The 144,179-nt window shown below is 44.6% G+C and overlaps 5 protein-coding genes across 12 annotated transcripts in view; 2 read left to right on the plus strand and 3 right to left on the minus strand.

The window, feature by feature from the left end:
• Positions 1-7,322, plus strand: part of TMEM198 (transmembrane protein 198) — a 13,703-nt gene extending 6,381 nt beyond the window's left edge. For all 3 annotated transcript variants that reach the window (XM_048485601.1, XM_048485600.1, XM_048485603.1), the window contains exons 2-5: positions 769-1,010; positions 1,787-2,362; positions 4,127-4,317; positions 5,742-7,322. In XM_048485601.1, coding sequence (XP_048341558.1) covers positions 857-1,010; positions 1,787-2,362; positions 4,127-4,317; positions 5,742-5,888 — 1,068 coding nt within the window. In that variant the 5' untranslated portion in view covers positions 769-856 and the 3' untranslated portion in view covers positions 5,889-7,322. The remainder of the gene's footprint in view (positions 1-768; positions 1,011-1,786; positions 2,363-4,126; positions 4,318-5,741) is intronic.
• A 2,256-nt stretch (positions 7,323-9,578) lies between these two features.
• On the minus strand, positions 9,579-76,487 carry OBSL1 (obscurin like cytoskeletal adaptor 1). Of its 6 annotated transcripts, none has more exons than XM_048486630.1 (31): positions 76,159-76,487; positions 72,509-73,583; positions 67,495-67,764; positions 67,136-67,396; positions 64,138-64,443; positions 62,429-62,698; positions 60,456-60,734; positions 59,817-60,089; positions 55,722-55,994; positions 54,596-54,868; positions 52,257-52,529; positions 50,093-50,365; positions 44,092-44,367; positions 43,401-43,673; positions 41,872-42,147; positions 39,606-39,881; positions 30,160-30,435; positions 27,506-27,781; positions 25,371-25,646; positions 22,866-23,141; positions 19,261-19,527; positions 18,736-19,005; positions 17,825-18,091; positions 17,046-17,312; positions 16,193-16,305; positions 15,773-15,926; positions 14,133-14,294; positions 11,919-12,023; positions 11,217-11,483; positions 10,720-10,989; positions 9,579-9,784 (listed from the first exon to the last, which is right to left on the minus strand). In XM_048486630.1, exons 2-31 carry the CDS (start codon positions 73,545-73,547, stop codon positions 9,771-9,773), a joined length of 8,151 nt encoding a protein of 2,716 aa, XP_048342587.1. In that variant the 5' UTR covers positions 73,548-73,583; positions 76,159-76,487; the 3' UTR covers positions 9,579-9,770. The 6 variants fall into 6 exon arrangements, with proteins under 6 accessions (XP_048342587.1, XP_048342586.1, XP_048342590.1 ...); XM_048486629.1 differs by having other exon boundaries at positions 52,257-52,535; XM_048486633.1 differs by lacking the exon at positions 39,606-39,881 and having other exon boundaries at positions 52,257-52,535.
• Positions 76,488-82,307: 5,820 nt separating this feature from the next.
• On the plus strand, positions 82,308-85,039 carry INHA (inhibin subunit alpha). Its single transcript, XM_048486738.1, has 2 exons — positions 82,308-82,593; positions 84,282-85,039. The coding sequence occupies exons 1-2, from the start codon at positions 82,308-82,310 to the stop codon at positions 85,037-85,039; spliced, it is 1,044 nt and encodes a 347-aa protein (XP_048342695.1).
• A 4,655-nt stretch (positions 85,040-89,694) lies between these two features.
• LOC125427518 (gap junction gamma-1 protein-like) lies at positions 89,695-99,797 on the minus strand. The gene is made up of 3 exons (XM_048487052.1): positions 99,707-99,797; positions 91,227-92,387; positions 89,695-90,538 (listed from the first exon to the last, which is right to left on the minus strand). Exons 2-3 carry the CDS (start codon positions 92,368-92,370, stop codon positions 90,531-90,533), a joined length of 1,152 nt encoding a protein of 383 aa, XP_048343009.1. The 5' UTR covers positions 92,371-92,387; positions 99,707-99,797; the 3' UTR covers positions 89,695-90,530.
• Positions 99,798-128,683: 28,886 nt separating this feature from the next.
• LOC125426256 (serine/threonine kinase 11 interacting protein) overlaps positions 128,684-144,179 on the minus strand; it is a 53,152-nt gene continuing 37,656 nt past the window's right edge. Inside the window, 20 exon segments of the mRNA XM_048484517.1 lie at positions 128,684-129,543; positions 130,175-130,401; positions 130,518-130,603; positions 130,795-130,879; positions 131,330-131,508; positions 131,906-132,003; positions 132,146-132,258; positions 133,548-133,987; positions 136,118-136,350; positions 136,505-136,615; positions 138,085-138,275; positions 139,938-140,232; positions 140,234-140,291; positions 140,400-140,482; positions 140,872-140,948; positions 140,951-141,065; positions 141,350-141,391; positions 142,839-142,928; positions 143,229-143,332; positions 143,529-143,658. Coding sequence (XP_048340474.1) covers positions 129,403-129,543; positions 130,175-130,401; positions 130,518-130,603; positions 130,795-130,879; positions 131,330-131,508; positions 131,906-132,003; positions 132,146-132,258; positions 133,548-133,987; positions 136,118-136,350; positions 136,505-136,615; positions 138,085-138,275; positions 139,938-140,232; positions 140,234-140,291; positions 140,400-140,482; positions 140,872-140,948; positions 140,951-141,065; positions 141,350-141,391; positions 142,839-142,928; positions 143,229-143,332; positions 143,529-143,658 — 2,898 coding nt within the window. The 3' untranslated portion in view covers positions 128,684-129,402.

Here is a 144,179-nt window from a genome sequence, read left to right on the forward strand (position 1 = left end):
TCACTGGCTCTTGCAGCTAGAAACTGGGGGAGGGGGTGGAGAGGGGGTGCGTGAATGTTGTTAAAAGTATCATCTGTTCTTTCCTCAGTTGCTATGGAGACCATAGGGTGGTTGATTCCCTTTATAGCAGCTTCCCCCCCATTTGGAAAAGTTGTAGTCCCATCCCTGCCCAGCACCTTTCCCAGAATTGTTCAGAGTCCCCTCCGTCATGGTATATGCTGGAAAGCTGCCTGGCAAGCTAGCCTGATGTAGTGAAATTCTTACTGAAAAGACAGAGGTGGAAAAAGATCCCCGAGAATCTCCCATAGCATCTAGGAAAGCTCACAGGGAGCCAGGGATAAAGACACCCACTGCAGGCCTGGGCCTTTCTAGCCCTTTGATTCAGCCTCAAAACTAAAAAAAAAGGCTTCTTCTGCCTGCCAGTAATGTCTGGTTGGACTTGGCCAAGGTCCAGGAAGCTGGTGGTGGGTGTCCCCTGCTCTGATCTTGTTGCGCATTAAATCTGCCTCATTGCTTGCCTCCTCTCACAGCGCCCACCTGAAGAGAGAGGAGGTATTTGCTGAGCTTCAGTGGGACAGCCCTGCTGCGGATGGAGAGGGGTTCTGCCTTATGTTCCAGCTAACAGACTTCCATTCTTCTCACTGAGTTTGTGGTTGTGACCTAGCTGTGGGGCTCGTACGGATAGGTCACGTGGCTGGCTGGCTAGTCCTTAGCTGGTCCTCTGAAAAGCCTGGGTCTCAGCATTTCCCCCCTCTAATCTCTCAACAGATGGCGGCAATACCATGAAGCAGCATCCCCTGCTAGCAAAGGGGAGGGTGTGGGGATCCTGATGTCACCTTGAAGACCTTGCAGAGCCATGACGTCAACTGTACAGACCCTCCGTTTCCCACTGCTTCCACATGCACCAGGACAGGACATCTGTGACCAGGAAATTGAGCGGCGCTACCAGGTGGTGCCCTCAGTCGTGTGTGCCATGTGCTGCCTCTTTGGGATCATCTACTGCTTCTTTGGTGAGAAGGGGGGAGACTCTGGGCCCTTCTGGGGGTATAGTGGAAAGTCAGGAATAATGAGGCCTGGGGACTGAAGGCAGCTGCTTATCTGAATGTGGTTGCCAGGTCCACAGAGCCCATTTCATGTTTAGTCGGCCACGTTTCATATTGTCCACTACTATGATGGGGTGGAGCTGATGTGCACAAAATGCTCTTGAAGCTGCTACCCTTGGCATATGTTAAAAATTTGAAGGGCCGGAGGGGGAGGCTTATTTTTGGATAAATATGGTTAATGTTGGGCTGCATGGGAGAAGGAAGAGGCTGGCTGGCAGCTTTTTGCAGCCTCTAACTTGCTTTGTCAGTCTTGCCCATTTCATCTCTAATGCTCGTCAAGGCAGTAGTATAACAGCATGGCGTCGAAGAGCTGCTGCAGTGCTTCTGATTCTGCAGTTCTGACCTGAAGGGTTAGGGTTAGGGTAGCACAGAGGGACCAGAGCAGCTTTCACAGACTACGTGGCAGGGTTCTTGGCTAAGCCAGGCAGTACCCCAGCAGAAAGATTAGCTGGCTTTCCTGGGCTTCCAGCTAGATGTTACAGAGCTCAGACAGGAACACAGAAAGATGCCCAGTTAGAGTAACATGTCCCGGACAGAAGGACTGCCCATCCCCCAATAGATCCCCTTTTGTGATATAAGAGCAGAACCCAGTGGGATGGGGGATGGTCCTGCCCTGCTAGAATGAACGGGTAGTTGGATCTTGTGACTTTGACCTGACCCCATTTGCTTCCTCCCTTCCTCAGGATACCGTTGCTTCAAGGCAGTGATGTTCCTGACAGGGCTGATGTTCGGCTCAGTGATCATCTTTATGCTGTGCTACAAAGAGCGGGTGCTGGACACGCAGCTGAGCGTGGAGGCCTCCGTGGGCATCGGTCTGGGCATCGGAGTGCTCTGTGGGCTGGTCACCATGCTGGTGCGCAGCGTCGGGCTTTTCATGGTGGGGCTGCTGCTGGGGCTGCTGCTGGCGGTGGCCACGTTGGTGGTGATGGAGCAGTTCTACCACCCACCCACCGTCTGGATCCCTATCGGCTTGCTGCTGGGTGTGGGCATGCTGTGTGCTGTGCTTACCTTGCAGTGGCAGCGCCTCTTCACCACCCTCTCCACCGCTGTCTTTGGCAGCGCTGTCATGACAGCCACTGCCGACTACTTCGTTGAGCTCTTCCTGCTGCTGCAGTATGTCTACGAGCGCGTCAAAGTGGCACCTGCTAGGCCCATCTGCTGGTACAGCTGGGTCATCCTGGGAACTTGGCCTGTCCTGGCATTGTTGGGCATCCTGGTGCAGTGGAAAGTCACAGCTGAGGGGTACTCGCACACTGAGGGTGAGTGGGGTGCTCACTGGACGGATGGGGAGAGGGCTGGAAAGGAACAAGAAAGCAGCCAGACTGGATCACTATCACTTGCAGAGTTACCCTCCTGTCTTTCCTCCAGTTCAGTTACCAGGCTATGTTGTTTTTGAAATTATGTTAAATTCCAGCTCCAGATCCTCCTAATTGAGGAGAATTCAGTAAACTCGTAGATGCCAAAATTTTCCAGGCTGGAGTAGTATTTTTCTCCTTTTAGCAGATTGTATAATTGCTTAATTATAGCTTCATGAAGTGGGAAATAAACTCTTGGGAGTGGAAAAGTGTTATTTGTTAGTTGTTGCTACTGGGGGCTGGGATGTGCACTTGAACAGACATTCCACATTGTCTTAGCATCCCAGAAAAAACATGCACAGTGAACAGGGCTCTTTGCCAACTGTGGTCAGAGCTGTGTTGGTCACCACAAGGTCGCAGGTCTGACTACGCTGGATACCAGGTTCCATATACTGGTAATAGGAGTAGGTTTATCTTTGCAATCTGTGGCCTGAGCAGGTCTTTCTTCTGAAAGTAGCCAGACCTTTCTTTGTTCATGTAGTCATGCATGCATTCAGGCAAAAATAGGGTTGCCATCTTTTCTACCAGCCTCTGTAGCTATTCTCTTAACAGCAGCAGCGTGTGTAGACCATTTGCAGGTATCCAGAGGCAGTTTTTTCTTAGTTGCCTGATTTTACAGAATTGGCTCAATACTGATTTTACAGATACTGCCTACAGTAAATATAATTGCAACATGCTGTGTGCTTGGCTTTCTTGCATGCCAATAAAACATAAAGATTAGTTATGCTGGTTCATAGCAAACTCTTTTAATCAATTTCTTTGGCTGATAATTGTGTAGTTATTTGACTTTTAATCCACCATATTTAGATACGTTTACATAGTCAGAACTCATTTGGCAGATTCTGTACAAAATGGACATTTTCTTGTAAATATATAAGGTTAAATAATCAGAAGCTAATATTATTTCTTTTCTAAAAAGCACACTCTTTAATATTTCAATCAGCTTTGATAGCATGGTATACACTGCTAGTAAGAAATCGGGTTTACAATATATTAAAGCTGTAAACACCAACTGTAAACAAGTTCAGGACTATCAGTATGGTGAAAATTTCAGGATCTCAAGTCATGCTGACACTGATCTCAACTCAGCACTGTCGGCTTCAATTGCCTTAGGTCTGATCACTGAAAGTAAAGCCACAGCACTTCACAGAGATACAAACAGTGTGCTGACCTTGCTTTCAAACTAAAAGGAAAAGCCACTTTTGGCTTAGCCAACAAATTTGGCTGGTGGAAAGGAGAAAAGGCGTGCAAGTTTCCACGTATTAATTAGGGAACATATTTTAATATATGATAAAATGCTGTAATTGATCAATGCAGTGAAGATCAAAACTTTTATGCCCTCATTCAAACATAGAATATTGCTTTCCTAGAGTTAAACTACCTGTTACATTATGTAAGTGGTTATAATTGTAGCTCAGCAGCCTTTAAAAAAAACCTTTAAAACCCACTTCACTTTGGGAGTGCACAATTAACAGAACAGGTAACCAACCAGCGTGTGTGTTCTCTTGTACATGCGTACATGCAGTCTTCCCTGCCTGCCATTTTTCCCTTTGACCTCACAGTAAAGTATTCCTGCAGTGGCAGCTGCTGGCACATTAGGTCGTTCATTTGTCATGCTAGGTTTCTTTACTCATCTATCTCTTTCTTCCCCCTCCCCCCACCATCAAGTGATTATCAGCCGGCAGCAGCGGCGGGTCCAGCTAATGAGGATCAAGCAACGTGAAGAGCGCAAAGAGAAGAAGAAGAAGCGGCGACCACATCCTCACCCACACCCGCAGCATAAGGCCCACCCACCGGAGCCTGCCTACCGCCGCAAGCCCAATCCTGTGCGCCGTTTTGATGGAGATGTGCTCTCCCCAGTGAGTGAATGCTACTGCCCCTCTATATGTGGGCAGGGTGGGAGGGATTTGGAAGTCACAGCTGCGTTCTGAAAAAATATCTTCTGTCTAGCACCATGTTTATGGAGGCAGTCAGCTGTCCTTCATTCTTTTCCTCTTGTCCATTCTGTAGATCTTTGCCATCTCGATGAAAAATGGGGCATTAGCTTTGTGAAAGTTTTTCCCCAGTTCAATAATTGTTCTGTATGCCATGAAAAGGCTTTTGCCTCTGTGTCCTCTGTGTGTGGACAAACTACTTGTATGAAGTTCCCACAAAATAGCAGAACAGAGTAGAGCGTGACTCCAGTACTGTAGAACAATTGAGTGAATGCTGCCACTATGTGCAGGGAAACTAGGCCAGTAAGGCACAGTACTGTAGATATGGGGGAGAAGATACATGGAGGACCCATTTCCTGTTTCCTAGTTGGGGTCTTGCCCCATGTAGGGTGATTGCATTTTCAAGTTGGAAATACAGAGTAATGCTTCTAACTTCTATTATAATCTGTATGAAAGTTCTCTTCAGCTCGAAATGAATCTCTGCCTAGGACCAATGGCTTTGCCGTGGGGCCCTTGTGGACCGTGCTGATGGGTGCAGGGAAAATAAAGTGGCTTGGCATCTCTCATATGAAGCGGCAAATGGTCATACCCATGCTAATCACTGGCCAACATAGCTTTACACCTAATAAGCCAGTGCTGATTCATTTCCTGAGAACTCACGGGAGCATAGCCTGTGTAGTTTAAAACACCGTCTCCCCACGAGAACTGTTGTACTGGGTGGCATAGTCATAATTGCAAAGTGACTCAGTGCTGTTCCAGTAAATTCATGGTTAATTTGTAAAGTGTGAACAGCATTCATGTATTTCTAAACACCGAGTAACAAGTACTGGAGAACACTGATTGGTCAGTACTCCCTGGCACATGTCTGTTGCAAGTTTAGTAGGGTGAATCTGCTGGTCACCCTTCATATCTTTGTGCTGCAGCAAATCCCTGAGTTGTTACAACAAACATTACTGCCTCACAGAGTGTAAAGCACTTTCATTTTCCAAAGCTGAGCACAGGCAAGACAAGCTATGGCTTCTCTGACCGTCTTTTCTGGGATTGCTAAAAGCCCCCAGGAGGCCGAGCTGTCAACCTTTCTCAGTGGGTTTGAGAAAGAAGCCATACGACAGAGAAGGAGCCCATTAACAGCTCAGGTTGACATGTGGAGGAACAGTGTGATCTTCCTCCTTACAAGGAAGGAACAATATGGCTGAAGTATTAGACCCGGCTGATATTCTCTCAGTGGGTAGCAGAGCCCCCCACTTTCTGCCTGAGAGATCTCTGGAACAAGTCATGGGCAGCCCCTCTACCTTGTGAAGGAGGATGAAAGGCTGTGCTGTCATTTTCTCTTTTTCTCCATTTTGCAGAGCTACATACAGAGCTTTAGGGAGCGGCAGACAGGCTCCTCTCTCAACAGCCTCCTGGCCAGTGCACATGCTGCCATCGACATGGACTATGACTGTGGCTCCACCGTGCCCCTGACAACGGGCTCCGGCCCTGCCATGCGGGTATAGTGCAGCATCTGCCACAAGGACGCTGTCTTCCATGGTCACACAGATCTGGCTGTGTGGCTATCTTAGCGCCTGTGCTGCCATCAAGACTTTCAGATTCTCTCCCCTGGCATTGGTGTGTTTGGACTAGACATGCAGGTGCAGACTGACATCTCCCAACATGCAACTATATGTGGAAATCTTCCCCAACACTATACTGGCTTTTACCAAGCTGCCATGAAACAAGAACCAAGGGAGGAGTATGATGAGCACGTATTTGGGGCAAAGGGCTGAAGAAAGACCTGGTTTCCGCCCAACTAGGCAGGGACTGTGGGAGAGGCCAGAAAGATGGACAATGAAAGGGATAAGAAACTCATGAAAACAATAAGAAAATTATAAGGAACTGCCAACAGGGCCCACCCACCTCAACTGAAACAGCCCAAAGACTGGGTGTTCCTGTGGTGTCTTGGCACATGATGGACCCAGTCCTCGTCCTGGAGCTTGTCTTTCTGTGAACTGACCTCAAGGACTGTCTTAGGGGCATGAGTGCCATTTTGTACCGATGGTGGCACGATTGGATTCAGCTCACTCCAGTCTGGCTGGAGCTAGCCAGCTCAGGGAAATGGGGTCCTCTGGCCCGGGGCCCCTAGCCCACACCAGTGCCTGGCATTCTGTTTAAATGGGCAACTTAAGGAGGGAGGGGAAGAGGGTGGGCATTGGCACCTGGGCCACTTGGGCTGGGCTGTGAAATTGTCAAAGTGTGCAAGCATGAGTGTGTGTGAGGGAGCTGGAGAATGTGTGGATGTTCTGGCTGGCATCCAGGCAGCAAGCCTTTTGATGCCCCCTTTCCCCTTCCACTCCCCCCTGCCCAGCTTCTCATCATGGAGTGGGGCAGTGAGGGGCTGGGGGCAGGGTGGGGGGAGAAAGGGGTGGGGGTGAGGAATACCCATGTACATATTCTTGTTGCCGTTATTTGTATTAATTTATTATTGAAAAGAGCTTGGCCTGAGGAGCTCTGCTGGACTGTCAGGAGGAAGGAACAGACTTCTTTTCCCACAGGCCCGTCCTTGTGCTCGCCTTTTCTTCCACTTGTTCTCACAGAGCTGTGGGGTGAACATGTGTAAGAGGTGTTCCCCTGCACAGCCACCTGTTTGGGCTTATGGTTTTGCTTTCCTGCCATTCCTCCAAGGGATCTGTCATCTCCATCGTTAAAGGGACTGGGATGGGGGGAGGGGGAATCGATCTGTGAGAGGACGGGGGATGGGAGAGGATCCAGCACAGCTCAGCAAAGCCTTTCTTCCATGGGGAAACTGCATGTTTCTGTCACCAATTGCCATTGTTGTCACCACAGAAAACCTTTGCACTCCTGTTTTTCTTTGTTTTGTCTCTTTTTTGTATATGTGCCAAATGCTGCCGGCCTGCGGCTGCGCAAGTAAAAAGAAAAAGCCTTTCAGAGAATTGCCTCCATGAATGAATGAATGTACCACAAGAGAGGAGCTGTGGGCAGGAGCACTATTGCATGTATATTGGAAGTGGGGGTGACACATGCCTGACTATGACATGGGGAAGGGGCACAGTAGAGGTGTGTGTACTACTGCACGTGTGGGAGTGCCGAACCACAGCCTGAGTCACCACAAAAACATTTTGAATCATCACTTCTGCCTGCTTAGCAGTAGCAAGGTCATGTCACTGTGTCGCATGAGTCGAGTGCATGTTCGATTCAGAGGTGTTTATGGGTCTGTCAGGCTCCAGCAGGCTCTGGCTGGAGTTGGGAGATGTTGCACCCTCCAGCATCCCCTTTTGGTAAGGTTTGACACAGAAGAGCCTCTGAACAGTGCAGGGGAGGAGGGGGGGTATCTGCAGGATTCTCCTGCCATCTATCTTTATCTTGAGTTTTTGGGATAGGTCTGGCCCTTCATCCATGGTTCTCCAATAATCACCTTTTAAAGGTCCCCTAGAGGTCACTCACCTCTGGAGTCACCTACTCCCACACCCCAAGGGCAGAACTGATTGGAGTGACAGGTTTCCTGACGACTGGGGTGTGTGCTGGGACTTCCAGCCTTCCTGCCTATTCCCCCCGTCTTCCTCTGCCTCTACAGCCTACGTGGGCCTAAAGAAGCTGCCATCACCTGTGCCTTCTCCCTCCTTTCAAAGGTCCTGTCCTGGGCTCAAAGGTCTGGGAGGTGCTGGCCAGTCTCCTTGTTGCACACAGCTACTCCTTTTTTCTTCTCCTGCTGCCTCCTCAGGCCCCCACCAGACGCCCAGGCCCTGCTGCCAGTTGCCTGCCCCTGCTCTGACCTCCATATGGGGGACCGATTAGTTGCTGCACTGTCTCCACAATGGCCCCCAACTGCTCCAGCAGGCTCACCCTTCCCCAGCTTGTCTGGCTGCTCTGGGACACGTGGCAGACCCATACGCAGTTCTTCCATCACAGGTGGTCTGGGAGGCTGAAGTCTCCCCTCATCAACTGTCGCAGCATGGCTCACAGAGAGAACCAGCATGGTGTAGTGGTTAAGAGCAAGTGGACTCTAGAGAACCGGGTCTGATTCCCCACTCCTCCATATGAGCTACAGACTCTTATGTGGTGAACTGGATTTGTTTCCCTGCTCCTACACATGAAGGCTGCTGGGTGACCTTGGACCAGTCAGTTCTTTGGAACTCTCTCAGCCCCACCTACCTCACAAGGTGTCTGTTGTGGGAAAAGGAAGGGTAGTTTGTAAGCCACTTTGAGTCTCCTATAGGAGAGATAGGGGGGATATAAATCCAACTCCTCCTCCTCCTTCTTCCTCTTCTCACAGCAGAGAAAGGCAGAGTATAAATCCAAACTTTTCTTCTTCTTCTGTGTGATCAGTAGCAATAAGTGAGGCGGTGTTGCCCTTGTACTGGTCGAAAAGTTATGCCTGTGTGTGCATAAGTACTAGGAGCACTGTGCTAGGGCTCAACTTAGAGGGCTCACCTCAGAGTTGGCTGTTGAACTGTTTTTTTGTGAATTCCATGAAGCAAGGAAGTCACAATGAGTTTCCAACCATGTGCCAAGTAAATCAGCAAGACATGGTTTTTATTGTGCCCAGACAACCTCATTGTTCTAGCCATTTGTGCTTTCTCTCCGGAGAGTCCACAGACTAGCTTGCATCTAACTACATGTCAATCCAAACATTTAAGCACGCTTCTGTGTTTGGAAGAGGAGGCAGCAATTTCTGCTGATGCCCATTGCAGATTCCCACTGTATTGTATGTGACGTTCCTGAAGGTTCACAGACCACAACGACAAATTTTGGGAGGCTCAGTGGATTGCAGCAGTGAGGAGAAATGGAAAAGTCCTACTTTAGGAGGGGTTTGCTTTAGATGCAAGCCATTCCTCCTTGTCTGACACTTGTTCCTTTGCAAGGGCTGAGGCTTGGAAATGCACACACATATGCACCTATTCTGTACTTGCCCCACATTGGGTCCTTTGCCTTGCTTCTGTAAAGCTTGATGCTGTTTTTGCCACCTCAAAAGTGCCACCTCATCACCCTGCCAGTTGTGCAGTGCATGGTGCAATGCAAGTGGACTCAAAGTTACAGACCTTAAGCTACAGTGTATTCAGCATTGTAGAGAGACACAGATAACATGCTTGGGTGCTTCCGTTCTCCCATGGGTCCACCTGCTTGATGGGAAAGGGTGTACCTTGTCCAGCATAGCAGTCTTACTTACCAAACCACATCAGGAAAAGAAATCAAGAATTGAACATTTAATAAAGTAGGACCTGTTTCCCTTGGCATGCAGAACAGGGAGACAGGAAGAGGAATTGTCTGTGTGTCTATTCTTCTGTTTGTCCATGCAACCATGAAACTTGCTATCATGACATCCTGCTGGCAGCCACGGCCCTTGTATACCCACTTCCAGCTCTCTTGCAGTCAGGACCTTCCTAAGAGTTGCACTCTGTGGAGAGAAGAACACATTAGGGAATGTGTGAGATGCAGGTCTCAACCCAGGCCCAAGATCACTCCCCCTCTGGAGGGCTTTTGGTGGGGGAGCATGCCACAGTTGGCAGAGGGGTGGGGAAACAAGTCCAAAGTCCTATCCCAGCAATCTGCCATCAAAGGAACATAACCAGCAGATGGTCAAACTGTCAATCAATTTGCCCCTCCCACCCAGCTGTAAAGGTAGGGCCAAGACGGGGAACTATCCTTAAAAGAGCCAGTCCAGAATCACTGGAGCCTGATGAAGAATGAAGAGAGGCAAGTGGGTCAGGAGTGGAAAGAGGAGTTGTCTACCAGCCCTTCAGAAGATGAGGATGGTGTGATGGCAGGGAAAGCCGTATTGAATGCCAACACCAGATAGAGGAGGCAAGAGAACAAAATAATTAGGAACGAAGAAATCCAAATGGAGGGTTCACAGTGGCACACTTCATGAGTTAGAGCCCTCCAACTTCAGTCAGCTGGGAACTGAATCTGCCCAAAATGGATTCGGTCTACTAATTTTAGTTAAAACAGTTGTGTTTGATATTAAGCCACTGAAGCATTTCTCCAATGTCTTTTATTTGGGGAATATGGGCCAGCCAGAGATGGCTACATCTGTGTGTTCCCTTCTTGCCAGAGGACATTAAAGAGAAATACAAGCAGCAGAAATAGAGGTACAGTTCAACCACCCTCCTTCGGTCAGAAGACATAGCCCAGATGCCACGCAATGCCGAAATCTGTCATTACCACACTTTGACTCATCCTTGGTTTACAGCATAATCCAATGCTCCACACAAGATGTAGATTTGGCCCATTTCTCCCATGTTCTCCCAATCAGTTATGCCAGGATTGTTTGCATTTTCATGTCCTGGAATTCCCCTCACCCCAGCCAACTGTGCTGCAGAGCACATGTACCTCGCACTGTGAGCCGGGCCTTGGAGCGGGCACTGCCAATAGTAACCTTCACTATCCCACTCATTCCAGGAGATGTCTGGCACAGTCTTAACCTATGGATGTGTCCCACACTCTCCATTTGCACTTGTGATCTGGGCTGTAACTCTTCCCCATTGAGGCTCCATTCAGGGGTGCATGTCAGAGGAGCCGATATTTCACACACAAACTGCGCCTCTGAAGGAGCCACCACTTCCACACTATGGAGGGCCCGTACCACCTGGATCCCTTCAGCTGCAGGGAAAGAGTACAACAGCATCAGTTTCCCCATATAACACACAGCAGGCTTTTTTTCTACCTTGGCACATAGAATGTCCCATCTCCTCTTTGTCCTCCCATCCATTCAGGCATACAATTCTATTCTTGATCATTTCTCTGCTGCTTTGACTGACAGCTCTTTGGTGACTAACCTGTCACTTTTCCCGGTTGTTTAGTCACTGCAAGCACATATTCCCACTTACCCTCAACTAGGAGACGTGCTGTAGAGCGATCATCTAGCGCATCACATGTGTACAGGCCCTCATCTGCAGGCTCAACACAATGGATGACAAGAGTTCGGTAGCAATCCAAGTTGCAGATCTCATATTTCTGGCCAGCAAAGATCTCTGTGTTGCCACGAAACCAGCGCACTCTCCCACGGGACTGGGACACTGTACATTCCAGTGTAGCTTTATGCCGGGCTAACACAGTCTTGTCCCGCAGTGGCTTTACAATGCGGATGGGGAGTGCTGTGGAAGGAGCAGATCGTGAGCCTCTGATCATCTGACTCCCCTGACCCAGATCTCTAACCTTCCCTCTTCCATCTACTTGGCAACAAGGCTTGGCTCTAGGCAGCAAGTCGTGAGCAGCACTCATTCCCTTTAAAGATATGTTTTTTTCAGAACAGCGTGAGTCAAGGAAAGAAGAAATCCCAGCCAACTAGAAAGTGAGACCCACACTTGCCCAGTTTAAATCTTCCCACTTGAACTTTTCACCTCAGCGTGTGTATGTAACACATATGTCAGCTGCCAACTTTGCAATGCAACTTCGTCACTCATTTCCATCCAAACAGCTTCTGCTTATCAATTGCTACCTACCTTCTAATACCCCTTCCCTTTTCCTCACCTATTGTCCCCAGCCCAAATTCACTAGTTGAGGCTGAAGGTCATCTGTGAAGCCCTTACCCTCCACTTCCAGGCAGGCTTCCGAAGTAGCTCCCTTGGCCACAAACTGGATTTGCCCTGCATCTTCGGGACGGACGCAGCATAGAAGCAGGAAGTGCCGGGTCCCTGGCAGAGAAACAAACAACAGGTGACAACATGCTTATGGGGAACTTCAGAGTTTTGCCACAACTTCTAGGAGGGAAGGCATTTAATCCTGGCAGCATAAGGTTGTAGCTGGGACAGTGGTGGCTGCGGACAAAGGCACTGTGTGTACCCAGAGGTGTATCTAAAGTGGGGCAGTCAGGACATCTGCCCTGGGCCACTTGGAGGTGGGCATCTTTGGTGCTCCCCTCTCTGTGGGCTTTGCCTTCAAAGTCCACATGGACCTCAGAGGCAAAGCCTGCAATTTAAAGCTAGACCCAGCCAGTCCAAACCCACAATTCAGGTCCAGCTTTAAACTGCAAGCTCAAAACCAGTGGGCCTGGCTAAGTCCAGTCCACTTTAAACTGTGGGCTAAGCCTGGCTTAGTTCAGCTGTCTATGGCTGGCTCCACTCCGAAGCTCCACCTCCAAAATGAGGTGGACTTTGCATGTGGAGCCAGCAGACTGCAGGGGAGGGAAAGGAGAGAAGGGTTTTCAGTTCTTGCTTTTTATAGATGTGTTCCTGTGTGTGGCTGCTGTACTAATTAAGAAAACCAAATGCCTTTTTTCAGACCATCTTTTAAGCATAAGGAAAATAATTATTGCATATGCACCAGTCATCTTTTTGCAAAGCAGGAGTTCTGCTGCAAGTTCTTAGCCATTTAATTACATTGTGCAGCTGTTTAGAAAGCACACTGTGAGCTTCAGGATGCAACAAATGACCCAAGTTTCCCACTCCTGCCATTCTATGACCTTTAGAAACCAAAGCATGTACAAACTGTATGGAGTGATCTGGCCATCTATTCCAGTGAAACCCATTATATGAAGTCCGTGGAAGAGAAATGTGCTTAAACTTTGGCAGGAGTGTGCCCCAGTGCAGTAATGAGACTGCCTTCCCCTTTATTGTGAATTATGAACTTGCATTTTCCTTTCATTTAAAAAAATGCTTTGAAGATTTTGCCATTGTTGTGCATATCCTCTTACATAATTCCAGTGAATTCCTTCTCTAGTGCTAGAATATGTATTTCCCCTGAACAATGAATGAATATCCCTCAAGCCATCGCAAAGCTATCTCATGATTAGCAAGGTTATCTCATCTCCAAGTATTTATAGAGGGGTGAGATACTGAGCAACTGATGCTGTACTGGGGCTGGCATTATTCCAGCACAGAACAACCTAAACAATATTTTCCTCTTTCTAAGGGAAGTCCACACAGGGTGAAGACACAATATTTTTAGAACAGTCACAGAAGCTTCTCCACACACGATGTTAGCATTATTTTGCACCTTTTGTTGCAGGCAGAAGTTCCTGCATGGTAAACATAGCTGTCAGTCCATCCTCCCCCTTAGTGTGTGTGTGGTGTCAAGTTACAGCTGACTTGTGGAAACCTTGTAGGATTTTCAAGGCAAGACTGGGAGAGTTCTGTGACGGGCCCAAGATCACCCAGCAAGCTTTATATGGAGGAGCAGGGACTTGAACTGGACTCTCCAGATTACAGCCTGCCACTCTTAAGCACTGCACCACTTCCTTTGAACCTACTTATCCTCTAAATAATGAAAATTTTAAAACATGGCAAAAGTAGGAGCTGCCAAGAGGAGGAACTGGGTCAATAATGTCAACCACTAGCTACATCTCAGTGTGCCACTGTTCAAACTGATGGCGCTAAAATCTTATAGAACCAGTTTCCTTAAGTTCATCACAGAAAAGAATAAGTACATTTGTACTTAATGTGGTGAAGCCATTTTGTAATTGGCACCACTGCTCCAGATACATTATATCTGTCTACACCCTCCAGAGCTTTGCCTCCACTGCAGTAGGAGCAGCTGCAGCTGCCATATCAGGTTCCTCTCCAGCTGCCCACAAGTAAATGCATTGTCTCTGCATTCACAGACATTTTTTTTAAATCAGGGGGAGTTAACCCCACCCTTTTTCAGTTTCAGATTTTTCAGCAACTCTGGGGAACACCCTAGTTTGAAGAAAAATCTGTTTGAGGTAAGTGTGCCCCCTATGTGTGGATTAAGGAATCCACAGATGGTGGGCATACTTGGGAATTAGATATATAAACGCAGGACCCTCTGTCATCACCATCACTTACCTTCCTGCCTTATTTTCACCGTGCTGGTTACTTTGATTCTCTCCCCATCCAGGAACCATTCGCCTTTCACTTCCTCAAGTGACACCTCACACATAAAGACCGCATTTTCATTCTCCCGAACACGCACATCTTCCAGCTCCCGAACAATCTGAACCTGACGTTCTGCAGAGAGGGAAACAGCCACTGTGTTTCCAAGAGCAAATCACAAAGGTCTAACGGAGAACACTAAAGTGCTGATCAAGGAACACCTTCTAATGATTACTGGACCCAACAGATAGACTTCCCTCTCACCAAAATATCGTTCCCAATAAGTCCCAGCCATGATTTGGAGCTCCTGAATAATAACAATGTATAGTGCCAAACCCTAAGAACATAAGAAGAGCCTTACTAGATCAAATGAGGTCCAGCATCTTGCTTACAACAGTAGCCAGCCACAAGCAAGTTCACAAGCAAGAAACCAAGGGAACAACTCTCCCCTGTGGTTTGTTCTCCAGCATGTGTTACTCAGAGAAATACTGTGCCTGAATATGGAAGCTCTTTTGGACTACCATGGGTAACAGTAGAGAGATCTAGCCTCTATTTGTAAAACTCTTTTGAGAAGCTATTTAAACACTTCCTATGCAGCCATCCACTCCCAGCACTGTCAAGCCCGATGCAGCTCCTTGATCATCAAGTCACGCAGTGTTCACATTACAAACTTCTGGTTGTTTCGTACTAGTTCAACCATCATTACTTAACCTAAAAAATCTGGGAAATGATGGGCTGCTAACCTGGAAGAGATTCCTTGCCCACAATAGAAGAATTACAGACAACTTCCAGCGTTACACTGGAATGACTACTATGCCAGGGGACATTTGTGAAGCACATATAGTTCTAAACTTTTCGGACAAGAGGCAGAGTGCTTAATCCTAAAATCAGAGTGGTTTGGAAATCATTCCCTTTCATTTCAGATTTGGGGTGGGGAGTGGGGGTGGCTGACCATCTTTCCCAAGTGAAAAGAAAGAAGCATGTTCTGCACAGACTCACAGGTATTCATAATTTGTTTGTGGTTTTTCATGTCCCAGAGTAGGCATGGCATTAAAAACAGGTTGTTTCTTGGTTCACATTAAGCTCTGAGGAGCTAAACATGATCATTTATCTTCAGCCCTTCCTGGTCAGACTGCTTTCTAATCCTCTCATCACAGAGTTGGAAGGGATTATAATCACCGAATGGATAGTCTTTGTTTAAGACCAGCAATCGTGCTTAAAAAAAAAAAAAGGCAACCCCCCCTCCCCCAACCATCCTAACAAAGGTCTGTCAAATATTTTATTGAAAGCTCTTAAGGACAGAGATTTCACTGCCTTCCCTTCTTGGGCATGCCTTTCCCTTGGTGAAATGTTCTTGCCGTTAGAATATTTTTAAGGAACATTTATGCTAAACGCGGCTTCCTGTGCAAGTTGTACATGCTTCAAGAACAAGACTCTGACTCATAGCAGCAGCGCTGATGATCAACAGCCCACCTTCATGGCACAAGAAGCAGCCGTTAGGTGGCAGGGAAAGATGTTGCAGCCTAAGGCAGAGGCGAGCAGACACCTTGGAATAGGAGGATGGAGGGCAACTTATAGGGCCCAGTCCCAGCTCAACAACAAGCTATACTCACCAAAAACACGCAGTCTGGCAGAGGCACGGCAGTCGCCAGCGTCACACATGTACTCGCCTGCATCCTCAAGGCTACAATGGTTAACCTGCAAGAGGCGCCGGCGACCCACTGAGTACATGCGACGGTTAGGTCCTATTTGGATCTCTTTCCCATCCTGCGATATCAGGAAGACAAAGGTTGATTAATGGCTGATCAGGGCAAGAGGAAGGAGAAAGCAAGGAAGTACCAGGTTGAGTGGCACTGTCAGGTGTGCCAAGGGCACAGGTGGGGCTTGGTGGGTGACATGAACTGGGACAAGCAAACCAGTTATGTTGGCTCACTCTTGCACAAGAAGAGGAAGTAGGAGAACAATTGTTCTCAAAAGAATGGGGTAGATCCAGGTAAGTTAAGGGAGGGAATAGCAGGGGATAGCACTCTCACCTTGTACCACTTCACCTCTGCCAGAGGCCTGGACAGCTCACATTCAAAGGTGGCTGAGCCTGTCTCAGGAATGCCCATATCCTGGGGAAAGCGCAGCATAGTGACTGGGGGCTCTGAAGAGACAGAGACAGTGTAAGTGGCACAAAGATGAATCAGACTTGGTGACTGAAAAGATATTCAGCAGTCAAAGTGCTGAGCTTAGCTAAACCAGGACCCACCCTCCAGCCCACCCTGGCAAAGCAAAACAGCTTGGAGTCCTTGTCCAAGTTCACTTTGGAGGATTCTTGCCCAGCAACTTCACCCTATCTACAACACTCCTAACCTGCCACAGCTATGAGAGCCTTCACTCTTTATGAGGTCCTGCTGGAACATTAATCTATTTTTACTAGTTTACAGTGCTCAGCCCATAAAGTGTAAAGAGAAAAGTACAAGAATGCTAGAACACAGTGGATGTACTTCAAACAGCCATAGCCAAAAGACTGACATTACCGTTTGTGGCAAGGAAGATTAAGAACACTGTTCAGGATAAGCTAGCTCTTCTGCACTGGGTGTGGGTAGTAAAATCTGAAGCTTTGCCTGATTGTTTTGTTCAGCTGTTGAAAAGCTCAGATGCAAGGGCACAACTGGGCAATATCACCACTGCAGTTCAAGGCAGAAGGCCTACAATACATAGTGCTCCAGTTCCAAACAACCACATAGGAAAAGGCAGACTCATGCCAGAAATCAGTCGCCGCCGCCGCCTTGTTTTCCATTCCTTCTCCCCCTCCACTCACTCCTGACTCGCTAGGTGTACAAGCACATAGCTCTCATCCACCACAGTCAATTTTTCCTTTCTCCTACCCTGCCCAAGTACCTCGGACCAAAAGGCGAGCGCTGCTCCTCACAGTGTCGGCAGTGAAAGCCACAGTACCCGAATCATCCAGAGTGAGCCCCATCAGCGTCAGACTGTGCATGCAGCCTGTGGTGCTCATTCGGCAGGTAGAGGTGGGTTTCATGCGGATGCCATCACGTGTCCATACCCCAGGCACATTGGCGTGGGATAATTCCAGCTCAAATGTCACGGTTTCCTTTTCAACAGTCTCCACATCCAGCAGAGGTTTCCTCACCATCACTCTTCGGGCTGGAGTTTGGGGAACGAAGCATGAGAGCTCACCACAGGGTCTGCTCTCCAGCAACAACAGCAGGTGGGGAAGCATGCTATAAGGTTTACATTCCCTTCCCAAGGGATGCAGTGCTCGGAATGCCCCAACATATCCCTCTCGCTGTCATGGAGCATTCCCTGCATAGCCTAGAAATGGGCATTCAATTCTGACTGGACCATACAATCTTTTGGGAACTCTTGCTAGTGCTTGATGTTTAATAGCATGGCAGCAGAGGCGTAGCCTCCAAGGGAATGGGGAGACCTACCAGGTGCGTGCCCGTGTGGGGGTGTGACAGGGGGCGTGGTGGGGGCATGGCGGGGGCGGGACAGGGGCGCTGGATGCACCAGTGCACTGGGCGCTTTTCCCCCTTGCTACGCCTCTGCATGGTAGAGCTATCAGCTGAAAAGACAACAAATGGCCACCATTGTGGCTAAAGGGATTTCCAATCTAGAACACACAGGACAGGGAAGAACCAGAGATTGGCACATACGTTCCACACTCAGCCTGGCTTGGGTACGGTCGTGCAGGCTCTCACAACGGTAAGTGCCTCGGTCGGAGAGTTCAACATTGTGAATGGTGAGGGCTCGCCGATGCCCTTGCGCCTCCATGGAGTATTTGGCAGATGGCTGGAGCAGGATGCCCTGCTTCATCCACTGCACTTCAGCATTCTCCAGGCTTAGTTGCACCTCCAAGTGCACATTCTGACCCTCCTCGACCACCAAATCATGCAGCGTCTGTACAAACAGCACCTGAGCCTCTGCAGGAAAAAACATCAAGGACAAAAGTTCAGAACAGGAATCTTCTGTAGGTCATATTACCTTTTCTAAACACTTCTTAGTCCATGATCTCTGGCTCGCAGTTTGGAGGAAACCCTGGATTTGTAAACTCCTCTATGGCAATTATTATGCAGAAGGCTAGGCATTTCGTATGTCTGCAAACACAGAGTTTGGTTCTGGTTTCAAAAGGAAAAGCTCTGAACCAGTAGAACTATGGAGGTAAAGCTTATAAAGCTCAGAAGACAAAGGTAGAATCTAAAGAGGACTTACAATTACATTTTACTAATGTGTCTTTCATGTTTAAAGTAGAAAGTTGAATCATGTCCAAGTGACGAATATAGGAAGCTGATTTTAATTAATTATAATTCAGAGAAACCACAGTATTTGAATTTTCTTGGTGCACAGGTAGAAACTATCTTGCTTTTGACTGACTGTAAATTTTGGGGTTCCATCTTGTATTTGGTCAGAGAGTTTGACATTATGGACGATGAAGGTTCGTTGATGCCCACCTGCTTCCCTTGAGTACTTAATAGATCGAGTAGAGCAGGGGTTGCCCTCTGACTGGCAGAGGTTGTGTGACCAGGCCCCAAGCTTTATGTCTGGTTTTGCCTTGCCTCTTACTTACCCTGTACACTTAGCCTAGCTGTGCTCACCATGCCTTCTGCGCTGACAGTTACTGTGCCACTGTCACTCAGTCGACACTGTTGTATTGTGAATATATGACACAGCCCATTTCTTGTTGTGGCAAACCGTTCACTAGGTACCACCTCTTGGCCATTCAGCTGCCACTTCAGGGCCACATTGTCTGGAGATATCACCGCTTTGAAGGTAGCGTTGTCCCCCTCCAACACTGTTAAGTTGTGCAGCTCGGAGATGATCTCCACTAACCTGGGGACTGAGGAAGAAGTGCAAGGTTTGTATTGGTCTCCTCTCATTTACCTCATAACCCCTCACAGAACAGCTATAGATTTTTATCTAGGCAGGGCCCCACATGCCAGTATTGTTCAGCTGTATGAAGGATAGATCACAGACGGTATCTGCCCTATGTTGGATCTTCAGTCCTCACACCTGCTATACAGAGGCACAGAAGATCCTGGACATGGAGTAATGGAATCAGAGGACTGTAAAGTCTAAGAACATTAGGACTCACTCTGCACTGTGAGGATAGCCAAGGTGCGGTCATCCTTGCTCTCACATGAGTACTCGCCAGCATCCTCCGGCCCCACATGGCTCAGGGTCAAAGAACGTTCTCGGCCCTCCGCCCTGATCTCCAGGCGCTCATTCGGTTCCAGCTCCTGGCCATCCTTCAGCCACAATACTTCACCTTTGGTTTTGCACAATTCACACCAAAACAGCACCGTGTCTCCCTGCAGCACCGACACATCTGAGAGACCCCGGACAAACTTCACCGGCAACTCTGAGGTGGGCAAAGAACAGAGCAGCTGCAGAGAACAGGCAGAAGAACAAATGCCACCCTATCCAACAGGAGTTGTCTGGAACCCTGTATAAAGTCATGATGTCACTGTGTCTCAAAGCGTCTTAAGAATCCCAAGAACCACAATTTCCTTTCTTTTAAAGTTTCCAGTCTTCATAACCATAAAGAAAGATTTGAGGATACTGTAACAGGATTTGCTAAAGCCTCAGAAATTAGAAAGATCTGGAAAAGGACTTCCTATAATTAGAATTTTTGCACATCTTTCTATTCTTCTTCAGAGTTGCTTGTCTTATTAATGTCAGTTCCCCAAAATGAAAAAAATCAGTAAGCCTACAAATGCACATTAGGCATGCCGGTTGCACCATTTGAGCATAGGAAATGAAGCTCCCTATCATACATCTTGGCAGCTGTGAGATTGAATTGTCCCAAGATACACACCAAGTCAAAATGTCAGTTGCTGCATCATAGAACAGAGAACATGGTGAGAAGAGATGGCAACTTTCTTGCAGAAAGTACTGAATGCTTTCAAAGGGGTTGAAAAACAAAGGCCCATTATACACAGAATGCTTACCTCAGGATTCTTTGCTGCTCTTTGATCTGAGATTGCAAATGCCTTAACAGACCAGGTGATCAGGAGCAACAGCCGCAGAAGGCCATTGCTTTCACCTCGTGCAGGTGAGCTCCCAAAGGCACCTGGTGGGCCACTGCGAGTAGCAGAGAGCTGGACTAGATGGACTCTGGTCTGATTCAGCTGGCTTGTTCTTATGTTCTTATGAGCTTGTAGTGGGGTCTCCTCATCTTTTTCTGTTTACATGCAAGGAGGCACTCACTCATGAGTGCACGGTTTTTCTGCAGAGAACTCTCCCGGGCCTGCTTCCCTTAACTCCGCCCATCAATTAATTCTTAAAGGCACGGATCTCATTACACCCGATAGTCAAAATTGTTGGTTTAGCCCTTTATATAATATTGCACTTATATCAAAATTACTGTTCCAAAAATAATCCCGTTCCCTCCCGATGAAAGTGGCAAAGCAATTCCCTGGACCACACATTGCTGAAGGAGGGATCATGTCTTAGAACTGATATTCCCCTGCTGCTGCCATGGGAGGCTTGTTATTTCAAAGCACTGTCTGTCATTATTATGTTGATATCTCAATATATCAGCATGAGAATGCAGAGGTTGGTGTGTGAGTGAGCTTCTTTTCTGTGACTTGAAGGAGCCAGCAACGTGGAAGGGTGGGGCAAGGGGAAAGGTGTGGATGGCAGTGTCAGGGAAATGGAGGGCTCGCTGTAGATGGAAGGAAGATGTCTGGGACAAAGCTGTATTCACTGGCAAATGTGCCTAGCTCTGGCAATGGAGAAAATTAAAATTGTGCTCGAAGTGGCATCACGGAGAGAAGGGAAAGTGAAAGCAGGCTTGAGGAAATATGTCCATACAAGAAATCTTGCCGCAATGGACATTTGCCCCCACCATGCAGCAGACACATTGTGCATAACAGGCCAAATTGAAAATTTGAACATTTCAGCACCTCTACAGCTCAAATCCAGATCTAGAGACCAAAAAGGATAGAGATCCTTTCACATCCGTGAAAGACAACTCTACACTCTACTGGTATCTGGCGATTAGGATTCTATTGCCTTTTTTATACATGAAGGATCCACCTAGCTTTTGTAGCTAATAGCCCTTGACAGCTCCCGCTGTTGAAAATTCAGCCTACTTCTTAATCTGGCCAGAGGATTGTCTTTTCTATAGTGGAAACTGTCATAGAGTTAAACAATACAAACCTACGCTCTAGCTGTATGTGCCTATCTCTCCTGCTAACTTCTAGCTTTATTTTTATTTATTTTACAAAGCTCTCAAGTTCATAGAGTTCCAAAATGACACACAGTTGAGGAAACAAAGTAACAACAAAAACAGCAATAAAAATAAAATACAGCTATATAGGAACAACGCTGAGGCAAATAGCAGCAATAAAATAAAGGACCAGGAAATGAAATATAACTATTAAAGGTCAGCAGAAGTAAACAGCTTTCTGTAAAACCTCTACAAAGATGTAGCCAGAAAGATTTCTCAAGGGAAGCCTTTCTAGAGATCTCAAGTCACCACTAAAATGGTGCTGCTATGTGTGGAGACCATTCTAGTTTTTCCATAGTCTGGAATTTAAGGCAAGGCCTCTCTGGGTAAAGGTAAAGGTAGTCCCCTGGGCTACCTGAAACCAACTTCTGTCAGCATCAAACTCAGAAAAGGAGCAGAGCTTTGACTACAGCATTGCAGCTTACCACTTTGTGTCACAGGGATTCTCTAACTCACCTTAGGGCAGAGCTGTAGCAACGGGGAACTGCACCCGGGGCATGCGAACGCCCTGCGCCCCTGCCACACCTGTCCCCACCCTGGAACGCCATGCCCTTCACCCTATCCCCTTGGCGCTACGCCACTGCCATAGGGAGGTCTGTATGGAACTACAGATGTTCCTTGAGATACCCAGAATACACACTGCTAGGACTTTATAGGTTAAAGCTGGCACCTTGAATTTGGCCTGGAAAATAATAGGCAATTCTTTCAGTAACTGTATAATATGGTTTCACTAACACCTGGCCAAAATTTGGCTGCAGTATTTCACAGCAGCTGAAATTCCTGCCTATTGTCTCATGTAAAGTACATTATAGTGGCTTAATTTACAAGATACTGGGTTATGGATATCATAAGCAAAATCTCAGCCAATAGAAACCCCAACTGGTAACTCTGTTGAAGCGCTCTAGGCCACTACTAACCCACGGAAATCCAAAAGCAAAATGGTGCCCAAGGGGAACCCGAAGCAATGAACTTGATATTTCAGTGACAGTTGGCTCCCATCGAGGACAAACCTTCTCCTAAGACAGCCCAATGAGTCTCCCATGGGGTTGTGAATCCCCAGGAGGCAGCTAGAGATCTCTTGCTATTACAGCTGATCTCCAAGCCACAGAGATCAGTTCACCTGGAGAAAATGGCCACTTTGGAAGGTAGACTCCATGTCCTCCACTCCCCAAACTTGTCCTCCTCAAGCTCCACCCCAAAATCTCCAGGTATTTCCCAACCCAGAGCTAGCAGCCCTCATCTCCCACCAAAACTAGCATCTGCAAGAAAAGGTTCAGCTCTCTACTGTCACTTAAGGCTGAAGAAGTCACACTTTTGAAATTCTGTCTTTAAAGGCAAAGCAAGCTCATTACATGCAGAGTGTGATGCTCCTTCCCATTCAAGCCTCCACATCTGCTACAGACCTCTGAACTATATCCAGTGTCATTTTGGATTGCCTCCCACGTTCCCCAACACAGACCTCTCACCTTTGACACTAAGCTCAAAATGCATCTGGTCATGATGGGAGTGGCATATGTATGTGCCCGCATCAGCCTTGCTCACATTGCTAAGCAGGAGACTGTGCACCCGCCCTTCTCTGCGTAGCTGGCAGTGCTCCCCTGTCACCAAGGCACCTCGAGGTCCTTCCCAGTTCACCACAGACAGCTCCTTGGAGATGATGGCCGAGAGCACTGCACTTCCCCCTTCCAGCACCAGCACCTTCTCCGGATGTTCTGGCTTCGGCACGAACAGCACTGGGGCCTCTGGCAGAAGGAAAGGAGCAAGAGAAATGTAAGGAAAGAAGGAAGAGGATCTCTTATCCCCATAGTACACCATTTCTGTTTAAGTTGTTTCTGTTTACCTCTCCTCCTGCTCACTCCCTTTAGTTGTCGCTTGGCATTGCTACAACTTTCCCATGTAGCTGCAACATGAAACATTAAAATCTGTATAGTCCCTGATGCCTTGGTCTGTGAGTTTCCTCTCTTCTCCACTGTGGAGAAACCCCAAGTACAATTTTGGGGTCAGATAGTTCATATACAGTACATTGGGCCACAAGGACCAAATATATGCTGTTCTGCTCAAGCTTCCAATGGGCCCCCATCCTAGACTCCCTATCCTTTCCTTGTATCCTTTTTACAGGCCCCATAGCCACCTGTTCCAATTTATGTCACAGGATCAGAAGAATGGCACCCTGGGAATAGTCTCTCATAAATGCAAGGAAGATAGGGGTGAGGAAAAGGCTGGAGACAAGATCTCACATTTCCCCATCTGAAACTCTACTAGGTCATGAAACTGGACAAAGTGATTGCAGTTTGTAGGTCAAATTTTTGAACACTCCTCTCTGGAAAAGTCTCCCAGAAAGAAGGGAGTTAGCACAGCTGATGTTCTGCTTTCATTTCACTGAGTTCATGTGGATAAGGTGATCCCAAACATATTATATACCTGGACTTCCAAAAGGCTATTGACAAGGTTTCTCGTAAAAGACTACTGAGGTGCTTTGCCATTGCCTTTCTCTGCAGAGTCTTCCTGGGTGGTCTCCTTTCCAAGTACCAACCCTGCTTAGCTTCCACAGTCTGACAAGATAAGGCTATACTGTGGAGGAACGGGTTTGCTTTGCCTGGCAGGCCCTATTCCGCTCCCAAGCCTCTCCCAGGGGTTGCCAACTTTTCCTGGGGAGGGCTAGCTTTCTCTCTGGGTAAAATGCTGCCACCACCTGACCGTTTGAGGAACTGCCTGCTGGGGAAGGTCAGGGCTCCCCAACTTCCTTTCCAACCATGAGGCCTAGCCTCAGTTTCCCCTGGTTCCCCTCTCCTGGGTTCCACAGGGTAGAGTGGAGGTCCCAGAGGAAAAGCTGCTCACCATCTGCCAGCCTTCCTCCCCCCTCCTATTTAGATAGCACATCAAAGACGGTGGGGCATTCGTGGTACAGAAAACTTTCCCCACATCTAAGGTTTAAAAAGTATTGAAAATAAAATGGTCACAAGTATATTTTAGCACTGCACCAGATTGAGCAAAGGTTTTCAAAACAAAGGAGATATAAACACAAATCCCCTCTCCCTCTCTCTAAACATACCCTAGCTAGCAGTTGTTGAAAATAGGGTAAGTCCTTAAAGCTTAGAAGGTTGCAATTCTCAAAGTGTTCCCATTACTTGGCAGGCTGAGTGAGCTCCCTAGATGAGCACATGGTTAAAAAATGGCTGCTTTCTGCACAGCCCCAGCAAGAGGTCTACTCCCTTCCGTGACCCAGCAGAAAGAGAAAGAGACGAGACCGCGCCTTTCTGCTCCCAGCACTTTTATCAGTTCCATGGCCCCACCCTCTTTTGACCTGGTAAGGCTGGGTCAAGATATCTTTTCCCCCTAGGTCAGGTAGCTCTTCCTGATGTTCCTTTGGCATCTTTTAAATCCTCCAAATCTATGATACCTGATTGGAGAAGAGGAGAAGGCGGGGCGGGGGGGGGGGGGGGGGGGCCCATTTCTCCACATATACCATGCTGCCTTCCCTGACTTTGAGCATAAATGTCTTTAAAAGGAGGTTACACATTCATGGAAGAGAAGTCTATCAAGGGCTAAAAGTCATGAATACTAAAGTGAACTTTCATATTCAGAAGCAGTAATCCTCTGAATTCCAGTTCTAGGAGGCAACAGTGGGGAATGTTTTGGCCACTATGCCGTTTTATGGCCTTACAGGGCAACTGGTTGGCCACTATGTGAGCGGGGATGTTGGACTAGAATGATAGATCACAGGTCTGATCCAGCAGGCTGTACTTATATCAGGCCAGGTTGGACCAGAACTATTCTTTCTGATGTGCTGGTGTTTTACTTGATGGAGAATTTTTTGTGCAGAAGTATTTAAAAGTAGTATCCTCCCACATGCAGTCTGAAGTGGTGCAATCCATTCTATCAATGTAAGTTTTGGCTATCGTATTTTGCAGGCCTGGAGTGGAATGCCTCGCTTGGAAGGCTGAGCATTTGGGCTTAGGGGCTCATCTTACCTCGCACACACATTGTGAAATGAACTTCATCATCTCCAGTATCGCAGCTGAAGATGCCGCTGTCATCTGGCTCAGCTTGTCTGATGGTGAGGCTGCGCACCAACCCGTCACTATTAATAACCACTCGTGGCCCGGGGTAAAATGGCCGCATGTTCTTCAGCCAATGGACTGTAGCCTTCTCATGGGAGAGCCGGGCCACCAATGTCACATTCTCTCCTTCCTGGACTTCTAAAGGCACCTGGGCATCACTTTTATTCACAATGCGCACAGGGGGTGCTGAAATAAAAAGAGAACCCTGTAAGCACAGAAGGGTGTTTTGGACGATCTCTGTAGCCAGGGTCAACTCTAGCATAAAGCAGGGGGCAGCAAGTGGCATATTCTGGAGTACCATTAAAAAGAAGCGTTTTTTCCCAATGCTATTTCAAAAAGGCTGTATTTGAATTCCAGCCACAACCAAGAGATTTCCTCCTCCAACCATTATGTGGTGGTGTCATTTAGGGACACACTCAGAACCGCCTGATGCAAATTTAGCACCTCCATATGTAATTCCCTGCAATTAATTGTTAACATTTTATACACAGTCATTCAGTGCAGTAAGAGGAGATCCTAGTGACACAACCAGGCCCTTCAATTGCAAATTATTATCATTATTCTATTTTTACAATCAGAAGGAGGGGCAGCAGAGGATTTTCAACCTCAAGCATTGAAATGTCTGGGTTCATCTCTTCACATAAGCAGGAGATGTTGTGGCGGTGCAGCGTTCACTAGACCAAGAATCTCAGTGTTATTTCCTACGGCAGGAAAGACTGGCGTGAAAGTGTGTGGATGTTGCCTGGTGGTAAGATATCATCTGAAGCAGAGTTAGGGAAGACTCAGTGGTCAGTGGGAAGGACTTTACAGTTGGGCAGAGTTGCTCTTTGGCCCTCCTCCTAGTTTGCAGGAACAAAATAAATTATGCAAAACAAGCAAATGTAAGCAAATTCCTTTAATTTGTTCAATAAATACAGATAAAATTCTGCTGTGCTGGGTGGAAAGCTGAATCACCTTGATAAACAATTTGGGGTTTTTATTTGTTCTTACAAAGCAATGTAGGGAGTTACGCTGTAAAGGAGTCACTACACATTGCAGATAAACATACCTCAGAGCAATAATCGTTGGCACTGCCTAACTGCTCCAGTAGCAGCAAGGGGGTGAATTGGGCAATGAAGCCAAATGTTTGGCTCAAGATGAGATTCCCAGCCATGTCAGAACTATGTGCAGCTGTCCCAGCATCTTGCATTTGCCTTTTGGTTTCTTCCTCTCCTCCTCAAAAGGGCTCAGTACCCAGTCCCAGATGCTGGAAAGGACACTTCTGCAGCCTGCTGCCCCCCACCCCAACTTGTTGGCAGAAGCTCCTAGAATCTTTCCCTGCCTCTCTTGAAGGCACCTGTCCTGCAAGGGGCAAACTCTACCAGCTCCTTCCCTCACCCTATCTCCAGCCAATAAGGGCTCCCTCTTCCTTTCAGCAAAGGCAGCACTTGTTGGCAGAAGGTGCCAGAGTAGTGGCGCCTGGTACTCAGCCAGTGTTAAACTTGATCCTCACACGGGCAGAATAGAAGCCAGAGATGCAGCCTAATCATTTCACTCCTTGTCTGATCCCAGCCCTCTGGGCCTGGAGACAGGAACAAAGCTCCACCTTCCTGTAATAAACTCCCAAATATGGCCACAAATGTTGGAGCCAACATTTGCTGCAGAAGGATTCCTTACCTTTGCCTGCAACTTTGATTTACTCTTGTTATTTTTCTTCTTATAAGATATGCTTAGCAGATTTATATAGCACTTTAAAGAGTACTGAGTATTTTATACACTTTCTTTATCTCAGTAACTCCTACTAAATGGGCATTACTTATTTCCGTAGGTCAGACAGGGAGTTAAGGATAAGAAATAATGGTTCATTTTAGGGCACTGTACAGCTTCTTTATAGGACAGAGAGATCAGCTGAACCCAAACCTACCTTGTCTTGACTGGACGCTCTGTTCCTTTTTTATGTGGCAACAGTTTTTCAGCAATACAGAGAATATTGTAATATGGCTAAGTAATATTTCTGATAATAAGCCCCACTGTCTGGTCTACTCTGCTCCCTGAGTAGGTCTCACCTGCAATGTCCACTGTGGCCACCATCTGGTCAGTGCCTGCATCACAGACATAGGAACCTGAGTCTTCTGGTTTGACTCCAGCAATAGTGAGTTGCCGGTGTGTTCCATGGGCTTCAATGCGAAGACGCCTGCTGGGCACTAGCTCTTCCCCATTCCACATCCAGCGTACAGCAGCGCTAGGCTGGGACACTTTGCAAGCCAATACCAGAGAATCTCCAGCTGCCAAGGAGTGGTATTCTGGCACCCCGGTGTTTCCCACAATGGAGATGGGGGGCTCTTAGCACACCGAAAAAGAGAGAGATGTCATCATGCAAGGCAGGGACAGGGCTAGAGAAAGGCACCCACTACCACTGTCAGACACTCACAAAGCCCCCAACTGCTGAACACAGATGACCCAAGCATGCAGATGGAATAGACAATACCAAGGATCACCTACAAAAGCAGGCGGCAGCGGAAGAATGTTGTTCTTTTGCCCCCACAAGCAAAGAGCCAGCCCATTGTGCTTCACGAGGCATGCCCTGGTCTGGGGATGAGGAGAGACACTACAAGTGAGCATGTCCCACACAGCTCAGCAACAGCACATTTGCACAGACCTTGCCCCAGAGGAAACATCAGCTGCTCTGCAAAGAAAGTGGCAATTTATACTGCAGCAGTGAGCAGCAGCTTGCTTAGAGACAGACCAGTACACTTGAGTGCTCTCATTGCCTATCATTTACTAGGTTATGGGATCCATCACATGAAGCCTCCTTATATCAAGCCAGATCACTGATCTATCTAGCTCAGTATGATCTGATCAGCCGCGATCTCTATGGTCTCAAACAGAGAAAGGTTTTCTCTAATATCTGCACCTGATTTTTTTTTTAAACTGGCGATGCCCAAGACTGAACCTGGGACCTTCTGCAGACAAAACTGGTGTGAAGCTCTGCTGTTGAGTCATTGACCTGTTTTATCATTGCCAGGACCAAGCAGGAACAGAGCTACAGAAAATGGCGCCTGAGACAAGCGCTGAAATTGCCCCCCCACCCGCACCCACCCAGACTCTGCTGCGGTGGGGCAGCAGATTCAGGGGAGACACTGAACAACTCTACGGGGAAGAGAGAGAAAGGGGGGAAAGGAAGAGAAAGGGGAGAAGAAAGTGAAAAAGGGTCATGGAGGCCAGGCTGGGGCGGTGATTCCAGGCGACAGATTATGGGTGGGGGAATCCTCAGGAGCCCGAGAAAGGTCTATGGAGGCTGTGCTGGGACGGTAGTCGGGGTAAAGGCCGCCAGGGGAAGACTGGCAGGAGCACAAGAGGAGGAGGCAGCAGGAAGCGCAAAGCTCCTCCAGCCCCTTGCTCCTGGGGAGGAGGGAGGGAGGGAGCAGTTGGCTGAATGCACCCCCACAAGACCCACAGAAGTGGCTCCCAGGGTATCCCCCCCATGACTCCTATAAGGCCAAGTCAAAGGCAGTCTTGAATCCAAGCTCTTGTACATTGAAAGCCTCAAGCTTCAAGAGAAGGCAACCTGAAGCAGACTGGAAGGAATGTTTATTTATTTTGGCATTCTTCCAGGGTGCTTGGGACAGCAACATGTTTTTCCTACCCCCCCCCCCCCCTTGCCCTCTTTGTCTTCACAGCTATCCCTTAACCAGGTTAGGCTGAGAAAGGATGACTGGCCCAAAGTCATTCAGTGAATTTCATGGCAGAAAGGGAGATTTGCACCAGCTCTCCCCGGCCTTGATCAAGCTGTCCATGGAGTGACCTGTGGCCTTTTCCTACATGGGCAGCTTTTTAAGGCCCAGTCACTGCACACAACCTGACACAGACTTCCTTCCATCCCAGACAAATCTTGTATTTCCGTCACAACTGCTATCTGCTCAGACACCCCAAGTTTCCACACGGGCCAGACAGCAGCAGCCAGTTCTGTCAACAGTAGTTGAGAATCGTCCCATGTCCAAAGGGGCAGAATAAATTATTAAAAATAAACAAATAAATTACTACTTCCTTGACTGCCATAATTAGTACCAGCGGCAGAATTCAGTTTATCTTGGTGCAGAATTGTGAATATAATTTTTCTAGCACAAAACACACAGTGCCCTAATATAACTACAAACACTAGTAGGAACAAGATATAGTTCAGCTTGTCGTAGTGGATGGTGAAAGAATATTTGTTTCAAACAACCAACTCAAGTTCTGATTTTACGGATAAATATTATCAGATGCTATAACAGTGGCATTTCAGAGGGATGCTGGAGGTGTGATTCTGAGAAGTCCAATTACACACATTTTGGCTGTAGGGTTGAGAATAAATTAAATCCCTCCAGCATAAAATAGCCAAGATAACCAAGGAAATTATAGGATTTGAATGTTTCACCTTCTCCTTTAGAAATGCTATTAGGATCCCTCCAAGATATTGATGGCAACAAGATAATAGAAGCCAGAACTGTAGTTGCCAGAAACAGGAGACAAAGGTAAAATCCCTGGTTTGGAGACAGGTTTTATAAACACAGTATGCAATGACTGTGAGTAAACTGATCTTTTACAAAAGACATATTCATATCAAATTCTACTCCCCCCACCTACAGTAGTAGTAAAAATTGGCCTTTAAAGGAAACAAAGGGAAATAGCTCACAGCTGGCCTCCCCCCGCCCCCCGCACAACAAGGCCCAGGTCTTACCCTCTACGTTGACGTAGAAAATGAGGCTGTCATCACCACTGTCACACAGATACTCCCCTGCGTCACAGCGCTCTGCTCCTAGGATCACCAGTGAATGGCGTGTACCATCCTGCTCCAATCGTACATGGTCCGTGTCTTGCAGTTTTTCCCCATCTTTGTACCACTTCACCTCCCCTTTAGGGCAAGACAATGTCACTGATAGCACCAGGTCCTCCGAAGTCAGGCAGCTGTGATGAGTCTGCAACTCATCCCGCCCCACTATCCGCACTGGGGGGTCTGCCAGAAGAAACAGGGAGTGCAATTAATCTTCTGCTTCTGCTCCAGTAATTATTTTCATATCATTTAAAACGAGCAATCCTGATCATCTTTATTTTAATCATGCTACCACTTGTTTTACATAGTACAAGTGCCATTTTGGTTTATTGGGCATGAAATGAATGAGCTCACTCTGGGCTCCTTAGAATTAATCGTTCCTATATAATTCAGAAACATCCCAGAGGCCTTGGAGTACACATGACGTACGACCTGGGGACAACTTGCTGTTTGGACAATCAAGGATAGATCCTGATGTCTCCTGGTATACATACGTAAGACTCACAACAGTGTCACAAAGCAAAAGGACTATTCAGGATCCTGGACAAAGGAAGGACTATCGCAATGGCCGTTCTTTTGCATCAATGTACTGTTTGCATGATCATCAGTTTGATGTTTTAAGCCATTAGGCACACATAATGTTCAAGAAGGTTAAGACAACTGAAATCAATTGGATATAACAGCTTCACTACACAGAAACCCAGGACATTTGCACGCATAAGGCTTAAATCATCTTTGAACCCCTCTCTCACCGTTAATGTTAGCTCTGATCACTGTTATATAAAATATACCACAACCACTCAGGGGACGTAGCTCGCTAGCAGAGCCCATGCTTTGCATGCAGAAAGTCCCAACCCTGTCATCTTCATTTGAATCAGATCAGCAGTGATTAGGGCCTGAGGTTCTGGACAAGGGCTGCCAGCTTTTAGACAAAACTGAAAGCCTAAGGACACAGGACTCAACCCTTGGGTGGTATCCGCGTCTACTAAGGGGAGGACTGCCAGTCAGATACATGCTTGTCAGTCCCCTGATAAGAATTCAGTACCAAGGGTCATGGGGTCCAGTTCAAAATCAGGTTAAGACTGACACAGAGGATGTTTATGTCTTCCTTACGAACCATTGCCCCGACCTGGAATAGCCAAGGGGAAGCACTCTTTGCCTCAGTGGGAAAACTTTCATATACTCCATCAGGAATGGCCACTTCCCAAATCTTGATAGGGTACAATTAACATCTCTGCCAACTGTCTGGAATTTGGGTATGATCGGTGGTGGGATTCTGCAGGTTCGCCCCACTTTGGCAGAACCAGTTGTTAAAATGGTGCCCTGGCTTTGCTATAGTGATCTATGCAACGATCATCTCCAGGTTAGACTACTGTCACTCGCTCCACACTGGACTGCCCCTGGGACTCACCTGAAAACTCCAACTGGTGCAAAATACAGCTGTGCAAGTCCTCATTGGGACCTCGTGGCAAGAGCATATACAGCCAGTGCTCCACAAGCTGCATCGGTTGAGACAGGTTCAAGGTTTTGGTTCTAACCTTCAAAGCCCTGAGTGGTCTAGGGCCCTCATATCTATGGGACCACCACTCTAAATACATCCCCAAGAGAGCACTCCCTTCTGTGGACAACAACTTGCTGGTCCCTGGCCCCCAAAATGCCCAGCTGTCCTCAACCTGGCCCAGAGTGTTTTCAGATCTGGCCCCAGCCTGATGGAATGCTCTGTCAAATGAGACCAGGACTCTGCGGAACCCGGTACTGTTCGACAGGGCCTGTGAGATGGAGCTGTTCTGCCAAGCCTAAGGGCAGCAATAGCATTTCCAAGAGAGCTGGCCTTCCTGTCTTTTCCCTGTCCCCTTCCTTGTCTCTTCCCTACACTTTCCCTTCCTGACTTCCCTACATTTCCCCATCCCCCTCAATTAGTTGGTTTTAGTGCCATTGGGGTGGGCTGCCAAGCACTGATGTTTTAATCTAAGTATTTGTTGTAAGTTGCCCTGAGCCTGCCATGGGGAAGGGTGGCCCACAAACCAAAATAATAAAAATAGTACATGTGGAGCAAATAATGCCTTCTTGGTTCAGGTTGGCAAAATGGTACATGGTGGAGAAGGCTGAGGCCACTTTTCCTAGAGCACCTTGGCCTTGAATTGTACTCCTATGAATTTATTTCATGTTGGGAAAGTGGAAAGTGTACATTGAAGGTAGGGTTGCCAACATCCAGGTGGGGCCTGGAGATCTTCTGGAGATCCAGACAAAAAAAATCAGTTGTCCTGGAGAACATGGCAACTTTGGAGTTGGATTCTAAAGCTTTATATCATGCCTCCCTCCCTTCCCCAAACCTTCCCTTCCTCAGGCTGTACCCCAAAATCTCCAGCAGTTTCTCAGTCCAGAGCTGGCAACCCTCGTAGGAGGGAGAGGCTGGGGGGAAATGTATGGTTAGGCATGGCATGGTGGTCCACAACGTTGAAAGGAGCACAGGGATTTGCAATGTGAATAAACATTCTAGCCTTGTAGGCATTACACTCACATTACAAAACTAGTTGCTTTAAGCATTTGTAAAAACATTCTGAAAGATGCACAACAGTTCAAGGGTGTCTTTGCCTTTGTTAACAGTTGTCACAAAGTTAATTAGTCTCACAGTGGTGGAACACAAGAAGCTTGCAAGCTAACTTCTTTTTGGGTTATGAGTTAAAGATCCATAACAAGTGTGCATCTGATCACACTTTTTCCCACTTGCGGGTAAGACTCTTTTATGTGGGCCTTTCCAACTGTCTCCATCCCAAATACGTTCCTTTCAGGGTACACCCTTTGGGACTGCCACAGCTGCTTTTCGCCTACCTACTCCTCCTCAAAACAAAATGAAAGAACAGTCAATATCCCGGCCTCTTTCGCATCTGGACATGACTTGTAAGAATTGGCTGAGAATCACTTCCCCACGAAAACTGAAAACAAACGCTATTGCCAAGACCACACAGCACTCCTTCAAAAGCAGCTCCACCTAGGGGCCAAATGAGCACACCACAGGGAAGGTTTTTCCAGCGATATTTCTCACACAACATACCAACCCACATTAGTTCTGGCTGTATACTTCCCCAGGGAATTCAGTGTTAATTACTGCACCATCTGAAATGAATGCTCATTTCAGTTCCTGTGAGAATTAAGTATTTTCGCTTTCCTTGGGTTTCTTTCCCAAATATATTCCATGCTGAAAATAATACTGAAGTTATTAAAAATAAAGGTGCAAGCACCAGATGATGTAATATCACAACATTTACTAGGCAGACTATATTTATGGGGTGGTTTGCCATCGCCTTCACCAAGTCATCTACATTTCACCCCCAGCAAGCTGGGTACTCATTTTACCTTGGAAGGATGGGAAGCTGAGTCACTCTTGAACCAAAACGGACTTCTGTTGGGATCAAACTCAGATCATGAGCAGAGCTGGGACTGCAGTAGTGCAGTTTGCGATTCTGTGCCATGGGGCACAGTTCTTAACTTCCTGACAGGAATTTGAATTGTCCACCTTTGTGGCCCTTAGCCATAAATCTTGGGTACATGAGAGCTGGAAGAAAGGGAAAGGTCCTTCCACATGGTCAGCATGAGAGACAATGTTTGTTCCAGAACAACAATGGCAGCTAGATTCTTGCAACAAGTTGTACCTTTTAAATTAACATTTCTATTGCTCTTCCTGTTGGCCAGCTACTGTTGTTTATTACCATGTCCTCTGGAAACATCTTCGATTCCATAAGAGGTTGAAGGTAAATAAATGCCTGAGTAGAAAATGTATTCATATATCCCACACTTCTTTACTATAGAAGTTGATGTGGGGTGCATCATGAGGTTCCAGAGGGTCTTATAGGCACTAATGAGATTGAAGTTCCTGATACAGAGAATCACACCTGATTCGTGGTACCAGAACTCCCTTTCCTCAACTCCTTCCTCTTTCCTCCCTCCCCTGATACAACTGTCTAGAAAAATATGAGGAAAATCATTTTCTTTCTTTCCCTTGCATCTGAAGAAGTCAGCTCTGACTCACAAAAGCTTGTGCTAGAATAAATGCTGCTAGTCTTCAAGGGACTACTGGACTTTGGTTTTGTTGTACCATGAGCCTTCACTGGATCCCTGGATCAATGCTAGTACTTGTTTGCTTCATAACTTCTGGGTATGTTGAATGATGTCTGTGAATGTGTCCATTGCTTTGGCTTAGCCTTAAGTAGCACCTGAGAGGCTTCAGAATGTTAATGGTCTTTATCAACTGTGGATGTTTCCTCAATGGGAACTAAATGTTCTTATGTTCTTATGTTCTTAAATGGTAGGAGGAGCTAATCTCTATATTCTGAGGACCTGGAGAGGGTGAACCTCCTTTCTGAGGTTAGAGGGAAGTTGTGCTGGTGACAAATGCACTATGAAATTCAGATCAGACAGTTATAGAGACAGAATAAGTTAGTTGTGAGTTGAAAGTGGGTACACTCAGACCTGACCTTGGGTAGTAGATCTGGTGTCCTGTAGAAGTGCTTCTCAGCCTCCACCTATGGTGTACTAGACACTGGTTAATAAACTGAATATTACAAAGACAACATAAGACTCCAGTGCTCTCTTCTCCAAAGGAAACTAAACCTAGACATACCACCCTGGAACTTTTAATTGCTCAGGGAAGTAGGGAGCATGATTATTTTGCCCATCCCACCACACAGTGCCAGACACAACAATCAAATGTTTTCATTGGAGGAGGGGAAAAGCAGAGCAAACAATTTTAATAGTAATTTCTCTACACTAATTGGCGCAGGGGGAAAATTTTAATTTTCATGTTTAAAAATGCCTAAGTACAACTGAATTTCCTCTAAAAATCATACACAGTCTCCTCAGGCATTCCAGTTGCTGCCCCAGAAAGAACCCTCAGCTGAACCCTGAATCAAGGATTCTTCAGGAGAAGCCACGGATTATCCAGACAGTCAGGGAGGAGAGAAAAACTCAAAATCATCTTGCATAAGGTCAGCCAGGAATGAAGTCCACTGATAACAAACACTATCAGTAATCCACAGTGAGGCACCCATGTGTGCCATGTGCCTGCCAAAGGATTTCATGGTGCCCATTTGCTTCTTCTCCAAAAGCATCTCTGGCCCGAAGCAAATAGCTGGCCCTAGTTTTCCTCTACCTCAATGGAGTAGGACGTGCTTTAGAAACAGAGTGAAGTCTATATCAACCACCGTCTGTTGTTCCAACTCTTCTTGTACCAATTCCTCTGAAAAGAATGTCAAGGTAAAACTAGTGACTTGTAGAATGTAGCTAGCCTCGTGTTTAGATACTTTTCTTAATTTTTGGTAGCATTTGTGCTATTGTTTTGATATCATTTCCATGTGTACTTGTTGCTTCTAACTAATAGAGGCATGCACTAGCTGAATACAAAGTTTGTTCCTTTTTTAAAAAAACTCAGACTGTGACCAAAGTTCTCACCGAAGTGCCCAGGCATTTATCTGCTCCTAGACCAATCACTTGACTGGGCTAGAGCACGAGAGGAGAGTGAATAACCACTCATACACAAACATTGGCTGCTCCCTGCCAGTGCTCCCTCAAGCTACTGAGGGAAAAGTTGAAGGGCAGATAAGTTTGCATGCTGGCTGAATTCTACCCAAATGACAGGCAGAGCTGTAACAAGGGCATGACAAAGTGGAGGGGTGCAGAAAAAGGATATGATGTCTAAAATAAACATATTATCATTTCTCTTGTCACATTACCAAAATAACTACTAAGAAACAATAGGAGAAAAATTTATATTATAGCCTTGAGTACAAAGTTAGCTAGTTATGGCCTGATGATAGGAAGAAGGGGGCTAATGGGTTCAAGCCCTCACTTACACAGATTCCCCACCACCTCCCAGTTACTTGCGGATGTGCGGGAGAGGGATGTGGTTTCAGAACAGCATTTGTTTCCATTTCTCAAAATTTAAAAAATGCCTACAGGTTCTATGAGATTGGGGATTCCACTACATTGATCATATCACAGTTAACTGGAATTAATATGGCATTTTCCCCCAACAGACAAAGGTTAAAGCAACAGTGCCTGTCTACAGATAAATTCCAAAACTGAAAGTTGTGCGAGGCCTTTTGTTAGGACCCATTAAATATCACAAAACCAGATTTTTCTCACAACAGCGTACAAACGTTCAAATCCTCTAGCCCAGAAAACCCATAACAGCCAGTTCTCTGGACATCTTCATCAGTCTATGTCAAAGGTCCCCAAACTATGGCCCGGGGGCCAAATGTGGCCCCCTGAAGGCATTTATCCGGCCCGCCAGGCATGGCAGCGATGGCTCCATTCATGTGCAGTGGGGGCTCGAGGGAGAGGAGGAACCGGCCCCAACGGCTGTTGATTGCAGTTACATGATGGCACCCTCAAATCTCCATGAATTTTCTGACCCAGAGTTGGAAACCTTACATGTGGCAACGCCTGCTCCGCCCTTCCCTCTCAGCTACTCCATGTGTTGCTCTCAGGCTTTCTGTTCCGCCTCACACTCCCATTGGCATCAGCCAGGCTGGCGAATTGCTCGCTGGCTGCTAGGGAGGGAAAAGAGACCCAGGAAGATAAATCTGATCCTGGGTTAGATGGAATGCTTCATTGGGAAAGTTCTGCTTTTTTTTTTTTTTACAGGGGAAGGTATTCCACAGCCTCCCCAACAATATTTGGAGCCCACCCTGTACTTGACATACTTTGGTCACTGTTCTAAAAATAGACGATGACAGAAAGGCTGAAAGGTGAAATCAAACATTTTACAATAATTTGTGCATAGGAATTTGTTCATAGTTTTTTTTAGTCCGGCCCTCCAATAGTCTGAGGGACAGTGAACTGGCCCCCTGTTTAAAAAGTTTGGGGACCCCTGGTCTATGTCCTTTGTCCGAGCAGTCCCATGCAACCTGAAAACTTGTTTCGCACCCATTGCTATCAAAACAAATCCTATTTGCCACACAGCCTGTTTTCCATCTTAAGACTACAACAACAGTTTTCAGTCTTTGGATCCATGTCTTGAACAAGCTGATTTCATCTTCCCTGGGGAGATGGGGCAGGAGACAGGACTCAGTACCCAGCTTGGTGAAGAGTCCTGGGGAATTTGCACATGTTTTTGCGATATTTTTATTTGTCCGAAGAAAAAGGAATTGTTCAACTTTGGGTTTTAGAATTAATACGTTTGCAATTTATAAACCCTAGAGATAAAAAGTTTATTCAGAACTTTTATTCAGATACAGACCTCAAAATATTGCAATCAAATGCTTTAGTAATGCAGTCATGGCTGATCCACTTGCTCCAAGAAAGAACAAACAATAATACCGGAGAGACTGAAGAAAATGGGCCAAACATCACAGTTAGAACACAAGGGCAAAAATCTTCCAACTAAGGTAGAAGCAATTTTTCTGCAACTTGTCGCAAATACTTCTCACCTCCTTCACGCCCTACATGACTAAACTTTCTTGGTTCAGTGCTTAGAAGAAATAAAAGTTTCCTGAGGAGAGCATCGCATCCTGCTGGGTAGATAATAATATTCCAGAGCAATAGGGGGCTGGAAAGAGCCCCAAAATTACCAACTCCACCTCCTGCCCTGAATCTGCAGCACCACCACTGCCTCCCACATCACTGAAAACAGAAGAAAGCCAGGTGCCTCCCACTACAGATCTGTGTGATTTAAAGAAATGGAATAGGACTACTTTGGAAAAAACAGAGGTTCCACATCTTAAGGTTTATTTCCTCTCCTCTACATCTGATTCATATATACCACATGTTATGGGTGAAAGGCAGGGGAGGAAGATTAAATTCCACCAAGGAACACCAATAGAGGTGAACAAGGAATGGGAGCTGAACTATTGTCCATCTCAAACACAACAATCATCAGGAGCAAATATGGAAAACTTAAGCATGGAGGCCATATTTTACCCTTTCCATCAGTCTATCTGCAGCTCTCCAAAGATCTAATTAATGTACACATTTAATGGATAAGCCATGTATCTAAGACTATGAGTTTCAAAACGCCTAGTTCTTATGATTGCAAACCCCAGGGTAAGAAGTTCCTGAAGATTTCGTGGGTGAAGCCTGGGGAGGGTGGGATTTTGGGAGAGGTGGGGCCTCGGGAGGATATAATGTCATAGAGTCAACCCTCCAAAACAGCCATTTTACTCAGCGGAACTTGCTTCTGCTGCCTGGAGATGAGTTGCAATTCTGGGGAATACCCAAACCCCACTTGGAGGTTGGGAACCCTACAGGGTCCATAGGGTTTTTTTTCCCTTTGGCAAATGAACCTTACAAGGGAAACAAGGATACTTTTCTCCCATTCATCAAATCTTGTTATTGATTTGCACAGGTCTGGATAATAGAAAGGCTTTTGTGTGTGCATGTGTGGATAAATGCATGCATAGATGTTCATACCTCTTGAAGAATTCACATGTATGTTCTTGGACGCTGAATGTGAAGCAAACCTTTTCCCTAAATTTTACCTGTGGAGCATGTGCTTGTCTTCATAACACAAATTCTCCCACCCCACCATGTTGTTGATGCACATCTCCAGCAATGGCAATTTTTGAAACCTCAGGAAACAGAAGAACAGAGAGTCCAAGAAATAAATAACTGACACTGTTCTACTGTTCAGTGGTACTCCAAAACCTGTCTAGCAATAGGGCTGCCTGAGAAATCCCAGTATGTCCGTTGTCTGTGCAGGGGCTTACACACTTGCAAATGTAGCCCAAGGTTGCAGCAACATGCACAAGCTGTTGGTAGGCAATGAATGATACATCAACGGACAAAGTAGTGGGAACAAGGAAACCCTAGCAACAGGAGAATGCAGAAAGCATGAAGAGGTCAACGCACACTTCTAGGCAAACAAGGGAGCCAGAAATCCAGTGCAGCCATATCTAAACTGGCAGAAGAGCATAACTTTTAGAGCCAGATCAGACACTTCCTATGAGAGGTCAGAGGGAGGAGCGTTCACTGGTTTTCAGACACAAAATGTCACAAAGTTATACAGGAGACTAGACAGCATGCCTAATTCTTTTGAAAATAGTTCTTTTTAACCTTTGCTTGCCTTATCCAATTGTAATGGGATTTAGGAAGTGATCCCAGGCACACTGATGCACTGGCTTTGGTGACTTTATAGCCATTCCTTGTTCAGGAGATTGGGGGCAACTTTGCTCAAGCTCTTTCCAACAGGCAGTGAAAGGAGCTTGGCCCTCAGATGAAAGGGGTTGGGAACTGATCAGCATACTAAATCTACCCCAGCATCACTGTCTGGGATTCCCACTTTCCCCAGCTGCCCCCCACCAACATTCTGATCTCAGCTTTCTTCCCTGCTGTTGCAGTTCCCTGAGCACTGCACTCACCAGACACCTGGACGGTGAAGGTCATGGTGCCATCGACAGCGTTGCAGATGTATTTCCCAGAATGCTCTGGGCCAGCTGTAGGGATGACCAGACACCGCTGGGCACCCTCTTCCTCCAGGACAAGGCCGCTGTTGGCCTCTAGCGTGACACCGTCCTTAACCCAGCGGACAGGCGCATTCCCATGAGATAGCACACAGGCCAGAGTCACTGTCTCCCCCGTTGAGACCTTCAGGACAGAGGGAGCCCTGCGGGGCCGCACGATCTTCACAGGGGGCTCTGCAAGGAGATGGCAGGTAGCCCAAGTTTGAGGCAGCGACAAACAGCATCGTTGTTGCTGGGCCATGTCACAATGTTTCGTCAGAAGGGGGCATCTGTTGTTACAAGCTGTCCTTATTCTGTGATGGAAGGGCCCAGATAAACAGGCAGTCCATCTTCTTCCCTGGCAATTTGTTAATCCCTATTCTAGTTAAATACTGGGGCTGAGATTTTTGAGGAAACATGCTTTTACTATCAGTCACTAGTGCCACCCCACCATATACTATCACTTCTCTGTTCTCAGGAATATTTTTGCAGCCGCTGAAGAAATAATGGTGCTTGAAGAACTCTTTAGCTGCATATTTTTAAACCCTCACGGGGGAAAAGCAGCTGGGAGAATTTCTGTTGTAAAGACCTCCCAAGAACAATATAGCCACTATCTCTGGCTATATTTTGATTTACAAAAGAAAGAAATAACATATGCAGAAAAAACTACATGTAACCATGTCAAGTATAATTTGGCCCTCTGACTGTTCAAAGAGTCAGTCCTTTTCTCTAACTAACATTTCTAATAATTATTCACAGCCCTATTTAAACAGGCCCTAGAAACTGAAGCAACATCAAGGGGCAATCCTCCATTGTCAAATCCAAAGTAAACATCTCTTCCCAACACCTCCATTCATATACCACCCAAGGACAGAATTACAATTTGTGCTGCAGCTTATGTCCAAACATTTGTCCCAACTAATGTGCAGAACCTACTTAATGTGTTTGACTATATTGATCAATGGGTGCCTCAGATCTTCCAGGTGCAGCAGTGAAAGGAGGCACCCAGGCACTGTGTGTGCTACTGGTTCCCAAAACAAACTTGGATGTTCTCAGTTTCCTTAGACTTAGGGAAGCTCTGGCATTTCCAACACTACGCAAAGCCAAGACTTTGGCCAGCAAAAGCTTGCATTTACACCATTGGTTGGTCTTAATTAGGGGTATTATTTTACTAACGTAGATGTAGGTCACCAGGGATTTCCAAATCACTGCAAGCAATTTAGAGGCCAATCCTCAAGCTATGAATCCCCCCCCCCCCCCGCCCCAAATACATACATGAACAAATTCTTTACCTTTAAGATTTGGCCCTTTCAAAGTTCTTTATACAAAAAAAATTAACAGAAAGGATGGTTCCACACACAATATTTTTGCATTGTTGATGGGTCCCTTTCCTGCATAAATGGTGATCATGTAATTTCTCGATCAGTCCATGGGTCAAATAAAATGTTACAAGTGGTATGAGCTGCCACTGCTCTTTCTTATATTGTCTAACACAAACAATGCATGATGTGATGTGTCTCCATCCCCATAACTGACCAGCAAGAGAAAGAGATGGAGAGATGTTCTACCACACAGTGTCTGCATGAGACACCGAGACAGAAAGAGAGAGAGAATGACAGTTGGTCCATATTCTTCAAAACAGACCCTTATGGAGAAGTCAATTTATGGCTACCAATCTTGATCCTCTTTGATCTGAGATTGCAAATGCCTTAACAGTCCAGGTGCTCGGGAGCAACAGCCGCAGAAGGCCATTGCTTTCACATCCTACATGTGAACTCCCAAAGGCACCTGGTGGGCCACTGCGAGTAGCAGAGAGCTGGACTAGATGGACTCTGGTCTGATCCAGCTGGCTTGTTCTTATGTTCTTATGTTCTTATTTTGGGCCTATTATTACCCCAGTTTCATAGATATTTATGTATATGGTGAGTGAATGTTTCAATCAGAACGGCCTCTAGAATTATATATTCCAGCTGACAAAAATCTACCAGTATTAGCATATTAATATATCTATATAAACCCAAGCTGAAGAATATGACGGGAACAAAAATAGCAGTGTTTTACAGATTTGAAACAAGATTTGGAACTGATATTTTAAGGATTTAATATCCTGTGCTGGGTTAGACTTACTGCTGAGTTAGCTCTGGGGCTTAATTTCAAATGTGCAGATGTGGGCCCCACTGCTCACCTGAAACTCTGACTTCGAAGGAGACAGAGTCGTCCTTGGTTTCACAGATGTATTCTCCAGCATCTTCAGCACTTGCCTGCAGGATAACAAGGAGGCGCTTAGCACCCTCCCTCTGCAGCAAGAGATTGTGTGTTTCATCCACCTCCAGACCATCCTTGAACCAGCGCACAGGAGCATCAGGCACGGACACCTCACAGCTCAGCTCCAGGCGCTCGAGTGCCCACACTTGTTTCTCCAACAAACAGTCAGCTGGCAGCAAAATCCGTACAGGGGGCTCTGCCGAACAGACACAGTGCAGGAGTATAAGAGGTCTCATCCACTCCCATGCTCATCATAGGACCAAACATACACAGTACAGCTATCCCTTCCACATCGTGACTTTCCCCATCGCAGTTTTGATACATCATGGGCTAGCGCAAGAAATTAAATGGGAATTTGGGGGGATTTTTTCGGAAGCTGCAGACGACACGTGAAGGCCAGCAGATGACACGGAAAAAGTTTAGAAACTCAGAAATGCATAAAAACATATGCCATAAATATACAATTTCTTTTTTAAAGCTAAAAGAAAAGAAAAATAAAATATCAGGCTTGTTCACTGGTACGAAGGGAGGGCCACAAATTTTTATGCAGATTTCAAAATTGTGGGGGGCGTGCATCACTACCCCCAGTGATATGGAAGGGATAACTGTACACGAATTATGTGTATTTAAACCTTAGCCACTGCTGCTTCTAAGGAAAAACAGGTCCTAGAAGGTTAATATTTAGTGGCAGCAGAAAAGGGAATGCTTAACCCCTCTGCCCACCCCTTTCTGCTGCAACCCTCATCCACTACCTTGCCCCACCCAGAGAGTCTGTGTGCCAGGGATGTGTGCCAGGGATGTGACTAGAAGTCCCCAGCGTGGTGCTAGTGGGTGCCATGGTGCTTGCTGACATCATTCCTGGTATCTGCCAAGGGTTTTTAGAAAGTGGGCAATGCCAGCTGGGCTTTTGTTCAGAAAGCCTTCTGACTGACCATTGGAAATTTGACTATTGGGCAGATTTTTAAAAAGTTGCTTTGGCAACAGCTGCTACTCCAGTTCAGGGATCTTCACTGCATGTCTACATGTATGTCTGCAAGAAAATGTGTGTATGCAAGAAAATATTTTTCAACAATATGTTCATTTAAAAAGGAATCCTGTAAAACATAGGTCCTGCTTGAAACGTTGAAGAGTGACTGCTAGAGTTATGTATGACCTCACTCATTTTGTGGTTTGCTCCATATCCTGTGGCCGCCATTTTGTAGTTGCACCCACCATTCTGTGTCAGGATTCCAAAGGTGCCCATACGCTGAAAAAGGCTGGAGACCCCTCAGACTACTGTTTTGATCCAGCAGAGCTCTCCTTAAGCTCTTATGACCACCAAAAAAAGGAGCAAAAAAAGAGGCTGTCAGAGAAGCATTAACAGGCAGCTGTTCACAGCTCATGGGAGGAGGCAGTATTAAATAACCACAAGTCCTGCCCACTGATACCAAGCTTAAGAGGGTCACTCACCAGCAACAGTAACATTGAAGAAGACAGAATCACCAACAGCATCACACACAAATTCTCCTGTGTCCTGGGCCTGAGCTGCCACCATGACCAAACGGCGATGGGGCCCTTCACTCTCCAACAGGAAGCCATCCTCCTCCTCTACCTCTTCGCCGTCCTTGTACCAGCGCACAAGAGCATCTGAGCTGGACAGTTCACAGGCCAGCACCACCCGCTGAGAGACCTGGTATACATGAGCTGCATCCGCATTGGAGTGCACAACTCGAACAGGCAGTTCTGCAATCAAAAATGACATAGTAGCACAGAACGCAGAAAAGCAGCAGAATTTCAAAAGTAAGCTTCACATGGGAGGATGAGTGAGGAAGGGGTGAAACAACTTTAGTGCTGTGCCATTTATTAATTCTATATAGAAAGGGATTTACAGATCTACAGTTTCGGATTTACAGTTTCTGGTACTAGACCACAGAGGAGTGGTTCCTAAGGTTCAGTTACAAAAAAAGATGAGTGGGAAAAGGCAAAAGATTAGCAGAGGTAAGTCTGGTCTCAAGCAGTGAGACTTTGAGTCCAAGGGCTGTGGTGGAAAGAAAGCCTTGAAGCATCATCTTCAGTTCCGGCGTTCTCGCATCAGCCAGAAGCAGTACATAAGGCCAAGGCACAGTGCCATCCCTCTTCCCCAGCTTTTGCCTCGACTCACCATCCACCGTCACAGTGAAGACTGCGGTGTCATCGGCTGTGTCACATGTGTATGTCCCCGTGTCCAATGGGCAGGCAGAATAGATCAACAGCTGACGAATGCAGCCTTTTGACTGGACAGTGAGGTTATCATCTAAGGACACAGGATCTCCATCCTTGAACCACTGGACAGGAACATCAGAGGCAGAGACCTCACACTCCAGGAGGAGAGGCATCCCAGCTAGGACTGTACGAAGGCATTGGGCTTCTGACAAAGGAGTGATATGCACTTCAGGAGCTGAAATAGACAATATGAAACCCCTTTAACCTTTGAGATCCAAGTCATGTGAATCATCTCAAATTGGTTTACAGCAAATTCTGCTGGAGTGAAATATCCTCATGTCATCATTAACAGCTTTGTCATGCCCCCAGAGAAGCTCTTATTATTTTCTTATTAAGTCTCAGTTGTCCCTTTAGTTGCAATGTGTTTAGCTCCTTTTGTATAGTGTTCTAAGGGAGGGAACTGTAGTTAGACCCTGTCCCTTTAAGAAATCCCCCTAGAGGCAGTCTTCCTTTCATTACCAATTAATGCCCCTGTTTAGTTGATTTAGTCTAAGGTGCCAGCAGAGTTGGAAGGCTGCAATATCTCTTACGTCTAAGGTGGATAAGGAGTATAAAAGTTAAGGTGTTAACAGAAAGTGGAATCCAGATAAAGGACACTGAAGGAACCAAGAGGAAGCCCAGACAAAATGAACTTTCCTGGAAGGAGACAGGAAAGGATAAAAGTCTCAAGCTTTAAGTTGTTTCAGTCAAGCAAGTACTTTGTTTTAGTCAAACCCTGGGAGGAGTTAGGGTCTCAATTCTTCTAGCAATAAACTTCTTTTTCTAACTGTTACAACTTACTTGTGAGTCTCCCACTCTGTTCTGGCCGAGTACAGGGCACCTAAGATATTTTACTTGGGGAGCAGAACAAGCTTCCTCCATATTATGCAAAAACACAGAAATAGCTTAATTTCTAGAAGTGGAGATGACAGGGCTCAACCATAATTGAATCCACGTTCAAGTGTCAGTTCCAAATGTGTGGGGCTAACTGCAATTATTCAGAGGGAAAATATGCTTTGCACAGGATCAGAGGCATGTGATTTTTCTTGTACTGCTTCTCATATTATAACACTGAGGAACTAACCACATGTCACACTGGTCTGGGTCCACACTGGGTCCTGTCAAACCAGACGAATGCTAGGAGTTCTGTTTGGGGCTCCCAGCAGTTCTCAGGTGTTTGGGGGGGTGTGTGTGATGTGGATTGGCACATGGGTAGAGACAACTTAAGCCTTCCTTTGGCAACCTTTTCCCAACTTGAAATGGCCTCTTATCAATTTTAGCTATAATCTCAAGAGGTCTTTTCACAGTGCCTGTGTGACTTCTTCTGCCAAGCATACAACTGCAGCAGTTGCCCAATTCTTTTATCTGGTGTGTGTGTAGTGGGGGAATCAATCAGTGCTGGTGGCATTTCATATCTTCAAGACCAAAGTCATTCCTTAAATCTTGCATGGGATCCCTATTTGGATTCAGGTATTTAACATCAAAATTGAACAAATCCAGGTGGCTTTTCTCTGCAAAATCTTAAGAATATCAAATTGCATCACATATATAACTCTTTGCCTTGAATCTTGGTTCCCCTTAATAGAGACAAAAGCCTGGATACATTCAATTAAATATTGACTGAAGATACATTACAGAACTGAGATCACAAGTCTACTTGTATGCTCCAAGATACTTACCACTCAAGGTGGTCTGAAATGATCAGAACAAAAACTAGTAGTATGGGTGTTGGCCTCAAGTCACTAGTAATAAGTGATGAATCATATATCATGCAAGTAATAAAAGCAAGACTGGAAGATCACAAATTTCAGTTCCTGTTATCTGGCAAAGTGAGCATATACTCTCCAAGAGCCCCAGAGATCCAAGTTTCCTATGGGTCAGGGGCTAGCTATCTTGCCAACATGCCACCTTTTCAACATAGAGTCTTCACACTTGACTAGGCCATCTTAAGATCTTCTATTTCTCAGTTACCAAAGGACCCCTTTTCTTAAAAGAGTCTGCACCTGCAGAAGTGATAGTCCTGATACACTTCCACATATTCTCTTGGACTGTCCACTATTCATTGATCTGTAAAATGAGATTCTCCATCTTTTATTTTCAGTGTCCCAAAACTATTCCAAAACACAATTAACACATCTTTTGCTGGAAGACAGGAATGCTGAAATCTCACCCACTGTTGCCACCTATCTGCTTTAGTCCTCAAGACAAGATCTTTCAAGGATTTCTAACCATTCAGTTAAAAGGAAATGGCCATGTGGACACATATTTTTAATGAACTTAGCTATTAGAATAGAATGTTAATGCCTTGGGATTTTGTTTTTATTTTTTACATTATGCTAATAAAGAAACTGAACTGAATGGAATGGAAATGGCATCTTGATAAGTCTCTGTCTGCCTCTACTGGGGAATCTTATGTATAATGAGGCAATGTGTGGAAACAGTGTAATGTGTTTAGGCCTGAATCAATCTGAGCCTCCTCAATAAATACAGGTTCACTAGTGAGTCCTCAGAGAGTCCTCAGGTTCAATACAGTTTAATCAGCACTTTCTGACAGTCACCATATGAGTGGCAAACAATGCCAGGCAGAGAGCACTGCACCATACAAATGAACAGGTGGAACAACTACCTCCATAATATGTAGAGTTGCCAACCTCCAGGTGGTAGCTGGAGATTTCCTACTACAACTGATCTGTGACAGAGATCAGTTCACCTGGAGAAAATGGCCACTTTGGAAGGTGGAATCTGTGGCACTATACCCTACTGAAGTCCCTCCCCTCCCCAAACTCTCCCCCCCTTAAGAACATAAGAAAGAGCCTGCTGGATCAGACCAGATTCCATCTAGTCCAGCACTCTGCTACTCGCAGTGGCCCACAAGGTGCCTTCGGGAGCTCACATGCAGGATGTGAAAGCAGTGGCCTTCTGCAGCTGCTGCTCCCGAGCACCTGGTCTGCTAAGGCATTTGCAATACTCTTGCCATTCTCTCTCTCTCTTGACTCCTCTTATGCTGAGCAGGATGTGTCTCAAGTTACAGCAACTTGTAGCATCAGACAAAGAGTTTTCCATGGATTGTGATTTGGAAACAAGTCACAGCTGAACTCTGCTTCCCTTGTGAGGCACTTAATGGAGTATCCATGAATCCAACAACAACAACAACAAAATCAAACCAAAGAAGTTTAAATTAACTTTACTGAGAAGTTAAAATGAAAGCACAACATGTAATTGAATAGCTATTGAATGAAGAATTGATATTCAGAGAGGTCTGCAGAAGATAATTCAATTTAGAATCCACTACAGTAACTTTTAGATGAGGTATAATTCTCTTCTCTGACTTGATCACCAGTTGGGAGAGGATTTGCTTTTGTCATTATTTTAGATTTTGCTTTTATTGTTCATTATAGCTATTTATTGTTTGCCACAGGTTCATTATATAATATATGTGGGTGTATGTGTGTATATCACACTGCTGAAAGCTTTGAGATGTTGCAAAAAGCCTGGCGGAAGGTGAGGGGAACGGAAGACGCAAACACCATTAACCATCCAGTCACTGGGGCTCTATTAATGCTTCCACAGTATGCCCAGCTGCTTCCAATAATTTTTGAACTTTACAGGCTCCCATTAAGCACAGCTCTGTATTCAAGTCTCCATTCCATTCTCATCCAGACCTATCTATAGATAAAGTGGGGAGAGGCCTAATCATCAGTTAACCAGCTAAGAATTTCCACCAGAATTTTCTTTTCAGAATAGCTTTGCTAGAAGCCAGCTGTATTCTAAGCAACATTCCAAGGATGTTATGAAGTCCCCACCTCACTCACGTATCCACCCTGGTCCTGTTTATGAGATGCGTTCTGGGAGTTCTGAATGTAAAACTTAATTCCTAGGTGCAAATGGGCACAATCAGGAGTGAGACCCAGGGATGGAGGCTTAAGTCTTCCCCGTGCTGTTTTCCTGGCCTGCAGACCAGTTATTCGCCACACTGGTGAAACATTTATGCTTTGATGGGCAACCTGTAAGATCCCCAGTAGGGCAAACTGTGGCTCCTGAAGTTTATTTTTGGTGATGATGAATTTGGCTCAGAGGGGAAGGTTTAAATCTCCATCTCCTTCCATAAATGTAGAAATAAAATTCTAAGTGCTGGATCTTCATGTGGCATCTTAAAGAAGTAGGGGAAGGCTAGTTTCAGATGATATTCATCCTGGGACATGCATCCTCTATTCGATCCTTCTCCTTCATTCCTTTAGTCTTTTTAATTCTTCAAAGCAGAACAATATTCTGTAACGCCACTGCAGGAGCTTGAGTACCTTGAGCCAAAGGCGTAGCTCCAAGGGGACGGTGTGTGCATGTGCGATGCATCGGTGGCACGCCCCTGTGGGGCATGGGGGGGCGTGGCGTGGCGGGACAGAGGCATTCCGGGGCGGGGTGGAGGACGCACTGGTGCACTGGGTGCTTTCCCCCCTTGCTACACCTCTGCCTTGAGCACAGGTGATGAACATGGCTTCATACATTTGTTTCCTAGGCTCCAGACAGCCATTTTCATGAAGGCTTTGGGACAGATGGATGAGCAACAAACTCAGACATGTGCACACATCCTCTGACCTCCAAAGTCATTACAGGAACTAGTCAGTTATTGCAGGCCTGCATGCAAGCCAGAAAACACCCTTTGTGAGCACAGATGCTACCGAAGCTCTTGCTTGGGCCCCTTCCACAAATGCAGAATAATCCACTTTCACAATTGTTTCCAAATGGATTTTGCTATTCCGCACAGCTTCAAAGTGCATTGAAAGTGGATTGAGAGTGCATTGTTCTGCATGTGCGGAAGGGGGCCTAGGCTTGATACCATAGAACTGGCTGTAGGGAGACCCGCTGCTGCTTGTATATGATATAAATATATACTGTGAACCATTACCAATATGCCGTAATAAAAGAAATATTGGGTTGAAATAGAGAGAAAATTACTCCCTGCTCAGTCATGAAGCATACTGAGTAGTCTTTGGCAACTTGTCATGTTTTAATTCAAACCTGACGCATGCAATTTCATGAGGATAAAGGATTATCAGGATATCTTGCAACTTGCCCTGATCCTTTGGGATATGGTAAGAAATACAATATATATATATATAAGCTGTATTGCTGTTATTTATTTCCAATGCTTCTTAATTTCATTTTCTCATAAACATCTATTTGGCATTCAATACATACTCAATTACAGTTAGTACTTTCATTTAAACTTCTCAGTAAAGAAAAATGTATATTTCTCTAGTTGTCATTCAGACTCTTGCATGACTCTTGCAGTGCGAGGAAACCACAGTTAGCCTCTGCCCACCCCTCTCCCCTTTTAAAATTTGGACCGTTGTGAATCTTCTCCTCTTTCACATTTTGACAAAGCTGATTCTAGACAGTGGGCTGCAGTGCAGAGGGGAAGAGGTGAATTTGCTCTGTGCTGCTTCTTCTATGAGCAGAAGCTCCACTGATGGAAAAAGAGTGGGATTCTGTCCCCTTCCTCCTCTGCACTGCAGCACACTGGCCTACAAGCTAGGAATCAATTGTCCCAAGAATGCTAAAAGTTATAGAAAGCAGGGAAGAAACACAATGGAAGAAAGTAGGGAAGAAACACAATGCTCGTGTGAATGAATCGGGGATCCAGTCTGCAACCTAACTTATCTAATCAGGCTTATGGTAGTAAAATAAAGAAGAAGATTGCCATGTATGCTGCTCTCAGGACACAAAATAGCAGACAGATAGCCCAGCAAGGTACAATGCAGATCACACAAACTGAATAAAAAGATATGACTCCCAGAATTTGAATTCACGAAGACAAGTCCTTGTAACTGACCAAGTTGAGTTTCAAATGGGAATCTGAGAAAATATAATCATGATGTACATAAAAGTAGCCCTGATTAAAAGAATAATTAAAAATTACTGACCTACAATTGTAACATTGAAGAAGGCAGAATCGCCACCTGCATCACAGACAAATTCGCCTGAATCTTGCACCTGTGCCGAGCTAATGATTAGCCGTTGGTGTGTTCCTTCACTTTCCAGCAGCAAGCGTTCCCCCTCTTCCACCTCTTCCCCATCTTTATACCAGTGGACAGGGACACTGGAGCGGGACAGTACACAGGACAATATCACACGTTCTGTGGCTTGATAAATATGGGCCTCGTCTGTGTTAGAGTGCACAATTTGCACAGGTGTCTCTGCAGGATTATGAGAGAAAGCACAAGGAATGGAGTGAATTTCAGTGGAATTAAAGACAGCAACATATATATATAATCAAATAAAAAGATAGATAGATGTTCTTATTTTTCACCATCTGCAATTAATACACTCAACATATCAGATATATACATTGTAACACATACTTGAAAGTAAAGGTTCTATTGACAAGATTGATGACAGAATCCTATAATTCAGTGTCTGTGGTAGTTTTCATCACCTTCTCCGAGGCCCAATACTGCAAAAAGCTGTCAGACACCATCAATCTCTTTATGTATTTTTATGCTTGAAAAACTTCAGTAATCTCTCAGCCTCAACATTCTCAACTAAGACCCACTATTTTTAGTTCCCACTGCCTCACTGCAGACTTGATCCAGAACTTTCCAAGCATCTTACTGTTGTAAACAAAAGGATAAGAACTACTATTTGTGTTTTAATTCGTTATATAATTTGTTTCCAGTAAATCTGCACATGTGGACAAATCAATCAAACTGGAGATCTGTGATATGTTCTTTACATTTTGATTTGGCTCAAAACGTCACCACTGGAAGAGGGCATTTTAACTCTTCCCTATCACCACCATTTTTCCAGCCAGAGAAAACAGCATCTCTGGGGTCTGACTTGTGTGTGTGTGTGTGTGTGTGGATGGGTGGGTGGGTGGGTGTGGGTGTGGGTGTGGGTGTGTTTGTGTGTGTGTGTTTGTGTGGGTGGGTGGGTGTGGGTGTGTGGGTGGGTGTGTGGGTAGGTATTCATTCATTCATTCATTCATTCATTCATTCATTCATTCATTCATTCATTCATTCACTGCCCCTCCCTTTGCAGGCTTGGTTAAGAGGATAATAGTATACAATAAACTGATATATAATCTAAACACAATTCTACTTTACACTAATTTACATTAGGAAAATGAAATATGGAAAAAGAGTTAAAATACCCTTCCCCAGCATGGTTGCCCAGATCCAAACTGCACTTTCAAATAGTTACTGTATCTACAAATTGAAAAGAAATTAGATCACAGACTTCCAAGGGAGATCTTCTAGTCATTAAGCACTAGAGATCCGGTCAAACTGATTTGAATGGATATGAACTAAGGCCCCTTCTGCATGGGCCAATAAACTCGGGCTGGGGACAAGGAAAAACCTATTTCGGGGAGGGGGACTTCACACAGCTCCTGCCTCTAAAGCAAGGCTGCCCCCCGTTTCCCCCCTAAACAGGTTATTGGAGAATCGCGCTATCTGTGATTCTCTTGTTTTAATGCGTTTTGCAGCTGCTTGCAAGTGAACAGATGCCCTGGGAAGCACTTTACTGGGCCACACTTCCCGGATTTTAACAGTCCCCGCCCCGCAGCCTTCCAGTGGAGGGAGGTGCATTTTTTTTTAAAGCCGCACCTCCATGTGAAGGCGCAATGACAGCCCACATAGCAACCGCGGAGGCAGTGGTGGGATTCAGTAGGTTTGCACCACTTGTTAAAATGGTGCTTGTAAACAACCAGTTGTTAAATTATTTGAATCCCACCATTGGAACTGGTTGTTAAATTATTTCAATCCCACTGCTGCGCTGAGGCATGCGAACGCGAAAACAGGGGAGAGGGTTATTTTATCCCGCCTGAAACACGTTCTCCCAGTGATGTGCGGAAGGGGGCTAAGAAAGACAACAGACTCTGAACAGATGTAACAGTGATAATAATTTCTACAATACGTAACTGATAGTGCAGTCTGGAACAGAGTTACTCCAGTCTAAGCCCATTGACTTCAATGGGCTTAGACAGGAGTAACTGTTCTGTATTACACTGCCTAGCAAACAAAAAATGAACTGAAACGATGCTACAGACATCTCTAGCCTTTCCGAAGGTAAATTAAATCATTTTCTTGCCTGTGACAGTAATATTGAAGAAGACAGAATCACCACCGGCATCACACACAAACTCCCCTGCGTCATGCACTTGTGCTGAGGGAATAATAAGCCGGTGATGGGGGCCTTCATTCTCCAGCAATAGAGCCTCACTTTCTTCCACCTCCTCCCCATCTTTGTACCAGCGCACAGGAACACCAGGGCGGGACAGTTCACAGGCCAACTTCACACGATCCGCAACCTGGTAGGCATGGGCCTCCTCAGCACTGGAATGCACAACTCTCACAGGAGGTTCTGTGGCTGAAAGAGACTTGTTATGAATGAGGAGGTTCAGAAGAAATAGTCTCATCAATTATCTCTCAATCTTGGGAAGTAGAAGATGACCATTCAAGACTTGCAAATGCTCATGCATAGGATTGTCTCGGGCCAAACGACACAGTATTTTTAATGTGTCAGAACCAGATTCTTGATTGAAAAGTCGGAGTTTGTGAACACAGCTCCAAAATGAGACAAAAACTCCCCCTGAGGCCATCCCAGCTTGGGAAAACAGTGTAGGCAGTAGTTAGGAGCTCTTCTTCCCACCATGCTGCAATGCAAAGCTGAATCAGGTTCCCACAGACTTTTAAAAGGACATTCTTCACAGGTGCTGGGTGGCATGAAGCAGCTACAGAATGGCCAAAAGCCAGGGAGACATGGCAAGGCAAGAGGGAGCCTCAGGAGGCCAGTAGGGGGGAAGCTCCCAGTTAGGCGGAGTCTGGAGCAGTCATCCCAGAGGGGTGAGTGGTCATGAAGAGGGCTGCTAACCCAGCTTGACAGCTTAAGTGGTAGATGGGCAGCCCTGCATGGGGAAGGTCTCAGTGCAGAACTGGGAAGGGAAAATATGTGAATGTGTCTCCCAAACCCCTTAAACAGCTAACCCCATGTAGCAGCAGTGTTTGACCTACACTCTCTTGAGACTTCCAGTAAGGTAGATAGAAGGCAGTTTTCAGGGCTAAATGTTTCAGTGCAGGAGGAGTTGCTTCTGAGATGGGGAGCAAGGGAGCCGGGTGGGAATAATCTGTTTGTAAGGTGAAGAGGGGAGATTGCAGCAGAGAACAAAGCACGTGCCTGCGTGTTTGTGTATTGCTCCTCTTCTGCCCCTAAGCTTCTGCAGCAAGAACTGCCAAGCACCATATGTCCTTCAGTCCTCATGCAGCAAATTAATTTACTTAAATTACTTTAATTATACCCCACCATTCTTCCCAGCTGGGACCCAAACACCTTACGTCATTCTCCTCTCCATCATTTTACCCTTTTAACAACCCTGTGAGGTAGGTTTTGTGGAGAGTATGGGACCGGCCCAAAGTCTCACTGAACCTTGGATGGCATACCTGCTTATTTTTTATCAAGTTATCTTACAAAACTAATTTATTATATTTGGGTCTAGTAAATATTAGAATTGGCTCTATCTGTTCTTCAAAATGGTTTATTTGCACTGGCAATGTTTTATGTATCTATGTTGAAATGGTTGGTCGTGATCTGTAATGGATTAATAAAGAAAAAGATAAGATGTAATGTGCAATATCGTCAATAAACTTCCCATATTGAGCATGCAGGGGGTTTCAGTACATTGTTATCAAGCGTGTCTGATGTTTTCTTGAAACCATCTGGAAACTCTAGGTCCAGCAGTAACAACTGACAGGGCCAGCTGCTTGCTAATATTCAACAGCAGCCATGGTGCTCACTGGGTGACCTTTGGCCAGTCACACATTCCAAGACTAATCCCCTAGCAGGTTGTTGTGATGATAAAATGGAGGATAGGGGGATGATGTCAGCAGCTCTGGGATCCTATTGTGGAAAAAGGTGGGGGGTAAATGAAGTAAATTCATTTTAAAATGTAGATGAACATGGAGGGGAGATAAATGGTTGGTTGGTTGAGGGGAAGGAGAAAAGGAAGAAAGGAAAGGTGAGGTTATGGGGACTGCCATTAGGAGGAAAATAAGAAATTGGGAGGGGATACAGGAGAAAGTGAGGTGTTCCCCAGAAATCCATGCAAGTTCCCCATTGTGCAGCTGAACCTGGTGTAGGGCAGTTGCAAGAACAGATAAGAGTTTTCCCTGGGAGAGGGCTGCCGTGGGAGGGAAGGAGGGAAAGCTGAAGACGAGGTATAAGTGCAGATGTGTGGGAAAGAGGTTGGCTGATGGGTGGGAAAGAGAGAAGGAAGCAGGAAACAGGGTTTTCAAGGAAGAGAAAAACGAAATAGTGGGCATATAGGGGAAAATGAGATCCCCCCCGGCAAAGTCCTTGTGGGTCCCCCACTTGTCATTTACTATTTCTGATATCACAATTCACAACTAGGGAAAGGTGTCAGCTTAACTGACCTGTAACAGTAACACTGAAGGAGACAGAGTCACTGGTTGCATCACACACAAATTCTCCTGCGTCTTGAACCAGAGCTGAGGCAATGATCAGTCGGTGGTGAGATCCTCCACTTTCCAGGAGAAGACTCTCGCTCTCTTCCACCTCTTCCCCATCTTTGTACCAGCGCACACAAACATTGGGGCGGGACAGCTCACAGGCCAGCACCACCTGTTGTGAGGCCTGGTAGGCATGCTCTTTGTCTGCATTGGAGGAAACAACCTGCACAGGCGGCTCTATGGGAGAAAAGAGAAATAGAAAATGAGGCTTAGAAATCAGAAGGGGTCTTGCAAGTTGAGCCAAACTATCCTGTCCGGGCAATTGTTCCAGAACTATGTGTAGGGACACACAAGAGAAATTAATAAAATACTTAACATTAATTATATAATATACATATATAATCAAAACTCTTTTAACCAATAGAATAAATTGTGTTGACCTCTATCCATTGTTAATAAACAGTTACACATTTAACATTATCTTATCTATCTACTATCTACAAATTCCTCCAAGAATTCCTTTTAATGTCTTTCTACATGGAGTGATTGGATCCTTCTATCACTCCTGATACAAAGATGAAGCAGTCACCTACTTTCACAAGAGGCTTCCCACTGTGTTTCTGTAAGAGTCACTGCTTAATCTTTCTTCCAGTTAAGAGGCCTGCCCCGAAACTGTGGTTCATATAGAAATATGACTGGGTTTCACTGAAATTAGGTAAATCTTCTCACAAACTCTAAAAATGAACTTTTTGAAGTGCAAAATGCAATTAATAGAAAATCATCCTTAGCTACATTGAGACTGAGGAACACTGTCGTAATTCAGACCACTGCACTGCACTAATAAAATGTGTCCCTCAGTGGTCCCACTGAGATAACAGTGACATCTTACAGATACTTCACAGACAACTGTAACAGAATTTGCTATGAGGTATAGCAAGGACTGAATGAAGAAGGTACATTGAACCCAAGTACCAGGAAGCATTTTTATGGAATATGGTGGACAGAGAACAAGACACAGGAAAGGAATTTTCCGCTCTCTCTCTGAGAGGGTGAAAAATCAAGCAGAAGATTAGTAGGAGGCATTTCTGACCTGTGACAGTGATATTGAAGAAGACAGAATCACCACCTGCATCACATACAAACTCTCCTGTATCATGGAACTGCACCGAAGGAATGATCAGCCGGCGGTGGGGGCCCTCACTCTCCAGCAAGATGGCCTCACTTTTTTCCACCTCTTCCCCATCTTTGTACCAATGCACAGTAGCATCAGGGTGAGACAGTTCACAGGTCAGCTCCACACGATCTGCAACCTGGTAGGCATGGGCCTCCTCAGCACTGGAATGTACAATCTTCACAGGAGGTTCTGTGGCAGAAAGAAACTTACTATAAATGGGGAGGGCCAACTTCTAGGACAGTGATGGTGAATCTTTTCGAGACCGAGTGCCCAAACTGCAACCCAAAACCCACTTATTTATCGCAAATTGCCAACATGGCAATTTAACCTGAATACTGAGGTTTTAGTTCAGAAAAAATGGTTGGCTCCAAGGCACGTGTTACCCGGGAGTAAGCTTGGTGGTAGTTGTTGGTTTTGTTTTGAAGCAGCTATGAAAATGCTTTGAACAGGTGAATCACAACCCAAGGAGCATTTACTCAGAAGCAAGCCCCATTGCCAGCAACCGAGCTTACTCCCAGGTAAAGGAGTAAGCACAGGCATCAGTCCTCTCAGCTGAGTCCTATCTGCTTGCCGCGGTGTACGCATGTCGTGCCCAGCGGCCCAGGCCAGCCTAGATGTATGTGAGGGGCGATTTTATGCCCCCCACATGACAAACTCTGTGCATGCGTGCCCACAGTGAGGGCTCTGAGTGTCACCTCTGGCACGCATGCCATAGGTTCGCCACCACTGTTCTAGGAGGTTACTGGAGATCTCCTGGGATTACAATTTATCTTCATGTGATAGAGATCAGTTCACCTGGAGAAAATGCTGTATTCTCAGGCCCCAGTTCCAAAATCTCCAGATATTTCACAAACTGGAGCTGGCAACCCTACAGAGAATCCCTTGCAAAAATCTGCAGCAGCTCCTTTTATCATTGGCATTATTCAGGAACCTCTTTTCAGCTCCCTTAAATCATCACCGTTTTTTCGGGACCCCTACTTTCTGAAACAGGTTTTGCCAAACACACACTCCAGACGACCGAGATCAGTTCCCATGGGGAAAAAAATATAATTTAGAGGTGGGTTCTATGGTATTGTGCCCCACTGAGGTCCCTGCTCCACCCCCCAGCTCCACTGCCAAATCTCCAGGATCTGGCAACCCTTCCTCCCCCATTCCTCACTGGTGACCAAGGGGGTCCTGACAACCCTACATCCTTGTAGTGGTCATGAAGACGCTTTCACATCCGGTTTATCCCAAAGTCTTGACCTGGACAAGTCTCACTCTCTTAGCCTAGCATAGCTCAAAGATGCTATGAGACCAATATGTAAAGTATCCTATATACACATACATACACACACAAAAAAGCCAAATCAACTCTAAAGAACAAAGCAGCAAGGCCTTGTGGAAGAAGTCTCATTTTCCCATCTACCTTCCACCACTATTTTTGTTTCCCCTTCCCTGGTAGCCCCTATAATCTCTTTCCCTTTCTGCTTTCTTTTCTCCTCCCCACCCACCAGCCCACTTACAGTTATGTGACTCCCTGTCTTCAGCATTCCCTCCTTTCCTCCCTCTGGCAGCCTCTCCCGGGGAAATGTCTGGCTGAGTTTTGCTGTGGCTACCAGCTCCAGCTTGGGCCCAGTTGAACCGTAGCTCCTCGTAGCACTAGGCCAGACCCAGTAGCTCACTTGCTGGACCAAGTAGTGTGGGTAGTGATTTTTTTAGTGGTTGCTGCTAGGCCTAACCCAATGAATCTCCCTCCATCAGTGGGCACATGACATTAAGAGAGCATTATTATGTGTCATATATATAGCATGTTTAGAGTAATCAACAGAGGTTAGTTAACAGGTTAATTAACAGATTCGTTTTACAGATGACAATTGACTAGGATTACCAGATGCCAGGAGAGAAAAAATGTCATATGAAGTAAATTAGTTCAAACACTGCTCTGGTAGTACCCTGCCTGGCTGCCCCACTCGTTTATGTGAGTTTGTTGAGCCTCCAGTATTTTCTGCCTCTTTGATTAAGAAGCGTTATCCTCCTAAAGGAAAAAAAAGTCCCTTTGAATCGAAACCTTTAGGGGATGGATGGCAGAAAAGGCACAAAAGTTTTATCCCTAAGCACTGTGATCAGAGATACAACGTGGTGTAGTTGTGTGGGTTGTTTTTCTATTCTTCTCTTTTCTTCTTGCCTTCTTGGCCAAAATATGATAAAATAACTTGCAATTTTTTAAAAAACAAACTAACAAAGGAACCCAGAAAATCTAACTGCACATTTACAATAATGAAATAGGCAACTTAAAAAACACACACTCTACATCTAAGGTTAATGACGTCTTTAGACACCACATTCCAGTTCCAAGGTCATCCTTCCTCTCAATTCCAGACGCATAGTCATGTGGGCCGGGGGGGGGGGGGGGCGGAGCAAAGTACAAATGTGGCACCTTAAAGGCAAATGAATTACTTCAGCATAGGAACTTATTTTGCTAGAACATCTCTGTGCATCTGGAGAAATGGGTGCCACCCTGCAAAACCTTATATTAAAATATATTTGTTGATGTAACACAGGCAGTTTCTGCATGGCACAATTATATCAGGTTACAATCGGTATCTTACAATCCGGGCCTATTTTATCCCAGTTTCTCCATTCGCATGACTGCCCGTTTCTGTGAAGGAATCGAGTGAAGACCAGGAGGAAATACTCCAGTTTGTTTTGCATGAGCCCGGGTCTTTTGTAAGTACACCATAAACATATCTGCACATGCACAAACATCCCCAGTGTCCTGCGTTCTGATTGTTGGTTTTGGGCAGCGGCGGGGGAAAACAAAGCTCCCCCTTTTTCCAGTTTTGGATAGGGCCCAGCGCAGGCCTCAACACGGCAAGCGGCAGCAAAAAAACAATGGGGCACAGCATCACATCACATTCCCACTCACGTTCTCATATTTTTGTGGAAAACAAAAGACTCCCCCGTCCCTTACGATATGCCCACTAACATTCAGCCCAAAGTGCACATCTCCCTAGCTATGCAGTCAGAGCAACCAGTACATGTACAGAAAAGAAAATGGGGAATTTTGGGACTCTACTCTGATTAACCCAGGCAAAATGGCACCCGGTCGATACCATGAGCAGAAAACATGCTTGGGGGAACATTTCGGGAAGGGCGGACTGCAACAGTCAGCAACTCAGCAGAGTTGAAAACTGACATGATGTCAGGTGAGGAGATCAGGGGATGGGCGGTGGGGTGGGGGAGATCAGGCAGCTGGGCAGGAAAAAATAAACTGGTTCTGCTCCCGAGGTTTTTTCATGGTAGCGGGTTCACCGTAGGATTTTTGAAAAGAATTGCCAAATTGGCGATTTTTGAAAATCCCAGGATGAGGGAAATATCGTGGGACAAACCCACTTTAGGACTGGGAACCAGGCAAACTTCTTGGCCAAACTAGGATATTTCCCTTGCTCAACCTGGGATATTTGGACCATGCAGAAATGACCACAAGCTTCTTGGTCTTTTCTACTGAAACTGAACTGAGACAGAAAACATGCCTGGGAGCTACAGTAGGGGTCTGCAACGTATAGCTGAAGAGTTCATTGTGGCTCTGTAGGGAACCAAACATGACTTTAAAAAAAATGAAATCTTGAAATTAAATTGGATTGGAGGGGGTAGAATAACCAATATGTGAATGGAATGGCAGGCAAAGATTTTATGGGACTAAGCAGCTTCTTAGAGATGATCAAGGTGAACAGATGCCAGTAATTCAAGGGTGAACCTTGAACAGATATATGTCGCTCACTAAAGCAATTGTACAAGGTGTTCCTGGGTATATTTATCACTTCTTGTGAGATGCTGTGTTATTTGTTAAAAATAATTCACAACCAGGCTGGAGTCAGCATACTCAGAGATGAGGCAGCTGCCAAGACTTCTCACAGGCCTCATAACCACCAATCTATGAGGAGCAGAAATCTAGCACATACAACTTGTTGGTACTGGATTATAAAGGACTGTGTAGCAAAGGGACATTTAGAGGGGGAAGTTCCTGACCTGTGACAGTGATGTGGAAGAAGATAGAATCTCCACCCGTGTCACATGCAAACTCTCCAGCATCGGCCACTTGTGCAGAAGGAATAATTAAACGACGGTGAGGCCCCTCACTTTCCAGAAGGAGAGCCTTGCTTCCTTCGACTACCTTCCCCTCCTTGTACCAGCACACAGGAGCATCTGGGCGGGACAATTCACAGGTCAGCACTACACGGTCTGTGACCTGGTAGATGTGGACCTCCTCAGCATTGGAATGAACAGCTCTCACAGGAGGTTCTGCAATGACAAAGAAATAACATGATGGCAGGAAATGGACCATCACCCATAGAATAAAGCAAGGGCAGCATGGGGATCATTGCTAATCTTGTAGGCCAACTCCCACCAGCACAGGGCAGCAAGATCTCAATGTTTGTGTTGGCACCATCAGCTGCCAGATGCTCTTTATTTTAAGAAGCATTTTTACTTCAGTGAGTTTGCCCTTATTACAGAGTTGGTAAGATTCTCAAGGGCTTGACAGTCCACTGTGTTCAATGGACTTAGAAGAGTTGAACTCTGCCCCGGATTGCACTGTGAGGCTCTGGGGCCCCATCTTTGCAGTTCAGCAGCACTCCCCTTCAACACATCAACTCTCCCACCACTCACCATCCACCGTCACAGTGAAGTTGACGGCATCATCCCCTGTATCACACGTATAAGTCCCAGAATCCAAAGAGCAGACTGAAGGAATCAGCAGTCTATGAATGTTGCCTTCTGACTGGACAACAAGCGCACCATCATCTGAGGCCACAGTGTTCCCATCTTTGAGCCAGCAAATGGCGCTATCAGGTATAGAGACTTCACATTCCAGAACCAGCGGCATCCCAGTCAGAAGCGTTCGATGTCGTCTGGCCTCTGGCACTGGGGTAATGTGTACTTGGGGGGCTGGAAAGACACAATGCATGAAACCTATGCAACTATAAGAATTAACTTCACGGCATGCCAAGCTTTGGCTATCCACCTGCTAGTTCTATGGATACAGGAACTGTAACAAGAATTGAGACCAACTGTAACTGAAAGAGGTTTTCCAATAGGCTGTGATCATTTCAAACAATATGGAATTAAGTCCTCTAGCCCAGAATCAAGTGGCAAATAAAGTATTTAGAGTAGCTAGCTTTCATTCAGCTTGTTTCTGGTATTCCAGGATTTCTGTTGGTGGGTCAGGCTTCCCTTCTGCAATTGCGAAGGCAAATTTGTGATCTGAATAGAATATGTATGTTGAATGTATTTGGATTCTTTTACTTTTCCAATTTACCACAATTACATATTTTAGGATTTTTATAGATTAGGAGCAGAATCAAGAGCCAGAGGGATAGTAAAGAATGGTTGGATCTTTTTTTTTTGGGGGGGGGGGTGAGGGAATAAAATGCAGGACAGGGGAAAGGGTTATGAAATGTATACAGCTCTGTTGGATGCAAAATCCATGTCCTCAGAAACACTCTCCAATTTTATTTCAAACTCTTCCCTACTATCATGAGGGATAAAACCCTAGTCCTTTGTAAAGTGAAAGCAGAAGGTTACCAGACACACCACCAATTTTTGGAATGTCCAGCTGTGTCCATGTTGCACAATATAATGTCAATTCATATGGACTGTTCACCTCTGTTTTTATTCTCTCCTTACCAACAAAAATATTTCAAATGCCTGAAGTAATTTCATCTATGAAATTTTTCCTACATAGGTATGGGGGAAACCATATATAAAGTGCCTACCATGCCATGTGTGACTATCTCACTTGCCTATCAAGCATTTAGAAAGTACTAAGGAATGGGATTGGTTCTAATGTTGTCATATATGCTGATGTACATATGAATGATTACGAATGCACAAAGGGAAGGGAATTGGATCACATCTGCTTGCCCCTCTTCCTTGCCCTGATCTCATGTATAAATCCATTCAGGCCATGGTCTGAACAGAGCCTTTGTGCATACCATATACACTGTCACTTCTGGGTGAAAGGCAGAGGCCAGGGGCACAGTTCCATTCCCCTTGCCCATGAATACATAACCTCAAATAAGTCGTATGAACAGAGTATCTGTTTTCAGCTGCCTGACCCTAACAAATTTGTTTGTGCCACTTTTGCTTTTGAGTGTGCAAAAATGAAAGCAAAATCACAAAAATCACAAAATGAACAAATATGACAGGGGCATTACGTTTTGGAAAATAAACCTGACATATGGAAGGATCTAAATTCTCAGACATCATTTGCAGCTAGAAAGGTTCCAGCTGCAGGCAAAATCAAGGAAAATAGGTTACAGCTGGCTGCTCTGAGCTAGAAGGTGCTATTTTTTTTCCTGATTGGAGCACAGTTTTGTTTTCCATGGAGGCTGCCATGTGAATCAGTTGCAGGGTGTAGATTTAATATCTCCCACAGCAGCAAAAACAAAAATAAGTATTTGTGGCTCCTTAAAGACTAGGTGATTTCCTGAAACATAAACTTTTGTGGGTTAAAATCCACTTTATCGCATTTTATGCATCCTATATATGTGCCCCAACCCTCCTTTTATTTCGTTTGATGGTATTTCTATGCCAGGTAGGTGAATTCTTGGCCTGCTGGCCAGGCTCAATCGAAGGCTCACCTTGTACATGCAATACAGCACATTCCTTGACCCCGTTGGCCTCAAATTTCACCTCATACTCTGCAGCTGCTAACTGCACATTGTTGATCTGCATCGTGTAGTCCACCCCACTTTGGGTGATCTGGCACTGCTGGTCTTCCTCCTCCAGTCTTTTCCCATTCAAGAACCAGCTCCCATTTATAGCAGCTGAGAGCTGCACTGAGAAAACAGCATCCCTGCCAATGTGAACCCGAACATCTTGCAGTCCTCTTTGCACATGGGCCCTAGGCACTGAAAGAAAAGAAAGGGATTGAAGAGGCCAGCTTGAAAGGCATAGTACATGTATATATACAGAGTAAAAGATGGTGTTTAGTTGTGGAAGAGTTCAGTTGTGGAAGAAGGACAGTTGGCCTGTAGTGGACAGTTGGCCTCGGACAGGAGACCAGGGCATAGCAATTGGACAAACAGGCCAGTTCTTATGCAAAAAGAATAACATAAAACTGACATTAAAAATCAAGAAAAAATCTCTCACTGAGAGCACACGCTATTCTTCCAGGAAATGCTATTGCTGACCTAATGGCAGTTCTTCTACAGAAAAGCTTAAAAGGGAGATTACATTGTGAGACTGCTGAACTTCAATTTATCAGCAGGTTCAGGATAATGGACCCTAAGGGCTGAACAGATACACAGGATTCTTATCTCATTCCAGTTTAGTATTGATCCAATTTTAGTAGATGCACTGCCAATGGGAGCACAGTTCTTATCTCATTACAGATGCTAATTTTCTGCATTTCCCACCTCTAAGCATATCTCCCAGCTCTAATCAAGAAGACTACCTTTAGCATTATACCACTGTATTCTGACTTATTCTGACCCTTTTTTAACACCCCTCCCACTTTCTGATGGATTTGTTTTCCTATTCTATCTGACAAATTAAGCTTTATGGAAGTTTACACCCTAGATAATCTTGTTGATCTTTAAGGTGCCACTGGACTCAATTTTTGTTCTGCCAGTTTGAATGTGTGTGATGAGAACAAAAGGAAACCATACACACAATCAGAAGCATGCAGACAAGTACAACTGATCACTTCCTGTTCCTTGGTACAGTACCAACATTGGCTAACGAATTTGAATATGACCTTCCAAATTCAGGGGCCTTGTCTGAATAGGCTGTTGTAGGAGATACTTGAATGGTGTATCCCCTCAAATGGTGGGAGTCTTCTTACAAGCAGGTACTCAGCAAGGTTCAGGAAAGCAAAGATGATACGGATTCTACAGTGCCCCTATCTAGGGGAAGGAAGGGGTCTTTATGTTCCAGAGAACTCTGGGAAGGTAGAGTAGAAGACCAAAGAGTGACCTCTGGTTTTGTGGGTGGGGTGAGTGTGGGAGATTTTAGATTGTGTCTGGGTATTTTAGAATGGAGTTTTATTGTGTTTTATTTTGTTTTTACCATCACTGTTTTAATGTTACATGTTTTATTGTAACTCACCTTGAGACTGTGGTAAAGGGTGGGTAATAAATGCAAAGAGAATAAAAAATAGAAAATGGTTGAGTGGAATAATGAGACAAGAAAATAATGGAATCGTAGGTTCTATAAATGTAAATAGATTCTATAAATATAGATAGAAATAGAAAATATAAATGGTGGAGTGAAATAATGAGACAAGAAAATGGAGTCACCTGTATACAAGGAAGGTGCCCACTAGCCATTAGGAAGCAAAGAGGCTTACCAAGATGCACGGAGCCGGGGAATTCCACATGCCCGCTACACCCATACTGATTGGCAGAACACACACGAAAGCGGTAGTCAGCCTCCTGTGGCACACCATCACCTGGAACTTCAATCATGCTGGCCACATCAGTGGTAAGGCAAGTCACCCATTCAGCCTCTCCAACTGCTTGCCGCTCTAGGATGTAGCTGCTTGGGGGGCTGCGGTGCACATCAGGTGGTGGACACCAAGTCAGAAGGGCAGCGTTACTACGGGTTGTGCACATCCTAGCTGCCACAGGAGCACTTGGAGGGATCCTCTTGGCACCTGGATAAAATAAATAACTTTTGTCATCTCTTAGTAGGTGAACTTGGGGGAACCAACCATCAGGACATGCCTACAGCAGTATATTAAAATAAATGGAACCGCTGCAAGAGCACAGTAGGCTGGGACTTGCAAAACTTCCCAGTGGATTGTGCTGTTACTTTTATCCTCCACCTCCTGATCAAAATTGGACTCTGCATGCCTGGTAGTTAAGTTCTGAGAACAGAACTCCCAGGGCACATCTAGCGGACTGGACCAGGGCAGACAAAGGGTGTGTGTGTGTGTGTGTGTGTGTGTGTGTGTGTGTGTGTGTGCGCGCGCGCGCCACAGGCCAATAGTCTGGCCTATTTTATGAATAATGACAGTTTGGGGAGCTGATGATTGACCATTTGCCACTTCCTTCTCCCCTTCCCCCTCCCCCTGCAATGCAGGACAAGACTCCAGAGACTTATAAGCATGCATTAGTAAGGCTGACGCGGGCAGGGAGAAGGATGACAAAGTGGCAAATATAAAAAAGGGTTATGCACTTTTGCCCTTCCTCTGCTTCTCCACCCTTAGTTTTAAAAGGCCGTTGTGGCTGCATTACATGCATTTGTGAATAATGGAATTTAGGCCTTCAGACACTAGCAATTACACCAAAAGTATGAGAATCAATCTCAGTGTGTGTCTTTAAATTTAACTTTTCATAATCTAACCCAGTAGTGTGATTTGATAGAACAGCTGAATGTGAGATGTTTTGAATATAATTCTCAGCCTTCTTTTCCAGTGTTGGAAAAATCATTTGAAAATTTCTAGGTGCTATCATCAAACATATAAGATATCTCAGCAATCAGGTTTGGAGGAATTTTTTTCCAAACGTCCTATTTATTATCATGAAAAGGCAGACCTCATAAGCTGTTCTAATACAACAAAGTACGCTTGACCCAGCAGCCACTAACCTGGGGCCTGAAAGTTGTTTCACAGGTAAATTCTGTTGTATAGTAACTAATCTTTGTGTCAGGAAAAGTGTGTATTTTTAGTACACACCTGGCTGCATGAGCGCTTTTTTGTCTACTGCACATTAATTATGGGCCAAACCCTCTAACCTCATCACAAAACCCTTGACAGGGGGCAGGATTGCATCTGGTAATCTTGCTATGTTCTGCCTCCATGTGTTGAAGGTCCTCCTGCTTACACAGGGACTTATGCCCAGGGACCTACTTGAACACACATAGGCTCTTATATTCCTTCTGTATCTTGAAAAATGCATTAGGGTTGCCCATGGAAAGGCAACAGGGGACTCTCAACCATCCTGACATATATAGCTGTCAACAGGGTTTATACATAATTGGTTTTGTTCCTGATGTATTTTGAGTACAAACATTCTGCACAGGATTTGGCCAGGAAGTCTCACAAGTAGCTAGTTTGCAGATTGGCTATTTTTGACTTTGTTCTGTTACATTCCAGGGCCATTTTGACCCCAGGAAGATAAGCCCTCATCTGTGCTATCACAGGAGAATAGATTGAAGGCACAGTACAAAACCAGAATGCATGGCTCAGGAGAGACAAATGGAAATATTTGAAAATTGGTAACATTTCAAGGGTTGAATTCAGTTTTGTTTTTTTTTACTTTTAACTATTTTCAAAATTGAAATTTCAATTACAGGCACATTTTGAAAAAAACAAACACAATGTTCCAATCTAGTTACTGAGTTTTAAGGCATTCTGTTTTCAATTTGCCAGATTCAATATCCTTTTAAGAATCCTATCAGTGTACATTCAATGAGATGGGATAAAACCCAGCTAGAAAAATATCCCAATTTCTGTGACCACATTCAAATGCAAGGATTTTTTTTAGAATTGCCCCTAAAATGCATTTGAGCTTTAAAGAAAATTATAATTGTATTAGATGATAACTGATGGAAACCAGATCTTCAACCATGTCTCAGTAACTATAGAACCTAACACTGCTACTTATAACATTTATTTTTATTTATATCCCATTTACTATATTTACATCCCATTCTTCCTTTAGAAATCTGAGAGCTGCTTATATGGGCCTCCCAGATATCTCTTACCCAATTAGGTCCATTGGGAGACAGATCCAATATAAAAGTGGGCATAATCTGTGCTCACCATTGTTGTTTTTAGGAGCAATAGAGTCAGCTACAATCATAAGAGTCAAATATTATAATATTGGTTTAGCAGCCTACACAATTCATAGATGTATCAGCTCCATGTTAGGAAACTCCTGGAGATTTGGGAATAAGTAAGATTTGGGGAGGGGAGATACCTTAGCAGGGTATTATGGTGCAGGGACCACTCTCCAAAGTGGCCATTTTCTCCAGGGGGGCTGATCTCTGTATTTTGGGAGATCTCCAGGCCCTGTCTTCAGGTTTGCAATGCCAGCTCAGTACAGCTTCCACACAAGACTCCACACAAGTCAGGCCTGATTCCACATAGTTTATAATGGCCCCCATCGGTTAAAATCCATCTCTGGATTACTGCCTGAAGCGTTACATTACACAGGTCCAAACTAAAACAAGATTCTGGAGTTACAGATGGGACAATAAGAAATCTCTCTTACAGGAAGTATCAGCTCCAGGTAAGAGCACAGGAAATATAATTTTATGGGACTGGAAGACATCCAGAAGTGAGGGATTCTGTGGTTAGCATGATTTACTGTCAATAAGGGCCATCTTTGCCTTCCACTCACATTTGACACGGAGTTGAGCTGAAGTCTGTGACTCGCTCGCTGTGAAAGTGATGACCCCTGCATCGTGCCGTGTCACCTGTACCAAGACCAACAGATGGGTTTTACCAAAGCTTCTAATCAGGGTGTGTGGTGCCTCCACAAGTTCTTGTCCATTACGGTCCCAATTTGATGTCTCCACAAGTTCCCGAGTCTCCACACAAAAGACAGCATTCTCCCCTTCCATCACATCCAGCTTCCTTGGCAGCCGCTTCACAATCATGCCTGAGGGAAAGAGTTAGGCAATTATGACAGCCGTGGGAGCCCTCAACAAAATTGCTACTCAAATAACCCTGGCAAATAACTCTCCAAATGTTTCTCACCGTGAACTGAGAGTTCTCCAACACTGCGGCCCTTGCCCTCCATCTCACACAAGTAAATGCCATCATCATCAGCCCGGGCATCCCGCACAGTCAGCCGCCGTAGCAGGCCCTGCTCTTCCATCAGATACTTGGGACTGGGCTGCAGGCGTTTGTCTTCAAGATACCACACTGTAGGGATGGTCTCTTGAGGCACTTGACACTCTAACACTGCATCTTGGCACTCTGGTACTTCCACATCCACCAAGGGCACCTGGAACCGCAGCCGAGGTTCTATAAGAGACAGAAAAAGACTGAGTTACGGGTAGTATGTGAGCATTAGGCAAGGCTCACCACCACCAAATGCCCAGGAAACTATAATGTTCTGCTACTTAGAAAGAACAAAAGTGCTGGCATCCAGCCAAATGCCACACCTCTACATTACAAATTTCAACTCCAACTGTAGTCCTTCCACTTCTTTCAGGTAAGCTCCCTAAACACCACACAGCCCTTCTTATAGTCGGGAAGCCTATAAGCTGAACACTCCATCAAGTTTTTTTCTTGTTGCACAGTCATACACAAAGCCAGCTTTGAATTGGAAAATACCTGGAGCTTGGGGGATGGAGCTTGGGGTGGGCATATTATGGGGAGGGGAGGAGCCTCAGCAGGATATAATGCCATAGAGTCCACCTTCCAGAGTAACCATTTGCATCAGGGGAAGTTATTTCTGTTGTCTGGTGATCAGTTGTAATAGCAGGAGATCTCCAGGTGCTACCTGGAGGTTGGCAACTCTACCACACATCCCTTAATCCATCATAAGAAAGTACAAGGAAGCAGTCAATAACACAAGCATAGAACTTCATGAACAATTAATCTCATCATTTGGCATGCCAGTTTTAACAAATATTAGCAGTTTCACCTACCATCTTTGGAGAATATTTTGTTGACAAATTGAGAAAGAGGTGATGAATGTCAGGGATTTAACACAACTGTTTTCACAGTTACGTTTGGGTTCTGAGGAAATTAAGCGGGGAATGTTCAACAGGTGCCCAGCCCTGCTTTATTTGTCTCTGGGAAGGCAGAAGAAGGAAGGGGCTTATCCTGATCCTTCTCCCAACAGTTATTCTGAGAGGTAGCTGAGTGTTAAGTGGGCTGCATGTGGTATCTTTAGCTTTCTTCGAGGCCCAGTGTGAGGGACACCTGTCACCATACAATAGGGGATAGAAATTATAATGCAGGAACCAGCAACAGCAAATGACCTTGGATGGTCCAGTTCTATGGTTTAAGTTCTAGGAAAAAATATCCAGATACATGTCAGTCTGAAAACTCTAAGAAGTTTCCTGTTAGCAAGAGGAATGCACTCTGCATGAGATCAGAGCCCTTTTATCTTTTCTTTGCCTGGCTTCAGGTTGAAAGCTGAAACTGACAATAGGCCTGACATAAATTAAACCCTCTTTTCATATAATTAAGATAGGATAAGGAATCTCCCAAAGGAATCATAACATTTTAAAGAGATAACACTTATTTAAACTTAAGATAATATTTTAAAGAGATAACAATGTGCAAATAATGGGGGGGGGGGGGGTCTGGTCCAGATGATGAAGAAGAAAAGTTTGGATTTACATCCCACCTATCCTGTAAGGAGACTCAAGGTGCCTTACAAGCTCCCTTTCCCTTCCTCTCTCCACAACAGACACCTTGGGAGGTAGGTGGGGCTGAGAGAGTTCACTGTGACTAGCCCAAGGTCACCCAGCAGGAATGTAGGAGTGTGGAAATACATCTGGTTCTCCAGATAAGCCTCTGCCACTCATGTGGAGGAGTGGAAAATCAAACCCGGTTCTCCAGATTAGAATCCACTTGCTCTTAACCACTATACCACACTGGCTCTCAGATGAGGAAGTAAAACTATTGTTATTGTACTCAGTTCACACTGCTAGTAGTAATGATGCAAGTCTTGTTTGAGCACTCCTACTCAGAAGACTAACACTATAAGGGGAAAACTAGACTAAAGCCCTTTTTTCTAAAACCAAGTTTTCTTTATGCTGGGAGTGCTCTGCATGGGAGATGATTTAATCACCCAGTCCTCCAATCTGAAGTGATACAGTCAAAATATAGTTTTTTCTACCAAATCTGTTACCTGTGTGGTCCATGTGTTAAATATGTCATTATATTTTCCCCTGTTGGCTGCAGCTTCAAGAGTACACTTTATGTAATATTTTAACTGGCCACTTTGGAACCAGTTGTTTCTTCTGCCCATGTAGTTTCACCACTGTTACTATCCTCTGCTCCTTTCTAGGGGAATTTTTCCTTCCGGCCTTCATCCACTCAGGCTCTTACAATGACAAATATGTTGTCCATTTTAAAAAGTTCCAATTAATGCACACATTCCAAACTCTCTGGGTAACATGTTCCATTGCATGGCTATTCTTACGGATGGAAAAAATCTTTGTGGTATTTAATCTCCTCTTTTGGGTGTTCCCCCCGCAACTTCTGAGGCTCAGGGAACAGTTGGTTTTCTTCCATATAACTGATGCCTGTTATTACGACTCTACCCACCCCTTCCATTTTCTCCTCTCCAGGCTAAACAAGGCTTCCTCTTGTTTCTAATCTCATCCCACCAGTATTCCAGACCCTTTATCAGCACTGTTGCTCTCTTCTGAACTCTCATTCAAAGCCAGTGTGATGTAGTGGTTAAGAGCATTGGACTCTAATCAGAAGGACCAGGTTTGATTCCCCAGTCCCCATACCTCCACATGAGCAGCAGACTCTTATCTGGTGGGTTAGATTTGTTTCCCCACTCCTACATTCCTGCTGGATGTCCTTGGCCTAGTCACATTTCTTTGGAACTCTCTCAGTCCCACCTATCCCTCAAGGAGTCTGTTGTGGGGAGAGAAAGGGAAAGGAGATTATAAGCCACATTGAGTCTCCTTACAGGAGACGAAAGGTGGGGTATAAATCCAAACTCTTTTTCTTCATCATCTATGGCTTCAAGTCTCAGCCTAGTACTTCATCCTGTAGGAGGAAAGGGTTTGGGGTCCATGCCTCAAATATGCCATATGCCAAATAAACCCCTGTGTCACACTTTGCCTTAAATCAAATAGCCCATCTCTCTTTCTTGTTCCCTTTGATGCATGAACAACATACGTTATGGAACATAACAACGAATGTGAGCTTCCATCATGGCTGAACTAAGGGTGATGCCCATGGAGTGAGCAGGCTCTTGAATACCCCATACCCAAGCACTGGCAGAACTGCCTGTTGTCGACTCTGACATAGCCTGTTACCTTTAACACACTCTTGTCTCACTGACCAAGGCCTACTTTACCCAAACAATAAACTGGTGAAACTGTATTTGTAGTGTCTCTACCACTTCAGACTATTTGAGAGGAGGGAGTCACTTGCTAGAATTCTTTCTCCCTCTCTCCACTCTTCCCAGAAGTAATTTTGAGTGCATAAGGGATAGCTAGGTTTGCCAGCTCCAAGTTGGGAAATTCCTGAATATTTTGAGATAGAGCCTGTGGAGGGTAGGATCTGGAATGGATGGACTTCAGCAGAGTATAATGCCATAGAGTCCACCCTCCTCAGCAGCTGTTTTCTCCAGGGGAACTGATTTCTGGAGAGCCAATGTCATTCCAGATCTCTAAGCCTAGGGTTGCCAACCTCCAGGTGGTGGCAGGAGATCTCCTATCATTACAACTGATCTCTGGACTACAGTGATCAGTTTACCTGGAGAAAATGGCTCTTTGGAAAATGGGCTCGATGGCATTATATCCTGCTGAGGTATCTCCCCTCCTCAAATCCCTCTGTCTCCAGATTCCACTCCAACATCTCCAGGGATTTTTCATCCCAAACCTGACAACCCTAACCCCACTCGGAAGTTGGAAACCCTTGCTTCCATGGAGACTCTCTCAGATATGTGTGATCTCCACATGCAGTCTGGTGCACATGCAGTCTGGGAGGAATGTTTATCACCGCACTTATCATCTGTTTGTATGAACGAGGCCTCGGGCTCTACTAGCTGGCAAACAAACTCCCCTTTCTTCTGTTTCTGAGCCATGTTTCTTCCCAATGCAAGGAGGAGGAACTTCCTACCAAATTATCTTTAAAAGCTTCTATCCCTCATGCCATATTCCCCTCCCTTGAATAGGAAACATTTCCTGTCTAGCTTTATACTTGGCACCTACATTGGCACCTGGCTGAATGCCCAAACCACTCAGCACTTCATGGGCACTGTCACTGGAAAGTGGCATACATTTTCCATTCCTGGCAAGACCCTCAGGAATGTACCAGAATGGTTGCCTAAGCACCTCAGCAGACAGCCTTCAGTAAGCAAGACTCTGGTTGCTAGCTTCACCATCCTTACAAACACAAGCTGGCTGCTTGCTCTAAAGACTCAAAGACTTCCTGTTTGCCAATTCCATGTGAATGCTTCTTGGCCTGTTCTCATTCTCATAAACAGACTTCCAGGTCTGGTGCTTGGGCCTCATTATTGTATCATTACTTTCATTTAAATAATAAATACTGTGACATTCTGTTCTGGAGTAATTGTCTCTTTGGTTCATCCTGACTAGGCATGGTGAACCCACAATAGGTCAAAAGCCATCTGAGCATTTTCTGATCTATAAACCATGAGGAAGGTTGAACCCAGACTCCGAATTCATGCTGTGCTATGGTAACCTTAATTCTGTAACTCTCTCCCCGCCCCCCCCCCCCCACACACACACATACACTTTTGTGTTCTTAGTGGATTGGCCAAATTTCTGTATTTTCATCCCTGTGGACAATATGTACTCTAATAAGAAAAGTGCTCCCTTGCCCTTTAGGAGTGACTGACTGTACTTTTTCAGGTTTTATCTTCCAACGTTACTATGTGTCTTCATTAGACTGTCAAATAATAACTGTAATCTGACAAACTGAATAACCACCCACCCACCACCACCACCACCACCACGTTCTTCCTTCCAAAGGATGTCTGATGCCCAGCTTCTCCAGCACATACACATACATAAACATTGTATTTCCTCCCCACTGGGGGTACCTTTGACATGGAGGTGCACCGCACTTAGAGTATGGCCAGCTGTATTGCAGGCTGTGCACACATAGAGCCCACAGTCCCGTGCTGTGCAGTAAAGCACCTTGAGGATAAAATAGCCCTCCCGGTCTTCATATTGCAGGTGCCTCCTTCCAGGGGTCAGCGCCTTCCCATCCTTCTGCCAGACTATCTCTGGCTTGGGCTTTCCAGTTACATAGCAACGAAACTTTGCATGCTTCCCTTCGTTCACAGTAAAGGCCTTTGTAGGGGGCAGACTTGGAAGCACTTCTCCATTCTGCCTGGGTTCGCGCACCACATTCTGCCCAGGGCGATGTTTTTGCTGTTTATCATCCTGTGCCTCTGGCTGCTTCTTGAAATGACAGTTTTGGGGTACGCTCTGAAAACAGCCATCATGGGGCACACATGGCACAGGGTCCACCAGAAGTACTGCTGCAGCCATGGCCTCTCCAAAACTGTTCTGTGCCCGACATACATAGACCCCTGCATCTGGGAGACGGGTTTTGTAGATGCACAGGGAGTGCTGGTCACCAGGCTCTACACTCACTTTGTAATGGCTGCTCTCAAAGATATCTGACAGCTTATGGCCATCCTTTTCCCACTCAAGCTGCCCTGAGACCCTGCAAGCAAATGTCACATCCTCTCCCCGGGTTACTCGGGCTGAGACTGGCCTGTTTAGGAAGATTGGAGGCTGGGTGTCAAGATCTCCCTTGGGTTTCAGTTCTGCTGCCTCCACCTTGAGGGTAGCAGCTGCATAGGTTTCACCCACAGTATTCTTGGCTTTGCACACATAGCGTCCACTGTCTGCCGGGCCAGCCTGAGACACCAGCAGGCTGTATGCGTCTCCATCGGCCTTCACAAACATCCGACCTGATGGCAACTCCAGCACAGAGCCATCCTTCTCCCAGGCGATGCTGGGGCGTGGCTCTCCAGCCACTTGCCATTTCAGAATTGCATTCGTGCCACTTTGCACTGTGAAAGTGCGAGGGTAGGCAAGAAACCGGGGGGCTCCTCCAAAGGCATCCATTACTGGATCAGTCACGATGTAACGGAGGCCAGGGACCTACAGAGAATCAGATAAAGAAAGGATTATAGCTAGAACTGAACAGTTCATTGTTGCCATTTGAGTACCCTTCTCTCGTAACTACCGTAATTCACACAACCACATTGGAATGGTATGTGGAGTGAAAAGATCTGGTGCTTAGTTTGGTACATACGGAGGAGGTGTTGTGAAGTGTGAGTATTTCTCTGTGTGACATCTCACAACCATATTTTTCCCCCCAAACCACTCCTAAATCCACTTTTGGTAGCTTTGCAGTGGTATGGTAATATTTGTGTTGGTTGCTTTGTGGGTTTTTAAATTTCATTTACAGCCATGTATAAACTACAAGATGGGAAAGACACATGGAAGACTAACACTAAACACACATTGCTTTCAAATTGGTTGTGTTTGCAATCTTACTGATGGTTATCGATCTGTGTTACCAGCCCAAGTCATCCCTGCTAGATAAGCACCAATGGTATGCCTAGATCAGGGTGGATTCAACCCCTAAAATGACCCAGGAACAAGCCGAGCTAAACTCCCACAAGTGATGCTGGTAGTGACGATTGGGTCTGACATGAAAGTCTTTGCAGATGGCAACAGCAGTGGCATGGGAAGTGGCAAGCATAGCATTGCCTACTTTGGTTTGGGAAATTTCTGGTGATTTGGGCATGGAACTTGAGGAGGAAGGGGCTTGGGGAGGAGAATTAGTGGAAAAAAGTAGCACACTCTCCAAAGCAGCTGTTTTCTCCAGAGAAACTGATACACCAGTGTGGTGTTGTGGTTAAGAGCAGGTGGACTCTAATCTGGAGAACAGGGTTTGATTCCCCACTCCTCCACCTGAGCGGCGGAGTCTTATCTGGTGAACCAGATTTGTTTCCCTGCTCCTGTACATGAAGCCTGCTGGGTGACCTTGGGCTTGTCACAGTTCTTCAGAACTCTCTCAGTCCCATCTACCTCACAAGGGGTCTGTTGTGGGGAGAGGAAGGAAAAGGAAGGAAAAGACCCTTTGAGTCTCCCTACAGGAGGGAAAGGTGGGGTATAAATCCCAACTCCTCTTGTTCTTCAGTCTGGAAATCAGGAGTTATAATATTAGAGATCTCCAGGCCCCACCTGGAGACTGGCAACCACAATGGTTGCTGGCTGGGTCCATGCTAAAAGGTCCTTGCAATGTCACCAAGAATCATTAAGCTTGGCTTGCTTCTGTATATCAATTATGTATCAGGACAGCAGCACACTAGGAACTCTCTTAGTAACTTAACCATTGCTGACCTTGATGGTGTCTGTGTTAATCTATAAGGAAACTAACAAACAGAAGATGCTGTTGTGGGACAGGAAGGTAGACTAAAAGTCCTCCACTTCTGCAGTCTAGTCCTGTGGAGAAAATAGGATAACAAAAACAGCTCTTGGAGCAGGCAAAGCCCATCCATATCTTTCCCAGTCCTAAGCACCGCAGCTGCTGCATGGTGGCATCAAGCCAAGGTCACAGGCAGGAAAATGATTTTTATGAGCTCAGTAATGCTTCTGACCCCACAAGGTTTTTGTTTGTTTTGTAATCTCATTATTCCTCCCCATCTCCACCCCCATGAAGTCTTCCTCACTTTTATTCCTTTATCTTTCTGGCCATGCATCCAGGACAGTTCACACCAGCCAGATCAATGAGAAAAAGATTGATTGAAGAGTTAGGATTAAGATCTGTCTAGCCATAGATGTGTGGAGAGAAATATTATATATCCATGCAACCTTATTCTTCTGCCACGCTAGTGTAGGGTCCCCCACTACAGCTATGATGGTTAATGGTTTAGTCTGAAGGGCAGAAGATCAGCAATTCACAGAAACGGTGGTGCTGGTAATGATGCCCCTGATTACTTTATATAGGACATTTCAAGCATTCAGATGCTTCACATAGCAGATGGACGAGAGCTGAGAGTAGGAGAAGAATGGCTTACCTAAGGCCACGCATTTAGTGAGAGCTTAACTGATGTGAGATTCAAGTTGTCTCCCAACTAGCATTTTTTTCCCATACTCTACACCAGCTCTGAAGACCTCAACCCCCCAGCAGTCCTATTTCAGGGGCATTTTTGTCTTATCAGACATTCCTGCCCTATCACTCTCTAAGTATTGCTTCACTGATTATAGGCTGTTATTTCTGTGACCACATGGGGAGGAATTCCAGAATGGGCCCAGAAATCCTTCTCTTTTCCCTAGCTCTTGCTTAAAAGGCTCCAGTTATCCACAGGAATTTCCTCATATGTAGGTAACGTGGAGAGTGGTGATCTGGATTTTGGTGATCTGTATTCTGGGGGGGTGGGGAAACACTTCTCTTCTATAGAAGACTTAGCATGCAGTACTGGGATACAGGTGTTTCTCTGCCCTCTTTGCATTCCAAGGATTTCAAGTCAAGGAGGTTTTTATTCCTGCCATTACTTTTAACCCATGGCCAGCCCCAGACCTTTCCAGATTCATCACTCGGTAACCAGGGTCAGTCGATTCTAGAGTCATCTTCACGCCAGGAGCCCAAGAGTACTATGATGGTACCTCTGTCTCCCTCCAGCTCCTCCCATAACCCAACCATAATCCAACCCATTACACTTACCTAGTGAGGGGTGTGAGAGGCAGGCTGTGAGGGGACTGGCCTGCCTTCTTCTCAGCACTCACCAACTTCAAGCCACTTCTTGCATCCACCCTAGAATTGCCCCTCTTCGTCAATTAGTTCCTGCTTCTCCTCTTCCCGTCTGACAATTTCCATCGGTCCATCCTGTCTTCTCTCCAGATGCCTGTTGCCATTATCTGTTCAGTTGTCCTATCTCTTTCCATAGTGTGTCCAAACTGTGCATCCCTGCTTCTAGTCCTGCAGTGGCCCCAACACACATACTCCCTGCCCCTCACAAGCTGTGGGTCCCTGGCCTCCCTCTGCCCTGCTCGCCAGGCGTCTGCAAGCAGGGACTAAGCGTTTCAAATGCCTGCAGCTGCTGTCCCCAAAAATACCCTCTGATGACACGGCTGGGCTGATAAGCGGGGGCTGGGACTTGGCTAAGTATAGAGCCCAGCAGGGAGGAGTACAAAGGCATCCCTCAGCTGCTGGAGGCATAGCCCACCTCAAAGGAGGGAGAGGCAAAGGGTCCCTTTGGCCTCAAAGCAGAGTGGAGCATCCATTGGCACCCCAGGTTGCCTGAAATGTGTCACACCATTACAGTGGTTGAAGTGCTGGATGCCAAGGATTAATCAAGAGCTAGGCAGGCAACTGAGAATCAGAAAGTATCTCATCACTACAATTTGGAATGGGCAAAAGGTGGGACTTGTGTGGGGCAAAAGATATGGTGACATGATGCAGAAAAAAATGAACCACACAAGAAAGCTGAAGATTCTCTCACCGCCCCACTTAATGACGACTGTGTTGTTCAGATAAAGGTTTTTTGTTTTGCTTTGCTTTAGTTTTTTACAGTAACCTGCATTTTTATTTGCTTGGTGCTTGCACAGGGGACGACCTTTACCTTTTTTGTCAGCAAAAAAATTCTGGCAGCGTTAATAAAATACTCAATATTAAGTACAATTTTTCCCATGGACTTGACATTGTTCCTCTCATTTTCCCAGGGAAAAATCAGAAATTGCCATTCAGCTCCCCAGTAACACAGCTGAGAGAGGCAAGGAACGGAAAGGCAGGAGGGGAAGGGGAGGAGAGGAGAGGAGAGGGACTTTTACAGCTAGGAATTAGGAGGGGCAGTTTATGCCATCTGGCGGAATCAAGCTGAAGAATCTGCGGGCTTATAGTTAAGGACTTGCTTGTTTGCACACTCTCCCCATAGAAAAAAAGAAAATCCCTACACAGAAAAAATAGTCATTTAACATACTTAGTGCCCTTCTTTTTGACACTGTTATTGGTCATCAAGAACCTTTCCCCAATTCCTTGACAAATCAAGAGGAGGATGGGATGCAAATCTACACTGACCCTTAGGCTGTTTGAAAATGAGTATTGTTGTTCTGCACAGAGGACAGGAAATATTCTAGACTGGGCATTCTTCCATCCCAGTCATTCTCATCTCTCAGATGGGAAGAGTCATTTGTGAGTAAAACAAAGTCTATTGGTTGTTGTGGGCTTTCCGGGCTGTGTGGCCGCGGTCTGGTAGATCTTGTTCATAACGTTTCACCTGCATCTGTGGCTGGCATCTTCAGAGGTGTATCACAGAGAGAAGTGTGCACACTTCTCTCTGTGATACGGGGGGGGGGGGGTGGGGGGGGGGGGGGGTTGGGGGGGGGGGGGGTGGGGGGGGGGGGGGGTGGGGGGGGGGGGGGGTGGGGGGGGGGGGGGGTGGGGGGGGGGGGGGGTGGGGGGGGGGGGGGGTGGGGGGGGGGGGGGGTGGGGGGGGGGGGGGGTGGGGGGGGGGGGGGGTGGGGGGGGGGGGGGGTGGGGGGGGGGGGGGGTGGGGGGGGGGGGGGGTGGGGGGGGGGGGGGGTGGGGGGGGGGGGGGGTGGGGGGGGGGGGGGGTGGGGGGGGGGGGGGGTGGGGGGGGGGGGGGGTGGGGGGGGGGGGGGGTGGGGGGGGGGGGGGGTGGGGGGGGGGGGGGGTGGGGGGGGGGGGGGGTGGGGGGGGGGGGGGGTGGGGGGGGGGGGGGGTGTATCACAGAGAGAAGTGTGCACACTTCTCTCTGTGATACACCTCTGAAGATGCCAGCCACAGATGCAGGCGGAATGTTAGGAACAAGATCTACCAGACCACGGCCACACAGCCCGGAAAGCCCACAACAACCAGTTGAATCCGGCCGTGAAAGCCTTTGACAATACAAATTTGGGTTCTACCCTATCCCCTAAGAATCCCAATCAATGCTTGCTTCAGGGCCTTGGGATCACCCTCCCTATAGCCTCAGCAGTTTCATAAGCCGTAGGATAGATCTTGTTTGTATCACTGCATAGTTTAGGGTAGACTGAAATATAACCTCAGCTGACAGATGCTGAGCAGCCATACAGTCTAAAGTCTTTGTTACATGCTTGAAAAATTACACTCTTCGGAGTCTCCCCCGAGTCCTGGGACAGAAATCCCAGTCTTTTGTTGAAAGGCAGCACCACATACTACCAAGCAGTGAATAAAATAAAAAGACTGCTTTTGTTTATTGTTTATTTATTGTTAGATTTATATACCACCCTCCCCTGGAGGGCTCAGGGTTTACTACATTTAAATGTTTACTACAGGGTTTACTACATTTGTTTACTACATTTAAATTCCAAATTGCATTTCACATGCAGGAAAAAATGTGAAACTTGTGTTGATAATGTGTGCTAGTGTTCCTCATCTCCAGATGGTATTACGACAGAACTCCAGACTACAGTGATCAATTTCCCTGGAGAAAATGGCTGCTTTGGAGGTGGACTCTATGTCATTATACTCTGCTGAGTTCCCTCCCCTCCTCAAACCTTGTCATTTCCAGGCTTCTCACCCACATATCTCCAGGAATTTCCCAACCCAGAATGTATGCCAATCATACATGAGCATGCCATTACATGTGTATCCCAGCCCACATTCCATGTTGAACTTGTATAATTGTTATGAGTGTAAATTAGGAGCTGGAAAGCCACTATTTCAAAGGTAACCTCAAGATCACTTCAATCATATGTCCACTGAGTATCCTCAAGTGAGTTTAGAAAGTTAGTTCGTTTTTATCCTGCCCTCCTGGAGACTTTAGGGCAGTCATGTGCATCATTCTTCCCTCTCGATTTTATCCTCACCACAACCTTATGAAGAACTTTAGGCTGAGAGAGTGACTGGCCCAGTGAGTTTCAATAGGCTTAGTGGGGATTTGAATCCGGCTCTTCAAGATCCCAGTCCAGTTACTGGATTCTGACACCCTAGCCACTACACTATACTGGTTCGCCATTATTCTCTCAGTCACAGCCCCATCACCAGTCACTTGACAATTATTATATCATCCTTTTTATCACAAAGAACATTAAGATAACTATATGTGAAATATTTTGGGCACCCGAAATACTCCACTTGTGCATCTGATCATCATAAATGGCCATCCATTCAGGGGTTTTATACTTTGTGCTGCAAGGGGGAGTGCTTTCCATGTAAGAAAAATACAGCGTGTAGCAGCTCTGAATTCCTGGGTATGTGTGCAGTGGAGACCTAAACCGGCGTTACTGTTCCATTACGGAATGCTGGGATTTGTAGTTCTGTATCTGCGATGAAGGTGGCATCTCCAAAACAGAAGTCTCAGCATTCTAATGAACTTGCAGCTTTTACAGTACCATTGACAATCTAATTTAAAACTAGTTCAGGTGTAACACACAGAAATGTGCTGAACTTCCTGTGTCTGGGTTTTCTGCCTCTGCCTGTGCTGTGCTGCCTGTGTCTGGGTTTTCTGCTTGTCTGTAAATGAGGTCAAGCAGTGACAAAAGCAAATTCCAGTACTGAATCGAGTGTGCCAAAGAAGAGGAGAAAGTACCTGCCTGGGTGGTTATAAATGTGTCCAACAGTTTCTGAAGGGATGAATTAAGAAATAGCATATGGCATGTATGCAATCAACCACTGAATAAAGAAAGAGGCTGGTTCTTCAGTACTTTATGAAATAGAGCTTACCGCGCTAAAACCAGGATACAGTAGGCATGTATGTCAGACAGGAGACAATGGGACCCTCAGATTTCTTTTCTGTAAGATGAAACACCTAGTAACCCAGCAAGGCTGGTGACAATAGAAGTGACTGTGGTTGTTGCTGCCAACTCTGGCTTGGGAAATTTCTGGAAATTTGGGTATAGTGCTTGGGGAAGGCAGAGTTTAGGGAGAAGAAGGATTCAAAGTGGCCAGATCCAGGTTGGGAGATTTGGGGCTGGAGCCTGAGTAGGGTGGGGTTTGGGGAGGGAAGGAATATAATACCAGAGTGCATCCTCCAAAGCGACCATTTTCCCGAGAGGAGCTCACCTTTGCAGTCTGGAAATCATATGTAATTATTGAATATCTCCAGGCCCCACTTGTAGGTTGGCAACCTGTACAGGGATCTCGGTAGGGATCTTATGCCTTAGAGCCCACTCAGTGGTATTACCATTTCCTCCAGGGAACTGATCTTTGTAGCCTGGAGATCAATTGTAATTCTGGGAGGACTGCAGATTTCGCGTGGAGGTCAATAACCCCAGATTAGTGACTCAGTGGTAGAAAGCATGCTTTGCGTGTAGAAGGTCACAGATTCAGGCCTGTCTCAATTGAACAAAATGTCTGGTCGAAGGTACTTAGAAAGACTTTTGTCCGTCTGATAATCTGGAAAGTTACTATCAGTCAACCATGAGCCAGAGGGACCAATGAGTTGATTCTAGGCAGCTTTATAATCCAGAGACTCAGCTCTAACTGGACATCCCACTTCCCTCACAGAAGTTAGATGAGGGGGGAGAATCCCACCAACTTGAAACAAAATCTGCTGGAGTCCTCCCAAAACCATATTTGACTCCTTATCTTTACAGCCTAGTGATCCTTATCCCCAGCTGGTCTTCATCCAGGATCACAGCATAGGGGTAAGAGCAGATGTGAAATATGTATTTTTAGCCCTTAACTCCATTTAATGATCCCATTGTACTTAAAACTGATCAAAACTGTTTGCATATTATGTTCATAATCTGTGAAGGAAAAGGATGGACCTTTTCTACACTTGCAATGTATGTTTAAAAGTACAAATCCACTCAACATGCACCAGAATGGTAACTGTATTAGTTGCCGCAAAAGAGCTTTGCTGCCCCGATTTGTTGTTCTGAACAGGTGTGGAGAAAAACAGGCTGTCTCCTTTAGCAGAGGTTTAATGAATGGAAATAAGGAATGGAAGCTTTTGATGCAATGGAACCAAATAACATCCCCCAATAACTGCTTCGGAGCAATCTGATTTTAAACAGACACCTAGAGGGACCAGTTTAAAAGGTGGAAACCCTAGAAGGTTAACACATCTATGTGGTATAAGCTGTCAGGGACCAGAGCCCTATTGCATCCGATGAAATGGGCACCAGTCCATGAAAGTTTAGGTTACAATAAATATGTTAATCTTTAAAGCACACAAAGAGGTTTGTACTTTTAATCTACACGAGTATGATTACAAAACCAGAGGGTCGGACTTTACAGAATACAAAAGCATGATCTCGTGGGTGCATGTTGGTGTACATCGTGTTGACAGTATGTTACCTAGCAGGGCCTTGCACTGTACAAATCTCAGTGATTGAAACAGCGAGAGGCCCTTTAAGAATCCTAGACTGAAGGTCTTTGGATGTGAATGCCTGGGATGCGTGAGGCTGCTCATAGCAGTTATGGGATGATTTCAAGGAGGTTTTTTGGAGAGGGGGCAAAGCCAGGAAGCATTGTTCCTCCAGCACTGCCTGCCTCCTCAGGCCTTGACTGCTTCCCTGTCTCCCTCAGGGAATCCTGCCAAGGAGCCATGTCCCTTAGGCAGCACCGTCCTTGCATTCCAGACGTCTCCTGTGTTTTGCTGCCCAGGAGATAATATTCATGGCTGGCAGACATTTGCGTCAGTGTCAGATACGTCTCAATGCCATAATGCCCCAGCCTCGCTCAGCCAGGAGGTCAGGAAGCTGAAGGAGTTGGGAGGGTTGTGCTCACATGAGAAGAGCCAGATCATTTTGCACTTGAGGGCAGGACCTCTGAACACACCTGAGCCAGCTCTGTCCCACTGAAACTCAGCTTGCCAAAGCCTTATGCATACGCTCACCAAAAGAGCCTGGAGGAATTTTAAGCACTCAGCACATCATCCTTTGCACATGCCGGAACAGAGTGCTTGGCACCTCCTGCCCTTCATCAGCTCCATGCTGACCCTGCTGCTGGCTCTGCTGTCTCCGCCTGCTGTGGCTGGCTGCAGTGAGAGTGAGGTTGACAGGCAACTCATCCTGGCCAAAGTCAAGGCTCATTTCTTGGAGTTCCTTGGTCCTGCACCCCAAGCCAGCGGTGTCCAGGTGGGCCTAAGGGGACTCCACAGGCGACATGCTTCAACTGCCCGCAGCTGGGAGGAAAAAGATACATCTCAAGTGATCATCTTCCCCTCCACAGGTAAGAGAGCACATTATTGGGGAGGGGAGGGTTACTATAGGGGCAAAGGGCAGGCAGGGGTAAAGGGCAGGCACCAATAGACTGCTTTACTAATGTGGCACACCTGATTGGCACCCCATTGATACCAAAATGATAACAGACCTTCCCACTCCAAATATTTCCCACTGCTGGTGTCTCTGGATCTTAGGTATACATTGCTGCCTCTTTGTGGGATTTCTCTGAGAATCTCATGTTCCTCATTCTGTAGACAGTCTTCTGTGTTTATTCAGATATCTGGTTAATTTTGATGGGTTGTGCCTACTAACAGGGTCGCAGCTAGACATTGTGCAGGTTCACTCAGAAGTCCCACTATGTTCAGTGTGGCTTAATTTCAGATAACTGTAGAACTGCTTCCAAATCCATGGGTTTAGCGGGGCAAAACTATTCAGGTTTAGAGAATATATGTGAAACGGGATAAAATCCAAACCTAATACAATTGCCAGGCCGGGAAAGCAGCGTTCTGATGAGGGATATAATGTGGTAAAAATTATGCTCAATGGGATAAATTCTGTGAAAGGGAAAATTACTTAGCTGGGGGAGGGTTTTTTAAAAATAATCTTTTTCAAATGGCTTGGCTCTCTTCTCTGAAGCACTGCAGCGTAAATATGAAGGCATGTTAAGAGAAACAAAAATAAATCCGGCAGTGTCTTTTATTGGCCCCAACAACTTCCGCTGGGGTAAAAACATGCAGGCTCTCATGTGACACAGCAGTCCAGTGCTGGCTTACCCTTGCACCAGTCTAAGTTAATGGGTCTAATAAAACAGAACACTTAACCCAATTTTGAAGCCCTTGTCTATGCTTATATAAATGTCTGCATCTTTGACATTTCCCATGATGGAGCGAGGCAATCAGAACACAGGATTGTGTGCATGTCCACAGATGGGTGGAGGCAGCAGCAAGGCTATATATGTGACGGGGCATTCTCTAAGGTAGTTTCCACATGGGGACAACTTTGTATGGTATCCCCATTGCTGCTTTAGCTTGCCATACAGCACAGTGGCAATAGGGTCTCCACTTGTCAGCCTTTCCCATATTTTCCCTGTCCCCTGTCAGCAACCCCCCCACCCCCACATGGCTTTCCCCGTGCTTTTTAATCAGTAACTGAATATTATGATGATGTTATAACAATATGTTATAACAATATGCATATCAGACTTTCTTATTTCCCAGTTTCCATTTTTTTAAAAGATGTCTCTAATCCCTTTCACAGTGCACTTACAAGGGAAAAGACATGACTCCATAACAACAGGGATTGGACATTTAATTTTTCAAAAAATTGCCAGTTAATAAAACAAAAAAAGCCCCTCAGTAGCAGGAGGGATTGCTGTCACAAGGACATGGGCCAGGAAAATGGCTGCTATGTGAACTGAACAATCCAGACCTTCCCAGCCATATGGCAGCCATCCAGGCTTTGCTTCCATCTTTCTCAAAACTTCTCAGCAAAGCAGGTTTGGGAAAAGATTGGAGAAAAGCCAGGGAAACCCCAAGAGGTTCATGAATGATCCATAATGCTGTGGTGGAATTTGTGGGGGGTGCAATGCAAAAGATAAAGCTGTCAATTTGCCAATCAGATTTCAGAATTGTAGTACCTCAAAAGGCAAATTTCCATGAGCTGAGCCACTTTTGACACCTTTCTCCTCATTTGCAGGTGTGCCATGTGAGCCACCTCAGTCTGATGATCTCCCAGATGACTCCGGAGTTTTCACCTACTTCTTCCAGCCCTCCCCTCATGCCCTGAGCCGTCTGGTGACATCAGCCCAGCTGTGGTTCTACACGGGGCCTGTGAAAGTGCATAGCAGCAGTCTATCAGATGAAGCATCTAACAGCTCCACACCAGGGGCTGAGATCCTGAAGCTCTCCAAAGAAGGCCGGGTCCCAGTGGACACCATGGCGGTGCCAGCCTCGGAGGGCTGGACAGTCTTCCACTTCAGCAACTCCTTCTTACCTTATTTTGACCAGAAGATATTTATGCTTTTAATTTGCTGCCCTGGCTGCCCTTGCATGGCAGATGCTGAAAAGATGCCCTTCCTTGTGGCTACCACCAAACCCAAGAGCCGTGATCGGGCCCCACGCTCCTTGGTGCTGAGGCCGTCAGCTGCCCTCAACCTGCTGCAGAGGCCCTCAGATGATGCCGCAGCCCATGCCAACTGCCACCGGGCCTCTGTCAACATAACCTTTGAAGAGCTGAACTGGAGCCACTGGATTGTGCACCCCAGCAGCTTTGAGTTTCACTACTGCTACGGGAGTTGCTCAGATACCTACCCAAACAAGTCCAACATCCAGCTGTGCTGCGCAGCCCTGGTGAGCACCATAAAATCACTGCGAGTTCGCACCACTACAGATGGGGGCTACTCCTTCCAGTATGACTCCTTGCCCCTGCTCACCCAGGATTGTGTCTGCCTATAGCAAACCAACCTTTTTGCTGCCCAGGCTGTGCTTTTCAGCAAACAAGTTTCCACTCCAGTTGAGCCAATGACCTCTCCTTCCGCCTAAGAGGCACATACTGGACGTAATGAAGGCTACAGGCTTGCAAAGCTTGGCAAACTCATTCTGTTTCCTACCAAGGATTGCCAAGAGATGCCTGCGACTCATCTGTCCAGCGCAAAGACTTCCTTATCTGAGATACATTTAGTTATTCAGTATCCAGTTCAGGCCAGAGGATGTGGTGGGGGGGGGGGGGACTATATGATGCACAATGGCATGTTTCCTTAATTTTCAAGGATTTGGTGTTTTATTAACAGAACAGCAGCCTTAAAGAGCTGCAACAGAAATCAGGAGTGGACGAAAGGCTGCTGTCCTTCATGCTACTTTCCCTCATAGTTATCATCCCCCAAGCTGCATTTTTCCTCCATGGGTTGGAAACAGCTCGGGAGTGAAGGATGTGATTTTCAGCAGACAAATGGCAAGAATGGAAGATTAAACAAACCTCCATTGCTCCTGACTGCGGCTTCAAAGGCTGCTTTTCGGTTAAAAACAATCAGGTAGCTTCATATCTTAGCCTTTGGGTCCTGGGTTGTTTCTGAGCAGAATCAGATTGAGCTTCACTTCCCAATGTCAAACAATGCTTTTGTTGGGGCAAATGACCAAGCGAACTCAAGAGTTGACCCACCCTTTCCTCCTCCTCGATAGCCATAGGATGCCTAAGGGACTGGAGGCTGGGGCAGCTCCTGGAATCTGCAATAGGCCCCCAGGTGAAAAAGAGGCCTGCTGAACCTGCCAAGCTTGCTCATACGCAAAAACCTCTCGGGCAAATTTACCCAGCAAGCTTTCTGGTGTGTCAAGATGCTCAATAAAGAACCAGCCCTCCTCCCTGCATTCCTGCAAAAAAAAAACTCCAGCAGCTGGGCTGGACAATTCAAAGCAGACCCAGTTTGTTGATGGCCCTCATTTCTGACATGCATTTCCTTCTGCTATTCCGGATATTCAGCTTCCTTCTCAGCATTCTTTAAAAAAATGTCCTTCTGCAGGGAGCTGCCCCCCTCAAACACACTGCACAATCCCTCGACAGTTGTCATTCTGACCATTTGCTTTATACACAGAGATGTTCCAGATCGGGAAGGGGGGTTGTATGACCATGGCACCAGAAGGGTTTCTGCCCCTCCCCTGCTATCACCATCATTCCTATCAGAGAACTGAAGGGAAAAGGAAGGTAGACCCATAAGAAAACATGCACACGTTTATCAGGCAGACACCCACATGATGCAACTAATGGAGCACAGGCCAGTCTTAATTGTCCTTTGGTCTGGCATAGACATTTTTAACAGGCATCCTAAACTATGTAAATATTCAGTCTATGAAAGAAAATTGCAGCTAAATTAGAAATGGGGCAGTGATTCAGCTTTTATTGGTCAAAGCACCCATAATAGGATAAAGAGAGGCTGCTGGGGCCAGAAGTCTACCAATCCTGCTGCTTGCAGCGATCAAATGCCTGCAACCAGTACGTGGTGTGCATGCCAGAATGTGGGAGTCCCCTTACATTGTTGAACTTTGTATCACAATCAGATGTTTGACATTTTAATATTTCCAAAATGCTCTAAGTTATATAAACTTTAAAAAATAAAATTAAATAAAAGTATCGGTCTGGAAATTCCGTATCACACAACTCCGTATCACGCATTAGAAAAAATTCTGTTCCTAGATATCCTGTTATCATCCATTGTGGTAAGCAAAGGCTGGAGACAGCTTGAAAGGTGAACCAGCACAATTAATTCCTGGTTTCAATAATAGGAGTCTGTAAGTGTGGCCATGCAAATCACTCAAATGTTGGATGGGCAGCGGGCACCAGGGTAAGTGGCAGACTAGAGGTGGACAAGGCAAACACAAACAGGATGAGCAGCATCACCCATGTGGCCAGCACCATGCCCGCTTTAGAGGAAGCATGCAATAATGGTCTGATTTCCCAGGCTAAAATGCAAAGATTTGTCAGCAGAGGGCACCAGTGAACCGATTCTGCTGATTACTGATTGTGACTACTAACTGATTGTGACTACTAACCGCTAATTTCCAGCTTGTACTCTTTCTTGCTTCAAGTATCTCATCATTCCCTGAGAGACATTAAGGTGGGGGGTGGGGGGGAAACAATGCTGCTTCCTTACACAGAGCAGTGATTGGCAGAGAGAAGAAACACATACATAGATCTGATCTGTTTCCCTGTTGGGTTTTCACAGGCTGAGCTGAGAATTTTTGCACAGATCTGAAACCATTCCACTTCTGACTTTGTACCCCATTGCTATCCAGTCTCTTTACCATCAAGAGGCAGGAAATCAAGGTGCTTACCTATTCAATTTAACCGATTCAGAGCCTCAGGTGTCAGGACTGAGGGCTGTAAAGCAGGTAGACATCTTCCCTAAGCCTCTGCTTTGAGATCCAAGACATTAAAGTTCCTCACCCTCAGGTTCAGTTAGCAATGCCTTCATGTCATACAGGATAAACTACTCCTTCCTGTGGATATTACATAGCAGATGAAGATCCCTGCCCTTCATAGGATCCGGCCCAGCACTTTCCCTGTCTAATCCAAGGAGGTTGGGGTCATTTTCTCTTCCATATGCTCCACTCAGATGAGTAAGATGAACAACCCAGAACTCATCCTTCTCTTTGTCTTACTTTTGCAAAGTCCAGTTCACCACAAAGGCAGAGTGTACAATAATGTTTCATTAATACAAGCTGCACTGAGGGATGAGGACAGTACTGTAGGCGCAGAGTATATTCTGGGGATTCTTTAAATCCTTATAGAAAATTGCTCTCTCCTTAATTGTATGGATTTTATAATTCTGTTTAAATCATAACCAATTGAATTAAAAGCATGTAGGCCTTTTGCTCTTTGCCCTTCTTTCCTATTGCTAACCAGAACTGTAACAGCCTTGATGAATACCCTCTGTTCTAACTAACTCCTTTGGAATCAAGAAGATGTTAAACTATGTTGTCTTTGAGGTCTTCTTGTCCTCAATGGCACCATTCTGTAGGCGCAGAGTATATTCTGGAGATTATTGAAACCCTATAGAAAATGGCTCTTTTCTTTAATTAAAGTAACTTTAGGCTTTTATATTACAGCCATGATTAAATAAAGCAAAAGGCCTACATGCTTTTAATTCAATTGGTTATGATTTAAACACAGAATTATAAAATCTATACAATTAAGGAGAGAGCAATTTTCTATAAGGATTTAAAGAATCCCCAGAATATACTCTGCACCTACAGTACTCCCCTTACAGGGCTTGAACATCCAACGCACAGATGAAGAGAATGCCAAACTGGTGCCAGGGCCCATTGACAGAGCATCTAGTTCAATCTAGCTGTCTCAGTCTATTTTAATGTTGAAGCTTCATACTGGAGAACTCCCATGTGATACTTTTTAGACTTCTGGTAAAGGAATATTCCAACGGTTCCCCGCCTTGCCCATACAAACTTAGTACACCAGGAAGCAGATTCCATGCCAGCCTTTTTACATACTTGCTAGTTTTAGTGTGTGGGAAAAGTTTTATGTAGGGAAACGTTCGAGCATTTGATCCTCCTTCTGAAATGTGAAATCTACAGCCTGGTAAAACGCACCATGTGGCTCGGAATGGGAAGAGGCCTGAAAAGACTTCCTAGGAACACCTTGCCTGAAGGGCGCTGCAGAACAGCCCAGCAGAAGGATGAGGTTCTTAGCTTGGAGGTCTTGCTCAGGCCTCAGACCAAAGGGAGGGGCTCAATAGGATACAGAATTTTCTCCTCCTTCCTCGGCTCAGCTTCCAGGCATCCAAAGGAACCCTCCCTAGGCTGCTCCCTCTCACCCTGCGATTAGTGGTTCTTTAAATGTGAGTCACGGCTCCCTTGAAGCTGGGTCACAAGACCAGGACAGAGACGAAGGAACAGGCTGAGATCTTACGGGAGACTCCAGGTCGCTTGCTGGCAAGCTCAGGTCTACCACTCCATGAAGTCCAAAACAGACTCTCTTTTTTTCTCTTCCTTTAAGCTGCCTATGTGACACAAATGATTGGAGTAATGTTAAATGTGTTTAGTATTAACTGATGTCAGATTCCTCCTGGGACCTAAGGGGGAGGTACTTTGCAGTTGGGCCCTAATGACGCACAATACTTTTAGAAGTCCTGAAAAGTGAAGTGAGTGAGAAGTTTGGGAATCAGAGATTTAATGCTGGTTTCTGCCCAACGCCCATTTCCTGCTGCCCTCACTGATCCCTCACAACTTCCACATCTCACAAGCGAAGAGCTCTCAGAGGAACAGGGCTTGGGCACTTCCCTGAAGTCATCCCCTGGGACAGGTGGGACCACATCCTCATTATCATGTTGACAGAATAATTAATCATCACCTGCTTCTTCCCTCTTCCATTGCTTTTCCCTGGCAAGGTAATGCTGTGTTAAACAGACCACTGGTCTGACTCAGATCGAGGCAGCTCCTTAGATTATTATAGCATCCGTGGAACTATTTCACTTTCCAACTCCTCTGATGAGTTTTAAGGAGCTCACTGCAGCATCCCATTGCCACATCGTCACACAAACCCTCCAACCCACCCCCTTCCCCTTTATGGCTGCAGGGGGGAAAAAAAGTCAGGATACTCAGAATTTCTAGAAAACAATCTCCTGATTTTTACCAAATATATATATATATGCATGTGTATAAAAAAAGCAAAACTTCATAACTAGTCCAGTAAAATTAACAAAAGACAAAAATAAAAATACATTGTACATCAATCACTGAGATGATCAAAATGTTACTGCAGTCCCACTCCAATGGATGGGGGGAGGGGACCCCAGGACAGTACCCTATAGAGAGCAAAACGACAAATGATGTCCAGAAGCTGGCATCTTGGAATGTAACTGAGATATCTTTGGCCCAACCACCGATAGCTTTCATAATCTGGGAAGAGGAGAAGAAGAAAAGAAAGAGGATGCCATATTTGTGCCTGGCGATGTAAATAAATCCAGGAAGTTGTGCCCATCTTGTTTTCTCCTCCGCCCGCGTCTCCAATAACCTCCATGAGGAACAGTGGGGAACCAGCTACGTACCCATCTACCCAGTCCCACCTAAAGGAAGACATCCCCTACTGGAGACAACCAGCAGGGAAGGGGGGCAAAATAGCACCTCTATGAAGTATTACTCTACATAGTAAAAAAATAAGTTTCCCATTTAGACCCTTAAAGAAAGGCACACATTCACATACATACACAGAGCTAGGATTCCAGCGGAGTCCTACAACAGCCTCCCAACCCCCCAAAGGCCAAAAATGTTGAGACTTGTATCTTTCCCCTTCTTTTTTCCTCAGGAATCAAGAGTCCGTTCCACCCACACTGTCAGGGCATTTTCAAACTTCAGGCTAGGAGCGAGACATTCACATTGCCAATTCCTCACAGACGCTTCCTGTAGTCATTTGTGCAGCTGCCCAGTGAGGCCCAGTGTTTCAAAGACCTGGGGAAAGGGAGGAAAAGTAGATTGTGATTCTCATGCTGACTTCAAAAACAGGTCTTGTACCCCCACATATGCTGGTTTCTCCTCCACCCTGATGGACACCTAATTATCCTACCGTGCCACCCATAAGAACTACTTTACAGATTATGTGACAGCTCCAGAGCACCATTCATCTCTACCACATGTCAGTCAGTATGTATGTACCACAGTGCACACACGCACCATCTGGACATCAATGTACCTGGCCTACTGCACAGAGCAGCTGTATTAGGCAAACTATGCAGAGAGATAAAAGGAGTAGATACTACTTATTCATTGCAGGAATTCAACCTCACCACTCCCTAAGTGTGGATATCTGCTTTCCTTGGTGTCCACTACACCTCCTGCCAGCCACCACTGTTTATAAGTGGCCAGATATGTGGCTTTAATCCAAGCCATTTTCTGATCAAAATTGCTCAAAGACATGGTTCTTTCCAAGGCTCATTCATTCAGTTTGACCTATCCAGTGCCTCAGAACCCAAATAACACAATTACACACCATTGCATGCTAAGAGCACCCTTAACCTTTGTGGCTAGGATGGAGCCTGGCAGCATCACAAATTCGTGCTCTTCATGGCTGGAATAGATTAACTTTGCCAGGATGGCAGAGCCAGCTGCCAGAGGAGAGCCCACTGCCGACCCAACTCACCAGTAGTCCGCTCACAGGCTGCTCCTTCCTTCTCATGTGCCAAGTTGAGACGGTTCTGCTCCGCAGCCAGGCCATTTGACTCAGGGCTGCTGCTACGCGAAGGGCTGGCAGTATCCAGTGGCTGGAAGTGGAAAGCCATTTCCAGGTGCTCCTGTGCCATCCTAAGGTGCTTGCGTAGCCGTTCCAGTTCATGACTCGGGAGGCCCGGTGGAACAGCATAGCGTTCAGTGGCCATGCCGGCCAAGCTCTCTCCACCATAGGCCAGTTTGTTCTTGGCTAGTTGGTTCTTTGAGGACTCCTTCTTGAGAGAATGGTAGGTTGGGGGTGCGCTGGGATCCTTTTGGGCATAGGGGTGCCTGTGAGCAACACTGGCATCCTTGTCAGAGCTCCGGAACGCATCCATGATCCCGCCCACACCCAGGTGGCACAGCTCACAGATATTGAGAAACAGACAAAGGCCACTCACAGCATACATGATGAGGAGGAAGATTGTTTTCTCAGTGGGACGGGAGACAAAGCAGTCGACAGTGTGGGGACAGGGACTCCGGCTGCACACATATGAGGGGTTTACTTCAAAACGGTACAGAACATACTGCCCCAGCAGAAAGCCCACCTCCAATGTAGAGCGGCACAGCAGCTGCAGCACGTATGCAGTCATCAGCCCGTCATCCTTGATCCGCCGACGGCCATCATGTCTCTGGTCCTTGGCTACCTTCATGTCTTTCTCTGGCTCCACCTCCTCAAAGATCATGGGATCTTCCTCACCATTGTCCTCCTTCTCCTCATAGTCACGGACTGCACCACGGCGCACCACAGGTGCTCGGTTTCTTTGAGGGGGCTGACGTGAGAGTCGGTGCAATGCAAATCCCAGGTACATCACAGAGGGAGTGGCTATCGAGATGATCTGGAAGATCCAGAAACGGACATGCGAGAGCGGAGCAAAGGCATCGTAGCAGACGTTCTCACAGCCTGGCTGCTGGGTGTTACACACAAACTTGCTCTGCTCATCATAGTAGATGGACTCGCCCCCCACAGCAGTGAGCACAATGCGAAAGACGATCAGTACAGTAAGCCACACTTTCCCCACAAAAGTTGAATGTTGGTTGATCTCCTCTAGGAGGCGTGTCAGGAAACTCCAACTCATCCTGGCTCAGCTCAGGCCTGCAGCCAAACACACAGAAACAGAGTAAGCAGAACGTTCAGCAGAAGTTACATCATAAGCTTTCCTGTTAACTCCCAAGGGCCCTAGACAAGAAACAACTCACAACTCCACCCAACTTGAGTCCACAAAACCCACGGACAACAGTCATTCATAGCATAATTCCACACATCTTCAAAAAATGTGAACCATAAATTAGTCACAATCCTTTTGACAGTGCTATCCAACTGAGCCCCTTAAGGGCCAGCAAATGAGGGCTGCTTCACAAATCCTTTTTTACACAGGTGAAAGCCAACCACTTTATGAGTACACCTCCTGTGCCCGCCCACCCCTTCACACCACCAAAGGGTTTTTCCCCATCTTTTAAAAAGTGGAACTAGCTATATCATTGCAGTGTTATAACAATGTGGGGGCAGGGGTGTCAAACATGCAGCCAGGGGACACATCTGGCCCCTTGAAAGGGCTTATCAGGTCTGTGAGCCAGCTGAAGCGTGCGCGCACACACTCACTCCCAATCTGGCCTGGTGATCCCATGCTCACCAGACCAGATTGAGGGGGCTTTGCCTCAGCTGGGTCGCGTGCTCGAAAAGCCCTCTCAAGCGGAGGTAGCCACCCCCCTCAAGTGCCAATCTGGGCTGGGGAGCCTCTTGGGGGCTCACCAGCCAAGGCAGTCAACCCCCCACCCCCAGGGGGCCAGCTCGACAAAGTCATTTATGTTATATCCAGCCCTCATAACAAATGAGTTTGATACCCATGATGTAGGGATTTAGCAACTACCAATTCTATAAAGAAGCCAGCAGAAAGACTGCATGGGTGTGAGCCACAGTGGTTGTGAAGGAAAATGGTGACGACATGGGAGATGAGCTCTGAAAATGCAGCTTCCCATCTGCACAGTGATCAAACCCACTTGCAATACAATCATACCAAAGAAGGTTTGAGGAAAATTTATGTGAGGCAGTAAAAAGCCTAGAAGGAGGAGGGTGGCACACTAATGCCCTCCGGGGATAGGGCGGTATAGCAAGTTTAATTAATAATAATAATAATAATAATAATAATAATAATAATAATAATAATAATAATAATAATAATAATAATGATGATGATGATGATGATGATGATGATGATGATGATGATGATGCTATGTGGAACCCCCCCCCCCCCCCGGCCATAAGCTGCAATTCAAAAAGCAAGGCAAGCTCAACACCTGTGTGGGAAGCAGCCTACGTTTACAAGCAAGCCTATAATACAGATAAATGTGCAAAATCCTTGCCAATGATCATGACTTGCTGCCACGGGGAAAAGCCATGGTAAACAAAGTCAGTGCCGTGTAATATCAGATGAGTGGTGATGACTCACAGCTTAGCCTTCCCACCCCAAAACTAGCCTCCCAGTCATAAACTTCTGAGGACACTGGACATTCCCCTCCCATCTCTCCTCAAAGATCACAGGCCCGTTCCTGGGAAGCCAATGAAGGCCCTCTCCTCAAAAGTCCACAGCTCAGTTTGCTACATAAACAAAATACACATAACCGCAACATGCACAAATTTATAAGTGATGCTTGACAAAGCTGGTGTGTGTGTGTGTGTGTGTGTGTGTGTGTGTGTGTGTGTGTGTGTGTGTGTGTGTGTGTGTGTGTGTGTGTGTGTGTGTGTGTGTGTGTGAGAGTTATGGAACCAAGTATCTGGAAATGCCACGCATGGGTGGTGCTTCCTGCCCTGCCTCCTTAAAGATCCAACAGCCCAGAGGCTGAATGCAGGGGTTTGGCACAACTGCCTCCATTGAAGGCTTGTCTCAGAGGTTGGATGAATGCCACATCCTGGAGTGCTGGGATGGGCGTGATGCTCCAGCGATCGCATACAATATAGTATCCTGAAGTAAAGGAGGCACCCACCCAGTAGCAGCCCTGAGGGAGAAGCTGATGCTATGCTTATCCTCAGCATGGCCAAGGTGAAGGGCTGCAGGATGCCCAGTTGCTCTGCTTCCTGCTTCAATCACCATGCTTCAATCACTGAGGAAGAGGGCTTCGGTGGCTGGAGATGTGGTTAAGGTGCAGAACCCAAGCCCTGCTGTCTAGTTATCTGAACATCACACACTCGCATACAAAGGTGCAAAGGTGAATTCACACCAACAACAAAAGAAACACACATGCTATCAGATTTAGTTCATGAAGGAGAAATCATACCATTACAAAACTTAATAGAATTGGGTGGGAGAGAGAATTGGCTGGCAATAAGAGGATTATGGAAAAAATTAAGGAGATATAGAATAAAAGGTGAATGTATAATGAATCAATGGTTAAGACTCCATGAAACAATGAAAGGGAAGATTATAGGAGTAGTTTACAAATATATAGTAGAGGATAAAGAATTTATGATAAGAACGTTGAAACAAAAATGGGAAAAAGATTATTTCTTAGATGAAGAAAAAATAGAAAGAATAATGGATAGTATGAAGAAGATAAAGATTGAAAAATATGTGGAATTAGAAAGAAAGGTCATACTTAAATGGTACAGAACCACAATACAGCTAGCTATATATGATTAAAGGATTAATGCCAATGTGTTGGCATTGTGGAGAAAAAGGAGGCATATTATATACATATGTGGATAGAATGCAAAGTAGTGAAAAAGTTTTGGGAGAATATTTTAAAATATGTAGAACTACTGGTAAAAGTAAAAATTGATGTAAATAAAGAATTATTAATTGTGGGGATAATGGCAGACATTAGAGTGAATAGAAGTTTGGAACCAATGTATAAAATAATGATTAAGAGCAGCACCTGCTTAGTATTGAAGTTGGGCTGGAAGGAGAAATGAAATAAAAAATGGACAGTTTCAAGATGGTTGGAATATATATGGGAACAAATACAGCTAGAGATATTTGAAAGACTGACAAAAAATATTTTATGGAAAGAAAAAAATAGAAGATATTAAGAAGATATGGACAGTGTATAAAGAATGGATTGAAGATGCCAGATTTAACGAAGAGCCATGGAACAAGAGAATAAGAAGAATGAACCTTCTGCTGCTTGCATGAAAAAAATCAATAAAGAGAAGGGGGGAGGGGGGTGAAAATGGAAAAAATGTATAGATGAAAGAAAAATACTAAATGTAACAAATGTATAAATATTCTATACAATAAAAAAATTATAAAAAAAAGAAACACACATGCTAGTAACAGTACAATAGAATATTGCTCCCACCTTTTCCACATGATTTTACTCAGTAAAGTCTACATTACAAAACACCAGAGGGTTTTTTCCCCTTAAACCAGGGGTCCCCAAACTATGGCCCGGGGGCCAAATGTGGCCCCCTGAAGGCATTTATCCGGCCCGCCGGGCATGGCAGCGATGGCTCCATTCATGTGCAGTGGGGGCTCGAGGGAGAGGAGGAACTGGCCACAACGGCCATTGATTGCAGTTACATGATGGCACCCCCAAATCTCCATGCATTTTCTGACCCAGAGTTGGAAACCTTACATGTGGCAACGCCTGCTCCGCCCTTCCCTCTCGGATAATCCATGTGTTGCTCTCAGGCTTTCTGTTCCGCCTCACTCCCATTGGCTGGCGAATCACTCGCTGGCTGCTAGGGAGGAAGAACCCAGGAAGATACCTAATCCTGGGTTAGATGGAATGCTTCATTGGGAAAGTTCTGCTTTTTTTTTTTTTTTACAGGGGAAGGTATTCCACAGCCTCCCCAACAATATTTGGAGCCCACCCTGTACTTGACATACTTTGGTCACTGTTCTAAAAACAGACCATGACAGAAAGGCTGAAAGGTGAAATCAAACATTTTACAATCATTTGTGCACAGGAATTTGTTCATAGTTTTTTTTAGTCCGGCCCTCCAACAGTCTGAGGGACAGTGAACTGGCCCCCTGTTTAAAAAGTTTGGGGACCCCTGCCTTAAACTGTCACGGTCTCAGAGATGGACAGAGGCATCCTAGGAAGGGGAAGAGCAGGACCGGTGCCTGTAGCATTCTCATAAACAAGATAAGGACTTCTCTGAACAATCGCACTGGTCTTCCGAGAAGCCTGTACTGCTGCTTTCCTACTTTGGATGGTTGTTTTGTTCTGTCTGTTGGTTGCTGGTTGTACACTGCTCTGAGCCCTTCGGGGGAGGGCGGGTTACAAATATAAAGAAATAAAATAAATACTTTAATGTCCTCATATTACAGTTTGTATCCAAGTACAGGTAGTTGAATAGAAAATGCATGCACCAGCTATCAACAGCAACAGCCTCACCCATTCATGTTCACTTTTCTCGCATATATTTTAAAGATATCTCTATCTGAAGAACTATAATGCATATGTTGTATTCTGTTATCTACATCCAAATAAAAGGCTGAAACATGAGAAGCCCTCAATGTGAACAGCACAGCAGTTAAAGTATTTGGTGTAATGAATGCACTTTCTGTGAATACTACTTTCTGTACACTGAAGCACGCAAGAACACTCAAACTGTCTCAGGAAGTTCTGCAATCAAGCCAGCTCTTTGCGGCTTGAGAGGAATGAGAACTATGCATGATCTGAAACTTCCCATCCCAGGGCAGTTGGATCCCTGTGCAGCTACCATCCAGGTGGGAAGTACAGACCAAAGTATCTCCTCCTATGCCTCCTGTTTAAGAGGACCTACTGAGAATAAAGGAGAACGGTAAATTTAGGATTGCTTGGAAGCTAATCAGTCTGTTAGAGCTTTTTGGGATAAGTAATGCAGTAATGGTACCAACAGCCAACTTAGCCTCACCCTTGCAAAGCAGCCTTATTTATTTACAAAGGCTGATTCCGCATGGGACAAAAACAGCAGTGTGAAAAAGGCGTGAAAATGGTGTAAAAGGGTTTAAAACGGTGTAAAAGGGTTTACACTGTTTTCACACTGTTTTCACACCACTGTTTTTGGCCCATGCGGAATCAGCCTTAATTTACATCCCATTTTTCTGCCCAGCAGGGACTCCAAGTGGTCTAATTTTCCTCTCCTCCACGTTATCCTCACAACCACCCTGCGAGATAGCCCAAGAAGTACATCCACAAAAAACACTAGTCCACAATATTCTCCACAAATGCTCTTCCTACCTCTGTGAGTCTGGAAAAAAAGAATAGAGCCAACTCTTTTACTTTGTTTGACTGTCTGAAGGTGATTCTTAGGGAAGGTTACCAGCTGACAAGTTTATTTACAAATCTGTATTCAAAGAAAGTGGCAAGGGCATCGCAAATTGTGACAAGAAGCTTATGAAAATCATTCTTCTCTCCGCAAATGTCAGTCAGGACTAACCCACCCTTTCAGTCAGCACAAGACTTTGTTCAATTCAACACACACACAGAGTTGAGAATCAGATCAATACTGGCCATATGCCTAGAGTTTTGGGGCAGAGCCAATTTAGGGGCTAGCCTGAATGCAGAGGCACAGCAAGGTTCAGAAAGGGGAACTATTTGAAGGCAAGGTCTGCCAAAGAATGAAAATGGAATGCCTCCCCAGTTCCCACAGCCCAGCCAGGTCATTTCAAATCATCCTGTGCTGGTTCTGATGTCTGGATCTTTGTGGCTGAGGGGAATGTGAACTTGCCATAGCACCAGGCTAAAGGAGCAGAGCAGCCGCTACATGACAATAATCAAGCCTGGCCTCCCCAGGAAGCTGCGGGACAATGTGTCCTGTCTAAGGGCTATGTCAATTACATGGCACAAATTCTTGTTTGCCAACAAGTGTATATTTCCTGGGAAGCTGGTGCCAATTCCAACTCCACCATGAGTGTACTAGCACGATGCAAGCACATGCAAATGCAATACAGAGGAAACTTCAAAAGGTAAAGTGCGAGGATTCAGAATCCACTCTGCAAAACGGATAATGTGACTCTCATGTCTGTTTAGGGAAGTGGTGGCAAACCTGTGGCACTCCAGATGTTCATGGACTACAATTCCAATCAGCCCCTGCCAGCATGGCCAATTGGCCATGGTGGCAGGGGCTGATGGGAATTGTAGTCCATGAACATCTGGAGTGCCACAGGTTCACCACCACTGGTTTAGGGCTTGGTGGTGCCCTGTACCTTCAAAATTCAAGCTGTGAGGACTAGTGTAGTGGTCAGTGTCAGACTAGGAACTTGAAAAGCAAGGTTTGAATAAGGAAGTTTGCTGAGTGGCCCTGGGCCAATCACTCCCTGTCTGCCTAACCTACCTCACAAAAGTGTAGCTGTGAGGATAAAACAAAGGTGTAGAGAACAATGCTGTAATGTGCTCCAGGTCCCCTTTGGGAAGAAAAGTCAGGTACAACTATTTAAAATAAATACGAAATAAGGTTTCACCATTTACTGCCCGCTACTGCAAAGACAGCCTGTGAATCATGAATGGTGGCCCACCCAAGGTTTCCAAAAGACCTTTGTTGGTGACAGACACTGGCTGCAGAAACTGGTATGCTATCAAAGCACCAAGCAAACTACCATATGTCCCTGGTAGGTTGCATCTGGGTTGGTGGATCATAAACTGGGGAGATACATTCTAATCCAGCCTCTTTACTTACATTCCTTTTGGAGAAAACTAATTGTATCCCATTAACAACCATCAGTCTCCTGGCCTAGGTAAAGGACACAGCATGTCATTTTCAGTATTCCACCAGCAGCTCAGAAACGGGTCTCTCATGTTTCCTTAATTGCATCTTGCTCTCAAACAAAGCCACATACAAGGCGGGCAGGAGTCATTTGGGGAAAGGGCCTCCCATGCACCCACCACCACATGGGCTTCTACTTTGCTAATCGGAAGGACATGCTCAGGATCGTTTATGAGGCACCAATAACATATGAGCATTCTTTCTTTACCACAGACACAATCAAGGTGCTTTCAAAGTGAATTTAACCCCAGCACCTCACCCCTTCTTTTTATGAATGGGGATTCTAAATAGCATTAATGGTCTGTGATGTAAAATCAAAGAACCGTTAATTAATCCGAAGCAAAAGCACTGTGTTTTCAGGCATGGACATGGGGTTAGCTTTGCTAGATTCGAGCCCTATAGCCCTTACAGATCAGCAAGATTTTGCGGGTTCCACTCGTCAAATACAAGGCTAGCGTTAGCATTGTAACACAAAGAAATGAAACTCCTCAAAATGCAGATTATGGGAAGTGCGCCCCGCCCCAATTTTTAGGGTCGGGAAGATATTTGAGAAACCAAATAAACACACGGGGCCCCCCAAAATAGAAGACTCTTCCTCGTTAGCAGCAGAGCGTCCCCCACCACGCCACGCAAGAAGCCCCCCAGCCCAGGAAAACCGAGAAGTCCCCCCCCAAAAAAACCCAGGCCCCAAAGAATCTCCCCGCTACCCCCAGCCTCACACTCACAGCGTGGCCGTCGGTGCAACCTCACAAAGACTCCCGCCCGGCGGCAATCCCTCTCCTCCCGCCCGCCCGAACAAAGGGGCCCTAGATGGTCGCCGCCCCCGCCCCCGCGCCACGCCTCGCCAGGGACCCCCGCCCCCTTCTCCTCCTCCTCCTCCCCCTCCCTGCCAGGGAGACTCCCAGCCTGGCTGGGGAGAGGCAGGCGGGCAAAAAGCCCGCGGGCTCAAGGCGGGCGCGCGACACGTCGCCAAGCAGCCACAACCTGGCCCGCCCGGGAGCAGGAGGAAGAGCCGCCTCCCGTGCATATCGACCCCTGCTGTCTAGCTGTGCTGTGGAGGAAGGTGTGCCGGAGTTGGCGTCGCTGAGGCGCTGGTGGGGAATGTTGTAAACCGCTTCGGGTCCCCGTGGAAGAGAAGGGAGAGGGGGCGAAGAAACCCTCAAGACCGGCAGCCCGAGCGGTCTGGAAGTTTTCTTTGAGGTTTATTTGCTTTGCTGAGCGGGGCTCAGAAGCGGAAGGCAGCAGAAAAAGACCGACATGTTGCCGTCTTAATAAGGGAAACTCAGTTCGCAACATTTGAACAAGATTGGTAGCGATAGGACATTTCGGAGGGTATTGATTGATGGGGTTGCCTTAAGTCGGAAGCGACTTGACGGCACTTCAGGTCCACATTTCCCGAGTGACTGTTGTACACGAGCCAAATCACCTTCTTACGCAGCAGATACGCTGCTGAATCCGCCGGGATAGGTATTTTGCATGCAACCTATCGGAGCTCCGTATCTGATCAGAGGTCGGGCCTGGTAGCCATTCACTCCCCTCAACCTGTTGTTAACCTATAAAAAGGGGGAGATGTTGTGTTTCGCGGTCAGGAGGCGATATGAGAAAACTAGATGAAACGGCACGTGGAGGAAGAGTTAAATATTCTTCCCTGAACTCTTGCTAGTATGATAAAACTGCAAGGCTTCCCGCGAGGTTGTCGTTTGGATTGCAAAATCAAAAGAAGGAAACTGGATGTGACTCAGTGGAATAAATGATGCAAATGTTGACTAATGTCATAAATCGGAGACATTACGCTTAAATTAGTGATCGCTAACCAGATTAAACAGACGTCCCAGTGAATCATCTCTTCTGGAATGCTTACATGTAGTGAATTTTGCTTTGACACACACTGAGTGTTTCTACCTCCACGGACTTTTTCCGATGTACTTAAACTTACAGCACGTGCGAGGGAAAATCGCGGTGCAAGTCTTGCTAGAGACACTTGGATGTCCTCAAGCAAACTATACGCCACGAAGGACGAGTGCACTGCCTTCAGCCTATGCAGATGCCATTAAGTAGGGCTTCTACTGCCTTTCGCAGAGGGTGCAAGGGAACCCTTTGAGTTGGAACGTTGCACGGAAGCCTGTAGTTTTCAGTGACCGCGGAATTTCAGCTCTGCCCCAAGAGCTTGCGAGGCATTAGGTGTGGATTGGCCTCATGTCCTCTCTTTTGGGCTTCAGCAATAAGGAGAGAAGAACTTTAAGGGGGAAAAGGCAGAAGCTGGTTACTCAGTTTAAAGTCCCTCTGAACACATGCAGAATATATCTATGTTAAGCACTGTCTGATTGCAGAAGTTCTGCATATCAGGGAAGGATGATTGGAAGAAGATGCCTGGTGGCAGGGACATTTACTGCAAATTCCAACAGGGGATTCCAAACAAAACAGCTATTAAAGTAATCCTTTATTAAAAACTGGATTTGAGAAGTTTGCCTAGTCTATGTAGCAACTTGTAGACAAGGGAAATTTTGCTAAGTTCATTATACATGGAACTTATATAGTTTGAATGACAAACTGTTGCTCCCAAAGCAACTTCGGTGAGCTACCTTTTTATTCCCGGCAGGGGAAGGTGAGGAATGCCTGAAGACTAGAGGCTTGAGTTAATAAATTTTATTCATCAGAGATTCTAGTGGCAAACAGGAGAGGACTGGACTGATGAAGTTATTCCTTTTTATATAAGAAAAAGCTAGGAATACATCTCTGTTCAAAACAAAACCATAAACGTCACATACATCATGATGAAACTTTACACTTCAATATAGCACTTCCAATTAACCATCTAAGAATTCTCTTCCATTCTGGCCATCCTGATCTTATGTAATATATCAAGATAGGGAGTGTAGCTAAATCTCAGTGGGAGTCTTCAGGCAGGTTCCCAATTCTTCCTGGGCAACTAGGCTTTTTCTAAAACACTGTGTGAAGCACAGGCTTTATCAACTTTCAAAGGCACAAAGAACATAGTTTTCTCCATTCATAATCAAGAATATATTATATAAATCATATTAATATATTTATTAAACTATATATAGAATAGCTATTCTCTAAAAACAGTTTTAGTCCTAATATATAACCTTTTTAAGCAAACCTTCAGCAAAAATCATAAACTCCCTTAAACATGATATCAAACCTTGTTACAAAAAGCTACCGGCTTGCACTTGGAATTTTAATCTCCTTTTCTTAGAGAAATCATCTGTCAGACAGAAACAAAGGGTTGTACATCAACTGGGTTCTTTAATTATCTTGGTAGTGTGTATGTCTTGCCTGACCTATGTTAAAACCAGAAAACTTTGGCCAGCCGCAAGGGATTCTGGGTCGTATTTTACTTCTGTTACCATAATTCCAGTCTTGTTAGGGCAGAAAAAAATTATATCATAGCCATAAACAAATATTGACTACAGGCAACTTGGAAACTGCATCTAGCTGCTTGAAGCTACAGGGAGGGTTAGTCAGATTTCTACTCTGTACTGCCTTATCGGTACTCAAGGACAAACACCTTGTCTTTTTTTAGTAATTAAGGGTTTTAGTGTAAGTTATTTTTTAAACACAAGCTGTATTTTTATATTATTATTTTCATATTTTATAATTCAAGGAGGATGTAAGCCTCCTTGAGCCCAGTTCTCTGGGAGACGGTTGGGTAGAAGTAAATTTTTCTTATCTTTTTAGAAAAGCAAATCCAGCAGAAGGTACAAAGTTTCATCCTTAAGCAGAGAGGAACCCTGCAGCAAATAAAGATGGCTTCACTTATGGTACCTTAAAATTCACTCACATTGGACTCAACTCTTTCTGAAGAAATTAGCAAGTAGTTGTTTCACAAATCTCCCATGCTCACCAGAAAAAATTATATTTTACCCCTTTCTCAGTTTCCTCAGAGGAAAAGGGGACATAGAGGGATGAGCAGAGAAATAGAAAGGTAGTCTTCTAAGAGTGGTCTTTGAACCAACTACACATTCAGACTCAAACAGTAAGGAAGTCACAATATTGGCGTTTCAAAGAAACAGCATGCAGTTAGAGAGAAGACTCCTAGAATCCCTCGCAATGTAGCAGGTAACCCAAGAGCTGCAAAGAATGCTTGGGTGCTCCTTTCAGATTCAGTATGGTAGCACAGCCTTTATGGGGCAGCCCTATCCACAAGCCTTTATACATTCTGGGTTTAAGCATTATCAATCTATTGCCACAACAAGGATAATGAAATCCTGTTCTGGGTACCCTTCTGCAATATTCTTTCAACAAAAGAACAACACAGAGATGCTTGCATTGCTTGTGCCATACAATCCTAAATAGTTTCTCAGAAGCAAGTTTGGGTTTTTATTTCCAAGTAAGTTTGCCGATTAGTAATTCTGGAATTCATTCTCTCAGCCCCGTAGTAGACCCATAAGAAGCAATGTTCTTTGCAACCTGGAAAACTAATTTGTACATTTATTTTCATTATGTTTAACCCTCTCATTCTGAAGTCTTGGTTACTTATAGAAGGCATATTCAAGTTCAAACTTCCTTGTGTACTGTCTGCCAGTTTGTAAACGTTCATGTATTCTCCATAAATGCGTGCAAGAGATTTGCTATTGTTTCACATTGGCTTTGAAAAAAACAAATTGGAAAACCGCATTTTGATATGAGGAGAAGGACCCCTTCCCTTAATGTAGGCTTCAACATAGTGAGACTGCTTGGATAGTAGAATCACTTGTTTATTTAATACAGTTACAAAGCAAAAGATGGGGATTGATTTTCTGGAATGTCTGGATTAATACCAGGGGCTATTGTGCCTGCAACAATCCCAAACTTCCTTACAAGGAAGTAAATCCCATTGAATTTATGGGGCTGTAGGTTGCCTTTGAAGAGAACATTGATTTCTGTGCTTTAGTTTTTCATATCAGTTCTTTTCTAGAAATAGAATTTTCAGAACTGCATCTTCCACTGCATTTCAGTGTGAGTTTGTTGACGTTGGTCTGAGGGTTTTTTTGAGTGCGTGCTTTCTAATACAACTTCAAATATATTCCTGCCATAGACACTTTTAGCCCTTTTTTTCTCTTGGGTTTGATTTCTTGTTTATAATAATTGCCAGAATCATCACCTACATTTCCCTTACCTTCTTGTTATGTAGCTGTAAAGAGATATTCTGGAAAGGATATTATTTAAGACCTCTTGATCTCAGATGCTCTGCAGATGATACTAAAATAGCTCATTTTCCCTGCTAATACTAGTTGAATACTTGCAAGTATGTTTTCAACCAGTTGCAGAAAACTGATTTTTGATCTTTTAACATTTGCTGGAGAGTTTGTCATTGGCCTCCCTGACTTGAAGCTTTAAACCCTGACTGTCCCAGAGTATCTGTGAGATACTGTGAGCTCAACCAAATATTTTGTAGGCACAACAAAACAAACCTATTGTCCCTGGAGTATTTGTAGAATCTAATTACCCTTAAGCTTTTAGAACCATTTTGCATTTGCTTTGTCACAGTAAGCGGGAGGGGAGTTTTCTCACATCTTGTTGCATTTCCTGCAACCATAATGCAAAGGAAAACTAATCAGTAGCTAGAATGTGCAATCAATTTTAAAATGGCTCTGTTGGCCTTCTGTACCTCATTTACATGTGAATGTACATTTACATATCCTAAGAAAACACTGATAACAAAGCTGTATTCATGTCCAGTAGAACTTTAGAGACAAGATTTTGAGGGGATAAGCTATCAGCAGTCATATCTTTTTGAGATATAACTCTTCTACTTCAGACCAAGACAGCTATCCTTGGAAACTGATCATCTTCTCCAGAGCTGTTGTTTCATGTTATGGACAAGCTATGCCCTCAAGCTTCAGCAAAGCTGTCATGTCCACCCACAGAACGAATAAAATAAACCAACAGAGGCACCACAGACTACCATAGACTGACATTTAAATCTCCCGAATAAGGTTTCATAGAGAACAGTTCGGCCTAATTTAGGTTTTTGTCTTGGTTAGGGTAAGCAGAATAGGTATTTCTGCCTCATTAAATACCTTATTATGTTGACTACTACTACTAGCTCCTCACAGACTGTAATTGTCACACTATCGCAGGTATAGTGTAATAATGCCTTTAATTAAGGACAGCAAAAATATCACAAGTGAGCAAGGTTTCAATTTCCCTATAACTCTTCATTATGGATGATTTTCATGTATGTGTTGACATCAGGAAAGAATGTTTCAGGGCTGTTGCAAGGATGTTGAAGAAATTACTAGTCTGCACTTTCTAGAGTATTACAATACTTAATATTTCAAGATGTACCATGTGCTGTTGAGATAGAGAAATAAACAAAAAAGGCTCTTCTTAGAAGAATATGTCAGCGGTTAATCTGATCCATCCTCACCACTAATCAGATGACAGGGAACAGAAAAAAACTGTTGTTGAAGTACATTATTTATTTTACTTTGCCAATTAATCACCAGTTAAGTGTGATTCACACTCACTCTGATATAATCTTTTATTTTTTTGACTGGATCTAGTTTACTGTTGTAGTCTTCAAATAACTCCACATACACATAACATCTATTTGTTGGTGGGTTTTTTAATATTTTTTATTTTCTCATAAAAACAAACACATTCATACATAGACACCAACAACAACAGTGAAGAATCAAAAAGGAAAAAAATATTAAAACGTAACCAAATGCAATCCGTTATTCATTTATAGTGACTCCCAATTATCTCATCTTTGAATGAAAATTCTAAATTCATCCATACGATTTTTAAAAAGAAAAAAAATTGGTAATTTAATTTTTGTTTTACCAATATTCTAATATATGTTGCTGTTTTCTTTTAGTTTTCAAATCCTGCTTTGTTTCTTTATTTGAATAGTTTTTCAAAAGGTATTCCGAGAAAGGTTTCCAATTTTCTAAAAAAATTAGCCCATATTATTGTCCCTTAGTAGCAATGTCAACTTTGTCATTTTTGCATATATTGTGTCTTTCAGAATCTAGTCCTTCTTTGCTGGCTTTTATTGTCTATCAATTTTTGTGCATATAGAGTACTTCCATATAGAGTAGTCATATGCGTAAGAGTGTTCTATATTGTTTTGGAATATCTTCTCCCATAAGGTCTCTGGTTTCTACATAATTGTTGTCTTCAGAATCTTTTGTATTTTTTTAAATATATCTCAAAAGGATTTAGATTTTTTACATATCCATCATATATGAAAGAGAGACCCTTCTTGTTGATGTTTTCAACACTTATTGGACAAACCTTTATATCTTTGCCAATTTTTTTGGTGCCGAATACCATCTGTATATCATTTTGTAATAATTTTCTCTTGTTATGACATGCTGTGAACTTTAAATCGTTGTTCTGCAACTTCTCCCACTTGTTCCATCTGAATGTTTCTACAAACTTTCCTGGCCTGTTTAATTATTACAGTCTTGACTACCTCATGTTCTGCATCCCATTTCAGCAACATCTTAAACATTTTGGTAATTAGTTTGTCATCATTTGTACATAAGTTACACTTAAACTCTGTCATTTGTGTGGTAAAACCCATATTTTTGTGATCAGCTCTAAAAGTATGTAGAAGTTGACAGTAATGGAACCAGTTTTTGACTATAGCTTTTAAATCATTCATAAATTTAAAGATGACATTTGACATCTTGGAAGTTCAACAATTCTCTGTAGGTAGGCCATTTTTCTTGCATACTTACTTCTTTTCTAGTAAAAGCTTCAATTGGAGACAATGATGGTAAGAATCTTTTATATTTCAACCAAATCCAAAGAGTTATTCTAACATAATGATTAGAAAAATCTTTGTGCATTTTCACCCTCTCATACCACAGATATCCATCTTATACCACAGCCACCCAAATCTTCTGTCAAAACCCTGTAGGTCTAAAATCCTGCTTTTGTTTAACATCACCCTTTCCCTTGTTCATACCAATGCGTTCAAAATACAGTTTTAGATTTGGCTACGAGAAACTTCTTTCCTTTGCATCCTGAATATTTTTGTTTGATTCTTGTTTCTTACCTTGCCAAATAAAATTACTTCTGTCTTTTTGTTTGAAACATAATGCAGAAATAATTATTAGTATGGCTTGAAATAAAAACAGCATTCTTGGCAAAACATTCCTTTTTATCACCGATATTCTCCCCATAAAAATAAATTAATTCTATTCCATCTCAGTAAATCTTCATATAATTCCACACTTTAATATAGTTTTTGAGTACAACATACAATTCTCATAGGTTAACCACACTCCCAAATATTTTTACCACCAGATACCTGTTAGTCTTAATTGTGATTTTTGATCCATATTTTTAACTAATGTTTTCATTTTATTCAATTTAAAGCCTGTCAGTTCTCCAAACTCTTTTATTTTACTTAACAGTCTTTCCACATTTTGAATTGGGTCTTCCAATTCACATCATCTGCATAAGCCCTCAGTTTGTATGTCTGTTTACCTATTTTCAGTCCCCTTATTTGGTCATCACTTCTTATATTTCTATTAAGTATCTCTAAAATCACTGAAAAGCAATGGTGAGAGAACTGTCTAGTTCCCTTTTGTATCTCACATTTTTCAGATATTTCCCCATTTACAACTATTTTACTGTATTGTTTAGAAGAAGAGTTGGATTTATATTCCCCCTTACTCTCCTGTAGGAGACTCAAAAGGACTTACAATCTCCTTGCCCTTCCCCCCTTACAACAAACACCCTGTGAGGTAGGTGGGGCTTAGAGAGCTCAGAAGAACTGTGACTAGCCCAAGGTCACCCAGCTGGCATGTGTTGGGAGTGTATAGGCTAATCTGAATTCCTCAGATAAGCCTCCACAGCTCAAGCAGCAGAGCGGGGAATCAAACCCGGTTCCTCCAGATTAGAGTACACCTGCTCTTAACCACTACGCCACTGCTTCTCCTTTAGTATAGATTGCCTCTATACCTTCCAAAAAATTATTTCCAGAGCCCATTTTTTCCAATGCACTTCACAGAAATGGTCATGAAATGTTAAATGATTTCAGTGCATCCAGAAAGATCAGAGCTGCTATGTTTCTCATTATAGTCTACTATCACATCTAAAAATTTTCTGATGTTATCTCTCAATTGACTCTTTGGCAAGAAGCTACTCTGTTCCTTATGTTAAAAGTTTTTAAGACACCTCTTAACCTTCTTGTCAAAATCGCTGCAGACAACTTGTAGTTATTCTTCAGAGTGAGATTGGTCTATAGTTCTTAATCTCTGTTACCGGTAATTCTTGGTCCTCTTTTGGAATCAGTTATATTAGCCTGTCTCCATGTATCTGGTAACTTTCCTTTCTGTAGAATCCCATTCATCGTTGCTAGGAGTGGTTCCATTAATAGTTGTGCAAACACTATAATAAGATGTTGGTAATCCATCTGGTCCCAGAGTTTTATTTAACTTTACTTGCTTTATAGCTTCTGCTAATTCCGTTGTTGATAGTGAGCTATTCATTATATCCTTTTTCACTTGAGATAGCTGCAGCAAGTTTTGTATTGTTGAGATACTCTTCAGTGTCATTCTCCCGTTATTGCTTTCAAGCAATTTTGAGTAATAATTAAAAATGCATTCCTGATGTTCTCTCATCAGACACAATATTTCCTTTCCATTGTAAGTGGGTATCTTAACAAGCAGATTAGATTCTTTGACAGAAATTGGGATTCTCATGGAGGATTAAACTGATTAAGAATCCTGACTGCCAGGATAGAACCTAACATCAATTTATGAAGGCATCCATATATAAATATCATAACTATTTGGGGCTCGTTGAACTTTCCAATCTCAGCCTATTGCACAACATTTTGTGCCCATCGTGGACAAAATCTGTTCTGAATTGAGCCTTTGACTTTAACAGAAAGAGACCTCTCTAGAATTTATCCCAGTTAATGGACAAAGTTATTATGTTGGGAAATATGGCACCAATTTTATTTGCAATCTGCATGGGGTTGGAATTACTCCAAATAGCTCCTTGAGTACCATGATCTTGTTGTCATTGATAATATAATGATAAGGATTATTAGAAACAAAACATTTTTAAAAATCAGAAATCTCATAGCAGTGTTATCCATGAGAGCCAGTGCGGAACAGCAACTAGGCAGTTTGCATCAAAGAAACCTGTGATACTAGTTTTTGGACCTGTTGCTTTAATCAACAATTTACACGGTTGCTGTGAGAATACTATGGGTGGGCCCAAGTACACTGCCCTTAAGTACCTTGCCAATAGGACAAAATATAAATGTGATAACTATTGTTCTGAATATCATACTGCAAAAAAGGAGACAGCAGTAGTAAGGGTGCAGAACTGACTATAGTCAAAACCACATTACCAGGCTAGAGAGATCAGTTTTCTCACACAGTCAAGTCTTCCTGGCTTCATAAAGCTTTAAAAAGCCTTCCATGTTAGTATTTTTAGGAACTTACTAAAATAATCAAAGAAAGTATGCATTTTATGTTGTGAGGGATGATTGCCAGGAGCAATAGCTAACACAATGATTGCCAAGAGCAATAGCTAACACAATGGAAGGGAATACCAGCACATAAGGTGGATTGAGCTGCCAAGGTATGAGAATTTTGTCAGCAGTTTAAAAAATTTAAAAAACAGGACTGAAGGGAAGGGCACGCAGCCTGCAAACAGCAATAAAAAGGTGTTCCCGAAATGGCAAAATATTGTAGTGTAATCTTATTGAGAAGGCTAAATTAATTCTCCTGTCATAATAGCAAGAAAACCACTGAGTTCCAAAAGTCCACTGTTCCACACACAGGAAAGGAGGACTTGCACTGTTTTATCCCCCATGGCCATCACTGTATAGTATGACACTTTTTCTGCCAGTTTCTAGATGACATAAAAGTACAACTTTCTCCCATATGTTGGCAGCATGGGCTTAATAGAGATAGGATGCTTCTATTCTGCTACCCCAAATGCTACCTGAGGAAAAATATTTTCTACCTCAACAATTTAACAAAGACCGCTCCCTCTGTGACTGTTTCTGAAGAAGCTGTACTTGTGCTTGAAATTCTGAAAACGAATATAGTTCCCACCAACCCTCAGACCAGCATTCCAGCACAGGCTAGTTTCCCATTCTATTCTGTCTGGAAATACGCAGATTTGTACCCTCCTGAAATAATAAGGGATGCTGCACATCCATTACTGCTCATTCAATGTAGCTCCTCACGTTGCTTGCAACCAAACCTACTTTCTCCTGTTAATCAGCCATTTCTAGCAGTTTCAGCTGGGAAGTAAGTGCCAGCCATGACCTGACTTAGTTCACAGTTTATCAATGGCAAAGTGCCCCAACCTAGGCTTGAAGAGTTTTGGTACAAGTCTAAATCATGGGCTTATCTAGGAGCTTTCAGTTTTTGAATGAGATTAGACTTGAAGATTCATAACAAAGATCCTCGCATTGCATTCTCACAAGCCCTCTGTGTACTCAGGGAATGCCTGCCCTCTTTAGCAGCAAAATGCAGGAAATACACAAAATAGACACTCCATAAGCCACAAGAAAGCAGTCCATCTCAACCTGCTGTGCTTATGGAGAAGTGAGTATGTTTTCTAATTGCTATATGCAGTGCCATGTATGGAAACGAAGGATAAATATTTACAACTTTGGGACTGGCTTTTCAGTATGGAGGCAAGCCCCCAAGGATGGAACATGATAAATTGGGTAAAAGCTGTGGTCACATACAAAGACTGTGCAATGTTGTGACTCAGCATCATAAGGCAAGTCTGTGATTTCAATAGCTGTGTAGGCAAATTTTGAGGAAGGCAAAAGTCCCAACCCCACAGAAGAGGCTGAGGGAGGGGAAGTTAATCTTTCTGTTAGGGATGGGGGAATGAAAACAACAGGCCTGTCCTGACAGGATCTTGTGCAGTGAAGGGGGGCTCCCTACGCAGGAGAAGATAGCATCTTCTTTACTGCCTATCGTTCAGGAGGAGAATGCCTGAAGGACTTGCTGTCTCACAAACCAACTCAAGCACTGTGTTATAACAGTGGTGGGATCCAAAAATTTTAGTAACAGGTTCCCATAGTGGTGGAATTCAAACTGTGGCGTAGCGCCAATACAGGGAGCTGGAGCTGGAGCTGGAGGCTGGGCTTGCGATGGAGGCATGGCCAGAGCATTCCAAGGAGGCGGGGCATTCCCTGGGGCGGGGGGCTGTGTAGCAAGGGCAGCAGCTGCTGCACCACCAAGTCCTTGGGCAGGAAAGCTTGAATCTTTGGCGCGCATGGCGCATGAGGCTGCCACCCGCATCACGTCCGGTGCACCTCCCTGGGCGCTAGACTGCTTCAAGTTCTGCGCGCTACTGCTGAGAGGAGGGGCGTAACTAAGGCAAAAATCACGTGGCAAAATCATCAATTAGTAACCCCCTCTTGGCACACACAAATAATTAGTAACCTACTCTTGGGAACCTGTGAGAACCTGCTGGATCCCACCTCTGTTGTATCATGTCTTTTCAGTATGTTGGCAAAATCCTCTGTTGAGGAGAAGGTACATGTCATAAATCAAGGGTGTGTAGATTTAAAGATGAAAGGGGCAAGTAGAAGAGAAGAAGAAGAAGAGTTTGGATTTATATCCCCCCTTTCTCTCCTGTAGGAGACTTAAAGGGGCTGACAATCTCCTTGCCCTTCCCCCCTCACAGCAAACACCCTGTGAGGTAGGTGGGGCTGAGAGAGCTCCGAGAAGCTGTGACTAGCCCAAGGTCACCCAGCTGGCGTGTGTGGGAGTGCACAGGCTAATCTGAATTCCCCAGATAAGCCTCCACAGCTCAGGCGGCAGAGCGGAGAATCAAACCTGGTTCCTCCAGATTAGATACGCGAGCTCTTAACCTGCTACGCCACTGCTGATGATTGCTGTATTTCTTGGCCTCCTCCAACCCCCCCCCCCCCCGAACAGCCATGATTTCCCTGATCCAGTTAAAAGGAATGCCATGCCATGGTGGTGAATGCCATGGTGGTGAAAAGTTGAGGTAAAACATTTTTTTCTCCACCCAGATTTCTTCTACTTTAACTTGGCTTATCTCTTCTTCTTGACATTCTGGCAGAAATAGTGTTGTCAGCTTGTAGGGTTTCCGAATAAGCTTGCCAAGCCCCCACTGTGGTAGGACATCTCCTACCTTCAGGTCCTGTTTCCCACTGCTTCTCTGGGCAGCCATGGAAAAATTTTTTTAAAAAAAAAAATGGCCTTCAGAATAATGGTGTGATGACGCTTTTGGGAAAACCTGGAAATGATCTAAGTCTTCTCTTGGAAGCAGAGAAATTCTGCTGTTTTGTACTATTCCAGGCTTTTCCCAGAAGTGGTGTCATGCCATTGCCAATGGTACACCCCATGTCATTGCCCCCCAGCTACCCTACTGCCAAGTTTAACTACCATCCTGGTAGGAGAATTTGGAGAGCAGGAACAAACAATTTGGCATTGTGCTGACATGCGCATCACTTCCAGTGTGAAACCACAAGTGATGACACCATGTTAGGTCAACCCTCTAGGATTCACCAAGAACTCTATGGGGGAATACCTTCCCTACCAACACCGATAGCCCCTCCCCTTTTTCCTGTTTCATTCTCTCTTTATTACCCACCAGCCATCCTCTTTCATTCTCTCTTTATTACCCACCTGTCCTTATCCCCCTCCCTTCTTCATATTTCCTGCCTTCCCATTTGCTGACAGCCTCTTGCCAGTAAGACTCTGGACAAATGGTGTGGTTTCCTCTGTGAGCCCACATTAGTTGTGTGGTCTTGAATTTCCAATGGCCACTGCCAGGCCTTTCACCAGCAAATCCTCCTCCATCAGGGACATGACAGGGAGTGGGATATAGAGCTGTTTGGACTTCCCAGGCCAGCCTTGCTTCCCTCCCAACTTTGTTTTACATAAATCAATGCTTGGGAATCTGGACAATATTGTTGTGGTTTCCTAGCAATCCCCAATATAAGATCTCAAAGTGTAGTTTACTACTTTTGTAAGATAAGGGTAGAAAGACTGAGGCCCCTTCTGCACACGCAGAATAATGCGTTTTCAAACCACTTTCACAACTGTTTGCAAGTGGATTTTGCTATTTCGCACAACTTCAAAGAGCACTGAAAGCAGTTTGAAAGTGCATTATTCTGCATGTGCGGAATGAGCCTGAGTGTTTAAGATCTACTAACTACAGAACTCAATTACTCTGAGTGATTGACTACAGAAACCCATGTAAAACGGTATGTCGAGCCCCAGCCAGATTCTGACCAGGATAATCAGATTCAAATCCCCATTCAGCTCTAAAGTTTACTAGTTGACCTTGCAGCAGTCAGTTTCTGCCAGTCTAACCTACCTCACAGGCTTGGTGTGGGGATAGCAATGTAGCATTGTAAGATATATGTGCTGCCATTCACTCCTTTGTAGAAATCAAAACAATATGGAGATAACTCATCCTAAATGTTTTGAAGACTCTAGCACCAGCATTTGGCTCCACTGAGTCAGACTCCAAAGGTCCAGAATGTACCACATGATTAGTACAGGGAAAGACAGGCATGTCACTGTAGTCATAACAGTTTGTCAACAGCTCACATTTATCCACATGTCTCTTACACTGAATTATCCAGTTATCTTTGTGAAATTTTTAGTTGTTTTCTTCGTGAGTTCTTAAAATGGATGTGGGCTTGCAAAGCTAGTGCTGTAGCACAGAGACAACTTCTGTTGAATGAAGAAGAGCATTATTTTTTAATTCTTTTGGTGTTGCATAAGACAGGGAAGAGGCCCTGCCAAACGGCAGCCAGGGCCTTTGTATCATCGTCATGCTACAGACTCATGTGCAGTGTTATCATCTGTGACCTTTTTCTACTCCTTGATGGCTTCAGCAGTATTGTATGAATGGCAAGAAGCTTTTTAGCTTTGTCTCCTGCACAATTAGTTTCTCAGGAGTGAGTTAGAGTTGTAATAGGGACTGAGCTAAGATCATCTTCCTTCATTTTGTGAACCACTGGAATTCATGCTAGCATGAGCTATTCCCAGGCCCCACACAATTAACATTACAATTGTGGTTTCTGGATCATTCCTACACTACATTTATCCTTTTTATTGCACTCCATCTGTTTTGTGTGGCTGTCTCCCAGTTCTTTCATTCTTTTCTTTTGTAAGCAATAGAAAGGTTTTACAGCTCCATCCAAAGTGTGTGTGTGTGTGTGTGTGTGTAGACTGAACCACCACTTGAAGCAGCTTGGGTGTTTCTGGGCAGATTTGCCCCGGCGGAGGGGTGGCTTCGCCTGCGAGCCTTCCATAGCAGTGGAACATAGCACTGAATGCTATGCCAGCGTCCCTGTGCCCCCACTGGCCTAGCAGGGACATGGCCACAGAGAAACCTTTATTTGGCCATTGCCCCTGTTATACTGATGGACAGGGCTGTGGATTATATCATCTTTTCATTGGCATAAGTCCATTAAACCAACCAGAGAAGCGCGTCACACACGGGCATAGGCTCAAAAGTAGAACAAAAATCTCTCATATTTAGTTCTCTATATTGTATAAATGCTCATATTTCATCATATAACATCAAATAAACATCAATGAATTTATCACATTTCATAACCGAGGAAAAACTCAAAGTACTTTCACTTCCCAAATGTCTCTTATAAGGTAGTGTAATAAATACTTTCACTTCTCAAAAATGTCTCTTTTCACGTAATATAAAAATACTTTCACTTCTCGAACGTTAAGGTACGTTTTCCAAATCTTCAGGAGAAGGAAAATAACTTCTTTTCTTTTGTGAAGATCGCAAATTATTATTGTATCAGTTCATCCAATGGAAGGGTTTCTATAAAGTAGAAATAAGCATCAGCAATATTTCAGCTCTGTATAATGAAATCAATGAGCATATCAATTTCATATTATAAAATTGCATAAGCTATTTCTGTACATACAGATTTCATATTACAAAATTTCCCAAATTTTCTTAACAATTTCATAAATACTTACACGTCCTCCACAGAGTTACTATTACATCCTTCATGGCTTTTTTATATTTCATAAAGTGCAATGAGGATTATAGGCTAATATAAAGCAGTCATTGGGGGGGCTTTCTGGCAGCAGGGAGGGTTTTTTGTGTTTTTGGCCTCCCCCCAGTGCTGGAAAGCCCCCTTGGGAATGGTGGGGTGGTGCAGCCACAGCACCGTGGCCAGGTGTCCTGCCCTTTGGATTGGGCTGTTAGTCTTTAAAAGTACAGTCAAAAATGTATCCTTACCCCACCCAATGAATTCTTCCCCCCCACACACACACATTTTCATGAAAAGTTCACAGTCATCTGTGTATTTGAATTACTTAGTAATTTATTATGTACTTATATTCTCATGTACATTTATACATGGCCAAGTATGCTATGTTTGCCAAAGTTATGCTCCAGCTAGCCTACTGATTGTTCTTTTGTTTAACATATTAAACTTTGCCAAACAGATGGTAAAGGCAGTGGCAGCTTCTCTCATTGTTTTTCTAAAATTTGTCAATATTTACAATTCATGTATGCAGAGAGAGGTGTTGGGGACCAAAAGCAGAGGCAGGACATGTAAATGGTGGGTGTCACATGGCTGAGGAGCTCAGTCCAGAGTTAATGGAAAGTCATTTATGCATTGGATTGTCTGTGGGCAGTCTGCTGCTTACCCCCATAATTTGTACTTCCTACCACTATGTAGGCTTAGTATCAAGAGGGATATTCTTTTCATATGGGGATGTAATCATCAAGAGAACCCTTGGAAGAGCCTCCATACCTTCAGTCTCCCAAATTAATTAAAGAAGGTGCTATCAAGTTTGCCCTGATCTTTTATTAAAAAACTATGGAGGCCTCCCTGGTCTGTAGGACAATTTTTCCTTTTGTCGAGGAGTCTGCTTAGTGTGCGCAAAAGGTTATGCAACTAAAATGCCACACAACCTCCTCCCCCAATTCTTCTCAGACAATTTGTCTGGGAATACCATGGCTTTACAATTCATCTCTGGACACTCAAGATCTGTCCCCCTGAAGAAAATGGCTGTTGTGGACTCTATGGCATTACTGGCTGCTGAGATCACTGTCTTCTGCAAACCCCACCCTCCCCTAAAATCTCCAGGTATTTCCCAGCACAGAGCTGGCAACCCTTGTCTGAAAGTTAAAGGAAAGAGCCCGGGGGGGGGGGGGGTGGATCCATGGAACTTGCAGTGGTTGATATTTAGCCTAGAACTAAGTTAAAAGTGATGAACTTTTGTGTCCCCTCAACACAGAATATTAATGACGGAGGAAGAAAAAGCACAGAGGCAGCCAACACATAGAGTGCTGCTATGGCAAGAAACAACTCAAGGTCTTCATGAAGCTAAAGTGATGAGCTTGTAAGTTTGTTGGCCTAAAGAGTTCAATTACTATTGAATTGTGTGTTTTCATTTCCCCCTGTGAAGCCAAAACACAACCAAGTTTCCAACATTTTCTTTAAAACTGTAGCCTGCGTGTATTTGTTTTTCATTTTCTATTAAAAAACACTTTCTAAAAACCATTTTAAAACACTTCCATGGAGGCTGTTTGCTGCTGCTGTTTTGTAGCCTTTAGAATTATATCTAGTTTTGAACAAATTGAAAATGTGTAAAGAAAATATGTTCCCAAAAACTTATAGAACAGCAAGATGCACAAGGCTAAGGTAAGAATATAATTCAAATTCTATCTTGCATTTAACATGAATATTTATGCTAAAATTACATTAACCTTAGGTTTTGAGACACATAATGGCACCCAGATAGAGGCATGAAGCTACATGAATTACTGTGGGCCAGTCCCTTTCAGCCAAAATGCCATACAGGGTTGTAGCGTAGATAAAATAGAGGCAAGGAGGATCATGTATGCTTCCACATTCTTGGAGGAAGAATGTGATAGGGATGTAACATGGAATTACAGGAGGGCAAAGAGAAGCTCTTTTAAAATGTAATATCAAACAATGCAAACTGTACTCTAAGAATAATTAAGAACATCCTGCAAACAATATAGGCGAAGCAACCGTTGCAGCATTTATCTCCAAAAACCTTCTGATATAATTCAATCCTTGTGTAGACAGTCATGGTTATATATTTGTGTATGCTAAAGCTGAAGGATATGTGAGATGCCTGTTCACACAAAATGGCGACCGTACATATTGGAAGGATTGCAGGTAGTGTGCTGTCCTGTTATACAAAGTTGCAGCACAGAAAATCATAATTACTTATCAGGGCTTGGAAAGGATCTCTGAAGAATATTTCAACATCTAGGTGGGCTCATAAAAGCAGCGCAATCCTGCCATAGAGTTATGCTAGCTGGACAGGGGACCCTTTGGCACCAATGCTTCTTAATGCTGCTGAGGAATTGCTCTTCTGCAATCAGCTGGATGTCAGATAAATATTTTTAATAAAAGTGAATGCAGTGGTTTGGCAAATTCTCCAGAACACCAAGTGCATGAAGATATCAGTTCTGGGGGAAAAGGCCAGTGCAGAAGCCTGCAAGGATAGTATGGTAGGTTGTCAAGCAGTAGTATCATTTTGTCATGTCATATTAAGACACTGAGTTAATTGAAAAAGGATTACATAAACGAAAGCTAAACCTGGCAAACTGGACCTCTCTGAACAATTCAGCAAAAGTGGTTGTCAAAGAAAAACTTCTCAGTGTTCGTATTTCCAAGAGGAAATGTGTGATGCTATGCCACAACGAACAATGCAAAAATTTCATGATTTGCACGCACAATTCTGCACAGCTTGCACCTCTTGCAGGGCAGATCCCTGTAATGCATCTAGGAGGAAAAGTACAGCCATATGTTTAAGCAGAGATAAATCCATGGTACATATTTATTGTGTACAGCAGCAGAGCAGTATGTACACTGTATATATATAATCCACCAGAATATAAATATAGGTAATTGTCTCAGTTCATTGAATGTGCATCACTATACGTTGCACTATACTCCTCTGAAGGTGTCTGTTCCCCAACACTCTGGTCTTTATGGACTATATATCTACATTGTAAACCTTATTATCTGTTACCATGAAGGTTAATTCTTGGAGAGCTTCTAAAACTTCACATTCCTTCCACTTACAATTATATTTACCAACATGCAGGTGTAGCCTAGAGCTCTCCTAGAATTTCAGTTGATCTCTGGGGAACCGATCTCCACTGTCTGGAATAAATGGCATCTTTTAAGGACAAACTCTATGGCATCACATCATCACTGAGCTCCTGTCCCTTCCCAGACTCCCCATGTACTGAAACCAAATCATGAGGAATTTCCCAAGATGGACTTGATAACCCTTCCAATGCTAGAATGAGAGGTATAGATAAAATTATACTTTTACTTATGAACCAGGACCAGGTTGTTGATTATGGATTGGATCTATCTATCAGGGGGATGCTGTCTTGGTGATATATTCCTGGAATGATGCAACTGCGTAAAATAACAAATTGCTGCTGCTAGAAAGATATACGTAACCAGCCTGCTCCATCTATCCACTGCCATCTGTGCATTGTTTTATTGATCTTTACTTTATGGCTTCACACGCTTGTAGACAACTAGGCTTCTCCTGATACTCCTGTCCCATTTGCACTGTGTTACATCCGTTATCTTGTAGGCCAGGAAGCCAGTTGGCTTTCTCTTGCTATCTGCCACTGACCTTGGGGCGCCTCAGCTCCAAAGACTGTTTTTCACAAACTCTTGGGAAAACAGAAGGGGGGGGGGTTCTCTATGGGGGATAAAGGGGACTGAACGCCAGCTTCGTCAGAACTGGCTTTGCCAAGTGTAGTGCTTCAGTGCCTATTCAATAAATGCTACTGATCAGTACTTCAGAGTCCATTTATTGCCTTAAGGTTCTGAGGCCTAACACTACCAAAGGTTTTTATTAAGACCAATGGAGATAAATATACAGAAGAAAATCTGTCAGGAGTGTCCCCAGTTGCCCTTTCTATTTAAACCATCAAAGGTAGTGCTACTGGAAGCCATCACAAGAACTGCATTAGCAAAAGGAATAACATACATTGCAAAATGAATTTATTTGCAGATAGACACATGTAACCATCCCAATTGGAATAACGAGTTTTACCAGTGCTGGAAGTTACAGAAGAATATGGCACATGGTCAGTTTTCATATAAAGTAAGGTAATAGACAGTGTTAAATATATTAAAATCCATTTCCAGTTCATTGATCGACAATGCCATACAAGATTATTGGTGAAATTTGGCAAAAATATCTCGCATATACAAATGAAAAAATGAAGGATCACAGCCTGAAGGAGCAGTAGTGGCGTAGTGGTTAAGAGCAGGTGTACTCTAATCTGGAGGAACCGGGTTTGATTCCCCGCTCTGCCGCTTGAGTTGTGGAGGCTTACCTGGGGAATTCAGATTAGCCTGTGCACTCCAACTCACGCCAGCTGGGTGACCTTGGGCTAGTCACAGTTCTTCTGAGCTCTCTCAGCCCCACCTACCTCACAGGGTATTTGTTGTGAGGGGGGAGGGAAATGAGTTTGTGAGCCCCTTTGAGCTTGCAGGAGAGAAAGGGGGGTATAAATCCAACTCGTCTTCATCTTCTTCGATGGAATCTGGGCAGATATCTGGAAAATGCATTCATTCAATTCTGACCCAATTACCATTAAATAATTAGCATATAAAATTACGAATGGATGGTAACACTTTTAAAATTATATATAGCAACACCATCCTAGGCTACATTGGAAGGGATATGGAGAAATACACACACATGTAACACAGTTGATGGAAACATACTAGGGTACATCAGTTTTAAACCAAAATTATTTTACAAACAGAAAAAATACTGCATTATAGAACTCCACTGGAACCATCCACAGTACTGTTAGAGAATCTTAAAGCTGAACTAATTACTTTCTGTTCTTGTATTGCATCTAATTTTTAGTAGCAATAAGGAGGAAACCATTACACTTAGCTGCTACGGTATCTAATAATGGCATGGGAAAATATTTGTTTGATGCGTGATAAGAATCTCATCACATTTAAGGATAGCAAAACAGGTTTCCTGTATAGGTGCTTAACAGATTTCCTGTATAGCTGATTTCCTTTTCTGGAACACACAGAAAGCTCAAGGAAGCTACCCTTTAAGTGGGCAGTAAAATATAGTTCTATCCTTATTTAGTTACTAAAATCCATATTTTTTACACTTTTTCCTGCTCCATCTTGATAAGAAACATTCAGAAGGATCCCTAATTGTAATCTCATATACAGTTTACTGAGACAATTTTTTAAAAAAAATATTGAAGACCTACAGTTATGCATCCGTGTTTACCTTTTTTTTCTACTGTTCTGGATCATGAAAACCATTTTTAACAAGTTAGGCAATTTACCTTGGAGAGACTAACAATTGGCACTGTAACTGTCACATAATAAAGTGTAAGGGTGGTTGTCCTCAAACCCTTCTCCTGGAAATCCACAATAGGACCAAATGATACATCTTGATTGTGAGGTTTTGGTTTTCCACTGTAGGTCATTCTAAAATACTTTCAGTCCTGAGATTCTTGGATGTGATACTGGTGTGGGAGGAGGTTATGTAATAGGCCCCTGGGAGACTATAAAGGCCTTATTGTGTGACTGGGTTTTTATGTTGGTTAGTGAAGTAGATGATCTGGACCTAGTCTCTCTGCAATTACACTTTTTATCCCAAATAAGCTTCACAAAATTTCATCACATCCCCAGTATGTATTGAATATAATCTATGACATGAATGGCATCTGACAACACAGCTTTTCCCCCACTTTCACACATTTTATCATTTTATCATAGATTAGAGGGCCCTCCTTATCCTCATTCCAGGGGAAGAGCATTTATCTAGTCTCTCATTTTTAAAGTAGCAAAAGTAGTTTCTCACATACACCCCTTCCCCAACACTGAACACTGTATCTGGAATCAAAGCAGAACTCTTCCTTTAACCTCCGCAAGTAAAGCTAATCCCTCTGCTCATCTAATCTAGTCCATTGTGGGTTGACTCACAGCGTGCTTTGTAAGTCCCAATCCAAGTCCCAACCCAAGAAGTTCTCTCACAAGGGAACTCAGTTGGGGCATGCGTGCTCTGCTGGTCTGCGGAAATGGTATTTTGATTGAGCAAGCCTGTGGAAAGTTACCAATTCTCACCTCAACCACAGCTGCTGTTTATTTTTTCCCAACCCCCAGACTCTTAATGGCTAGTGGCAGATGGGGCAAAAGAGGTCACAGTGGTTGGGGGAGGGGCAGCCCCACATTAATAATAACCAGAGGACATGGTAGGCTAAAGAGGTACCTTAATCCTTACACACTGGAATCACACATTAGGTGAGGGTGGGGAATAATTTGCGGGGATATCGTACTGCTGAAATTGAAAGGAACTGTATAGAAAGATACAATCTCCATTCCAAATGTCCTGTCCCCTTATTCCTCTTTCTTACAAATATTCCAGTCCTTACCAAAAAAAAAAAAAAACCCCAACCCACTACTGTTTTTCCTGGTTCAGTTGAGGAAGACTGTGTCAAGTGTGATTTGTTCCTCTACAGTGCCCTGAAGCAGAGATCACTGCAGTATGTTGCATGACCAGTTAGCTGACCTCTCTGCACGCTACAGAACAAAGCATGCCTTGATCTACAAACTAACAAGGGCTTGACATAGATGCAGTAATGCTGCACAGATAGAGTTTGTGACTCTTATGAAAGCACTGCAAGAGGCCAATTGTTAGGGTTCTAGGGGTAGGTCTGTTAGGGAAACAGCCAGGAGGGCAGAAGACAGATTTCTTGCCCTGTGTTCCTATCTCCCACTTTTATATAGGGACTGGAAACATTTAGTTCTATGTAGAATGTTTTCTCCTCCTCTGACAGTGGTGTATCCAAAGTGCAAGGAAAAATAATAGGCCAATGTACCTCAGGCTGCTGAGAAAACACACTGAAGCATAGACTGTGCAAATATGTATTAAAGTGCAAGAAGATGTAAAAGTGCAGTGCAATATATATCTATATAAAAAACTGGTTGTTTGATTCATTTACCTTTTGTATGCATTTTTGCACAATTATATGATTGTGTGCTGCCATGAGCATAGAAATGGGAATGATCAGCCAATTGTGTATATAGATATATTGCACTGCACTTTTACATCTTCTTGCACTTTAATACATAACTTGCAGTCTATGGCCCAGTGTGTTTTTTCAGTAGCCTGAGGTATTGTGGCCTATTATTTTCCGCTGTATTTCACACTGTACCTTGCTGTTTTTTTCTATTTCTGTTGTATCGGGGGTAGGGCGAGGATCCCCAGGTGCCACTTTCAGGGGTCATTTGGGGGGCTCATTGGGCTGGTCCCCACCTGCCTCTTCAATTGCTTTCTCTTGGAGCAAGCAGAGCCCACCACTCATCAACCTGCCACCACAATCGCTCCCACCCACGACCCACCCAGAGCAAGCAGGGCCCCTGGCTGCCTGCTACTGCTTCTTCCCTAGCTGCATTTGCTTCTACCCACAGTCCACCTGGAGCAAGCCGAGCCTACTGCTTGTCCACCTGCCACTCCTTCTTCCCCGCAATTTCAGTGGTACCCCAGATGCCAATTTATGCAGGTACGCCTTTGCCCACTGATCTATGCTGAGTCCTATTAATTCTACTGTGATTTGGCTGGCAGTTCAACATGGGCAATTGGTATTCAACAACAAAAAATTAATTTCTGGATGAGTGAAGAGCCACCTTGGCTGCCTGCTCTGAAGGACCTCTGCACTTTTTTGACCTCTTAAGAATCCTACAGACCAAGGTTGGTTGAGAATGCTTTCCTTAGGCCAATCCTTTGTGTTAGCTGAGTAGATTTGAAGCTGTTTCCTATATCTGAGCACTAATACTGAACTATGCTAAGCTGCTGCTTTCCTTATAGAAATCACTCTTTACATAATGTTGCTAAATTTACTTTTAACTCTTCATTTGAGAAAAAAAATCTTCATGCTCCTAGTAACACATCATCAGTGAACTGTTTAAAAGGTGAATAGGCAGGTATCCTACCCCTCAGTCAAGGACATGCAGCCTGTTGCTGCAAGGAGGAACCTGTAAATAAGATATTAACCCTAAACTGGCTTTCAGAAGTGAGCAGGATACCTCCAGGTTAAGTCAAGCATAAGAGCAATGGTACAAACCCCGGGGGGGGGGGGGGGGGCAGAAAGAAGCCACCACCAGGGGCTATTCAGTTTGTCCAGACAGTTTCCGATGGAGCAGAAAAGCATTACCTACCTCAAGATCCTGCCCTTTCCTGGAATTTAGCAGTTTTCCTAAATGTCTCAAACCCCACCCCCCCACCAATCCTTGGAATGTCCTTTCCTCACAGTTGGAGAACCATGGCCATTGCCTTTGACTTGTAAGGTGTTGGTGTTCGTTTTTTTGGCGCTGATGGGAGGTTTGCTGCTAGGAAGAGACTGCAACCCCATGAAATGTACATTAACCTGCTATGTAATCTCTTCCTACCTTGAGATACTGAGGAACCTGACAACAACCAAGCTGGTCTTACATGCCTTGAAATAGTAAGAGAGAGGAAGGCCAGATGAGAAGTTTTTGACACAGAGGAAGAAATAGGTCTGATTCACATGCTATGAAGTCCACCAGGCCATTTGATCAGGCATGTTCTGGGGAGTACCATGATTTCCAGGTATATGCAGATGCAATTCAAATCAAAGCTGTGGGTACAGGAAGCTTAACCCTACTTTGCTACACTACTTTCCCCACCTAAAATGGATCTGAGGGTCCTTATTAGCCTCTTGGGGAAACTTACGCAGCCACTAGTATGTATTTATTTTGTTTACATCCTGCTTTTCTCCTCACTGGAGACACAAAGCAGTTCTCATTGTTCTCCAATAAACAATATAATACGACCATGTTTACAGAAATGGAAAGTAATCCAAACAAAAAACTGTTGCAAGTTAAACATGGTCTAAGGCAGTGGTGGCGAACCTTTGGCACTCCAGATGTTATGGACTACAATTGGCCATGCTGGCAGGGGCTGATGGGAATTGTAGTCCATAACATCTGGAGTGCCAAAGGTTCGCCACCACGGGTCTAAGGCATGACATATTATGAAGAAAGGAGGTTGTAAAGACAGTGGACGGTGAGTATAGAAGGGAGATGAGGTATGCATAACAAACATCTCAGTAGACTACATTAACCCTTATAAAGGCAACCCCCTGAGCTGTTCCATTATATTCCGTTCTAATGCCTTTATAAAAATACCTCCCTGAATAATTTTTTTGCACATTTTGCAAAATTATAGAAGTGTGGATGCCTTTCTGACCATATGAAGCAGGCTGTTCCACAAGGTGAGAGCCAGCACATGGAATGTTATGTCATGGGCCACTCCTGATCTTTCCCATTTGGCGGGTGGCCCCTTCAAAACCGCCTTTGTTCACATGAGAAAAGCTGTTGCAGCATGGCAAAGTAGAACAAACAGTAGGTCCACAATCATTAAAGGCTTTGTAGGTGACAGAACCCTGAATTGAACCTGATAACTGATAACCAATGGAATGTCTGCAGAATGGGTTGTGCTGTGCATGCCCCACCTCACACATGATAGTTATCAGATGCAAAGTCTCCTATATCAACTGCGATTTCTGAGTTGTCAAGGGCAGATCTACATAGAGGGCATTACAATAGTCTAATCGTGGTATGTAGCTTCAAGCAAGTCAAATCAAGAAAAAGGGCAATCTTCTGAGCTAGGTGGAACTGAAACAATGTCGTTATCCACACACACTTTTTCTTTTTGCAGCTAACCTGCTTCTCCAGCAATAAAAATGGATCCAGAACACCCAGGCGCTTAAGAGTCAGTAGCATCAGCTGAACTCCAGTGAAAGTGGGAAGCACAATGACCTACAAGCCCTCATCAGCCTTTCCCAACAGCATTATCTCAGTTTCTTCAGAGTGCAGGCTCAGCATGTTCACACTTAGTCATTTCACCACAGCAGTCGAGACCCTGGTTCACGACCTCTACAGCACCACCAGGCAAATCAGATAAAGAGATACAGACCTGGATGTCATCTTCATTATGAAGGCAGCCTAAGGGCTGTACAGAAATGGGGTCTGACACCCATTTCCTCCTCTGTTTTTCCCCTTCTTTGTGTGGGAGGAAGAGATTACAGGAGATAATCATTCTACCGGTATGCAAGAATAAGTCTCTTTTAGAAGAAAGATTTCTCCCAATATGAACTGAAGTCTTCGCTACAGGGAAGACATGAAGTTTGTCTGCAACAAATTTGTCTTCCACTCAAAGTGGTTAGCAAAATATCAGACACAATGTATTAGCCATAATTCCAGTCAAAGTAATCAGTTCTCTCTGGGAGCACAAAACAGGGAACTGACCTATCAGAGCAGATTTTATCAAGTGTAGTAGCAAAGATGGTTTATAACTGGAACCAATGTGGAAAATGTAGTCAAAGATGCCCAAATCAGCTCATACAAATAGATCAGAGTTGCAGGTTCACAGACTGCCTGTGTTTTTATGGTTTTCATGTGGGTACATTAAGAAATGCCCTGAAGTGGATGTCAAACAACTAGAAATGTCTGAACAGCAAGAATGGAAGAGGTGATGAACCCAATGTAGCATGGGGGGGGGGGGGGGATCACAATTTATGGCGGAAGAGAACTTCCCCCATTGCAGTATTAGAAATTGGATTCACCCAAAGAATCGATAAACAATGGATACTGGATGCACAAAAAAAGTTACTGCTTCAAACAGTGAAAACTTATGGGAATTCATGACCCCAAAATGTGGAGGCATCAACTACCTTAGATGGCTTTAAAAGGAGTGCTGCAGAAACACCCCACTGGTCCACAAGCACTGCTAATCTTTGGCTCACCAAGAGGCTGAGATGCTCAGCAGCTGTGCTGGGTCTCGGGTGGTGCACCATTCTCCCTAGGCCATGCAACTCCCAGAGGGGCTCCTCATTCTCTCTGGGGGTCTATACTGCCCATTTCACAATTTGCTTTGTGAGGGAAACATCTATAGAAATGTCTTCATTCCTGAGAAATTTCTATAGCTCCCCTTAAGAAGCAAATTTCAAAATGTGTAGTGATCTACAAGAGCTAAGTAAACTCTCGACCTTGCACTTTGCTCCTTTTTGTCTTCTTCAGTCCACTGGTGCAGCCTTAATTTTTCTCCTAACTACACTGCCACCAGCTGGTAATTTAAGGGTATCTCTTGCTTAGAGGGCCAGCATGCCATCTGTTTGGCTGTTCACAGGTTCCACCTAGTGCCTGCATCTTCTTCTTTCACTCCAACTAGCCTTCACAGGGCAGGCTTACAATACTGGTGCTCTCCCAGGGATCTACTGATCTATTAACCAGCCAAAACCTCTCCCCTAAACCCTTTGTAGTCACAGGTTCAAGTAGGCTTATTGTGGTTACAGAGAACAAGCTTCCAGCATTCAAACAAGGTAAAGATGGTCCTCTGTGCAAGTCCTCTGGGTCATTTCTGACCTATGAGGTGATGTCACGTCACAACATTTACTAGGCAGACTATGTTTATGAGGTGGTTTGCCATTGCCTTCCCCAGCCTTCTACACTTCACACTTAGCAAGCTGGGTACTCATTAGAAGGATGGAAGGCTAAGCCAACTTTGAGCACTACCTGAAACCAACTCAGGTCGTGAGCAAAGCTTTGGCTACAATACTTCAGCTTCCCACTCAATGCCATAGGGCAAAATAAGAACTTTATTAAAGAAAGTGTCCACACACATCCACCATGAAGCAATGGATTGTCAGTTAAAAATGCATACACACAATCCTGTCTCTTGCCAAACATGCTGGGCTATTCTAGGGTAAGCTCAACTTATAGCTTTCTATCAGTCTACCTTGAGTCTTTGTCCAGTCTGCCTGCCCTTAGCTCCATAGGATAATGGTGGCCATCAAGATAAGAGTCCAGGTATAAGATCTCCTTCCAAGTTACCCCCTGAATCCTCCTTCCAAAATTGATCACGTTCCTTGTGCCCGGAGAATTTATTACCTCTCTGCCCCCTTGAGTGAATCTTTTTCTAACTGTCCTTCCCAAGAACAGATACTATCCATCATTTGGAATCCCTGCCACCTGGTGTCACATCCATGCCAGAGTGTGAGAAGGCCATTCAACTGCTCTAGAACCATTTGCACAAATCAAGCCTTAAGTATCAGGGACTTGTGAGATTTATCAACATGCTGGGGAATGCTGCAGAGCAATTAATGTTCTTTTCTACTGTTTCCTAGTTTTGTACCAACAAAAAAATCTTGGAAGGAATGTGGGGATTTTGTAATCCTCTTAATAGGGTGATGTACATTTCTCCACAATGGGATTCAAGTAAGACTACCCTCCATTCATTTAAGCATGAGAGCTAAGCAGGACATACAGAGTAGATCTATGATTCTCAGCTGCTGGAGGAGAAATAATAGATTTGAATACTGCCTTGTTCCATATTTGTGGGTTTGTTGGAAGCATCTACCTGATGAACATGGGAAATCTGATGCTGGATCAGATGGACCCTAGATCTCATCTGACTGAGCTGATTATGTTATTTTCTTTTTAAAAGATATGTACCCCAAAAGTGCTTGGCCAAGCCTGCAATCCTAAACACACACTCTAGGCAGCAAATCCCATTGAAATCAATGCAACCTACTCTGAATATACGAGGCATTAAATGATCGTTTCCAAGAAAAAAAAGTAACCGAGATACATTATTATCATTTGAAGTTGATTTAAGTGGCTTAAATTAGTGAATGGCTCCGTAGAACAGGCCGCCTTGGAAGACTAGATAACCTTCTAAATTAGCTTTACAGAGGAATTGATGAGCAGGCTTAAGATATAGTTCCCTATTCCAGCTACCTGTAAGAATAGGACAAAACATATCAGGGCCCTATTAAATAAAGGTGTGCCCAAGGTAGGAGCTTTGTAAATAAGTACCCAGTTTACCAGTGTTCCTATACAAAAGACATGAAGCAATGAGTTCAGGAAGACATTTTCTGACTATAAAACTGTACTAGAGAAATTAAAGTGTAGTTGTGGTAGGTTTTCCGGGCATCTTCAGAGGTGTATCACAGAGGGAAGTCTGTCACACACTGTGTCTAGTGACAAGGGAATGTTTTTAGTGGGATATATATTGTCCATGTCCCAGGGTGGGGAACCAATCAATAAGTGTTTGGCAAGTTCCACCCAAACACTTACTGATCGGTTCCCCACCCTGGGACATGGACAATATATACCCCCTAAACATTCCCTTCTCACTAAACACAGTGATACACCTCTGAAGATGTCAGCCACAGATGCAGATGAAACGTTAGGAATAAGATCTACTAGACCACGACCACACAGCCCGGAAAACCCACCACAACCAGTTGAATCCGGCCGTGAAAGCTTTTGACAATATATTAAAGTGTAGTTCTTTTGGAAATAAGGAGATAACCGCACTTCTATCTGGTGTGCTGGTTACTAAGTGAAGGATCATAGAGTACAGGGTTCTGGATGAGGTACTCTAAGGGGAAAATGAGGATCAACACTGGAGCCTCACCCACTGAGCCCTATTGCTTCACTTAGTTCAACACTGATGGCAAAAGATCAGCCTAGCCTCAGTCCACCAACCTCAGTCCACCTCAGTCCTCCAACTACTGCAGTTTTTAAAGACTATCATGTTAATATTGAGACTTCTGTAGGAAATGCGAAGTGTTAGACAAGAGAAGCAGCTGTTGCTTGCACAATCTCAACCGTACAGGATGTTACATCACACCCAAGACAGTAGAAATTAATAAATAGAACAATTTTATTGAAAATAAAAATCCTCACATTTGAACCTTGTTCGGCTGAGGAAGATTATGGCTTCCAGTAACCCATACGTAAGTATCTTTGCACCCAGAGACTCTGGAACACCTTGCTGCAGTAGCTAAAGGCAACCCTTTTGATGCTTCTGCCAATATGCACAGCACCTGACCAGTCTAGACAGTAAGGTCTTCATATTAAAACCTTCCTGAGCATCCACCTTGAGAACACCAAGCATGCATGAGCCCCCTTTAGCCAAGCCAGCACATTTGGTCTTGTGCACAATCCAGAACTGGTCTAGCTAGTTCTAGAATGCCCTGTTCTAGGATCCCCAACAACTGTTACCCAACAGAAAGTGTCGAGTGCACACCATGTTGCTGTGGACAGCTTAGGAAGTGACCCAAGTGTAGCACTTGGGTATTTTAGTGCAACAGGAAGTAGTTTGTGGGCAGACTGGTTAGCGCCCCTCTTGTCAAAGAGGAACCTACAAAGTCTCAGGCCTTATAGTGCAAATATGAAACTTGCCAAGTCTGCTGCCAAAGCAACAAGATTGGATGAAAGTTGGTCACTTGCAATGGTCAGTGCAGCTGGTAAGGTTTAAAACAGTAGACTGCAGCAGAGATCAGGGGGCAGCCCAAGCAGAGTCCTTCCAATTCAACTGAGATCGACATATAGCAGTCAAGAGTCCTTCATTGTCTCCCTCATTCACTCCAGCACCTCAAGCACTGTTTTGTTGAGAGCAATTGAAAACATTTCTTCCCAGGGAACACGCAGCCACTCCACCAGCTCAGCCAGCAAATCTGGACACTCTGTGCGTAAGTGCCAAGTACTCTCCTCCTTTCGGACCTGCAGAGGTAGACAGCAGAACTGAAATCAAAGAACTGGCACACAATATGAGCCCCCAGAGCTCTATCCATAGGGCAGTTCTCAGCATCATTGGGTGTCATACTTCTGGAAGTTTCTCAAGATGTGCTCCCTGCCCAATTGGAACGGTTCTTTCCTCCAGGACCAGTTCTTTGCTACAGCCAAGAAGTATGGGGCACAAAGAGAAAAGCAACAGTGCAATAACTCTGAAATTGTCCCCCAAAGTGCTTACTCGGCACCCTCCCATACAAGCGTTCAAAATTATAAGTTTCTAAGCCCCTCCCTTGCATGCCACCCCTCCCCTCCCTCCACTAGGGTGGGTGGGCCATGTCCAGATGCCGGGCCCCCTCCCCTTCCCTCCCTTGCATGCCACCCCTCACCCCCTTCCCTCCCTTGCATGCCACCCCTCAGCAGTTTCCAGAGCCCTCTATACTGAGGGTCTGATCATTTTCAAGGCGGATCCACTCCCCAATCCAGAGAAACGCACAGACATTATGATATAATCTTAGATCAGGGAGTGCTAATCCACCTCTTTCTTTTGCTTCAATAAGAGTTGTGTATTTGATTCTTGGTTTTTTCTTTTCCCAAATAAAACTTTTACACCATTCCTTACTTCATCATAAAGTTGCAGCTTCATATCACAAGGGGAGAAGCGGTAAAGTATAACACCACTGATGCTGCTGATTGGCTGACTTTCTTTCAGCTGGAAGCTATTTGGCAGCTTCACAGTACCACCTTCTGCACCAGAGGAGGGTGGAACTTTCTGCCTCTGATGATCTTCTTCCACTAAGAAGAGATTGCTATGAGTGCTGAGCAGTGTCACAGGAAAGGCTGACGCTCCTAAGAAGAGAATTACAGAGGCTACTGGTGAGTTGAGTGAGACAAAGCCACACAGTTCTTGCTGCGGAGAAAACAGACAGACAGCTATGGGAAAAACAAGCCAACAGGTCCCATACCTTGGATGAGATAGGCCAAGAGGTAGAAGAAGGGCTTGGCTGAGCCACCTCCAGCTTCTTTTGCTAGGTCTTTGTCAAGAAATACCCTAAGACACAAGCACAGATAATGGGTGAGAATGCAAGACAACTGATCTTCAGCTGTAGCTCCTTTCTCTCCTGCACAACTGATATCTCAATCACAGCCACTGCAACTATATCTCAATCACAGCCACTGCAACTATAAGTTAGACCCAGCTGGCATCTATCATGTTCACTGTAAGAACAACAGACTTCTTACCACAGTGGATGATGCAGAGTCATTTCTGCCACAGTAACCTCTGGGATTTCTTTCCGGCTCTTGGGTGGCAATTCCTGCATGAGATCTGGATAGGACATTGGGGGACATTATTATGTAACTGATACACATCTGCCAGGTATTTTTTGTCAGTGCAGAGACTGTCAGTAAGCAGAGGATACTCTACTGTTCAAATAAGAAACTTCCTTCAGAAAAGCCCCAAAGCAACCATTTGGTACACAGTAAAATGTCATTCTTAAGGTTATTTGAATAAACTCTGTAAGCTCTTCAAGTAAATCAAAACAGGAGGAATCACATGTCTAAGTAGGACTATGTTGTGATGCTTACCTTCTGGTAAACAGACCAGAGGCCAAACTAAACAGCAGAGCCACCCACTAGCTCTTGATCAATTGCTTTTCTCAGGGGATTCAGACTGCAAGCTCAAACCCTTCCTGCAGCTTCTGACACATGAATCCCCACCACCACCCCTATTTAGGGAAGGACCCCCAAATCTAGATACCCTAATACCCCTTCTTACGTGTGAGGCATTGCAGGAATCTTCTGCAGCGGCTCTGGTTGCGAAGCAGGAGAGTATAGGAGGTGCATGGGTTCTCAAACTCAATGTGCAAGCTCTGATGGAACAGCCCCACCTCCCAGGCACAGAGGTTAGTGAGACTATGGCTGTCACCCTTCTTCAGCCAATCTGATGGCTGCCCCCTAGGCATAAATGAGCCAAATGTGAGTCAGTGCACAGAATAGTAACACCTGCATTACTCAACAGAATAAGAGTGGAGACCAAAACACAGAATACCAAGTCTGGCAGAGAGTAGCACTGAGGCAGGGGTAAGAGTGTCCTTGGATCAAGAGCAGAGGTTGGGAGAAGCCACAGTTCTACTGGGGAATAAACACTTTGCTAACCAAAGGTTCTAGGTAACAGATACCAGGGAAGATCTCTGCTCAAGTCCATGGAAAACCCCCACTAGTACACAGCAGGCAAAATGGACAAAAATGTGACTTGGTATGTTTATGGCCATTACAACTATAAGCACATCAAAAGAATGTCAAGTCAAGAAACTGAGCACAAATAAAACCACACTGGAAGACTGATTTTCACCTGATTTCTCCGTTAATCTCCAAAAAATAGAGTTGGACATCTGAAGCCACTACTAGTGCCAGGAATTCCCCCGGTTTGCCATCCTTCACCACACCAACCTTGAAAGAGCAGACAAGAATCTAACCAATTATCCAGTACTCCAATCATGAGTGCCACCTGTTTCAAGCTACAGTAAGCCCCCCAAAATGGTCTCATTCAATATAGCATTTGGTGAATTGTGCTGAGAGCTGCTTTTCATACCTTTAGGAAGCACCTGAACTCTTCTGATTTGCTGAAGACTTCCATGTCCAAATAAAGCTTGAGACGATGGTCCACAGAACAGAAGTCCTGCGTGGTCAACATAGCGTTTGAGGCTGCAAAACAGCAAGCAACAGTCAATCAATGGCTTCAGCGACAGGGACAATACATGTAATCCTGCAACTTCACTCTCTGAATCCATATCCCCTACGCAGTCAGTCCAGTTGTCCTAGGTCTGCCGCAGTTAACTGAAGCTTAGACCAAGGCTTAGAATTTCTACCAGTGCAAATCCTTTCTGCCACTGGTGAGTTAGTTCAAAACCCTTCCAGCTTTAGAACTCTCCCTGAAGCCTGCCTACCTTCCAACTTTGTACAAGTAAGAAGAAATAACATAGCCATGAGCCTTGGTTACTCAGCAGGATGTCCAAGTGCTGCTGCCCAGTCAGCTCACACATACACACCTCCAAACAGTTCCTTAGGATGCCTGTCTGGTCATCCATTCATGTATCCTGCAGTTCAGTAAGTACCACAAATACCTCAAAATCTCAGATGATATCAGATTAAAATAACAAACCTCATGAGAAATTAATTTATCCACAAGTGATGTAGGAAAAATAATGTTAAAAATCTAGTATAAATGAATACTTGCTTCCATTAAACCAAGGTGCAGAACTCCAGTCACTCTGAGGACCACATGCATACACATTCCCTTGTTCAAGGAGGCTGCACTGCTATATAAGTCACAGAAAGCATCTGTCACATGTTAATAGTCTTTTCTTTTTAGATCATGCTGTTAGCATTTTTCTTTCTACACTATAGAGCAGTGGTCTTCAACCCATGAGTGAAAACTCTCGGGTGGGTTGCAGGGTCTCAGCTGCTCCTCTCCATTTAGAACAGGGGTCTCCAGCCTAAGGCCCACCAGATGCTCACGGACTACGATTCCCATTAGCCCCTACCAGCATGGCTAATTAGCAGAGCTGATGGGAATTGTAGTCCATGAACCACAGGTTGGAGACTCCTGATTGGCCATAGGTTGGAGAGGGCCATAAACTGGAGACTCCTGATTTAGAAGGACCCGAGTTCCTGCCTCAGCTTACATGCACACCAAGAGGAACAGCAAGAAGACACAGCAAGGTCACTCAATTGTGCAGAGGACTCCTCCATGGCTCTGCCTCTTAGCTTGCTCCTCACTACAATACACTTCCCCATGCTTTTGTTTCCTTACTCTGTTGGTCTGCTGCCAACACTATTGGCAACACCAAGGTCATAACTCTGGCTGTCACATATCAGACCCATAACTCTGGCTGTCACATATCAGACCCTTTCAGCTCATTGGGCACTGGACCTTTTAGCTCTCCCCACTGCCTCACAGACCACCCCAGCTGAGGCAACAACAAGCTACTCACGAGGACTGAGGTTCCAGTGCTCTTCATATTCTGAGCTCAGGGACAGCTGAGAAGGGGTGGTTCCCCGGGAAGCACAGTAGCCGTAGCTCCCCATCAGGCTTCCAGCATTGGTGTCCATGTGGCTGAGGGAGGAATTGCAGCCCTGGGAGCCCAAATCCCTTCTGCTCCCACTGCCTCCTTCAGAGCTGCGGGAACTGGAATGCACCACACTGCCATGGTCACTGCTCAGCTCTTGAGTCCGGGTACTGGAGCTGGTTCCAGTCTCAGAGTTCTCGTCTCCAATGTAAAACTTCCCTCCCTCTTGCTGGCTTTCATCAAGACACTCCTGAGGGGCTGGTGGTGTGCTTGGGTGTCTCTCACAGGGCAGGATAACCACATGGTCACTTTCAGGCTGAGATTTAGGGGGCAGATCATTTGGCTCATTAAAACTTATGCAGCAACTTCAACTGAAAAAAACAAAGCAAATCATCCACAACAATTAGCGGTGGCCAAAAGAAAGCTTCCGCATGCTTATATTCATGCTGTCACTGGTGATCAAGATAATTCATTCCATAATATTCCCCATTACTATGCATGGGTGTAAAAGTTGGATAGTGAAGAGTACTGACAATGAGAAGGTTGAATCAACATATTTGATAACCAACAGATAAGCAATGTATTGTCGAAGGCTTTCACGGCCAGATTCAACTAGTTGTGGTGGGTTTTCTGGGTTGTGTGGCTGTGGTCTGGTGGATCTTGTTCCTAATGTTTCCCCTGGATCTGTGGCTGGCATCTTCAGAGGTGTATCACAGAGGGAGTGTGTACTTCCCTCTGTGATACACCTCTGAGCTCTCAACTTTCCAACTAAATGAAAAGAGAAACATTAAGGAGGCTAGATCCCTGAACCAGCACAGCAACCTCCCACAACTCAACTCTTTCAGAACTCAAGTTCATAATAGAAGTGCAACAAAAAGTCAAGGGTCAGATGTAAAGTTTCACAAGATGAGAAAAACAGAGAAACACTAGCAAAACCTAATATTAAATGAAATTAACAATCGGCTGGTCTGGTTTGCATTGCAGACTGGATCAGAAACCGAGACGAGAGTAATAAAATTAGAAATGGCAGACCTGGAAGAATAGCTACGTAATTGTTTATGGACAGAAAATCTATGAGGAAAAAAATACAGTATAAAATGGAAGCCATGTAATCAGAGATTGATTTTTTTAAAATTTGGGAAGCAACTTGAAAAAGAATAAGCCCTCCAACTGCTCCAGCTAATGTCACCTACAGAAGCTTATCATGATAAGAATGTGATGAAAAATACTGATTGTATAAACATGGAGATATGACTGACGTTCACAGAGAAATTAAGCCTCGACAAAAAAAAGATGTAAGCAAAAAAAAAAATACAATGGCTACTATATTTTCAACTGGCTTGAAGACCAAGAAAGTAAATTAACATTGCAAGAGGTATAATAAGGGGACTGACAGAATTTGAAAAGGTGATCTTAATTGGACAGTATTAGAGGAGTCCTGCAAGTACCCGTGCCCCAAGCCATTTAAGGCTTTAAAAAGTAAGAACCAGCACTTTGAATTCTGCCCAGAAACAAATAAGAAGCCAGTGCAGATATTTCAGCACAGGCGATACAATCCCTGTATCCCACTCAATGACTACTACTTTCAGTAAGATTCTAGAGAGTCTTTCCTAATGATTCAGGAACTACTGAAACAGTACAACATATTTCACTCTTCTGCTCATTCTATGCTGAGATTTGGGCCAAGTTCTTAAGCTCTATTCTTGCACTGAGAGCCGACTATTCTGTTGCAGCTTTGACATCCTTCTTATTAAATAGCCCTTCCGCAGAGCTGTGTGAGAAGGTAGCTAGTTTCCTACAGGGCACTGTAAACCTTCACATTGTTAGGAATAAATGTTAATTTTAAGTACTGTAAAATATATATGTATTTTTATAATTTTGATTTCTATCCTGTTCCACATTTTTAATGTTAATCAACTGAGTCTCCTTTTAATCATTATAATGGATTATATTTTGAAGCCAATAAACACCTGTGTACGTATAGCTTGGCTGTTGCATTTTAGACAAATTGAAGTTTCCAGACTATTTTCAAAGGCAGCCCCACATAAATCACAGTAGTCTAATCTGGATGTAATCAGAGAACACGTTACTGTGGCCTGTTAAAGGAATAGCCATAGCTGCCATATCAGTCAAAACTAATAGAAGGCAATATGTGCCACAGAGGAGCTCTGAGCCTCTACCTATAGGCCAGGATTCAGCAGCACTCTCAAACTACAAACCTGTTCCTTCAGAGTGATGGCAAGGAGCTCTTACCTACATTGTTACCTTCCATTCTAAAGCCTTAAAGCATCAAAGTAGCCCTAACTAGACCAGGATTCTCTCTTTACAAACAGGAAACATAGACTAAAAAGTGGGAAGGCGATTCAAAGTTGGCAAGTGTTATGAAACAAATTTGCTAGCCAATCTTGGGTAAACAACATGACTAGAAAAGTACCCTCAGTCCTTCTCCACAAACCCAATTCCTATATCACAGAGTACCCTGCCCCAACTCTCACACTTCAATAAAAAATGAAGACACATTAGATGCAAGAGGATTGCTGATACCACACAAACCTTGCTCAGGTAATGCTGGCATCTCTTTAGAAGGGCTTGGATTCTGCTGATAGAGCAAGCCTGCAACAAACTCCCATTTACATTTCAGGCACTGGAGCTTTGGACTTTCCTCTGCCTGCTCTCTGCCCTTTTTCCCATTCTCTTCCATGGTGGGTTTCAACACTCTCAGCAATTCCTGTGAAAGGCAGCAAAGAACATGCAGAGTGCAACAGATCCAGATGTGCAGGGTTCAAATTGCCAAGCAACAGTATGGTACTCCTATTAGTCTTGGACAGTTAAGACCCTGCATGGACACCTTCAACTGCAATGTACTCAAGTCCCAAACTCACCTGTACACAAAGCTCAGGGTGATCATCCAATACCACATATTGACGCTTCTGACGGTCCTTGCAGATATAGTTGAAATGCAGTGTGAGCACAGGAAACACACCTTCCAGGTCCTGTGAAGATGAGCAGAACTTTTGGTGAGAACAAACTACAAGTGGAACATGAAGCTTCTTTTCCCTGTACAATCTTCACAGACAGGCTAGAGCCTAAAGGCTCCATGGGACCAGCAGTTGCAGCCATTTACTGTCCTTAGTGTTCTCTACAAACCTTCCTGCCAAAAGTTCAGTTCTGTGATCTACATATTTTATGAAGGTTCAGGAGTTATTACAAAGCTTTCCCCATTAGTCACACAAAGAAGTACCTGAGGGGCTACTGAAGCTTCATACCAAATAGTGGAAGTCCTTTATCTGCTTCTCCTTTGGAGAGTTCACCATGCACTGCAAGCAATTTTTAGCCCATCTTCACATTATAATGACTGGTGGCCCAAAACTTCTCAAGATATGGAATTCTGTATTCCAGTCTCAAGGTTGACTTGCCTTGGTCTGAGAGATTTACTCCTCTGCCTTGGATCTGAGACTCTGGAATAAGTCTCTCTTTATGATAACATAGCTTAGCATGGGTTTGGCCAGGTAATTTGCAGGCACATCTTTAAAGTAAAATAGTATTATTAAAATAATAATTAAATAATAATTAAAATAAAATACTATAGTAAAATAGTATTAGTATTATTAAGGAAACCAAAGAAATTGAAGAACATTTCTTTTTCTCATCTTAGCAATACTTAATATTAAATGATATTAACAAACAGCTTCCATGACAGCATGTTTGTCAGTTAGTGGTGTCCATGCTTCAGAATGAAGATGGATATTAGAATTTAAAAAAAATTACCACAAAGATCTAGGAGCTTTAAAAAAAAAAAAAAAACCCCAACGCCAATGGTCATGGTTTGCTGGAGAGACAGAAGTAGCTTTCGCTATGTGGCAGCAGCACTTGGTAGATTGTTCTCCCAGTGAATTATGCATTGAGGTCTGGATTCCCAAAGACTCTGGCTGGGCCTTTTGGAGTCAAGAGTTTCAGAAGCTGAGTGACAGTCATGCCAGCTCCAGCTTCAACTCTGAACACACCAGGTGTAAAGTGCTGGCTTGTGCTCAATAATCACTGAAGCTGCAGTAGGTCAGAAAAGCCAATGACAGCAGCTGCTCGAGACAAACAGGCTGCGCTGTCTTTTGTTTCATCCTCACATCAGTGAAGAAGAGAAGGGCAGGAACAAGAAAGGTTAATTGGGCAAGAAACTTTAACAAGAAGCATTGTTTACTTGGATGCTCTGTCTGGCAGAACCTATGAAAACAGGTAGAGCATGGAGATATATCTCAGCAAGGGGAGTTAACACCTTAGTTTACAGCAATGCCACCCTACCATCGAGTGCCCTATACTGTACATCATTCTACAGAATCATGTGCGCACATAACTACACACACCAAATCTCTTTCAGGAGGACCAGCCTTATGCTCATGAGACACTGGGCTACAGAGTGGTTAGCTAACCAGAAATTTTCTCTTCTCCAAGAGCCGCTTCAGCTCACCAGTCTTCTCCACAGCATCTCCGATGTCTCTATTTTCTGCAGGTTTTGCACTTCCAGCCTGTGCACAACTTTGGCTGCTTTCAGTTCCACCTCTATCACATGTCGAGCAGTAAGTCGCAGGAAGATCCAGTCTGGGTCTGGATCACCATCACCTTCTATCCGGCTTACCAGCACTGGCTGACAAAGTTCCGCTGCAAGGATAGAGATAATTAGCCCTTCACCGCATCATTCAGAATCTAGTAGCTCAAAGAAGGGGAAATGTTTCCTTTGGAATCTACCTACAGAGCTTTCAAGTCTGAAAGTGATAGAAATAGTTAACAGTAGCTCACCTGCAGACCACCATGTGATAGATGAAAAAAAGCTAAGACTATCTTGGCGGATCATGAAGCTAATTTTGCCTGTGCTGCTGCTGAGATTAGGATCTTGTAAGCCTTAGTTGAAAGCTCAGATCAAATTTGAATCCAGCTGTGCAGGGCTACACAAGACCTTCATTCCCAGCTTAATCTAACTCTCAGGGTGGACATGAGAACAGTGCCAGTCAGGATAAAAAGAGAACACAAGGAAGCCTTGACTCCAAGTCACTACTTACTAAAATGGGGTTTATCAACATTGGCAGGATCAGTGCAAGATCAAGGGACCTTGACAGCTATTAAATATTCAAGGTAGCAATCAGTGGAAGAGAAAGTGCTAGTAACAGTCAAACTGGTAAATTTCTAGAAATTTATTTTATAAAATAGAACCAGCCATAAGAGGGTGCATTCTCAAGGAGACAAGAAGTCATTGTACAGTATACACACATAACCAGTGGTGGGATCCAAAAATTTTAATAACAGGTTCCGATGATGGTGGGATTCAAACAGTGGTGCCGCCGCACACATGCACCTCCAGTCCCTATTGGGCAGGGAGGTTGCTTTAGTAATCCCTTCTCGGCACTCAGAAAAAATTAGTAACCACTTCTAGAGAAGTGGTGAGAACTGGTTGGATCCCACCCCTGCACATAACCCTTCCCCCCTTAAACCATGGTTTGCTGCTCTATGAACAAGCCTGACAGAAACCTGAACCAAGGCAAACTGCTTGTTCTGTAGGGATTATTCAAGAGGCAGGTAAGGTCAGACAAGCAATCAGATCTCCTTTTCTAAAAGTAATGCAGATACGAATAAGATCTTGTTCTTTTTTGAAGAACCTTTTAGCATTCATTCTTCCAGTAAGAATTCTGCTTCGTGCACTCTCGTTTAAACAGTGTATCTGCCCTTCAAAGAATATCAACAAGATAAATCCTACAATAGCCTCATTTTCATTCAAGACATAATTTGTACAATATGACCAAGTTCAGTGTTTTGTGTAATGGGATTTGCAACATTTGTTTTGTCAGCCCCAATTAAGAAAGTTGGGACTGAGGAGACTTATAAGCGCTCAGGAAGTGTATATAGGCAGGCAAATTGGGCAAGATAGGGACATACTGCACTGCATGAAGGAATCCAAGACAGGAATCCCTATCAAAGGTACCATGCAAAAACTAGTAAATTCCCATTTAGGCAAGCTTACAGCCAGTTGTTTCAACTGCAGCAAATCTGTGCCATATTTCATCTCTACTTGTGCTGCCAAATGATACCGGAGGTAGTAACTACCCACAACTTCAGATTTTGACTTCCTTCAGCCATCAAATCTCAACACTCATTCGTTTTTACCTGAAATGTTATGGGTATAAATTCATGGCAGTCCCCAGTTTAGCACCAATGTCTGACTTCGTGCTCCAGTCACAGCCTTGCAGAACCCTAGGCTGGGTAATACAGTAGTGAACTGCGTGCACTTGAAAGCACTGGCTCTAGAGATCTAGGAGTTGAACAGTTTACCTTCTGGTCTCTCCTCCTCCTCCTCTCTCTCTTCTGTAGATGCAGAACGATCTGTTTCCACTACTGTGGTGATACCTTCCATCACAGCTTCAGCATTTGATGGATCCAGTTCCTTTCCTTCTGCAGAATCAGCAATCTCCTGCTGTGGAACTGCACTCTTGATCTGTTCAGAAACCTCAGTTGAACTGCCTAGAGATTCTATTGTAGGGCTGTCAGAGGTGGAATGGGCAGCCTGACTACTCCAGCTTCTAGGTGCCCGTCTGTACTTCGGCCAGAAGCCACTTTCGCACCAAAGCAATCCGGAAACTGTCCATGCCAAGCTCCATTTTCTGACTAGGTGCTTTGTGAACTTCATACAGGGGGCAGAGGACACATCCAGCAATTTGCAAACAGCCTGAAGAGTCCAAGAGTTCTACATATATTCCCAACCCAACTAACAGTCCCACAGTGATTCAGTTTTCACCTGCTGAGAGGGGTACTGTTGAATGGTCATGGTCTGTATCACTAGGCTCCGAGATGCTGGCCCTGCGCACTTTGACTTTCCCCTAAAACAGAAGGTAGGCTGTAAGTAAAAGTTACAGGGGGCTCCTATCACGATAGTATTTTTCAAGAAAAAGTATTTTAGGAGTGTTTGGCATTTTAGTCCAAGTTAAATTCTCCCAAAAGAAACAGCTATACACATATGCAGTGAGGTCTGTAAAACATTCTTCCTTTTAAACAGTGACAGCAGCTCTCAGAAATTTGCACAGGCATCTTTACTTTAGAGACTCAATCCTATACTGCATGCATTCCTGAAACCCTTTGCTTACACAGTACTGTCAAAATCTCACCCTGCTTGCCTAGCACGAGAACACATATCACAGAAGCCTTCCCCATGAGTCCGCCTCTCTGCCCACCCCCTCCTCCCATCACAAATCTTGACCAGCAGGACCACCTTTGTTTTCTTCTGCAGTGGCACCCTGGAAGCTCTGCTCTCTCCAGCAGATTGGCTATCACTTTGGTCTGCCTTTGAGAACTTTCCAGGAGCACTCGCGGTCTTGATGCTCCAGGAGACAACTTCTCTGAAGCAAGGTGTGCTGCTGAAGATTTGAGGACCCGAATAACCACCTGATCCAGTTTTGACAGATTCTGAAAGACAGAAGGAACCCAGGAGAGGTGAGAACGTCCATTCAAAGTTCCTCGCTTCTGCAAGCCTCTTCTGAACAGGGGGATATTAGAGCAATTCCATGTACATACAGCCATCCCCTCAAGAAAGAGGCATCAAGCATTTTCATGATCACAGGTCAGCAGTTGTTCTGGGGGAATCACTGTATACAAGGGAACACTCAGCATAAGAAAGGCTCCATCAACAGAAGGCGCTATACCCACTTCCCTGTCCATCCCTGAAATGTTGTTATAATTCCTCCACTCACCCGCAGATCAGAGGCAGACACCAACTCTCCATCAAGGAGGAACTGAAACAACAGAACTAAGTACAGTTAGGACTCCTGAACACTTTGCTACCACTCTCAAGAAACAGTCTCATCTGAAAGGCTCTGAGACTAGACAATTTTCGTTCTTGTAGCAACCTGACAATAGGTGAATGGAAAATCAGGTATTTGGATGTTGGGGCCAGTCATGACAGTCTTTGCTTTATTCTTATCCTTGTGCTTTTGAAACTGTTACAAGAGTAGGTAGCCATGAAGGACTGCTGTTAGAGAAACTTTATGCCTGAAAATCCTGGGGCATGTAGAATTAAGTTTAATTCCCTTTCCTGAATGTAGACATAAAATCCTAAATTCTCTCAGCAGTGACACACCAAGTTTGCCCTCTTAGGCAACCATGATGCTTGGCTCGGATATATGCTCAGATAAATAATTTGGGAAGGAGACTGTTGTTTCTTATGTAGCTCTTATTTATTCTGGTTTTTAAATTTTATTTATATGCATGAATTATATTGTTTTTGTATGTTGGAGAGAAATCTGGATTTCATGTCAGGTGGCATTCAGGAATTAGAACAAAATAAACCCTGTTTGACTGCCTGGAAACTAAAGGAAAGTTGCCCCAATGTCCAAGCACAATATTTTTCAAAAGGAATTTGAAAAAAGGATTGTTCTAGGATGATTGGAATCCATTTAATTGAAGCTCACTCACACATACATATATATTCTCACAGGTTAGGTCAAGAAGCTTTTAGCATGATCAACAAACTTTGTCAACAAGGCAGAAGGCTTCCTTTAAAAAGTCAAGGACTTGTCTCAGGAGGAGCATAGAAAAAAAGGCAAGCAAAAAATTCGAGGAGCTCACTGTCAAAATCATTTACGAAAAATCCATCGGAAGTGAGAAACCAGGCAGAAAGGCCGCTGTTTAACAAGGAAGCACTTTGTAATTAGAGGGAAGATGAATGAATTATTTGTGCTGGTCTTCACAGCAAAGTACACTGGGCAAATGCCCACAAAATTGTAACATTTAGGGAGGGTGGAGGAAGAACTGAATTGGACCATGGTGGCACGAATTAAAGCCTAGGACTAATCAATAAACTAAAAATTGAAGAAACTAAAAAGAAGACATCAGGGCCCAACAGCATACGCCTGCAGGTTTTTAAATAACACAGATATGAAATTGAACATCTTCTAACAGTAACATGCGAAGTCACAAAAATCTGCATCCTTATCTGAAGACTGAAAAGCAAATTGAAATCTAACAGCAAGCTTAAAAAAAGTAGTGAGGGAGGACAGAGGGAGCCAGGCAATTATAGGCCAGTTAGCCTAGCACAGTAAATAAGAAAAGAAATGGCCAGGGAGCTGGGGGGGAGGACAGCATTCCATTTTGTATATATTTAAATGAAGCTGAACAAACTTGGGAGGATATGCTACCTATTGTCCAACCCATGAAACAGCAGCATAGACTATATATACTCACCTCACAAGAAATAACCCTTGGAGATAAGTGGAACATGGTAGCTGGCCGATGATTTTGATCAAACCATAATGGATTCCCTTCTAAATGCAGCTGGGGGTGGGGGTGGGGGAGGAAATACATAACTCTATTAGAACAGCAGCATAGCAATACAAACTGTGAAACTTTTGCCTACTTTACTAAATTTTTATAACACTGACCACAGCATCACGTCGCTGCGGAAATACAAAATTTCTAATGCTAAGTGTACTGCTGTTTTGTGGGTCACACCAATTAATATTTGACCACACGTCACTGCTACCAGGATGCCTTTCCCTGGCCTCTGCAGAATGTTCAGGTCAAAAGGGACCCCATCAGCCCTTCCCATGAGGTCTAATCTATTCAATTGCTCACTCTTTTCAAGTTGTGCAGCGAAGACAGTGGTGCCAATAAAGCATGCTGCAACAACAAGTTATAGGCAATATCCAGGTGCCGCAGACTAGATAACTGCTCCACACCTGTGAAAAAAGGAAACAAAGGTCAGAAAAATCAGAGGAACTGTCTTACTGTGGCCTCAATTTTCAATCATCAGTTTCTATACGGGGGTATAGCTCAGTGGAAAAGAATTTGACTGCTGTTTCTATACCACAGTTTCAACACCCCACAACCTTGTTTCTAGACCCCCTCATAGCCTAAAACCCACCAGTGTCTCACCATTAATACTGTCTAGCTGGTTGTACCGCAGGATCAGGTCCACCAATTTAGCTCTGCTATGCAGCCCAAGAGCAGGCATTTTGGGCAGGAAGTTGTAGGCGACATTTAAATATTCCAGCTCTGTTAGCACCTGTGTTGAGAAGGAGGCAGATCTCAGCATGGCTAATTTATGTGCCCCTGTCTTGTATTAATATACACTCACCCTCTACTGCTATAAATGGTTTTCCCCAATAGGTGTTCCATGAGCTACCAGATAAGCTGCAACTGGCCAATCAAAACAGTCCAAATAACTTTTACCAGAGCATTTACCTTAAAGCATTCAGAAAGTCTGCAAGTGTTGATCTAAATTCTGCTTTCGTCCAACAAGCAAGTACATAACTCAATCAGACCACTCAGGATAAGAGTGCTGTGATGTCATTGCTCCAGAACAGCCTTTATCTGACAACTATCAGCAACTGTACCAACAGAACAACAGCTTCCCATCTGAGAAGCATTTAATGTAACTGCTAAGGTTGTTGCTTATTTGAATTTTTTATACTGAATCTGCTGTCACTTCTGGGCAGACAGGTATTTTAAACACACAGACAGCCACAAGAGAGAAAAACACTCAAGAAACCAGAAGGTATCTATGTCACCCCTTGCAATCAAGCC

The sequence above is a fragment of the Sphaerodactylus townsendi genome, linkage group LG02 (assembly GCF_021028975.2).
Source record: "Sphaerodactylus townsendi isolate TG3544 linkage group LG02, MPM_Stown_v2.3, whole genome shotgun sequence".
In the NCBI taxonomy this organism is placed as follows: Eukaryota; Metazoa; Chordata; class Lepidosauria; order Squamata; family Sphaerodactylidae; genus Sphaerodactylus; species Sphaerodactylus townsendi.

Excerpts from the sequence above, each read along its gene's own strand:
- OBSL1 (XM_048486629.1), bottom strand. The coding sequence starts at position 73,547 with ATGGATGCCTTTGGAGGAGCCCCCCGGTTTCTTGCCTACCCTCGCACT. Across the intron at positions 42,148-43,400 it reads CTTCAATGTTACTGTTGCTG|AGCCCCCTGTACGGATTTTG; the intron begins GTGAGTGACCCT and ends TCTGTTCGGCAG. Across the intron at positions 16,306-17,045 it reads CGCTCGCCTTTTGGTCCGAG|AGCCCCCAGTCACTATGCTG; the intron begins GTACTTGGGCAG and ends CTGTCTCTTCAG.
- INHA (XM_048486738.1), top strand. The coding sequence starts at position 82,308 with ATGCCGGAACAGAGTGCTTGGCACCTCCTGCCCTTCATCAGCTCCATG. Across the intron at positions 82,594-84,281 it reads GATCATCTTCCCCTCCACAG|GTGTGCCATGTGAGCCACCT; the intron begins GTAAGAGAGCAC and ends CCTCATTTGCAG.
- LOC125427518 (XM_048487052.1), bottom strand. The coding sequence starts at position 92,370 with ATGAGTTGGAGTTTCCTGACACGCCTCCTAGAGGAGATCAACCAACAT.